The 135,442-nt window shown below is 36.9% G+C and overlaps 3 protein-coding genes and 2 long non-coding RNA genes across 40 annotated transcripts; 2 read left to right on the top strand and 3 right to left on the bottom strand.

Moving 5' to 3' along the window:
- Positions 1-8,112: 8,112 nt before the first annotated feature.
- LOC139984279 (uncharacterized) lies at positions 8,113-52,193 on the bottom strand. Of its 33 annotated transcripts, none has more exons than XR_011799006.1 (17): positions 51,710-52,192; positions 50,071-50,143; positions 49,079-49,145; positions 48,078-48,144; positions 47,090-47,155; positions 45,407-45,473; positions 45,140-45,206; positions 44,165-44,231; positions 42,868-42,933; positions 41,869-41,935; positions 40,373-40,439; positions 39,385-39,451; positions 38,402-38,467; positions 37,412-37,478; positions 36,436-36,502; positions 35,459-35,525; positions 8,113-9,804 (listed from the first exon to the last, which is right to left on the bottom strand). It is a non-coding gene; the product is annotated as an uncharacterized lncRNA (long non-coding RNA). The 33 variants fall into 33 exon arrangements; XR_011799008.1 differs by having other exon boundaries at positions 49,073-49,145; positions 50,077-50,143; XR_011799018.1 differs by having other exon boundaries at positions 50,077-50,143.
- Positions 52,194-54,039: 1,846 nt separating this feature from the next.
- LOC139984513 (cytochrome P450 2C4-like) lies at positions 54,040-57,710 on the bottom strand. The gene is made up of 4 exons (XM_071998429.1): positions 57,463-57,710; positions 56,015-56,127; positions 54,906-54,991; positions 54,040-54,058 (listed from the first exon to the last, which is right to left on the bottom strand). Exons 1-4 carry the CDS (start codon positions 57,629-57,631, stop codon positions 54,040-54,042), a joined length of 387 nt encoding a protein of 128 aa, XP_071854530.1. The 5' UTR covers positions 57,632-57,710.
- A 7,602-nt stretch (positions 57,711-65,312) lies between these two features.
- On the bottom strand, positions 65,313-91,058 carry LOC139984397 (transmembrane 9 superfamily member 1-like). The gene is made up of 15 exons (XM_071998315.1): positions 90,903-91,058; positions 79,545-79,634; positions 78,425-78,506; positions 77,228-77,335; positions 76,857-76,975; positions 76,350-76,526; positions 75,296-75,367; positions 74,124-74,271; positions 72,371-72,496; positions 71,530-71,622; positions 70,991-71,101; positions 69,735-69,897; positions 68,713-68,904; positions 68,043-68,243; positions 65,313-66,838 (listed from the first exon to the last, which is right to left on the bottom strand). Coding segments are annotated over exons 1-15 (1,773 nt in total). The 5' UTR covers positions 90,993-91,058; the 3' UTR covers positions 65,313-66,837.
- LOC139985040 (uncharacterized) lies at positions 80,230-83,360 on the top strand. 2 transcript variants are annotated; one of them, XR_011799263.1, is made up of 3 exons: positions 80,230-80,622; positions 81,296-81,452; positions 81,732-83,360. It is a non-coding gene; the product is annotated as an uncharacterized lncRNA (long non-coding RNA). The 2 variants fall into 2 exon arrangements; XR_011799262.1 differs by having other exon boundaries at positions 80,231-80,622; positions 81,727-83,360.
- Positions 91,059-97,182: 6,124 nt separating the features above from the next.
- On the top strand, positions 97,183-135,011 carry LOC139984422 (uncharacterized). Of its 3 annotated transcripts, none has more exons than XM_071998333.1 (6): positions 97,183-97,366; positions 99,609-99,850; positions 115,126-115,302; positions 119,540-119,669; positions 127,394-127,589; positions 129,225-135,011. In XM_071998333.1, exons 2-6 carry the CDS (start codon positions 99,676-99,678, stop codon positions 130,689-130,691), a joined length of 2,145 nt encoding a protein of 714 aa, XP_071854434.1. In that variant the 5' UTR covers positions 97,183-97,366; positions 99,609-99,675; the 3' UTR covers positions 130,692-135,011. The 3 variants fall into 3 exon arrangements, with proteins under 3 accessions (XP_071854434.1, XP_071854435.1, XP_071854436.1); XM_071998334.1 differs by lacking the exon at positions 97,183-97,366 and adding an exon at positions 97,411-97,739; XM_071998335.1 differs by lacking the exons at positions 97,183-97,366; positions 99,609-99,850 and adding an exon at positions 110,455-110,823.
- The last annotated feature ends 431 nt before the right edge of the window (positions 135,012-135,442 follow it).

Below are 135,442 nucleotides of genomic sequence, written 5' to 3'. Positions count from 1 at the left end.
CTATATGAATATATCAAATACGTTCAATGCACATGATTTAAACAGATCTACGAGTTCGGTAAATACAGGATATGAAACAGACCCATATTTGACGGGTTGATTCCTTACTGAATCTGTCGATATTTGGTGCGGGGTCCTTCCTTAGAACACAGTTATTTTGAATTAATATAGTTGATAAATTTAAAACCCTAATTTTGGTTTATAGTCAATAAAAAAATATAATGAAATGTGTATAAGATTATGTGGACGGTCCACATAATCCGCTCGTACACTTACGATTATATATTCCAATTGAGATTACGTGTGTTACAGAAAAAAGACGTTTATACTTCTATATGAAAATATTAAATACATTCAATACACATGATTTAAACAGATCTACGAGTTCTGTAAATACAGGATATAAAACAGACCCATATTTGACGGGTTGATTCCTACCTGAAACACATCAAGATATGAGGGTGTGTAGCCCTTATTCAGAAGACCGTTATTGTGAATTAATGCACTTGATTAATTTTTAATATTTTCAATTATACGGTTTTGGTTTAGAATCAATAAACAATACAACATCATACGTATAATATAATGTGGACGATCCACATAAACCGATTATACAATTACGATTATATATTTCAATTGAGATGACGTGGGTTATTAAACAAAAACGTCAATACTACTGTTGCATTCCGGGGGCCCATTAGCACAGCAGAGAATACTGTCAAAAGTTCCTTTATGGAAATGTCGTGGTTAGCTTGTGTATCAGTTAATCGTAGTAAATAGAGACCAGGCCATATTACAATTACAAGAAAATAAAAAAAATCTCTGCGTACAAGAATTTAAATTATGTGAATGAGAGTTAACAATGTAGATTAATTTTCAAAATCTAGTAGGTGGTGACACTGTGGTATATATATAATAAGCAATAAAACAATACAACATGTGACGTAAAATCTCTTTAACTATTTCATTAACAACAACAACATTATCCCCCTAAACATATGCAGATATGTTGTAGACATTTAACTCACTGATAATACCGATTTACTTAACCCATAACTCTCTTAATTAGACTATAAAACACATCAATCAGCATTTAACCCTCCTAAATTACATACCACTTGACTATAAATATTCATGACATGGCTGGCTATGTAGCTCAATGCACAGCTTACTACGGATGAGTATAAAAACCATTCACGTTACACTACTATCCTAATACACACTATTTTCTTAACAGCTTCGTTTTAAACAATTAATATTTGAATGGTTATGAGTATTATCTTACAGGATAAGGGTAATAGTAAGTTTTATTTTCACTTTTCTTTTTAAGTCGGGGGGTAAGGGTGCGGGGGGGGGGGCACCAATGCCAATCATAATCCGTGCACCGGTGGTCACTGAGGTCAGTTGACAGGAGTGGTTCATTTCCAATGTTCCCAATTAAAGTTGAGATCAAGTTTCATTACAATGTAGGTAAGCCGACTTTCATTTAATATGATATGGCTATCTATTTTTAATTTCAATTTTTCTATGCTCAATGACACATGATATAGACAGACCTACAACTTCGGAAAATAAAGGATACAAACAGACCCTTGTTTGACGGAGTGATGATTAACTGAAATATTTCGAGATTTGAGGGTTTGGCCCTTGTTCAGAAGGCTGTCAGTGTTAATTAGATTAGCTGATCATTTCTGAATATATTCAAGAGGAGCTTTGCTTAAGAATCAATATGTTATACAATATCATGTGTCTCAGATTATGTGGACGGTCCACATAATACGCTCATATACTTACGATTATATATTCCAATTGAGATTACGTGTGTTACTAAAAAAAAAACGTTAATACTACTATCCAAATACATTCTATAGACCAAAAGAAAATATTTAGGTTGTGATCTTTCTTATCAAGCTGCTTTTAAGACAATTATTATGTGAACGGTCAACAGTATTATCATACTAATATTAAGGGTTAAAGATTAGGGTTATTCTTTCGGGTTTCTTATAATAATCCTAACCCATGTAACGAGGATTGTTGATGCTTGCTTACACTTTTTTCTTCCCAATGTTCCCAAATAAAGTTCTGTTAAGACTATATTAGCCTAAAGGTAAACCGTATGACATGCAAAAATATATGTTTATTTGATAAAGTTATCTGTTTTTAATATAAATCTTTATATGCTCAATGATACGTGATTTCAACAGATCTATGAGTTCAGTAATTAAAGGAAATAAAACAGACCCATATTTGACGGGTTGATTCCTTCCTGAATCTGTAGATATTTGGTGCGGGGTCTTTCCTAAGAACATAGTTATTTTGAATTAATAGAGTTGATCAATTTTCAACCCTAATTTTGGTTTATAATCAATAAACAATACAATGAAATGTGTATAAGATTGTGTGGACGGTCCACATAATCCGCTCGTACACTTACGATTATATATTCCAATTGAGATTACGTGTGTTACAGAAAAAAAAAATGTAAATACTTCTATATGAATATATCAAATACGTTCAATACACATGATTTAAACAGATCTACGAGTTCGGTAAATACAGGATATAAAACAGACCCATATTTGACGGGTTGATTCCTTACTGAATCTGTCGATATTTGGTGCGGGGTCCTTCCTTAGAACACAGTTATTTTGAATTAATATAGTTGATAAATTTAAAACCCTAATTTTGGTTTATAGTCAATAAAAAAATATAATGAAATGTGTATAAGATTATGTGGACGGTCCACATAATCCGCTCGTACACTTACGATTATATATTCCAATTGAGATTACGTGTGTTACAGAAAAAAGACGTTTATACTTCTATATGAATATATTAAATACATTCAATACACATGATTTAAACAGATCTACGAGTTCTGTAAATACAGGATATGAAACAGACCCATATTTGACGGGTTGATTCCTATACCTGAAACACATCAAGATATGAGGGTGTGTAGCCCTTATTCAGAAGACCGTTATTGTGAATTAATGCACTTGATTAATTTTTAATATTTTCAATTATACGGTTTTGGTTTAGAATCAATAAACAATACAACATCATACGTATAATATAATGTGGACGATCCACATAAACCGATTATACAATTACGATTATATATTTCAATTGAGATGACGTGGGTTATTAAACAAAAACGTCAATACTACTGTTGCATTCCGGGGGCCCATTAGCACAGCAGAGAATACTGTCAAAAGTTCCTTTATGGAAATGTCGTGGTTAGCTTGTGTATCAGTTAATCGTAGTAAATAGAGACCAGGCCATATTACAATTACAAGAAAATAAAAAAAATCTCTGCGTACAAGAATTTAAATTATGTGAATGCGAGTTTACAATGTAAATTAATTTTCACAATCTTGTAAGTGGGGACACTCTGGTATATATATAATGAGCAATAAAACAATACAACATGTGACGTAAAATCTCTTTAACTATTTCATTAACAACAACAACATTATCCCCCTAAACATATGCAGATATGTTGTAGACATTTAACTCACTGATTATACCGATTTACTTAACCCATAACTCTCTTAATTAGACTATAAAACACATCAATAAGCATTTAACCCTCCTAAATTACATACCACTTGACTATAAATATTCATGACATGGCTGGCTATGTAGCTCAATGCACAGCTTACTACGGATGAGTATAAAAACCATTCACGTTACACTACTATCCTAATACACACTATTTTCTTAACAGCTTCGTTTTAAACAATTAATATTTGAATGGTTATGAGTATTATCTTACAGGATAAGGGTAATAGTAAGTTTTATTTTCACTTTTCTTTTTAAGTCGGGGGGTAAGGGTGCGGGGGGGGGGGCACCAATGCCAACCATAACCCGTGCACCGGTGGTCACTGAGGTCAGTTGACAGGAGTGGTTCATTTCCAATGTTCCCAATTAAAGTTGAGATCAAGTTTCATTACAATGTAGGTAAGCCGACTTTCATTTAATATGATATGGCTATCTATTTTTAATTTCAATTTTTCTATGCTCAATGACACATGATATAGACAGACCTACAACTTCGGAAAATAAAGGATACAAACAGACCCTTGTTTGACGGAGTGATGATTAACTGAAATATTTCGAGATTTGAGGATTTGGCCCTTGTTCAGAAGGCTGTCAGTGTTAATTAGATTAGCTGATCATTTCTGAATATATTCAAGAGGAGCTTTGCTTAAGAATCAATATGTTATACAATATCATGTGTCTCAGACTATGTAGACGGTCCACATAATACGCTCATATACTTACGATTATATATTCCAATTGAGATTACGTGTGTTACTAAATAAAAAACGTTAATACTACTATCCAAATACATTCTATAGACCAAAAGAAAATATTTAGGTTGTGATCTTTCTTAACAAGCTGCTTTTAAGACAATTATTATGTGAACGGTCAACAGTATTATCATACTAATATTAAGGGTTAAAAATTAGGGTTATTCTTTCGGGTTTCCTATAATAATCCTAACCCATGTAACGAGGATTGTTGATGCTTGCTTACATTTTTTCTTCCCAATGTTCCTAAATAAAGTTTTGTTAAGAATATATTAACCTAAAGGTAAACCGTATGACATGCCAAAAAATATATATTTGATAAAGTTATCTGTTTTTAAAATTAATCTTTATATGCTCAATGATACATGATTTAAACAGATCTACGAATAAGTAATCAGTAATTAAAGGATATAAAACAGACCTATATTTGACGGGTTGATTCCTTCCTGAATCTGCATATATTTGGTGCGGGGTCCTTCCTTAGAACACAGTTATTTTGAATTAATAGAGTTCATCAATTTTCAACCCTAATTTTGGTTTATCATCAATAAATAATACAATGAAATGTGTATAAGATTATGTGGACGGTCCACAGAATCCGCTCATACACTTACGAGTATATATTCCAATTGAATTTACTGTGTTACAACAACAAAAAGGCGTTAATACGATGTGATTACTTTCAATGCATTCAATACACAGATCTACAACTTCGGAAAATAAAGGATATAAACAGACGCTGACCCTTGTTAACGGAGTGATGATTAAGTGAAACATTTATATATCTATATTGAATTTGAGTTTTTCTACGCTCAATGACACATGATATAGACCGATCTACAACTTCGGAAAATAAACGATATAAACAGACCCATGTTTGACGGAGTGATGATTCCATGAAATCAGGGACGTAGCTAAGGCCTGATCATTGGGGGGGGGGGGGTAGTGGCTGAAATTCCAACTGGATAGGTTTTGGAGCCATAAAATTCCGGCTGTTGTTTGTTCTCCCACCCCCCCCCTGCTCTACTCGCCAACATTCACATATTGAATACCACTGGCCCTCAATTCACAAACTTCTATAAACACTCTGGTTAAGCAAAGCAGGTAAGCAACTAAGTAAAGTTATCTGTTTGAAGGCTTTATAGACTACTGACTACAAAAGCTATGTTAATGTAAGAAAGGGGAAAACCTTTTTATTTTCAACAAATTATATTCGACGGCAAAGTGAGTTACCAAAAATACAGAGCTTTTATTGGCACGCTTAATATTTTTTCTTTGGGGGGGGGGGGGGCGGTGGGTGGGGGATATTTATTACTCATATGAAATGTTTTAATTGTTCACTTCATTCCAACTGATCATTCGGAATGAAGTGAACAATTAAAAATTTTGCAGAAAAATGTTGAGTTGACGAGTTACGATAAGTTGGCAATTAAACACATTGAACATTTTGCAGAAAATGTTTCAATTGCTCAGATGGAATGAAGTGAACGATCGGAAATTTTGCAGAAAAATGTCAAACTGACAAGATAATGATAAGTTATCAATTAAACATTTTTCAGAAAATTGTTCAATTGATCAGTTAAAGCAACTGAGCAATCCAACATTTTCTGATTTTTGATAACATTTTATCTTGTTACTGAAAAATGTCAAATTATGGGCCAAAGTTTTTGTTATGTTGATGGTACTTTTAAGCTTCCGTAGATTAGCATTCAGCGTTTTTTGTATACATAGAGACAATGTATATCTTGAACTTACTTGAAGCTAGCGAACTGGGAGTATTCAAAATCATACGAAGTTTTGTATGGTGGAGTTTAAGATCGCGTGACAGAATTTCTCAATGTGACAAGGAAAACGTGGTAAAAATGACTGATTGAAGGTCAATTTTGACCGAAAATTTTAGTTCACTCACAAATTACAAGAATATGTGAAAATGAGAGTGCGACAGTCGGAAAAATGAGAGTGCGACAGTCGGAAATTCAGACTGTCGCACTCAAATTTTCCAAGTATCGTCAGTTTGACCAAGATTTTTTTTTTTTGGGGGGGGGGGTTATCTATTTTTAATTTGAATCTATTTATGCTCAATGATACATGAATTAAACAGATCTACCAGTTCGGTTAATAAAGGATACTAACAGTCCCATATTTGACCGGTTTAAGTCTTCCTGTAGAATATCGAGATTTTATGGGTGGGCGTCCCTCCCAGATTCTTCTTGTTGTGAATTATAGTAGTTGATAAATGTGTAATATTTTCAATTACGTGTTTGGTTATCTGGAAATGGTATTTATAGTAAGCAGTATACTTTTCTGTATCCTACATTATATTGCGATGGGTATTTGTCGACTTTTAACGTGCGATTCATCGCTATACGTGCATGATATAGCCTGGGCCATTAGTATACTTTCTACGAATATCACTTGACGGCTTATTCAAAGAAATCGGCAGTGCAAAAAACGGACTGTTTAAATCTATCTCTGACTAATCTTTGAAAAAGGAAATGGACAATGGGAATCGTAAGAGAGAACATTTGAAGCGGGGGGGGGGGGGGGGGGGGGGTTGTAGGTGGTTGGAAAAGGTTTTGCCCAAATTTAAGCAGTAAATATACTGAAAAGGTATCAATCCCCTCCCCCAGAAAGTGTTACTTCATTCTTTATTTTCGATGCGAACAATGAAGATTGAGTGTGCCTGTTATATAACTATATGAAGTTACAAACATAAGCTTTTAGAAAAAACACCAAGTAAACATCGATTTTCATGTTGACAACATCATTTGAATTTCAAGACATCTTTTATATCTACTCGAAATTCGAAGTATTGTTAATTGTTTGTTTATTTATATAGGCCTTTATGTTTAGATGGGGCAAGAAAAAAAAAGAAGGTTAAAGGTATGCTTTACTTAGAATGTCTGAAAACAATTTGGAGAGTCCAGACCTCCAGGAATTAGTAATTTTTTGAAATCTTTACGAAACTTCCCTAACGATAGCGTGCTTTAAGGGGCCAATGCCACGAACACGTTAATGCACATGCATATTTGGTTGGTTGCAAACTTTCAGGCACATTTTGAACCAATAAATACTAAAAAAGGTGTAACGAAAAAATATACAAACAATGATCACTGTATTTATCATCAACATTTAGGAAAACATTGCATGCATTCCATTTCTGTCATTTTGCAAGCTTATTATTGATCAAAGACTGTCAAAAAATATAAAAATTGTACATCATAAATTTCAAGATTGAACATTTGCAGTACTATATATACTTATATGCGGCTGTGCAATGTCGTTTGTGTTGGTCGTTACTCGTTAGCGATACTGCTGTCATGGTGGTTGAATAATTATCCTCTTCGACATTGTCACGTGTTATGTTTGCTACCTTTTTAAATATAGGAATAAGTTATGTTGTAACTCTCTGACAGCGTAGAGCAGGAAGCAGAGAACAATGTGAAATTTACAGAACCTTTATAAAAGACATTTTACATGGAATTTTTTTTTCGTGTCGAAAGCAGCGCCATTTTGACTTCCTCCCTCGCATGATAAATTTCTGACACCTTCAAATAGTTTTGGTTAGGCTTATTTAATAATTCAAGATCACGTGTATAAGATTTGTGGACTGTCCACACAATGCTCTCGTATACTCACGATAATATATATTCGAAGCGAATTGCTTAGCAAAGATGTTAATATAAAAGGAGTTGTATCGAAGGTTTACGACACATAAACCATGTTTGTGCCTTCAAATTCTTCTTGAGCAAAGCAAAAGAAAAACCAAGAAAAAGATCATACACAACAAATATCATCAGGTTGCTTTAAGTTGGTTTATCTCTTCCAAATAGTTTACAAAGGTTAAATAGAATGAAAGAAGTACAGTGTTACACATGAACACAGGACATTGGTCTTGTTTTAATTAACATTGAATAAAAAAGGACTACCATTTCAAAATATCAAAATCTAAACTGATATGAACATCAAAACATTTAATGGAAAAAAGCACTACATCTCAAAATATAAACTGATATGAACATTAAAACATTTAATAAAAAAAGCACTACATCTCAAATATAAACTGATATTGAACATTAAAACATTTAATAAAATAAAGTACTACATCTCAAAATATAAACTGATATGAACAACAACAAAGAATGGGCAAGACTACACCAATGGTGTTGTCATCTACAGCAAAATATATAGTGAAAACCTGCACTCAATTTAATCCCCTGCCTGTCCCCAAAGCCCCTCCCTGCTCACCTCAATACCCAATATTTACTAGTCTTACTAACACAGTTATAGCAATCAAACTTTCAGCTTTGCATTCATTCAAATGTATGATGTTGACTAAGCTCTGCCCACTAGTTTAATAATATGCATAATCCTACTGACATATAATTTGTTCAAAAGTTCCTTTGCACCACATAATACATGCTGTAGGAAAAGGACCATATACATTAGGCAAAAATATAACTATGTCATATGACGATCTTTCAATATGTTATCATCGGACATTAATCACTCATTAATATGAATGACATATATATATGCAAAAATGACAGGGGATAAAGGTTATGGTCCAATTGAAATATTTGCACCACAATGAGAGACATATGTCTATATAAAAAATATCAATTTTAAATTTTGGCACAAAACAACTTCATTTGCACCAGTTTTCCCCAATCCCTTCACCTTTAATTCATTAATTTATTCAGTCCTGAGAGACCTACAATAGGTTATCGATATGCCACCATCTCCATCTCCACTCTTCCAACATGAAGAGTCTCTTCCAATATCATCTGCATCAGTTTGTACAATAATGGGTCAAATATCTTTTCCAACAGATACATTGTCCTGATTCCCAATTAATGAATTGGGGGATTTTTTTTGGTTAGGACGGGATGAGCTATGAGTTTATATTGGACGGGGTAGATCTAATATGTGTGAGGTGAACTTAGTTTCCAAGAGTAAATTTATCCTTGATGAAGAAAATTTCGAAGAGTAATTTTGGAGAGTAATTTTGAAGAGTAAAGTAAGTTTTGATGTGATTTAGTAAATTTATATTTGATGGAGTAAATTTATTTTTGATATCCAAGTAATTCTTTTTATGAAGAAATTTTCTTTTCTATGGAGAAAATTTCTGTAATGTGTAATGTAATGTAATGAATTTACTTTTTGTTCCTGTTTTTGTGGTAATGGCCGTCCATAGCCACTCTCATCCAGCTCAAATAAATGACATTGTAACTGTTCCAAGTAGTTATTTTTGCCCATATTTGGTGGCTAAGTCATATGGATGATTTTCAGCTACACATGCCTACAATGCCTCATGCTTCTTTTAACCAGTCAAACAGCTTCCATGGAGCAAAATAAATTTCCATCTTTTTGGGAATGGCTTCCACCAGGGAGCTGCTTCCATTATTGAGCTCCAAGCAACAGATGACCAGCTCAATGTATTCAGTTGGAAGGTCTTTATTGCTGTTCAGTTCATTGTGTCCTGCACCTAGATGGAGGATCAAAAGAAACAAAAGCAATGTATTTACACAACAAGTTTGGTATAGTAGATATAGTTATTACCTAAATTAATGCTCCTGAAACAGCAATCAAGTTTTATGATGAATGAATTAGCAGTTCAGAACAGTTTTTATCAAAATAGAAATAAAAATTATCATTGGGAGAGAAGGCTATTGGTTTGAACCCCAATTGTCATTGCGTCTTCACATTTCAGTAAAGAAATAATCCAGATATGGAGCATATTGTTTGATATTAAGTCATGTGCAGGTACTTAAAAGTAAGGAATTTAAGCCAAGTCAGTATTAAGTGATATACTCCTATCAAAAGCAGATCTTACCTTTTGTCTGGTAAGACTATTTACTGGGACACTATAGTGGCCATAGTAGCTATAGTGGCCAGCATGTGTGTTATGCAGATCTTACTGTTTGTCTGGTAAGACTATTTACTGGGACACTATAGTGGCCATAGTAGCTATAGTGGCCAGCATGTGCTTGCAACAAGCAAAAAGAGGGACACTGTAATGGTTAACATTGAACATTGGGGTGTCTACAAACAAAGACCTAAGACCTGCAAAAAAGGTGACATCCCTATTTTCCGACGTCTCTATGTTCCGAAGTCTCTATGTTCCGAGGAATACATTCCGATAATTTTTTTGGACTAATTTTTTTTTAACAACATTTCTGCGTACCCAATTTTTCGGACTCAATTTTTTGGGGGGGACTTAAGTTTTTGGGACTCAATTTTTTGGGGGGACTCAATGTTTTTTGGACCAACATTTTTTCTGACGTGACTTGTTAGGACCCACCAATTGTTTTTTCACAAAAAAAAAGGGCCCAAAGTTTGTTATGACCCAAAAAGTGCTTGTCCGAAAAAAAATTTGGTCATGAAAAATTTTAGAGTAAAAAAAAATGTTGGATCACAAAAATATTTTGGTCCAAAAACATTTTGGTCCGAAAAAACTTGGTCCGAAAACATGTTGGTCAAGACTTTTGGTCAAAAAAAATTGTCGGAACATAGAGATGTTGCAACATAGAGATGTCAGAACATAGAGATGTAACCCCTGCAAAGCTAAGACCCTATCAACTGCAAAACTATGACCCTATTACAAACTAAGACCCCACCTACTGCAATGGTTAGGACTATATTGCTACAAGTCCTCATCTCAAAGTGCAACGAATGTGTCATAATGATCAGCCCAATGCAAGCTGTGTGGCAGTTTGACCAATACAGTTATTAACCCTGAAATTAATATTTTTATAGTGGTCTATGTATGGGGATGGCGAGACACTTTACCTCACAAGAAATTAAGCTGTTTTGTCAATGGCTAGGCTAAAATTTAAATAAGATTTAAGATAAACAGGTCAGTACAATTTGGTATAGATTTCAGAAGTGATGACAAAAATGATGCAATGTCCTTGTGATGATACATAATGGGATCATAGGGTTCACTGAGGGGAAGCAATGGAAACTAATAACTCTCAGATAATTCTTACATGAAATGAAGGGAGACTTGATCACAAGCTTGTGTGGCAATAAATAACTAAGTGGTGTTAGAGGTTGGAATATTTAACAGTGAAATACTGATGGTGTAAGTTAAAAAAAAATATCCCTGAAATGCAGGCTACGGAAGGTCTTTGTTATGGGAATTAAGTAACAAAGAGTATGCAACACATGCAAAGACTGGACCATACAGCAAAAGGTAGTTTTCATGTCGATTGAACTGACAGACAGTTTTCCAATCTTGAACTCAAAGCTTTTTCGTTCTTGATTGAACCATATTTAAAGTCAGATAGCAGTGCATAGTGTGTGAATGGGGAGGGGAGAGGGGGAGGAGGAGGGGCGTTGTCCTTGACTTAATGGTTATTAATTACATATCATGTATGTATTAAGTAAAGCTATTATCGTTCATCTGAGCTGGGCAATGATTACAAATGATTTATTACAAAAACTAATAAGGATTTTCAGTAATGTAAACCACATTCACCAGTGTGCTGCATGGTGGGCATGTGCACGTATAGAAGCCCACTTTGATTTGAGGAGAGGTGGGATTAAAGATTTGCCCAAAAATTTAACCAATAGAAAGAGCGAACTGGTGATGTTGCAAATTTTTATGCAATCGGACCTCTGCTGCATGAAATAACCATTGACTTTCATGAAAATATAAAGAAATCAGTTACTCACCAACAGCAGCCTACTGTATGTACCGAGTGTGCTGTTCTAGCTATTCTGTGGGATGCCCTTCCAACCCAACAAGTGGGATGGTTCTCCCACCACACCTGCCTGATCAGCTCCTGTTCCTGTTTGCATGTTTTTTTTTCCCCTAATTTTCTGATCAGTTACAACATAACCTACTTAGAAACATTGTAACTTAGATTTCCATTAACTATCCATTTGATTACTCTTCAAATTTTGGAATGGGTTTAACTTTCAGATTATTAGAGAAAATTCTGGCAAAGTTTACCTTCAGATAGTAGAATGGATTTTTGTTGTAAATAAAGTAACATTAAAGCAATAATTAAGGTCAGAGACTTCAAAACTACCCTTCTTCCATTAACAGGATATTTCGTATAGTTTGTGGCCCATTATAGTAGTTACGATTTAAAACCCTCCACGAATCTTTCACACCATCAATTGCCAAACTTTTTTGCAGATTTGGTATGATAAAGCTTTCTGCTTTGCCAAAGCAAAATCGTTCATTACACTTTTCATCTTTTCAAAGAACATGGATAGGCGATGTTTTGTTTATTATTAAAATGTCCACCTTTGTGACATAACAAATGTATTATGATGTGGTTAAATGCAACAAATTCTTAAAAATTAAACCCTATTAGAAAGATCTGCTGTATGAGCACCATGCCATAGCTACAAGTTTCATACAATCTAGCTGCTGGCATTGTAAACTGTAGTCTGACTGACAAGAAGCCTGCACTGCTGAAAGCTTTTCTCCTTGTTATTGTTATGAAATAGTGATACCATCTCTTTGATGTTACCGAAAAGCTCCATCGAGACACCTTACGGGCCTCTTATGTATTTATCTAGGTCATGGATTCAGTTTTCCCACGAGAAGTTTTTTAACTATCTTATTGAATCTTGGTACAGGGCCTTTTCCCAAAATAGATTCCATTATGTCTGTGGAACATTCGAGAAGGTTCTCTCACGTGGTATGGAAGTTTCCATAGAAAGGGGATGGACTTCCAAACTCCCAACCAATCAGGGCAGATCAGTGCCAGCGCACTTATTTTTATATCATTAAGCTAATACAGGATGGTCAGTTTATTGGCTGCCTACTGATTATGCGCAGAGGGATTTTATGGAAGTAAGGTTTAAAAGGAAAAGGAGGTCGAAAGTTTATCACTTGATCAGAAAATTTATCACTCCGTCAGCGCTCCGTGATCAGTTCGTTGCTTCGTCACCATTTCATCACTCTTTCTAATTGTTTAATTGACGGAGTCAAGTCAAGTCAAATCATTGTAATTTAGTTTTATTTGTAAAGAGAATCGACAGAGAAGAAATTATACCGAATCATCAAATCAAATCCTATCTCGTCAAATTGTTTTTTTGTGTGAAGTCATTGTTTTCTTCCGTTCGAGACATCTCCTGAAGAAGCATAAATACGGCATCAAGATATCCCAGTACCTTTCTATCGCGAGTCCCGATATAGTTTTACTATCGGAGGAGCCGGGCTCGTCACAATATTACATGGTGGAGATCGGTTGCTTTCTTCAGGAACAAAACGGTAACGGAACTGTTCACACTTTCGTTCGTTACGATCAATAACGAACAGGTGATTTTTTTTTTGGCCCGAAGACCTAACGAGGAACACAACGTATGTTCACGACCTTGCCTAACATACGCACTCTCCGATGGAAGTCAGCCTATACTAGCCTAAGTCTGTACAGCGGACGCCGGAACCACTGATCTACACTAACGTTAATCAACCCAGCATGCAGTTCGCGTTTGAACATTCGCGCAACTAGTACGTAGTTAGTCATACTACAGCCCAAATTATCAGAACTGAACATTTTCGCGATCTAAGCCTGGACGCTACCCGATGCTAACGGCAAACGAATCTGAAGTTCTTACGAGATGTAGGCCTACCTGCTACTACCTACCTGCTACTACCTGCCGCTACTACTACTACTAACCGAGGGACTTCAATCATCGTTTGCAGTTCCACTACCAGTTCTTAGTTAAACTTAAGGGTGAGTGAAATCATGCCAATTTGTATCCCAACCCCTATTTGAGATCAGAGTGTAACGATAAGTTATTTTAATCGTGTCCATGTATTGCATATTTGTTATTTGTATTTAATAACGGTCGATAGTGTGTTCAATTAAGTATAGGCTCATGTTGTGTACTCATAACTAGCCTAATTGTATTCAGCATAATGTCCGTCAGTGAACAGGAAACTTCGACCTCTGTTAATGTTATGCAGAAACATAGGCCCACTGATTTTTTGCCATCACGATTTCAGGGCGATGTAATTGATGCAGATTTAGCCGAAGCTCATTATTTGGGATTTGAAGATTATTTAGAGGTGCATAAATTGCCGTCCCAAACCACCCCTGAGGCTGTAGCGGAAGAATTTAATGAAATATGTCGCATATTTAAGCGAACACTTAAAGGCCAGGCCAGACTCTGGATTGAAAACAAAAAATTTTCAACTATTGCTGATCTGCGCAAGCAATTCCTTGCTCGTTTCAGTCCAGGCACTTCTTCCTACGCTAAATCACAGGCATTTCACGCATTAAGCTATACGCCAGGTGATACAGCTCAAGCACATTTGGCCAAAATTTCAAAAGCTGCAGCACAATTAAGCTATGGCGAGGACCAAATTAGAGATAAATTCATCTCGACCCTGCCATTGCAATGTCGCTCAGCAGTGTTAATGTCTGCATCACCACAAGCAACAATTGCAGATTTGGTCATGAAAGTACAATGCTATTTTGACTTACAAATCCAAAGTCAACCCCCAGCTTCTTCCGAACTATTTATGGCAATGCACGACAAAGCGTCTTCTGTTCAGACTCCTAGTATTTCTGCATCTTCTGAGATACACGAGTTGTGTACCAAAATTCAGGAATTAGAAACCAAGTTTGATCAGTCACGTAGGTCAGAATCTCAAGACAATCCAAAAGATAGGCAAAGATATAGTTCTCGTGATTCTCGTGGTCCTAGGACAGGTCAGAATAATAACAGGAGAAGGTTACCGTATTTTAATCCTTCAATCACATGTTACTACTGTCAAAATCGAGGTCATTTTGCACAATACTGCCAAATTCGCCTAAGCCATGAAATGGAGGCTGATGTAAACAAAGTACCAACACAGAATTTTCATTAGGGAGCACTTATGATTGCACTCATCATACAGTGACTCCAGACAAAGTACCAAGTAAAGGAAGATCGAAACGTAAAGCAAATAATATTTGGAAGAATAGTAATATTCCTAGTTCTAGATATACAGGGAACGACCGTAATGTGGATATTCAACTGGACACACGTAATTTTGTAAGAGGTACTTTACATGATGGTAAAGGAATTTCATTGTTGTTTGATAGTGGAGCGACACGCTCTATCATTTCTTCTTCTACAGTGCAAAATTCAAAGTATTTATCCTCTATACAACCAGTCTCAGTTGATGTAGTAAACCTAAAGTTGGGTAATGGTCAGTTTATTCATGCGTATAGCACGATAACATTTCAGGTCAAAATTCAAGGTCGTGAATTTCAGCTTTCTGCTTTAATTGCTGCAAACCTGACAGGTATTGACTTAATATTAGGTAGTCAAACTCTGAAGGAATTGAATGGATCTTTGGACTTTACCACAAACTGTTTTAGAATTAAACAAGCCAAAGTTTTCCTTAGGCCAGTGCAGAGATTTGTTATTTACCCAGGTCAGCAGAGATACATTACTGTACAGGGACGTCTTCCACTATATGCACGAAATGCAGATGTGGTTATTAAACCGTTTCCTCTAATATCTCGTATGTGTCCTTCACGAATGCTAGTGAAAATGCATAAAGGTAGAACAAAGATTCTACTAAGGAACATGGGTAATCGGAAATTTTTTCTGAATCCTTCTCGCACAGTGGCTCATTTAGATTTAGCAGATATCATTACGGTCACAGAAGACATACCTACTGATTCTCTAGATTTTCTAAATGTCATGAGAGACATCGAAAAACCGTCTCTTTTTCAAACCAATTCTAACTCTAAAGAGAATCGTGATGAAATTACACGATATAATTTACATCGATATCCACATTTGACAGCCGATGATCCCCTGGTTTCCAAATCCGAACAGGAAAACATTAATTTGGAACAAAGTATTCTAAATGCTTCAGAAACAGAAAGCATTTATGAATTTCTAGACTCACATAGAGATGCATTTTCTCTTTATGGTGAATTATCTCACTGTCCAAATTATGAGGCTGATATTACGCTTACTAATGATGAGCCATTTTACATACGTCCCTATAGACTTTCAGATGAGGACAAAGTCATTGTCGCCAGTGAGCTTGACAAATTAGTGCGATTAGGAATCTTAGCGGTAGGACATCAGTCTTATACCTCACCGGTTTTCCTAATTCCAAAGAAGGGAACAAAAGACAAAAGAGTTGTCACAGATTTTCGCTACTTGAACAGTAGAATAAAACGTCTCAATCACCCATTTCCATTACTGAATGAGACTATCCGTACCATAGGGTACTCTGGAGCCAAAATTTTGGGTGTTCTTGATTTAAAGTCTGCTTTCTTCTGTCTGCCACTCAGTGTTCATGCACAACAATATACAGGTATTGCTTCATTTCATGGAGGAAAGCATTATTATTATAAACGCTTACCACAGGGATTGAATTTATCTCCAGCGATCTTTCAGTCGCAAATTAATGATATTTTGGCAACGATCCCAAATTCAAATAAGTTCTGTATTGCTCATCATGACGATATTATTGTGTACAGTGCAGACAAACAATCTCACAAACAACACCTACAGGCAATTTTGAAGGTTTTAATGGACAATGGATTGAAAATCTCTCCGAAAAAGTGTAGCATTTTCCAAAATTCAGTCCGATATATGGGACATTTGCTCTCAATAACCCCAGAAGGTGAGGCTTGTATCCAACCTTTACATGACAGATGTGCAGCGATCAGGAACACACCGAAACCACACAATGTTAAGTCAGTAAAACGATTTGTAGGTGCGGTTAATTATGTGGCTTCATTTTTCCCAAATATTCAAGCACTATTGAGACCATTACATCATTTGAGTCGTAAGAGAAAGGTATTTAAATGGACAGAGGAACATCAGTGTGCATTTCAAAGTATTAAAGAGTTGTTGTGTAATCCACCTATATTGCATATGCCACAGAAATATGGTCGTTTTGTATTATATAGCGACACATCACGAGTAGCAACAGGATCATACCTGACACAAAGAGTTAATGGCAAAGAGAATATTATTGCATATTACTCTAAGATATTACCACCAGCATGTCAGAGGTATAGTGTCACTGAATTAGAAATGATGGGTCTATTTATTAATGTGACAGCATTCAAACATTTATTGCAAAATGTAGAATTTGAGGCATATGTTGATCACTCAGCCATTGTTGAATTGTTTAAGTCAAAACAAGAACCAGCAACTACACGCTTACGTAAACTTCTGTTCAAATTGTCAGAATATACATTTCAGGTTGGTTATAAGAAAGGCTCAGAATTGGTTTTGGCAGACTATTTGTCTAGAGCACCACAGGAATTTCACTCTGAAATAGATCAGGTTGCTCAAGAGGTCAGTTTTTATGAGGATATTTCAACTCCACCTAAGGAGACATTTAATCCAATCATGACAAGGTCAAAGGCAAGGTCAATGGGAGTCAAAGTTCCAGATTTATTTCCGAACAAAGTCACTAAGGAGTCCAAGCAGGATTCCCCAGCCAAAGAATCAACAAATAGAGTTGAAAAGAAATCCAGTCCTAAGGCAACACATTCTAATGAGCATGTTACACAGAGACCACAATCTGAGTCACAAAAGACGACTACACCAGTTAGTTCTACTGATAAGAGAGAAACATATATTCAAAGGCCTATTATTACTATGCCTAGTGAAAATAGACATACATATAGTCCTGATGTATTGGTTGTGCCAAATTTTACAAGTGTTTCTCAACCTTCAGAGCCAAGGTTAGTGGATCAGAGTAGACATAGAGTGCCAGAGGTAGTCAGAGAACCACCACCAGAATTATTTGCTCAGCCAAAGCCAGTCATAACAAACATTGATCATTTGGTTACAGGGCACATTCCAAAACAAAAGGAATTGAATAAAGTCATGAAGGCAATTCAAGGAAAGCTGATCAAAAACTATGATCTGCCATTTGATGTAAAAGAGTTGCAAGTTCAACAACAAACTTGTCCTTACTACAAACCAATTTATGATTTTCTTGCACACGACATTATTCCAAGTAATGCTAAGCATGCTAGAACTGTTCGTTCTCAAGCAGAGGATTATTTGTTATGTAATAGTTTGTTATTCAGGATATTTTTGCATGAGACTAATGATGCTAAGATGACTCTTCAGTTAGTCGTACCTGAGACTATGGTAGAACAGATAATATCTCGATATCATGATGACTTGTTAAGTAATCATCAAGGTGTAATGCGTACATATTTGACCATTAGACAGCATTTCTATCTGCGCAATATGTTTCAACGCATCAGTAATTATATTCAGGCATGTCTCCGTTGTCAAGAATTCCGTAAGAAACCGGACAAATTGAGACAATATCATGCTCGCATTCCTGATTCTTATCGTCCTTTTGACAGACTTAGTCTGGATTTCAAGACTATGCCCACAACGGCTACAGGATTTAAACATTTGATGGTTGTTTGTGATGAGATCACTAGATTTGTTGTATGTGTTTCTCTTAAGACTCTTGATGCTGAAACGATATGTGAAGCATTATTGCAGAGGGTAGTCACAACCTTTGGTCCACCGTCTTGTATCATAAGTGATGCGGCAGCTTCTCTTACAGGGAAATTAGTGGAGCTCTTAAGTAAAGCTTTAGGCATTGAACAAAAGTTCATCAGTGTAAGCAATCATGGAAGCTTACAGGTTGAAAGACACATTCAGACTCTTTCAAATTTCCTCAAAGTGAACTTAAATCAGTTTGGTACGGATTGGGTACGATTTGTCCCAACATCAGCCTATGCATATAACACATTTTCCTCTCCTCAGTTGGGTAACTATAGCCCATTTGAACTTGCATTTGGACGTAAGCCACCAAATCTTACAAATTTATCGTTCAATCCAATGGCAGGATTATCACAATCTCATGGAGAATATGCTGCATTGTTAAAGAAACGATTTGATCATTTGTCAAGGGTAATGTTAGGCTTACAAAAGAAGCAACAAGATGCTCAAAATGTTAAGATAAGTGCAAAACTGGACAAGGGTGCAATTTATTCAACGGGTCAATTAGTGTATCTGTATAAGCCAACGTCTTCCTCCTTGACTGCGAACTCTCGCAAAATTGCTGCAGAATGGTGTGGACCATTAGTGATCCATCAAGTTTTAGATAGGACTCATTATTTGTTGGCCACTCTCAAAGGAGAAATTCTTAGTGATGTATTCAATTATAACAGGCTTAAGCCATGTTTTGTAAGAGCATCTTCTGAAACTAAGAATATCACCAACATTCAGAAATTGCGTCAGGTCTTGAAAACAAAGGGTTCATCAAGTGAAAAGGTTGCTCGAATGAGAAATGTTTTGAGTAGTAACACTTCTAATGCAGAAAATGTTAATGTCATGCAAGATGCACATATTGAGTTTCATGATGAGTTTGGTAACATTTTGCCAGGGGTAACTTCAGATCATGTCATGTGTCTTATGACCACTAAGCCAATGAATGTTGCATCCTTTCTGGAGAATAGAGCACATAATGAAGGATTAGCACTTCCATATCCTTCCATGAAAGATAGCATATTAAGGCAAAAGAAAGTTTTTGCAAATGCTCCACAAGGAGACATGAAAGTCCAACGTGCTCGATACAAATTGGGTGAATTACAGGTTCTGGTCACCTATCGGACACCATGTTTTCCATCAGGCTTTAAGAGTCATGATTTTTGGTGGAATGTAGGAAAATATTCCAACACAGAGGAAATAATGAATTTTCTCCATGAAAAGGGATTGAACATTACAGGCAATCCAGGCAGGATGTTGCAAACATTATATGGTTAATATGTATAACTGCATATTGCTTTAAGTTCAGATGAACAGGTGTTTTACCCACAATTGTATGAATGGAATGCGTCATGGCAATTACCTGCATACCTATTAAGTGGAAGTCATTGTACTGTATGGTGTAACAATATAAGCTTTATTGTTAAAAACGCCACCAACTGACCTAGTTTCATCTTTTATAACAAATATGTAGTGAGTATACCTTATTTCTCCTTAAGAATTCGTTCAAACGTTTACCCGGCAATTAGAACATATCCGGAATATTAGCAACATGGGTTTTCATATATTGAGAAATATTTTAAGGATATTTACATTGCATCATTGATGTTATATTGAAGGCTATTCAGAGACAGCATTGAAGATGTGCAACTTTTGCTTACAGCAACAGTTATCGAAGCAAATGAAAGTATAGATCTTTTGAGGAAGTTATGTATATATTTTCTTTTCCTCAATTATTCATGCAAAAGTAAATTTCATCATGAAGTTGAAAAGACAAGGTGTTAAGTATTATGTAAATTTGAAGAAAGATTTGTTGATATCATAGTCTATGGGGTCTCTTTTATGGTATCGAATATCTAGTACTTTGGTACTTTACTAGACTATCATTTCGGAGTGCATACCTAGGGTCACCATGCTATCGAGTCACATTTTCTTGATTTTCTTGAAGTGAATGTATATGATTCACAAGGTTTCAAAGCAGTTTTGAAACTATGACTTCATTAAAGAGGAGGTTTTGTAAATGAGTTTGTAATATTTTAAGGTTCTTTTTTTTAGTGTACGAATTTTTTATGGAACGCTAAGGTGTTCTGTTCAGTTAAAAGATAACTAAGTCTAGTTTTCTCTGATCTCTCCCCAAATCACGGCATGATTTCACTTTTGATATAAATGTATTATTGATGTATGAAATGCATAAATGTATTTTGTAAGAGATACTGCATATTTTGCTGTGTCATGTAACTTTAAGATATCTTAATGATATTTTTTTTTTTTAGATTACATCATATGATGTCATCAGTATTGAAGAGGTACACAAAATATTTTCATGGAGAATAGTGTCAATGAATATTAGTGAATGTGCTTACAGTACTCTACCTTCTTGAGATAATGATAAGTTAAAGCAGTATGATGTTAAAATTTTGGAGTATCCAAAAATTTTAAAAGATTGAGGGGGATGTTATGAAATAGTGATACCATCTCTTTGATGTTACCGAAAAGCTCCATCGAGACACCTTACGGGCCTCTTATGTATTTATCTAGGTCATGGATTCAGTTTTCCCACGAGAAGTTTTTTAACTATCTTATTGAATCTTGGTACAGGGCCTTTTCCCAAAATAGATTCCATTATGTCTGTGGAACATTCGAGAAGGTTCTCTCACGTGGTATGGAAGTTTCCATAGAAAGGGGATGGACTTCCAAACTCCCAACCAATCAGGGCAGATCAGTGCCAGCGCACTTATTTTTATATCATTAAGCTAATACAGGATGGTCAGTTTATTGGCTGCCTACTGATTATGCGCAGAGGGATTTTATGGAAGTAAGGTTTAAAAGGAAAAGGAGGTCGAAAGTTTATCACTTGATCAGAAAATTTATCACTCCGTCAGCGCTCCGTGATCAGTTCGTTGCTTCGTCACCATTTCATCACTCTTTCTAATTGTTTAATTGACGGAGTCAAGTCAAGTCAAATCATTGTAATTTAGTTTTATTTGTAAAGAGAATCGACAGAGAAGAAATTATACCGAATCATCAAATCAAATCCTATCTCGTCAAATTGTTTTTTTGTGTGAAGTCATTGTTTTCTTCCGTTCGAGACATCTCCTGAAGAAGCATAAATACGGCATCAAGATATCCCAGTACCTTTCTATCGCGAGTCCCGATATAGTTTTACTATCGGAGGAGCCGGGCTCGTCACAATATTACATTATGTGTAAACCAAATTCAGTAGCATGTGTCCTTACTGTGAGCCCGCACTCTAAACTGTAGATTGTGTATACTTTTTGAAAAAGGATAAAATTTGTTCAGTATGTGACAGATACAAGCAGGTCCTTCTCAGTGTTAGTTAGTTTAGTGTAGGCATGCTAACTTTAAGTGCAAAACAGCAGGTATAGTCAAGTGGGGTAAAAAAAAACAATTTACCTAAAGTTTGCTCTAAAAATTGATGAGTAAGAGGTATTGTTTTGGTTCCAATGTTCAAGTGTGTGGAGTGGAATTCTCTTCAAGAGAATCTAACAAAAATAACTTTTATGTAAATGGAAAGTGTCGTTTTATGCGAAAAATGTTGTTTTTTTTTTACCCCCAAAATTTGCTTAATTCGGGGTAAAAAAAAACAATGCCGGGGTAAAAAAAAACAATGCTAGAAAACAGCTATTTTCTTCATGAATGTATCTTAAAATCATGTTTGCATATAATTACATCTAAGTATGAGCTACTACCTTTACATGAAAAAGGAAAAAAATTGTGAATTGTCTTAATTCGTAATTATGGATGGCTCGTGTCATATGTCATGCTCAGCCATATTCATACTGTACAGTGTGTATATGATGCTACACAAATGTGGTATAATATAGTAGAAACATTGGAGTTGAGCCAATTTCAGTTACTTCTGCCCAATAATTTAACATTTTTGACACTTGACAGACATGAAAACTATTTGCCTAACCTCTAAAATCAACATTATGGAAAAATGTATCCATTCAGGCAAAATAGGGAGTACATTGGAGCCGGAAAGTACTTGTTTTTTTTTACCCCATTTGCATCATTTTTTGGGGGTAAAAAAAACAAGGCCCCCCCATGAAGCGTGAATGAAGTTGGAGTAATTCTACCATGGGGGAGTGTAATATCACTAACTGCTATGCTGTAACTGCTGGAATAATCTCCACATCATATAAGCTGGGTATGCAGGAGAAAGTTTCGGATATGTGGTACAAACTTCAAATTTTGCTAGTTTAGCATTCGCTTGATTCGACGAAGCGGTGATTGGCAGCGAAGTGACATAGAGTTCCAGAAATTATATAATAATAAACTAGACATATAGGACTATCACCCAAAATAAATTGGAACTTTGGCTAAATATTCCCCTTCTATAAAAAGGGGTTGTTTTTTTTTACCCCAACTACCCCCTTGTTTTTTTTTACCCCAACTGACTATATTTCAATTTGACACAATTTCTTTTAGCATTGATTTTGTAACATGCCTGAAATTGACTCTTGTGCAATTTGCTTTAACCAATTGAGAGTTTTCATAAAGTATGTACATTAAATTCAACATATTGTGACCAATAGAGTAATTGATAGGGAACGCTCATATTTTCCCTCCAATTTATATGAATTATGCCTGACAATGTACATACCACATCGAATACTGCACCAGTCCTTGGATACAAGAAGGGGGGGGGTGGTTGTATTTACTTGACTTTCACACTTTATCCAAGTCAACTTACAATACAAACAAAGTTGCAATTGAGTCTAAGCTCTATGATCATATTTGAATAGCGCTATATCAAGCATTGTATTTATTTATAATTATATAAATTGAATGACTGGAGTCTGCAAGACAGGACACTGACAAAGTATATATATCCTAGACTAGTGTGAAACAAATTTGACCAATGAACCTAACTGTTTCAAACAAAACTTATCCAAAATCAAAGTTGGTATATAATGAAAACCGCGAGATAAAACAAATTCTAATTTTGTGCCTGTTCAACACTTTTGAGGTAAACAGTATTGCAAGACCATTCAAAACTTTTTCGGCAAAGGAGCAACCTTTCCTCTGCTATTTTATTTCCATGTGTACTGTGACTGTGAAACAAGCCAGAAGCCTCCAAAATGTCAGCAGCTTCCAGTTCATTGACCAATAAACAAGAAACAGACATAACAGTGGGCACACTGTCCTATTTGTTACACCTATGACCTTGATGGGGGCTCTTATCAGGGAGTTGTTAATGGAACAACTCACTGGTATTATCAAGCTGTGCAATGCATACCTGAGAGATATCAATGGCATCTTACTGCATGTATACTCCACTGTTGAATCAGGGAGTTGTTGTTCCATAACAACTCCCTGGTTGAATGTACATGTGCTACATTTGTACACAGGTATTGTATGTACAGTACAGGTACCTGTAGTGTAGGGATGAACTACTGTATAAACAGTTGCAAGTCTGGGCTATTTCTTATATACACAAACAATAGCAATTGTTACCTTGTTGCTAGCATAGTGGTCAAGAACAGAACACAATGTACAGAAAAATATAATTACTAGACAATAAGTATTTTGAATAGGAATATTAAAAAAACCCAATGAAGTATGATTTACCTTAGTTCAATACATTTGTCTATTTGGTTCCTGGGAAACGCCTTCCCAAAAGTGTGATAGAATTATTGGAACAGGACATCTACATGCTACCAAATAACAGTTACAGGCCACAAGACCGAAGGTCCGCGAGACCGAAGGTCTGCGAGACTAAAGGTTTGCGAGACTGAAATTAAAAGAGGTCCGCAAGACCGAAACCATCACTAGGCCCTAATATTACTACTGGTAATATTACGTTGATTAAGCGCGTAGTTAAAAAGAATTTACAGCCATTTCTTTTCATAGTGGATACCAGTGACTTGCGCAAGGGGGCTTGGGCGGTTGAAGGGGGGGAAGGACCCCCGCTCTCAAAAGTCTCGCCCCCTTTGCTTTCCCAAATGAAATTTTAGAATACAATATAACTAAAGCAATACCCTATTTTAAACAATATTGCCCCCCTTGTGAATCTCTTTGACCCCCTCTAATGAAAAAAGTCTACTTACGCCACTGCTCACCCCCCCCCCCCCCCCCCCCCGTTGCCTATGGTTGTAAAGGTTTAGGTTTTCTAATTACCTTCTTCTCTTTTATCAAAAAGACAAATTTTGAAAATTTTCAGTTGAGTGAGGAACTAAATGCAATTTTTCTGAAAAATATTTTGTTCGAACAGTTGCTTCTTTTTTTTTTTTGCTTTCTTTTTGTTGTTCTAGTATGTGCATGGAATCATGAAATGGTGTCATTTCAGGTTTTTGTCACTTGGCTCGGACCTTCAGTCTGGCCGGGCTATCAAGGGACCATCATGTAGACCATCGATCTCACGGACCTTCTGTCTCGTGGAATTCCCCCAAAAAACAAACTATATATACTTAAAAATTTAGAGTGCGATATCTGGCAGGTATAGCACATAGAAATTAAATTGCTGATTTTGGGCCTCCGTAATTTATACAATAGAATTTGCAAAACATTGCAATGAGACTTTGAACAACACTCAGTTCACTGGTGATGATTTTGTGGTTGCAGTGTAACTGCTCTGTATGAAGCTACGTGTTATTTTCATGTCTGCATATATACAGTATAACTGTTATTGTGGCTTAATTAGGACACAATGATTGACAAATGAATTATAAATTACAATAATGTTACAATAATGGTTTCAGCATGAGATTGTATTTGGTTCACTAGCGGCAAGCAAGCAAAATCTTTATGTTATACACAATGATAAATGTCTATTATAAAACTTATATAATTGTTCTCAAAATGCAAATCTTGGGCCCTTTGTCTATTTTCACATTTATACCAAATCCTGTGTTGGCCATTGGGCCTTTCCTGAGGTTGCTTCTGCAGCCCTGTTACATGAAAAAAAATTGTTGGTATTTTTGGACACCCCAATGTCCAATTGGACCAACACCCTAAAATAGTTATCCTGCTCTGTTCACATAATCAAATTATGTGTTGACCATGGGCCCATAATGACTGTTCCATGGGAACCAGGAAAAAGTTGTAATGAATGCAAAAACTGTTCAACTACAAGATTGATTCTGGTTTCTTTTCATGACAAATCAAGTCTGGGCCAAGGGCCCTTGGATGTTTTTTTGGGGCTCTGGTAGAGGATACATTTTTTTCATGGTTTTTTTTGAATACCCAATAACCATAAGGTCTAGCATCGCTAAAAGAACCACCCTGCTCTCTTTTACATGATTAAATAATCTGTGGCCCACAGCACATTTCTGTGGTTGCTGCCTGGGTCTATTAAAAATAGTATACAGTTGCTGTAATTGGTGGTCCAAAGGGTCCTGTACCAATAAAAGAGAACTGCTATCTTTGTGAGTCATGTGAGGGCCACATGAACTTTTTTGGCTGCTGCCTGTATAGGCCCTGGTACAAAAGTTCCTGTGATTGATATTTACGTACCACAATGTCTTATGGATGTACTGCAAAAAAGGATTCTCCTTGTACATTTGGGCCCCAATTTGATGACCCCTAGATGACATACACAGGGCATGACATAGCGGGAACATATGATCTGAAATCCTGGTCATACAGGGATATATACTCTGCCAATCAAACTCCTTGACTCTTTTCACATGATTAAATATTCCGGGTTCCTGGTCCAGTTGACATCACATTAATGCAGACTGGGTTGAAACAGGGAGTTTCTACAGAGCAACTCCCTGGTTTAAAGAACAGGCAGGCCAAGTGCAGTGCAATAAAGCTACACCCACTAAAAGAAGTCAATCATCAGTCATATTTAACAGCACTCATTTGTTGGCTTTGTAAACAGGAAATCATTAAGACCATTTAAAAAGGAAAATCTCATCTTTTCTTGAATGCTGAAATGTTATTGGCATCCAAGTGTATTTTCAGTGGACAAGATATCCATGTGAATCATTAGCTTTTATCTCCCTAAGGCCTGAACAAGCTGTAAATGGGACTAATTTCCATTAAAACTGTAGAAAATGCAAGAAATAGGCAAACATTTGTCGATTCTTACGAAGTTATTTTCAGCTGTTTAGTCATCAGTGAAAATCCATCACCAAGGTCAGGCTCCAGCTGTACCTAGGCCTAAATACAACCCTGCCTAGGAGTAACTTGGCCAGCTGTACATCAGAACAAAAACAATTGATTAACTTCCAGTGTTTATACAGTAGTAAACACAGGTTCAAATATTGTGGAATTTTTGCTATTTGCTAAGTGGCTCATTTGAAAAGTTCATGAATTTATTTACAAGCAAATAACAAGGATACCAGTTGGATTTCTATCCTTGCTTCAGTCTGTGTTTATTTGTCATCACATTGATTGCACTTGCATATCAGTTACTAGGGATATGGCATGTATTTATCATATAGGCCTATTTATTTTCAAGATATCAAGAAACACAACACAAGAGAGTAGACTGATGTAAATTTTCTAATTTCTTGCATAGAAGGACTGTGTTAGGTCATTAATATACCCTGAAGGTCTTTTAAAAAGAAGCCTGTCACTGTATCTTCACTTTTCCCCATGCATAAATAATTCAAAGAAAGGAAAAGGTTTCTATTTCAAGATAGTAGGTTTTCTGGGCAGAGAGAGATGAAAGAAGAAAACTTGAACAACTGCATTTGTAAACAAACACTTGTCATTGTAGTGCCTGATGAATGTCAAACTTAGTTGATGATTTTCAATGGAGGGGTCTTTGTTACTGAAAACCCTTTTAAAGTTATTTCGGTCATGAAGAAGCAAGTTCATCGTTTGGGCCTTTAACATAGACCAAAGCTAAGCTATATTGTGTAATGTTTACATACTGTACTCTAGGAATAATGATTACTAAAACCATCAGAACCAAGCTGTAAATCACGAGTCAAGCCTTTTTCGGACGTGACAGAGAATACACAGGGTCCTGGACACTGATTGGTCAAAAGAAACAACATGTTAACATTACCTCACCTAGTTAGCAAAATTTGACAAACATATATGGAACATTCAAAGGCCTAATGGAGGATTAATCTATTAGGTCTAGTCTATCAATTGAATTGCAACACCCTCCGGTCTATTAAAAACTGCTTTGTCAATGTCTTGGCCCTGGTTTATTATGATTCAAAACACGTAATATATGCCATACGCTGCTATAGTATATAATGCCATGCTACAATACTAACGTTACAAGTGCCTATGTTGCAAGAGCTGAAGTAGTACAGATAACACTGAGTCGTTGCAGATAAACATGATTAACATTTGTTGCTTGCAACTTTTTGGCAAGATGATTTTAACTCAAATGCGTTCAATGTTACCTGTCTTGTTCAAGTCGAGAATAAAAGTTGAGAATTTAACGTATTGTTTAGAAGAAACTTGCTACTCAAGGAGATCTATTTTCTTAATGTGTGCAGAATTCACTGTTCCCCGCCACAATTCTTTGCAAATCTATGCCTGGATTATTTCCTGCGTAGCCAACCTGTAAATTTGAGATTGCTGTGAAGATTGTATGTTCAGCTAGCATTCACTAGCCAGCCATGTACAGTATATGATGGAGCGAGCTGGGGTAGTCCCAATATTGTAGCACGCACTACAATTACTATAAGAGTCCTCCTTGCTTCCCTATTGCAATGATTCTAAGTATATTTCCTCTCACATTCAAAATGAGAAAACTGAGTGGTTTTGCCATGCACTTAGTCATGGGATAACCTCTATACTTCCATTTGTCATGTCATTAATTCCTTTGCAGTGGGAGGCTTCTGGACCACAGGCTTACTTGCAAGTAAACAGAAGGGTCACTGTGAAGTGATGTGTTATCGCCAGTATCCATTTAATGTGATGAGAATATACCTTGCCACGAATCATGATATTGTCACATGTGATTTGTATCAGTGGTAAAGCAGGGAGTTGGATAAAGAGTACACTGGTACTCTACCATTACATATCAGGTCTAAAGACCAGAACTAATCAATTTTAGGAACTGATTTTTGGTTTTATTAGATTATTTTCTTGTTAGATTATATTCACCTTTGTTGTCCTTACATTGCCAACAAGGAAGTATCTTTTTGCATTGACCTTGTTGACCTGCCCCCACCCAAAGAGAACAAACAAAGAAACAAGAAAATCAAAGCAGATGTTGAATTTGTTGTTGAAGTGCCCAATGCTATCTGCTGTGCAGTCACATTTGTTGTCATGCAGACTACATTTAGTGTGTTCATATTGAAGCTATGTACAGTAATCTTGCTACGAAAGCATGCAACTAACCTTAATTTGATCTTACCAATATGACATGTACACTAAGGTAATCTAGTGTATACATTGCAAAAGTACTACAGGTAGGGAGTAAGGTTGGGGGGGGGGGGTGTCAAAAGGTCTGAGCAAAATAAAATATGACAGAGACAGAAATTCAGCCATTGTACTATGCTCAAACAAACGGTCAGGAACGGGGCAGGAATCTTTCCCCAATTAAATGGCTGAATCCTACAATATACATAGTCTATCAACAAGCACATGAGGAGGTTACTTGTACATAAAACAACCATTGTCAACACAATCTACATGTACAGTTCATGAGAATTTTGTTGACACAATCAAAGGTTTGTGAATCTACAAAATTAATCACATACTGTATGGCTGTAATTTTATAAGAACTTTGTCCACGCAAATGACACAAATCAGACATGTGAATATAATTGAGATCAGGAAAATTTAACACTGTATCTTGAGTGAAAATAGAGTGACTTGCTCCATTAGTGTTCTTTCTTCTTTACTGATTGACTAAGTTATAAAGTAGCATTAACAGTGAGAATTGTTGAGTCAATGTTTCATGTACATTTCATGTACTATTTTATCCTTTATTAAAAAAACCTTTATTACATTACCAGTAAGTGTGCACCTAACATTTGCCACACAAATCCAAACCCATGTACAATATTGTATGTGTAGTGAGAACAGTATTGTGGAGTTCATATGGTTTGATTTTACTTGTAATTTACATTTGATTGCAAAAGTTTTTGATAATAATTGACTGCAGGGACTGGATGAAGGAACTTTTAAGTCTTGGCTACCCTTGAGAAACAATTTCCAGATTTGCAGTACTTATCTAACAGTATACAACACATAAATGACATCCTAATAGGATTATGATCTAAACTTATACGGCAGATGTTTAGCCAGAAGTTTGGCAAACCTGAAAAGAAACAAACATTGGAGGGATGTGATACAGGCCTAGGTTTTATAGCCTAGTTCTCATCTCCTCAACCAAATCAATCTCTCAATGGGCCAAGACAAAAATAAGTGCACTTCGCTACCAAATGAATCTTTAGACATGAGCAAAACTTTTTACAAGGTTGTAGTGTGTAGATTCACGATTGCAGGACTTCGCTAGTTGCACCTTAACTGAAACGCGTTGACTTTTCTCCTGGGGAGGATGTACGCTCAAAGATCGGCATAATTTGAAAGTTCAGATCGTATTTAAACTTCTCATACCGACCTATTTTGATGAAAATTGCACCAAATAGGAAAATTCAACCACTAAATACAGTAAGGTATAAGTAATCCAGCGAAGACTCTTACAATATTAAACAATCATCAAAGGTAAAACTCATTTGCGTACATGGCTAAGGTGAATCACACTACTTGAAAAGGAAATATTTATGTACAGTAATTAATATAAAAGCCAAGGGCATGGGGGGCTGGGGGGGCGCCAGCCCCCCAGTGAAAAATGCGGAGGGGCAGAAGTATCATTCGCCCCCCCCCCCCGTTCGCAAGTCAGAAAACCCCTTTTTCATTTCCAAATGAGAAAAAAATCTCATTTGGAGCACCAAATTGTATCTAAGGCCAGGTGAAAATGCAAAATTATATACAAAATGAAGTGGGTGGGTTGAAGTGTGCTATATATTGCACCAAATTGCATCTGAGGCCACCTGGAAATGCAAAAAAATTCCAAAGCGGAGGGGGACACCCCCTCCCCTTAGACCCCTCCCCCAGGCCGGCCATCAGTCTTCAGCCCCCCCCCCACTAAAAAGTACCTTCCTACGCCACTGATACAAGCTAATGTTCAAAGCTAATAACCTTGAAAGGTGCAGAGACGGCCAGTGACCAAAAGTGAACATCAGTGTTACTAGAGGGCCGATTTTCACATGTGGGCCGAGCCCACAAAGTTTGGAGACCCATAACTTTAAAAGTAAAGGTCCAATATTGATGGAAAAAGTGTCACTTTAAAGCTAATGCAATGGGAATTAACAATCCACTGTCAGATATAAGGTAGACTACATTAATCAATAATTGAACATTTGACCTTTACTTTGACCTTGGAAATTACCTTGTGAAACCATTTCGTATTCTTCAAAATTCTGAATTTTTTGATAACCTACCTATAATTTCAAAGAAAAGTTTGGTTGCATTTTTTTAAGTTTTGAAATTTTGTATCTCTGTAACAGGCACCTGAAAATAGTCATCTCAGCAATTCTATACAGTTATCATGCAATTTACACTGAGTAACACAATTAAGATGCAGGAAAAGTGACACACCAAAATATTTGCATAATTTGTAATACAAGACAGCATTCAACTGTGATATCTCTCTCTAAGCATTACAATGTGTAAATTATAACTGTAAATACTGTGCTACTCCAGGCAAGAATAATAATTCAGAATCCATTGTTCTATTGACATATATGGATGCTATATGATATCATACGGGCCTATAAATTTACAAACAAATCTTTCGTTGGCACCAAAATCAAGTTGTTCAGCTTTTACGTTGTTTCTTCGTATATATAATTAAGATATATGTCGTAGAATTTACCTACAACATTTATTTTGTGATAAATTATCTATTTTAATGATAGTGTAAATTTATTCCCTGACAGGTGTGACAACTGCATTCAGTGTAAATATACCTTGAATTTCAGGATAAACTAGAACACAACAGGCCAAATGTCATACATGTCTAGTAGATATCCGTAAATCTCAAATAATTTTGGCCCTTATCTTGTTATTTCTAAGCCAAATCCCTTCAAAGATGTATGTGTGAGAGTCAACTAATGTTTGTGTCACCTACAGTGTTAGATTGACTAGAACAAAATTGAAAGTGCATGCTTATGTATAGAGCTATGTCCAGAACATAAAATCTGGTGAGTTTCTTGGTCTATACTTAGGATACTGTACATGCAACAAGAGCCCATCAAAATTATATTTTGGATGAGAAACAAAATGTGCATTGATGACATTACTTGAAGTAACCATTTCACTCTACAAATAAGATATTATAACAAGGTCTTTGATATATTTATAACGATCAATATGTATACCTGAGGTGTGCTAGTTTTTTTCTATCAAATTTCAGGTTAAAGTTTGAAAATTGTTGTTTAAACACTTATTTTCAATAGGAGACACATATTCCTGCTCATATATAGCAAGTAACTGTTTGCCACATCAAATTTCCACATACCAGGGCTCCAACATAAAAGAAGTACCCCAACACACTGTACTATATTATCACATAGATTCAGGCCACTCTTTTAGTCTCCTGTTCATCTTCATTGACATAAACTATCGACACAATAGGGTATGTACAGGTTCCTGTTTATCTGGTCTTGGGGTAGTGTTCAGGTTCAGCTGAAGAGAATCACTACTCTAGCTTTTTCACACTGGTGCTTCTTTTGTTGGCTGTTTTGAGTGATCAGGGATTTATCTTAAGCTTTGTTTGCTGGAGAATATTAATTGATGTAGAGAGGCTTTCTAGACAGAGTAGTCAATTTGCTGACAAGATGACAATGGTGAATGAAGCAGTCATTAAATTTCTTAACTGTTAATTACACAATTAACTTCAAGTTCTTAATCACTAACATGGCCTTAGTAAACTTACCAGAAGGTACAGTTAAGAAATGTGGAGTTACTATGCCAAATTTGACTGCACTAGAAAATCTATTATATTAAGGAAGATGCACAAGTTCTATATTCTACACAATCCAAACATGTGTGTACTTTAGCAACAGTTGCAGTGGGTATTGTTGAGACAAAAACATAAGATTAATTGTGCTTTAAGCTATATCATGATCTACAGTTCCTGGCAATAGCTGAATGTAACAACTGGATTAATTTCTAAAAGTACAAGATAAAGTGCACAGTAAGCATTGTCCACAATCTGAAACTGTATAAGAGTACAATGTTAGGAGCGCAAGTAAATACTAACATGGCTTGATTGTGCTTGAACCTAAGTTCAATTGATTCATTTGGACAAATATTGTCTGCAAAGACTGAAAGAGGAGTCACAGTGTTTAAATATTTTGGTTCATACCTATTTTGATAAGGCCAGTTACAAGGTAAAATACACATTACGCATCGTCCACACAATCTGAAACTGTACAAGAGTACAATGTTAGGAGTACAAGTGACTACAAACATGGCTTGATTGTGCTTGAACGTAATTTCAATTGATTCACTAACCAAACTATTGTCCCCAGAGACTGGAAAAGGAGATATTAATGTTTAAGGTTAAGGCTGTTTCAGATCGGGTAACTTACACAATGACAGGTGACCGGACAACTCCCCCCTGGACAAGTACCCCCCGGACAATTACCCCCCAGACAACTCCCCCTGGACAATTACACCCCGGACAATTCCCACCCAGACAATTCCCACCCCGGACTGTTCCCACCCCAGACAATTCCCCCGGACAATTCCCATCCCGGACGACTTCCCCCGGACAATTACCCCCCGGTCAATAACCCTCCCGGACAATTTCCCCTCGGACTATTCCCCCCCCCCCCCCCTCGGGCAATTGCCCACAGAAAACTGTCAATCGGGAGCACCCAATTGGGACGATTTTAGAGGCTTTTGCTCCCAAATGTGGTCCCCCCTCTCACGAAGCAGAGGCGTATCCAGGATTTTCTAACCCGGGGGGCGCGAATTACTATCTAAGCGGAGCATCACCATCGGTTGGCGTGCAGCGTAGAAGACAATTTTGGGTTGTGATACCCCCCAGATCACCGGAAATGGCACTTCTCGGGCTTGAAATGACCAACCAGATGTACACTTTTGCCTGAGAACCAAGAATTTCCCCATAGTTTTTTTTTTGTTTCATCCATAACCGTTTTGAAGATTTCAACACAGTCACACATCATGTTCGACCTCATCACATCTCCTGTGGATCATTGCTTTTGTAGGTGATTCAACGCTGCGACCCACAATACCCGTAAGCACCATTTTCGAGGTTTTAAGCCCATTATTTGTTCAGAATTTTGAAATTCACAATTATCGTAAATAAATTCACTTCAAAACATACCCATAATGTTGCACATTTCATCTATGGACAACCAATATAGAAAAACCTTCTTCAAACCCTAACAGACCAGTCAAAATTGCACAAGTAGAGGGAAGAATGATGAAGAATGGTGGTCAGGGAATTTTTGAAAATTCAGACACAATTAATTTATTGGTGTACAAATATTAAACCTCTTATAACGGCTACTATAAAACTTCGTTGAAGGAAATGAAAAAAATGAAAAAAATTCCCGAAACCGAACACTTCGCACATCTGCAGTTTGGATGCTGTTCATCACAGAACGCCATTATAGGTGTAACACACTACTTGATACTATCTAAGTGGAGCGCCACCATCGGTTGGCGCGGAGCGTACAACGATTTTTTGGCCAAAAAATACCCCTAGATCGTCGGAAAAGACACTTCCTGTTAAAGTTGCATTTACACATCGGTTATTTTGGGAAATTGCAAAGTCGGGAGTGGTCACACTCCATGTAGGTCAGTGCACGACCTCTAGACGTCACTAATACACAACACGATCACTTGTTATCGATAAAGTGGTGCCTTGCCAGATTTTGTCAAGGTCTTGGTATTTCGGGCGAAGGTCATTACTTAAGTTTCGTAACTCATCGAGAAGCGATTAGAGGGGTGGGGCGTAGGGTTGTGAGAGCGCGTTTTCATGCAGATGGGAACAAGGAAGTGGTGGGTGCGTCCTTTTCTCCTTTTTCTCTCTTTTTTTCTTTTTCTTTTCCCTTCCTTCCTCCTCTTTTCCCTTTTTTCTTCTCTTAGTTTTCTCTCTTCTTGGGTTCTTCTACCCAATGTGTTACTCATATACACCAATATTAGATTGGTCAAAGCTTCCCTTCTTGAGATATCGTATTTACAAGCGAGGCTTTACACCCCCCCCCCCGCCGAAACACACACGCATACACACACACTCTCCGCCCGCAGGAATGCATAGGTTACGATTGTCATCGAAACCAAAAATGAAATCTTTTGTTGCACACCCCCATTTTTCAATGGAATAATAGCCTTAACCCCGCCTACATCGGCTGTCAATCAATCGTCGAAATTTCCGAGGAAGGGGATTGTCCAAGGGGGAATTGTCCGGGGGGCAATTGTCATGGATGGTAATTGTCCGGAGCGGGAATTGTCCGGGGGGCAAATGTTAGGGTTGGCAATTGTCCAGGTGGGAATTGTCGGGGGGGCAATTGTCAGGGTTGGGAATTGTCCGGGTGGGAATTGTCTGATGGGGAATCGTCCAGGAGGTAATCGTCGGGGGGGAAATCGTCCAGGGGGGAGTTGTCCAGGAACCCAATGCGATCGTAACTGAAGCAGTCATTTATCTTCTAATATGTTTATTACACAATTTAACTTCAAGTCATTGCCCTCAGTTAACCTACCAGTGATATTAACGTCCATCTTTAGGAAAGGAAATGGTTGGAACACTTCAAGAGCCCTTTTCATTGCCTGTTGAAAAAGCATACAAAGCCATTAACTACATTGCCTTGATACAGCTGGTGAATGGAAAATAGAATCACATGCTTTATTATATTATAATATTTAATAATTGATATTCATCTGCAATATAGAATGAATAGGTTATATTGTCCACAATTTCCAAAACCGGTGTACAATGAAGAAGGTACAGTAAGAAATGTGGAGTTACATTGCCATATTTGACTGCACTAGAAAATCTATAATATTTAGGAAAATGTACAGGTTCTATATTCTACACAATCCAAACATGGGTGCACTTTAGCAAAAGTGGCAGTGGGTATTGTTGGGAAAAACACCTAAGATTAATTGTGCTTTAACCTATATCATGATCTGCAGTTCCTGGCAATAGCTGAATGTAAGAACTAGATTAATTTCTAAAAGTACAAGATAGAGTGCACAGTAAGCATTGTCCACACAATCTGAAATTGTATAAAGGAACCATGTTAGGAGCGCAATACTAACATGGCTTGATTGTGCTTGAACCTAAGTTCAATTGATTCATTTGGAGAAATATTGCCTGCAAAGACTGAAAGAGGAGTCACAGTATTTTAATTTTTTGGTTGATGCCTATTTTAATTAGGCCAGTTACAAGGTAAAATACACATTAAGCGTTGTCCACACAATCTGAAACTGTACAAGAGTACAGTGTTAGGAGTACAAGTGACTGCAAACATGGCTTGAGTGTGCTTGAAACTAAGTACAATTGATTCACTAACAAAACTATCTTCACAGACTTGAAAAGGAGATATGAATGTTGAAGGTTAAGGTTGTTTCAGATCGGGGAAGCTTACACAATGACAATCGTAACTGAAGCAGTCATTAATCTTCTAATCTGTTTATTACACAATTAACTTTAAGTCATTGCCCTCAGTTAACCTACCAGTGATATTAACGTCCAACTTTAGGAAAAGAAATGGTTGGAACACTTCAAGAGCCCTTTCCATTGCCTGTTGAAAAAGCATATATAAAATCATTAACTACATTGCCTTGATACAGCTGGTTAATGGAAAATAGAATCACTTTTTTTTATTATATTATAATATTAAATAATTGATATTAATCTGCAATATAGAATGAATAGGTAATATTGTCCACAATATCCAAACCTGGGTACAATGAAGAAGGTACAGTAAGAAATTTGGAGTTACTATGCCAGATTTGACTGCACTAGAAAATCTATAATATTTAGGAAAATGTACAGGTTTCATATTCTACACAATCCAAACATGCACTTTAGCAACAGTTGCAGTGGCTATTGTTGAGATAAAACCCTAAGATTAATTGTGCTTTAACCTTTATCATGATCTGCAGTTCCTGGCAATAGCTTAATGTAAGAACTGGATTAATTTCTACAAGTACACTATAGCGTGCACAGTAAGCATTGTCCACACAATCTGAAATTGTATAAGAGTACAATGTTAGGAGCGCAAGTTAATACTAACATGGCTTGATTGTGCTTGAACCTAAGTTCTATAGATCCATTTGGAGAAATATTGCCTGCAAAGACTGAAAGAGGAGTCACAGTATTGAAATTGTTTCGTTCATGCCTATTTTGATTAGGCCAGTTACTAGGTAAAATACACATTAAGCATTGTCCACACAATCTGAAACTGTACAAGAGTACAATGTTAGGAGTACAAGTGACTAAAAACATGGCTTGAGTGTGCTTGAACCTAAGTTCAATTGATTCGATTACAAAACTATCTTCAGAGACTGGAAAAGGAGATATGAATGTTTAACGTTAAGGCTCTTTCAGATCTGGTAACTTACACAACGACAATCGTAACTGAAGCAGTCATTAATCTAATCTGTTTATTACACAATTAACTTCAAGTCATTGCCCTCAGTTAACCTACCAGTGATGTTAACGTCCATCTTCAGGAAAAGGAATGGTTGGAACACTTCAAGATCCCTTTCCATTGCCTGTTGAAAAAGCATATATAAAGTCATTAACTACATTGCCTTGATACAGCTGGTAAATAGAAAATAGAATCACATGCTTTATTATATTATAATATTTAATAATTGATATTAATCTGCAGTATAGAATGAATGGGTTATATTGTACACAATATCCAAATCTGTGTACAATGAAGAAGGTACATTAAGAAATGTGGAATTACTATGCCAGATTTGAAAGCACTAGAAAATTTATAATATTTAGGAAAATGTACAGGCTCTATATTCTACACAATCCAAACATCGGTGCACTTTAACAACAATTGCAGTGGGAATTGTTGAGAAAAAACTCTAAGATTAATTGCGCTTTAACCTATACAGTATCATATTCTGCAGTTCAAGCAATAACTGAATGTAAGAACTGGATTAATTTCTAAAAGTACAAATTAGAGTGCACAGTAAGCATTGTCCACACAGTCTGAAACTGTATAAGAGTACAATGTTAGGAGCTCAAGTAAATACTAACATGGTTTGATTGTGCTTGAACTTAAGTTTAATTGATTCATTTGGACAAATATTGTCTGCAAAGACTGAAAGAGGAGTCACAGTATTTAAATGTTTTTGTTCATGCCTATTTTGTTTTTAGGCCAGTTACAAGGTAAAGTACACATTAAGCATTGTCCACACAATCTGAAACTGTACAAGAGTACAATGTTAGGAGTACAAGTGACTACAAACATGGCTTGAGTGTGCTTGAACCTAAGTTCAATTGATTCACTTACAAAACTATTGTCCCCAGAGACTAGAAAAGGAGATATTAATGTTGAAGTTTAAGGCTGATTCAGATCGGGTAACTTACACAACGACAATCGTAACTGAAGCAGTCTTTAATCTTCTAATCTGTTTATAACACATGAACTACAAGTCATTGCCCTCAGTTAACCTACCAGTGATATTAACGTCCATCTTCAGGAAAAGAAATGGTTGAACACTTCAAGAGCCCTTTCCATTGCCTGTTGAAAAAGCATATATAAAATCATTAACTACATTGCCTTGATACAGCTGGTTAATGGAAAACAGAATCACATGCTTTATTATATTATAATTTTAAATAATTGATATTAATCTGCAATAAAGAATGAATAGGTAATATTGTCCACAATATCCAAACCTGTGTACAATGAAGAAGGTACAGTAAGAAATTTGCAGTTACTATGCCAGATTTGACTGCACTAGAAAATCTATAATATTTAGGAAAATGTACAGGTTCTATATTCTACACAATCCAAACAAGTGTGCACTTTAGCAACAGTTGCAGTGGGTATTGTTGGGACAAAAACCTAAGATTAATTGTGCTTTAACCTATATCATGATCTGCAGTTCCTGGCATTAGCTGAATGTAAGAACTGGATTAATTTATAACAGTACAAAATAAAGTGCACAGTAAGTATTGTCCACACAATCTGAAACTGTATAAAAGTACAATGTTAGGAGCGGAAGTTAATACTAACATGGTTTGATTGTGCTTAAACTTTACTTCAATTGATTCATTTGGACAAATATTGTCTGCAAAGACTGAAAGAGGAGTCACAGTATTTATATTTTTTCGTTCATCCCTATTTTGTTTAGGCCAGTTACAAGGTAAAAAACACATTAAGCATTGTCCACACAATCTGAAACTGTACAAGAGTACAATGTTAGGAGTACAAGTGACTACAAACATGGCTTGAGTGTGCTTGAACCTAAGTTCAATTGATTCACTTACAAAACTATTGTCCCCAGAGACTAGAAAAGGAGATATTAATGTTGAAGGTTAAGGCTGATTCAGATCGGGTAACTTACACAACGACAATCGTAACTGAAGCAGTCTTTAATCTTCTAATCTGTTTATTACACATGAACTACAAGTCATTGCCCTCAGTTAACCTACCAGTGATATTAACGTCCATCTTCAGGAAAAGAAATGGTTGGAACACTTCAAGAGCCCTTTCCATTGCCTGTTGAAAAAGCATATAAAGTCATTAACTACATTGCCTTGATACAGCTGGTAAATAGAAAATAGAATCACATGCTTTATTATATTATAATATGTAATAATTGATATTAATCTGCAGTATAGAATGAATAGGTTATATTGTCCACAATATCCAAACCTGTGTACAATGAAGAAGGTACATTAAGAAATGTGGAATTACTATGCCAGATTTGAAAGCACTAGAAAATTTGTAATATTTATGAAAATGTACAGGCTCTATATTCTACACAATCCAAACATCGGTGCACTTTAACAACAATTGCAGTGGGAATTGTTGAGAAAAAACTCTAAGATTAATTGCGCTTTAACCTATACAGTATCATATTCTGCAGTTCAAGCAATAACTGAATGTAAGAACTGGATTAATTTCTAAAAGTACAAATTAGAGTGCACAGTAAGCATTGTCCACACAGTCTGAAACTGTATAAGAGTACAATGTTAGGAGCTCAAGTAAATACTAACATGGTTTGATTGTGCTTGAACTTAAGTTTAATTGATTCATTTGGACAAATATTGTCTGCAAAGACTGAAAGAGGAGTCACAGTATTTAAATGTTTTTGTTCATGCCTATTTTGTTTTTAGGCCAGTTACAAGGTAAAGTACACATTAATCATTGTCCACACAATCTGAAACTGTACAACAGTACAATATTAGGAGTACAAGTGACTACAATCATGGCTTGATTGTGCTTGAATCTAAGTTCAATTGATTCACTTACAAAACTATTTTCCCCAGAGACTGGAAAATGAGATATTAATGTTGAAGGTTAAGGCTGATTCAGATCAGGTAACTTACACAACGACAATTGAACTAAAGCAGTCATTAATCTTCTAATCTGTTTAATACACAATTAACTTCAAGTCATTGCCCTCAGTTAACCTACCAGTGATATTAACGTACATCTCAAGGAAAAGGAATGGTTGGAACACTTCAGGAGCCCTTTCCATTGCCTGTTGAAAAGTATATAAATTCATTAACTACATTGCTTTGATACAGCTGATTAATGGAAAAAAAGAATCACCTCTTTTGTTAAAATATGATATTTAATCATTGATATTAATCTGCAATATAGAATGAATAGGTTATATTGTCCACAAGATCCAAACATGTGTACAATGAAGAAGGAACATGAAGAAATGTGGAGTTACTATGCCAGATTTGGGTGCACTAAAAATCTATAATATTTAGGAAAATGTACAGGTTCTATATTCTACACAATCCAAACATGTGTGTACTTTAGCAACAGTTGCAGTGGGTATTTTTGAGACAAAAACCTAAGATTAATTGTGCTTTAACCTTTATCATGTTCTGCAGTTCCTGGCAATAACTGAATGTAAGAACTGGATTAATTTCTAAAAGAACAAAATAGAGTGCACAGTAAGCATTGTCCACACAATCTGAAATTGTACAAGAGTACAATGTTAGGAGCTCAAGTTAATACTAACATGGTTTGATTGTGCTTGAACTTTACTTCAATTGATTCATTTGGACAAATATTGTCTGCAAAGACTGAAGGAGGAGTCACAGTGTTTAAATTGTTTCATTCATGACTATTTTGATTAGACCAGTTACAAGGTAAAGTACACATTAATCATTGTCCACACAATCTGAAACTGTACAAGAGTACAATGTTAGGAGTACAAGTGATTACAAACAGGCTTGAGTGTGCTTGAACGTAATTTCAATTGATTCACTTACAAACGATTGTCCCCAGAGACTGGAAATGGAGATATTTATGTTGAAGGTTAAGGCTGATTCAGATCGGGTAACTTACACAACGACAATCGTAACTGAAGCAGTCTTTAATCTTCTAATCTGTTTATTACACATTAACTGCATGTCATTGCCCTCAGTTAACCTACCAGTGATATTAACGTCCATCTTCAGGAAAAGAAATGGTTGGAACACTTCAAGAGCCCTTTCCATTGTTACAATGTTAGGAGCTCAAGTAAATACTAACATGGTTTGATTGTGCTTGAACTTAAGTTCAATTGATTCATTTGGACAAATATTGTCTGCAAAGACTGAAAGAGGAGTCATAGTGTTTAAATTTTTTCGTTCTTGCCTATTATGATTAGACTAGTTACAAGGTAAAGTACACATTAAGCATTGTCCACACAATCTGAAACTGTACAAGAGTACAATGTTAGGAGTACAAGTGACTACAAACATGGCCTGATTGTGCTTGAACCTAAGTTCAATTGATTCACTTACAAAACAATTGTCCCAGAGACTGGAAAAGGAGATATTAGTGTTGAAGGTTAAGGCTGATTCAGATCGGGTAACTCACACAATGACAATCGTAACTGAAGCAGTCATTGATCTTCTAATCTGTTTATTACACAATTAACTTCAATTCATTGCCCTCATTTAACCTACCAGTGATATTAACGTCCATCTTCAGGAAAAGAAATGGTTGGAACACTTCAAGAGCCCTTTCCATTGCCTGTTGAAAAAGCATATATAAAGCCATTAACTACATTGCCTTGATACAGCTGGTTAATGGAAAATAGAATCACCTTTTTTCATTATAATATGATATTTAATAATTGATATTCATCTGCAATATAGAATGAATAGGTTATATTGTCCACAAGATCCAAACATGTGTACAATGAAGAAGGTACAGTAAGAAATGTGGAGTTACTATGCCAGATTTGAAAGCACTAGAAAATCTATTATATTAAGGAAGATGCACAAGTTCTATATTCTACACAGTCCAAACAAGTGTGCACTTTAGCAACAGTTGCAGTGGGTATTTTTGAGACAAAAACCTCAGATTAATTGTGCTTTAACCTATATCATGTTCTGCAGGTCCGGGCAATAACTGAATGTAACAACTGGATTAATTTCTAAAAGTACAAAATAGAGTGCACAGTAAGCATTGTCCACACAATCTGAAACTGTATAAGAGTACAATGTTAGGAGCTGAAGTATATTCTAACATGGTTTGATTGTGCTTGAACCTAAGTTCAATTGATTCATTTGGACAAATATTGTCTGCAAGACTGAAAGAGCCTCAAAGAGGAGTCACAGTATTTATATTTTTTCGTTCATGCCTATTTTGTTTAGGCAAGTTACAAGGTAAAATACACATTAAGCATTGTCCACACAATCTGTAACTGTACAAGAGTACAATGTTAGTGAGTACAAGTGACTACAAACAGGCTTGAGTGTGCTTGAACCTCATTTCAATTGATTCACTTACAAAACAATTGTCCCCAGAGACTGGAAAAGGAGATACTGTATTAATGTTTAAGGTTAAGGCTGATTCAGATCGGGTAACTCACACAACGACAATTGTAAATGAAGCAGTCATTAATCTTCTAATCTGTTTATTACACATGAACTGTAAGTCATTGCCCTCTGTGAACCTACCAGTGATATTAACGTCCATCTTTATGAAAACAAATGGTTGAACACTTCAAGAGCCCTTTCCATTGCCTGTTGAAAAAGCATATAAAGTCATTAACTACATTGCCTTGATACAGCTGGTAAATAGAAAATAGAATCACATGCTTTATTACAATATAATATTTAATAATTAAAAGTAATCTGCAATATAGAATGAATAGGTTATATTGTCCACAATATCCAAACCTGTGTAAAATGAAGAAGGTATACGTGCAGTAAGAAATTTGGAGTTACTATGCCAGATTTGACAGCACTTGAAAATCTATAATATTTAGGAAAATGTACAGGTTCTATATTCTACGCAATTCAAACATGTGTGTACTTTAGCAACAGTTGCAGTGGGTATTGTTGGGACAAAATCCTAAGATTAATTGTGCTTTAACCTATATCATGTTCTGCAGTTCCTGGCAATAACTGAATGTAACTGGATTAATTTCTAAAAGTAGAAAATAGAGTGCACAGTAAGCATTAAGCATTGTCCACACAATCTGAAACTGTACAAGAGTACAATGTTAGGAGTACAAGTGATTACAAACAGGCTTGAGTGTGCTTGAACGTAATTTCAATTGATTCACTTACAAAATGATTGTCCCCAGAGACTGGTAAAGGAGATATTTATGTTGAAGGTTAAGGCTGATTTAGATCGGGTAACTTACACAACGACAATCGTAACTGAAGCAGTCTTTAATCTTCTAATCTGTTTATTACACATTAACTGCATGTCACTGCCCTCAGTTAACCTACCAGTGATATTAACGTCCATCTTCAGGAAAAGAAATGGTTGGAACACTTCAAGAGCCCTTTCCATTGTTACAATGTTAGGAGCTCAAGTAAATACTAACATGGTTTGATTGTGCTTGAACTTAAGTTCAATTGATTCATTTGGACAAATATTGTCTGCAAAGACTGAAAGAGGAGTCATAGTGTTTAAATTTTTTCGTTCTTGCCTATTATGATTAGACTAGTTACAAGGTAAAGTACACATTAAGCATTGTCCACACAATCTGAAACTGTACAAGAGTACAATGTTAGGAGTACAAGTGACTACAAACATGGCCTGATTGTGCTTGAACCTAAGTTCAATTGATTCACTTACAAAACAATTGTCCCAGAGACTGGAAAAGGAGATATTAGTGTTGAAGGTTAAGACTGATTCAGATCGGGTAACTCACACAATGACAATCGTAACTGAAGCAGTCATTGATCTTCTAATCTGTTTATTACACAATTAACTTCAATTCATTGCCCTCATTTAACCTACCAGTGATATTAACGTCCATCTTCAGGAAAAGAAATGGTTGGAACACTTCAAGAGCCCTTTCCATTGCCTGTTGAAAAAGCATATATAAAATCATTAACTACATTGCCTTGATACAGCTGGTTAATGGAAAACAGAATCACATGCTTTATTATATTATAATATTAAATAATTGATATTAATCTGCAATAAAGAATGAATAGGTAATATTGTCCACAAGATCCAAACCTGTGTACAATGAAGAAGGTACAGTAAGAAATTTGGAGTTACTATGCCAGATTTGACTGCACTAGAAAATCTATAATATTTAGGAAAATTTACAGGTTCCATATTGTACACAATCCAAGCATGCACTTTAGCAATAGTTGCAGTGGCTATTGTTCAGATAAAACCCTAAGATTAATTGTGCTTTAACCTATATCATGATCTGCAGATCCTGGCAATAGCTGAATGAAAGAACTGGATTAATTTCTACAAGTACACTATAGCGTACACAGTAAGCATTGTCCACACAATCTGAAATTGTATAAGAGTACAATGTTAGGAGCGCAAGTTTATACTAACATGGCTTGATTGTGCTTGAACCTAAGTTCTATAGATTCATTTGGACAAATATTGCCTGCAAAGACTGAAAGAGGAGTCACAGTATTGAAATTGTTTCGTTCATGCCTATTTTGATTAGGCCAGTTACTAGGTAAAATACACATTAAGCATTGTCCACACAATCTGAAACTGTACAAGAGTACAATGTTAGGAGTACAAGTGACTACAAACATGGCTTGAGTGTGCTTGAATCTAAGTTCAATTGATTCGATTACAAAACTATCTTCAGAGACTGGAAAAGGAGATATGAATGTTTAAGGTTAAGGCTGTTTCTCATCTGGTAACTTACACAACGACAATCGTAACTGAAGCAGTCTTTAATCTAATCTGTTTATTACACAATTAACTTCAAGTCATTGCCCTCAGTTAACCTACCAGTGATGTTAAGGTCCATCTTCAGGAAAAGGAATGGTTGGAACACCTCAGAAGCCCTTTCCATTGCCTGTTGAAAAAGCATATATAAAGTCATTAACTACATTGCTTTGATACAGCTGGTTAATGGAAAATAGAATCACTTACTTTTAAGGTTAAGGCTGTTTCTGATCTGGTAACTTACACAACGACAATCGTAACTGAAGCAGTCATTAATCTAATCTGTTTATTACACAATTAACTTCAAGTCATTGCCCTCAGTTAACCTACCAGTGATGTTAAGGTCCATCTTCAGGAAAAGGAATGGTTGGAACACCTCAGAAGCCCTTTCCATTGCCTGTTGAAAAAGCATATATAAAGTCATTAACTACGTTGCTTTGATACAGCTGGTTAATGGAAAATAGAATCACTTACTTTATTATATTGTAATATTTAATAATTGATAATAATCTGCAATATAGCATGAATAGGTTATATTGTACACAATATCCAAACCTGTGTACAATGCAGAAGGTACAGTTAGAAACGTGGAGTTACTATGCCAGATTTGACTGCACTAGAAAATCTATAATATTTAGGAAAATGTACAGGTTCTATATTCTACACAATCCAAACATCAGTGCACTTTAGCAACAGTTGCAGTGGGTATTGTTGAGACAAAACTCTTAGATTAATTGTGCTTAAGCTATATCATGATCTGCAGTTATTGACAATAGCTGAATGTAACAACTGGATTAATTTCTAAAAGTACAAAAGAGAGTGCACAGTTAGCATTGTCCACACAATCTGAAACTGTACAAGAGTACAATGTTAGGAGTACAAGTAAATACTAACATGGTTTGATTGTGCTTGAACTTAAGTTCAATTGGTTCATTTGGACAAATATTGTCTGCAAAGACTGAAAGAGGAGTCACAGTATTTATATTTTTTTGTTCATGCCTATTTTGATTAGGCCAGTTACAAGGTAAAATACACATTAGGCAAATGTCCATGTTTAGGAAAAGAAATGGTTGGAACACTTCAAGAGCCCTTTCCATTGCCTGTTGAAAAGCATATAAAGTCATGAACTACATTGCTTTGATACAGCTGGTTAATGGAAAATAGAATCACATTCTTTACGTATTCTAATATATAATAATTGATATTCATCTGCAATATAGAATGAATAGGTTATATTGTCCACAATATCACAACCTGTGTACAATGAAGAAGGTACAGTAAGAAATGTGGAATTACTATGCCAGATTTGACTGCACTAGAAAATCTATAATATTTAGGAAAATGTACAGGTTCTATATTCTACACAATCCAAACAAGTGTGCACTTTAGCAACAGTTGCAGTGGTTATTGTTGGGACAAAAACCTAAGATTAATTGTGCTTTAACCTATATCATGATCTGCAGTTCCTGGCATTAGCTGAATGTAAGAACTGGATTAATTTATAACAGTACAAAATAAAGTGCACAGTAAGTATTGTCCACACAATCTGAAACTGTATAAAAGTACAATGTTAGGGGCGGAAGTTAATACTAACATGGTTTGATTGTGCTTGAACTTTACTTCCATTGATTCATTTGGACAAATATTGTCTGCAAAGACTGAAAGAGGAGTCACAGTATTTATATTTTTTCGTTCATCCCTATTTTGTTTAGGCCAGTTACAAGGTAAAGTACACATTAATCATTGTCCACACAATCTGAAACTGTACAAGAGTACAATGTTAGGAGTACAAGCAACTACAAACATGGCTTGAGTGTGCTTGAGCCTAAGTTAAATTGATTCACTTACAAAACTATTGTCCCCAGAGACTAGAAAAGGAGATATTAGTGTTGAAGGTTAAGGCTGATTCAGATCGGGTAACTTACACAACGACAATCGTAACTGAAGCAGTCTTTAATCTTCTAATCTGTTTATTACACATGAACTGCAAGTCATTGCCCTCAGTTAACCTACCAGTGATATTAATGTCCATCTTCAGGAAAAGAAATGGTTGAACACTTCAAGAGCCCTTTCCATTGCCTGTTGAAAAAGCATATAAGGTCATTAACTACATTGCCTTGATACAGCTGGTAAATAGAAAATAGAATCACATGCTTTATTACATTATAATATTTAATAATTAATATTAATCTGCAATATAGAATGAATAGGTTATATTGTACACAATTTCCAAACCTGTGTACAATGAAGAAGGTACATTAAAAAATGTGGAAATACTATGCCAGATTTGACTGCACTAGAAAATCTATAATATTTAGGAAAATGTACAGGTTCTATATTCTACACAATCCAAACAAGTGTGCACTTTAGCAACAGTTGCAGTGGGTATTGTTGAGAAAAAACTCTAAGATTAATTACGCTTTAACCTATACAGTATCATATTCTGCAGTTCTGGCAATAACTGAATGTAAGAACTGGATTAATTTCTAAAAGTACAAATTAGAGTGCACAGTAAGCATTGTCCACACAGTCTGAAACTGTATAAGAGTACAATGTCAGGAGCTCAAGTAAATACTAACATGGTTTGATTGTGCTTGAAATTAAGTTCAATTGATTCATTTGGACAAATATTGACTGCAAAGACTGAAAGAGGAGTCACAGTATTTAATTTTTTTTTGTTCATGCCTATTTTGTTTTAAGGCCAGTTAAAAGGTAAAGTACACATCAAGCATTGTCCACACAATCTGAAACTGTACAACAGTACAATGTTAGGAGTACAAGTGACTACAAACATGTCTTGATTGTGCTTGAATCTAAGTTCAATTGATTCACTTACAAAACAATTTTCCCCAGAGACTGGAAAATGAGATATTAATGTTTAAGGTTAAGACTGATTCAGATCAGGTAACTTACACAACGACAATTGAACTAAAGCAGTCATTAATCTTCTAATCTGTTTAATACACAATTAACTTAAAGTCATTGCCCTCAGTTAACCTACCAGTGATATTAACATCCATCTCAAGGAAAAGGAATGGTTGGAACACTTCAAGAGCCCTTTCCATTGCCTGTTGAAAAAGCATATATAAAGCCATTAACTACATTGCCTTGATACAGCTGGTTAATGGAAAATAGAATCACCTTTTTTATTATAATATGATATTTAATAATTGATATTAATCTGCAATATAGGATGAATAGGTTATATTGTCCACAATATCCAAACCTGTGTAAAATGAAGAAGGTACAGTAAGAAATGTGGACTTACTATGCCAGATTTGACTGCACTAGAAAATCTATAATATTTAGGAAAATGTACAGGTTCTATATTCTACACAATCCAAACAAGTGTGCACTTTAGCAAAAGTTGCAGTGGGTATTGTTTGGACAAAAACCTAAGATTAATTGTGCTTTAACCTATATCATGTTCTGCAGTTCCTGGCAATAACTGAATGTAACAACTGGATTAATTTCTAAAAGTACAAAATAGAGTGAAGTGCACAGTAAGCATTGTCCACACAATCTGAAACTGTATAAGAGTACAATGTTAGGAGCTCAATTAAATACTAACATGGTTTGATTGTGCTTGAACCTAAGTTCAATTGATTCATTTGGACAAATATTGTCTGCAAGACTGAAAGAGGAGTCACAGTATTTATATTTTTTTCGTTCATGCCTAGTTTGTTTAGGCCAGTTACAAGGTAAAATACACATTAAGCATTGTCCACACAATCTGAAACTGTACAAGAGTACAATGTTAGTGAGTACAAGTGACTACAAACAGGCTTGAGTGTGCTTGAACCTCATTTCAATTGATTCACTTACAAAACAATTGTCCCCAGAGACTGGAAAAGGAGATACTGTATTAATGTTGAAGGTTAAGGCTGATTCAGATCGGGTAACTCACACAACGACAATTGTAAATGAAGCAGTCATTAATCTTCTAATCTGTTTATTACACAATTAACTTCAAGTCATTGCCCTCTGTGAACCTACCTGTACCAGTGATATTAACATCCATCTTTAGGAAAAGAAATGGTTGGAACACTTCAAGAGCCCTTTCCATTGCCTGTTGAAAAAGCATATATAAAATCATTAACTGCATTGCCTTGATACAGCTGGTTAATGGAAAATAGAATCACATGCAAATATTATATTCTAATATTTAATAATTGATATTGATCTGCAATATAGAATGAATAGGTTATATTGTCCACAATATCCAAACATGTGTACAATGAAGAAGGTATACACAGTAAGAAATGTGGAGTTACTATGCCAGATTTGAAAGCACTTGAAAATCTATAATATTTAGGAAAATGTACAGGTTCTATATTCTACGCAATTCAAACATGTGTGTACTTTAGCAACAGTTGCAGTGGGTATTTTTGAGACAAAAACCTAAGATTAATTGTGCTTTAACCTATATCATGTTCTGCAGGTCCGGGCAATAACTTAATGTAACTGGATTCATTTCTAAAAGTACAAAATAGAGTGCTCAGTAAGCATTGTCCACACAATCTGAAACTGTATAAGAGTACAATGTTAGGAGCTGAAGTAAATTCTAACATGGTTTGATTGTGCTTGAACCTAAGTTCAATTGATTCATTTGGACAAATATTGTCTGCAAGACTGAAAGAGGAGTCACAGTATTTATATTTTTTTCGTTCATGCCTATTTTGTTTAGGCCAGTTACAAGGTAAAATACACATTAAGCATTGTCCACACAATCTGAAACTGTACAAGAGTACAATGTTAGTGAGTACAAGTGACTACAAACAGGCTTGAGTGTGCTTGAACCTCATTTCAATTGATTCACTTACAAAACAATTGTCCCCAGAGACTGGAAAAGGAGATACTGTATTAATGTTGAAGGTTAAGGCTGATTCAGATCGGGTAACTCACACAACGACAATTGTAAATGAAGCAGTCATTAATCTTCTAATCTGTTTATTACACAATTAACTTCAAGTCATTGCCCTCTGTGAACCTACCTGTACCAGTGATATTAACATCCATCTTTAGGAAAAGAAATGGTTGGAACACTTCAAGAGCCCTTTCCATTGCCTGTTGAAAAAGCATATATAAAATCATTAACTGCATTGCCTTGATACAGCTGGTTAATGGAAAATAGAATCACATGCAAATATTATATTCTAATATTTAATAATTGATATTGATCTGCAATATAGAATGAATAGGTTATATTGTCCACAATATCCAAACATGTGTACAATGAAGAAGGTATACACAGTAAGAAATGTGGAGTTACTATGCCAGATTTGAAAGCACTAGAAAATCTATAATATTTAGGAAAATGTACAGGTTCTATATTCTACGCAATTCAAACATGTGTGTACCTTAGCAACAGTTGCAGTGGGTATTTTTGAGACAAAAACCTAAGATTAATTGTGCTTTAACCTATATCATGTTCTGCAGTTCCTGGCAATAACTGAATGTAACTGGATTCATTTCTAAAAGTACAAAATAGAGTGCTCAGTAAGCATTGTCCACACAATCTGAAACTGTATAAGAGTACAATGTTAGGAGCTGAAGTAAATTCTAACATGGTTTGATTGTGCTTGAACCTAAGTTCAATTGATTCATTTGGACAAATATTGTCAGTGCTCAGTAAGCATTGTCCACACAATCTGAAACTGTACAAGAGTACAATGTTAGGAGTACAAGTCAAGAGTGCTACGAACATGGCTTGAAATTAAGTTCAATTGATTCACTCACAAAACTATTGTCCCTAGAGACTGGAAAAGGAGATATTAACTGTGTAGGATTTATACAGTCATCTGGGACGGCTAGAAAATCAAAACCGTACAAGAGTAGCCTACCTTATCTGTTTTATTATCTATAGATGAACAGTTGTTGGTTTGGGCCTAGTAAGTCTGATAGGGTACAGCTAGTGGCCAAACTAATATGGAGTAGCCTATGCATGATTTTGCACTGCACCAAGACCATCATGAGAACTATGACAGCTTTCGGGCGTCTATTTGCCACTCTGAGAAGCTGTCCATGAATAATGACTAAGGGTAACCTAGGGCCGGGAGTAAGGATAGGCCCACTTAATAAGATAGTAGCATAATCTCAGTGAATGTTCAACATTTACCCAATTAGTAAACCTTTTTTGGTTAAGGCTTGTTTGTGCATGTAGGCACAACAACATTAAGTCCTTGGGGCAAACAGTGCATTTATTAGCACATTGTTTACATGACACAGTCTATAGTCTACATTTATTAGGACTGTCATTCCTCAAACTAAAGTAAACAAAACGCATTCACATGAAAGGCTGCAGTGTTTCCTTTCGCCAGATAACTACCACTATAAGCTACGAAAACAACCAAACTGACAATATATTTTTACTCGCCAGTATGCATGCATGTAGGCCTAACCTTTTTTCAAGGTCAGCGTACGTAATTTACAACTAGTGTAAGCCAACACTCCAACAGAGTAATTAAGTTAGCCGTAGTACAGCCTAACGTTAACGTTAATATTATCAATACTAGCCGATGTAACTACAGTGTAATTCATAGGCTCTACGTTATGAAAACTTCTTGCTTCTTTCGTACTGTAGGTCTGTATGCCAACTGCAGAATTAATTCCGGTACTCTTTTAGGACCGTACCTATAATAATATCCAGCATGAACTTCACGATAGCGTTATCCGACACCCTATCGTTAGAGTTATACCATTTAAACAACTGTACTAACCTTGAATAAAGTTGAGTAAACTTCGGCCGTAGACTGTATTACGTAAAAGTGAGGAGTAAGGTCATTAGCAAACTTGAAGGCGTCGGCTTTCTCATTCAGATACTGTAGAGACGGTGCTTGCTCACGCTCATTTAGATGTTAAGCTGCTGTACAAGATTATGTAGACGGAAAATTTGAGGGCGCTATGCGAATTTTGGAATGATTAAAATCACATTCAACCGATTATGTGGACAAAAATAAAAGTTCGTAATTTCACTAGGAGCGTATGTTTTGTGGGGGGTAGAGCCTGTTTAGAGCAACTGCGTTACGTGGACATCGAATGTCCACATAATCGGTTAGTGTCCACATAGCGCGGTCGGATACTAACGAATGTCCACGTAATCCAGGTCGAGTGAGAGTATATATATATATATATATATATATAACGATTTGCCGTCCCAGATAAACCAAAACAATTCCTTTACAATTACGACGGAATCGGATTAAAATAATCCGAATTTCTAAAACTTCTGCTCAATTCAGCAGAAATCAGTAAGTCGCTTTGCCCTTACAACCATGGCGACATCTCTTCTATAAAACAGTTTCAATTCCTGCTACTCCTTGTCACTTTCGGTGATCATGCACTGAAGAAGAGCTAGTTTTGCTCGAAAGCTCTGCAAAAACCAAACATATATACATACATATATATATATATATATATATATATATATATATATATATATATATATATATATATATATATATATATATAAATATATGTATATGTATATATATATATATATATATATATATATATATATATATATATATATATATATATATATATATATATATATTTAAGTATTGCGTGTTCCTGTAGAGGTATTTTAAAGTGCAGGTTTTCATGGAGGACAGCAACCTAGAAGCAAGTTTTACTGAGCCGACTCAAACATTTTTAAGATGTTGCGTCCGGTGGACGCAAGTTTTAAAATCCCTGCAGTAACAATACTAAATGCCATATAGCAACTTCTAGAATTGATATTGGTACACAATGTAATTCCAAGCTTGCATATAAGTCAAAATACTAAATAAATACAGACTGTGAGGTTTGCAGGGATGTCCAAGGTGAACTGTACTACCTGCATGGGTGGTGTGATATAACATAAGCATCTACGTGATGAATAACACCTTTGAATGAATAGCACTCTTCTTTAGGGTGTTGGGAATGGGGAGGGGAGGGTGTTCCTTTGTATACTTTGACCCAGTATTAAGTTTTGAACAATTGAAGACATATATTTCAGAGGTTGTAAATCTTCATAGCTTATTTCCATTGTTGAAATATAACACGTTCAAACATAGAAGAACCCTGTTGATGTTGTGGAGTTCAGAAATCATATAGGGTCAACATAGGTAAAAGTGTGAACATCTTGTAAACACCGGCCGTATCGTAGCGAGGGTGATATTGACAAGTCTTGACAGGTCTCGTACTTGGCATATAGTGTACCATGTTAATTGGAAGAACACCCTATTGATGTTGGTGGAGGTTAAATATCATCTAGGGTCAACGGCAATCAAATGCATTTTTGCATTGTGAATGTTGGAGTTGAAAGGTGCTATTAGGTTAAAAGATTGTGAAGGACTAAAACATGGTATTGCAAGAAATGATCAAATTTTGACAAATTTACAAAAACAAATAAAAGTATATTGACAGATTTCATTCATAAGGTTCTGAACGCTCCATATTAAGTTGACCCCTTTTGTCTTTGGCATAGGTCAAAGGTCATCTGGGATCAAGAGAATGTGTTTCCCACTTTCACTGTTTCAGTTGCATGACCAGTGCTTAAGTACTATGTAATAGTAGGAAGATATGGCATGTAATGTTTGAAGGCAAAACCAAATATACAATCTACATTTCACAGTGTGTTACTCTAAGCTCAAGAATGTTTTGTATTTCTTGGTTCAAACAGAGACAAACTTCTTTGGCACAGAAGAGGGTAAAGAACTTCCTTTGAAGAAGATGGTGGATCTTCAGAGTGATGATTGTTTTCTATTACATGAGTTTTCTCTGACAATGTCATGATTTGTGCTTTATTACAATACATTGATAGTACAGAAAGCATTCAAGTGTTATTAACTCTTTTCTGACAGTGTTGGAAGCACCAGACAGTGCCAACCATTCTGAATCTCATGTTTCATTACATTCACAACTCGAATAACCCGTCTAAAGTACTCACAGAAGTTGGGTTCGAAATGCTTTTAGCTCGACTAAAAAGTTCCATGAGTACTGTTCAGAGATTGAGCATAAAAGAGCATCGAAAATAAAAGACATTAGTATCAAATCACAGAACAATGTTCTAAAGGGTCATTAATATGCTAAAATATGCTAGAAAGTCAAATAAATGGTCACGAACTCAAATTTGAAGCAACTTTCTGCCACACATTTTGGCATTTTCCCGCCTCTGTGAGAGATTTCATGGTTTAATTAGATACTGCGGAATATCTTTGAATAACTTGGGAGGTCTGATCCCCCCTTACTGTAGTTTTGCAAACATTGTAGCAACTTTTAGCTTGCTAAAAGTTGCGGCCAATGCAGATGACCTTTTAATCTTCATCACAAAGTCAAAGGTTATATGATTGATTAATAATAATAATGGCTCTCATATTGAGAAATATTACAAAAGCTTATTAACGTTTTAATATCAGTTACTCGACCGCTTAACGAAACAGCGTCTGGTCACGTGTTCTACGTGAACATATTAAAGGTCAACGGTCAACCCATCCCACATGCTATTAACGACATACGTGCAGTGCAACTACAGAATTGACGAGTGTTTTCTCTGTGTATCGGGTGCAGGAATAGACGTAAGCGCGATATGAGATCATCAGTGACTTTGAGAGTTCACAAAAGCTTGACAATGTGCAGACTGTGAACGCAACAGCTGTGAGAGGCGCGCATGCTCAAAACTTGGTTTGAAGAATTTGCAACAAATGTTAAGTTCTAAAAGTTCTACCAAATTAATAAGTTTTGATAGAATGAGATTAAAGACGCTCTGACGCAGTGAGGACTTGTGAATTTATTGACTCATTCTGCATATTGAATTTTAATTTTCTATTAATTTTGTATAACTCACCTCATCAACAGTCCATCATTCAGCCAATCAGAGAGCATATAATATTGGAAGGACTTCCGGTCAAGATTGGTGTCGCGGTGTATAATCTATGTGCGGAAAATTAAGAGATATAAAAAACACTACTTTCTTTAGTCAAGGTATGCAGATCAACAATAGAAGCAATTTGTTGTGATAAAATCAATTAAACCCCTTTATATCAACACTTGAAGCCAATGAAAAGTCTCATAGATAATGTTCATACAGTTGACCTAATCTGTACATTTAATGTTGTTCATTATAATCCACAGATGTATAGGCAAAAATAACCAAATAAACTTGACATTTCTCGATTACCTTTAAACCACATCCTGATAACATGTTTTTATAGCACGTGTATGATATTGTAACATTTGGTGGAATGTTTTGAAATAGCCCATGGTAATTCCTTCAAAACATATTTTATAGCCGCTTGTCAAAACAGTAAGAAAAACAGATATTTATGGCGCGAGAATGCGGAATATATTACGTACGAGAATATATATGCTTATTTGCGAAATGCATACATTGTTTACTCCAAAAATACATTTAGACAAGTATATATATATATATATATATATATATATATATATATATATATATATATATATATACATATATATGTATACATTTATATATCATCTGAAAATTATATTCATACCCTCAAAGTATTATAAGTTATATATTATCCAGGATTACAGAAAATATTTTCTAACAACAAATATGTAGTCTGTGCAAAGTATATTTACTCTTACATTAAATATTCTGTAAACAATATGTGTTCTCTAACACAATTCTTTTTTCTATGCCTGGAGAATATATACATATATACTTTAAGGGAATAAATATAATTTTAAGAAAATATATTTGTGTATACATATATATAAATATGTCTAAAATGTATTTTTGAAGGAAATCATGTATGTATTTCGCAAGTTAAGCATATATATATATATTTGTACTTAATATATTCCAATTTCTCGCGCCATAGATATTTGAAAGAATTAAAGCCAAACTGTTATTTTATGGGAGTTTTCTTAACTCTTGTCTTATCGGTTTTTAGAAATACCTCTATTTTGGAGCTTTCCTCTTACCTCCATATCTCTCTCATTGTAAATGATAATCGTCGGGGTCCACCCAGCGTATATAGCGAAACAGCCTGCTTCTGCGAATTTCTCGCTCCATTTCGAAATATTTTTGAACAACGCTGTAACAATATAGGGGATGGTTTAGCAAGATAAAAATAATGAAATTTGTATAATTACGCTGACTAATGAATATATTCTCAGATTAGCTTGTTAGCTTCGTTATAAATTTATTAATATTTAATACTTTCTTTATCAACAGTTCTAATGAAACTTTTAATTAATGACTGGAATGCATTTATAGCAGATGCAAAATCTTCTGATAGAATGTGGGTAGATATAATGCAGGGTAGATATAATGTAGGTAGATAGAATATATATTGTAATCAGTACGCTGACCCTATACATATTTATATTTAAACTTTCATATATATAACACTTTCCTCTGTGAGTAGCGCCGGCCAGTCGATTCAGGGTTCTTGGCCTAAGATGTAGTAGTGAATTGGCCAGAGAATGCAGATGAACACAAAATAAATCCAGGAGGAAGATGGTATTTTTAACAGCGATGTATTGGAAAAAACTTCTTACAGTAAGGTTGAGTGTGGTGTACTGGATGTGTTGTACAAACGTGAGGCTACGTGGCCCTGAAGCCTACCATCAAGAATGTTTCTTCCAACAGTAACCAGAGTAGACTGTGTTGTCCCTCCCAGGTAATGCATTTTATATAAATCCCTTAACAATACGTGGAAATACCACATGTATACAAATGATGAACTTTTCCTTACACTTAGCTTAAGACATAATACACAAATACTATAGTGCATTCCTACCATCCCTAAACAATTGTACTCCTTTACAGAGACGAATGTGATCACATGAGTATCCCTAGAAAATATCACATGTGTTACATCACAATCCCAGGATAAGCCTGATACCACATGCCGATCCATAGGAGCAGCCTCAAAAGCCATAATCTGCCAACATTTACAACTGGTTTACTTAATGCCAGGAGAGATAATCCCTATATAATTCCAAGGGGATTTAAACTACAACAGTGGTTCCACACCGTTCACACAGAACTCTCATTCCTCCACAACTTTACAGTAATAGATGACGATTGAAAATACGTCTGCTTGAATAAATTTATCTTCTCTTGTAAAAACGAAACACGATATGAAAATAATAATTATCATTTGTCAACAGGTGGATGAGATAACACCCCTGTGCGAAGAGTGGACTTTCCTTTCACCGTTTCCTTTTTAAACGTTTATCAAGAATGGATCAGTATGTATTGATATATATCTATGTAATGGTGTTTGTACTAACATCATGATAAAGCACATTCCAATCATGTATAATCCCTATATTAAACTGATATAACATTAGACAAGAAATTAAATAGTTAAGACTGCTATTCTTTTCCTAATCTGTCAAAGTGTTAGTAAATATCGACTCACCTTCATTGCTTCCAAACTGTAGAATATTCCCGATAATAGGAAGCGGTGTAGGTCCCTTGATGTGTCGCAGCTTGTACCGCCAAGAGTAATATTTCCATAAAGCAAAGATAAGTAAAGTAACACCGCTGACACCAACCAGCGAGAATCCTCCATTAACTGTTAACATCATGATGTCTGTGTCCAATGTGTGACTGTTCTAGCTGTGTGCGATGTTTTTATACCTAATGGCAATGTTGAACTTTATGTTAAGACAGCCAGATGTGCAGTGGCCTAAAAACAAAAATCGTTATCGCAGTGTATTAACAGTATAATACTCATTTATATATGGAAGCGCGTATCAAGCTTCATAACAAACTGTTCGCAGCAACAACTTAGGACGAATCATAAAACGGATGAGAACGCACGTTGTCGTCGTCGTTGTGTATATGGTCCGTGACACTCCATCGAGTGCAGTTTGGTAGGCTATATGTATTTTATTACGCAGTAGCCTTTAGGATAAAGTTAGCTAATTGCATCTGCCAAACTAAGTAGCTGAATCAGTATGCCTGAATGTTACTACGATTATAATCGAGTTAACGGAGCTGGCGAGTACTCAAAATCAAAAGAGCACTGACAAATTACCATGATGCAAAAAATCAACAACCGTTTTTAACAATTTTTCGACACTGAAAGGGGGAGCAGTTGCTCCCATTGCCTCACCCCCTTGCTACGTCCCTGATAAGATATCAATTTGAAGTTGGACCATTCCACCTTCCCGTAACTTGATAGAACGTGGAATAATATGGTCACTTATGTCTCAGCTTCGACAAAGAATGTTACTTCTACTTTCTTGGCTTTTCACTACATTAATAGTTGAGATATTTAAATGTTAAATTTAAGCACACTGACAACTAATTTTCTTGGAATCATTTGGACGGTCATAAAATTCCAAGAATTTAGACATGTTAACTTTTAGCAATTTTTAACCACAGGTTTCGATACATTAAAGTGTTACCCGCTGATGGTAGTAAATTTAAACAAAATCACCAGTTTATACAACAATATATGGTCCTACTACAGACAAGATTAGATCTCTAGAAAGCGTTTCAAATTTCCGATCACTTAATTGGCGATGGGTGTGGGGTGGGTGGAAGGAGGGATATGATAAAAAACACATAATAATAAAATGGCATGGAGATATTCTTTCTAGCATAACCATTTACGTAGCTCATTCGGTTTGTGGGACATGAAATTGTTGTTGCTATAGACTATGCCAGAGAATAAAATATAAACCGCGTATCCAGTCTTTGAGCCTATTTTGTTTCGAATTTGTTTCTTTGAATAGCATCTAGGGAGATGGTGCCCAAACTATGGAACGTGAACCAAAGATGAGTCGCGAACATGTTGCAATGTGCCATGGGATTTATGCAGACGTGAGAAAGTTTGCGTACAGTTATTATTTTTTTTTTTTTTAGCATTCCGATTTAGATGGACCTAAACGCTGATCAAGTGGATAAAACTGGCTTTACTGTCTGCGCGATTGCATATGAGTTTGTTGCCCTACCAGGTCACTTAATTGACTTCAGGGGGGGGGGGTGGTAGGAGCCGGGGGCACGTGCCCCCACCCTACTTTTTTTCCAAAATAGCAAATGTGCCCTACTGGCTAATAACATGTGCCCCTTTGATGGAGAACTGTCTTTTGGATATCTTAAGCCTTTGTTAAATTTAATATATTTTTTTTAATCTGTACAAGCTAAGGATTTAACCGAGGTTGCTAAAGACTTTTGTTCAAGGAATGAACACAGAAGGTTTTATTTGAAAAGTTCTAAATTATTCATGGACAGAAGAACAGATCTAGGTTGATAGAGTCACGTGCACCGTAATAGTATTGATAGCATACTAGCACATCATATACATTTAAGTGATATGGCCGGTGTGTATAGGTTTATAGCATAACGAGTGGTGGTTGTGGAATATCTGAGAAAGTGCCCCTCTGATGTTGTGCCCCCCCCCCCACATTTTGGAAGCTTCCTACCCACCTCACTGACTTATATAGCATTTGCAATGCATAGTCAGAATTGGCAGCGACAATTTGGTTACAATGAACTTGAGGCTGGAGAGGAGGCCCGAGGCACATCTTCGTCACTAATTGATCGCTATTCATCAACTTTACATGATAGAATTTCACTTGTTTAATGACGTTAATGGAATAACACAAAAAGGTGTTGCACGCAACTTATAATAAGAGGACCAATGTATGCACAGGGCCTCGGTTTACTTAGTGGTCATTGACACCGATGTAAAAGTCATATGTAATATATAGCGTCAATAATATGCCAAGATTACTGGATGGAATAATCAAGTATGCTATAATACAAACTCATTCATATAAATACATTCCATTCGCGTGAAGGGGTGTTAGGAAGATGTTTCTACAGACATTATGCTTATACTTTATTGCAAATATCCATCGATCATCTCAGTACGTTGTTTACACATTCAAGCACCCGTGGCTATTGCTAATTATTTTCATTTCGTGTTCAACTCCTTAACTTAAACAAGCTACACCGTTTAAGAGATGCTATCACACCAATATGTTGAGCACCATCGTAGTAGTAGTACTACACTACTACTAAGCCCAACGCTAGGTCTATAGAAACGTATGGCATTGACACGCTAGGCTATTTAAACATCGTCTAACATATATATATATATATATGAATCAAACGATGCGGAATTCATCATCTTGACCATTATACCAAATATTTTGCAAAAGTAGGTCACTTACCGTGTCCTGCACTGACAATCTTTATATTTTCAGTGATTGAGACTAATCCCTTGACCACTCTTGACAACTCTTGCTGTCAATCAGCATTATAAGAGTCCGATAAAAGTACTGAACCAATAAGAGCGTAGTATGTCCTAGACAAACATGGTCCGCAGTAATACGGTAGTATTTCATCCTCCTTCCGTTTAATGTTATGGAAAGGGAAATATATATATTAAACGGTTGCTTCAGGTATGGCAATCGCTACTGCCTGAAAACATTTGAAATACCTTGTGCGAAGTAACAAGAAGGGATGGTGTAAGGCTTTTAGTTATAAGTCCATACTGGATAATATTTTTTGAGATATGTTGCTACCATTAGCAAGCTTTACTTGTTTCAATTGTGCCGTAGCGAGAGACGGGCCTCGCTAAAGGGCCCTTATACAGTGAGTTTCACTTTCCATGAAAGACACCACAGTCGTAGGGCAGTTAAGGGGCTTGAAAAAGACAGCATGATGGCAAGTTTATGTTGTTTGTTCATAGGTTACTACATGAAAGCAACATAGCAAAACTTGGAAGATTGGTAGTAATGAGCTGAGAATAGAAGCGGCCATTTATCCAACGTGTGATCTGAAATTATTGACTACTATCTAAAATCTCATCTCCTTTTTTTCTGCAAGCGGACCTGGTAAAGGCGTCCATTACATCATAAAACACTGAGCAATATTGCAATCCACAAATATTTAAAAAGAAGTAACGACATTGAATGCGATGTGGAATCCTGTACTGTGTACACATAAAGAGTAAGTACCGCATACGTTCCTTCCATACAATACAGTAACAATCTGGGCACGAAAACCGAAACTACTAAACTACTGAATCCACTCTCAACCCTGCAGTCTACGCAATCTATAGTATGTCCGTAATTGCAATGAATAAATATTTCTAGATTCCGTTTATCCCACCAACGGAAAAAGGCGATGTAGCTGGTACGTGTTATCAAACAATTGTTTCCATAGAATTTAATTATTTAATCCTCCGTCAAAGATTCAATAAGAAAAACAAACATATCTAACAACAGACCTACACCAAGTTTGTTTTTGTTTTCTGTACTTTGTATTTCCTGGTAAAGACAAAAAAGAAAAGCAAAACAAGAATGAACGTTTGGTCTTACTAGTAGACCAACAGTTATGTCAAAAAGTCAAACAGATGTACTGTGTTTATCGCAGTGATTTAGATTCATCTAAACGTGACTACTTGTTCCGTTTTTATATCCTCAACAACAACAACAACAAATTTTGCCAATCAAATAATGGTGAAAAAATTACCCAGCGAAAAGTTGACATATAAAAATAATGATTATAAAATGCCTTCACCATTATAGATGTAAACTGATCATGCATTTGGGTTACAGAAAGACTAAATTGGTCAATTGAACATCAATAGTTTAAATGGATAAATAAATGACTGAATCAAGGAGACAGATGATTTCCAATCATTTTCTTCAACTTAATATGCAAATAAGCTCACTGGATCTGATGGAAACAATTGTCGAACAGTTCATACCATGTACCAGACATAATAAATCTGTACTCTGGTATTCTAGTATAAGTCCTGAAGGATATGTACCCATGCTTGTACTCTGGAAAGTTTTAGAAATCTAGTATAGATTTACTGTTGCAAGATTATATTATGACACTTATATTGATACCAGGGAACTTGTATTACTACTCGTATCACTTGCCCATTCTATTGGGAGCAATGAAGTTATTTGACACCCATTAGGATATATGAGGAAGGCATTAGAAATTGAATGCATTGTTACAGACAACAACAAAAGTAAAATTAATGAAGCCTGTTGCTTTGGGCAACAAATGTATCTCCTGTCATGCATCTACATCAATATCATTTTAGCCTTCATTTGACACAAACACTTAGCATATAACTAATGAACCACTGACGGAGATGTAAGTAGCACTAATAAACCACTCACTGAGATGTTACTAGGACTAATACACCACTCACTGAGATGTTACTAGGACTAGCCTTATTTGCATCTATGCCAATGGCGTGAACATGACATCAAAGGTGTGGTGAGGGTGGAATGGGGGAGGGGAACCAAATTACGAATATCCCAATGACTGATTTGGTTCAGGGTATAAACCTTTATGGCAACCATGGGTGTCTGTGGGACCTCCCAACCCCAAACCCCTTAATATGCATAGGGACATATTTGTGATTGTCAGAAACTGTAAGTGCTATAATTTATTACATTAAAAACATTGAATAATTCACTACTTGTGTCTACTTGGTATGAAGTTAACCTGTGCTTCCATTAACCAATAGTATGAGAATTAATTCATCTGATGATCATAAATTGGAAAACCGATAACAGTGCAATTTGTATCACATAAAACACTAAGGATTCTTGAAAGAAATCCTTAGGTTAAAAGTGAATGTGTTACTTAGTACAGATTAATTTAAGCTTAATTCAACTTGGTTTTGTTTAGGGCAACCCCCCCCCCCCACTTGTCTGAAATAGGACTGTTTTCCCACATAATGAACATTTCAACATTGGAAACTTAATGCTAAACCAAATTGATTTACAAGTCTTTACAAACCAGTTCAATCATAAGAACCAGGAATCATCCATAAAGTTGTAAAACAATAAAAATTGTTAAAATAAATGTCAGTTTCTGAAATTTCATATGGTAACAAAGGGATCACTACCAATTCACCACAGGGTAGCATAGTGGGTTAATTCCAGCACTTCTAATCCTGATGTGCTACAGAAATTCAAACTCAATGTGTCTGGGTGTATGTCTGAATTGTATTTCTATAATAACACTGTTAATTTTGAAGGAATGACCCTTTAGAAGATCAAAGGCTTATAAATTAAAGTGGCTGAAATACTTAGTCTAACACAGAGATCATTTGGACAATTCCTCAGATGTAACACAAAACGAAATGGGTCAAACCATAAAAGACTCTTTGACCTGATGGAACATCTTTAAAAATCATTACAAATTTTGTTAAGGACAAAATTTTGTTGAAATGTCATCCAAGGATGCTCTCATGTTTATATGATGTTAAAAGAACATCTTTTGCAGTGATTCATATTAAACATTATCGACCCAATGGATTAACATAAAACATTAAGGCCTGCACTTAGCTGACATCATCCTCAAAGTTGGCATTAAAGGAGCATTCCAGGGATTTAGTATATTTGAAAAGAGTGAATATCTCCAAAATGTAGAACAGAATGTAGAACAATGCTAGCAGTCAACTTTCATTTTATCAAGTTTAAAATGCTCCTATTTACCCTTTAACTACGCAATGCCTCTCAAGTCTCTCATTGGCTAATATTTATATCAACTGCTCCTTTGGGATCTGCAGGCAGAGCTGAGTTTGACAAATGCTAAATGGTTGACTCTTTGACAGCCTCACATTTGATTATAATGTTCTCATACCAGCAAAACTCCATTGGCAAGTAGAAACCCACAAACAACCAAATAAGGAGATTTTATTTTGACGGTAAATTAAACTGCCTGATATTTCTCAGGCCAACTTCAAGAATAGTTTGGTATCTGTCACCAAAGCCTTAGTGTTCTTAAAACACCAGGCAACCCTTTTAGGCTATGTATGGCTATACGTTACTATGTACAATAACAAAATGAGTACATTAAAATCAAGTAAATGATTGAGGAAACATTATGCACTGTGAAACCCTGCACTGAACATAGTCAAATGGCTTTTCTTGTCATTCTAATGAATAATACAGATATCTCCACTTTGATAGTGAATGGTTTACCAATTAGCTATGCTAATGAGACATTTCTTGGGAGCAAACGCATCGCTGTGTATCTTATTGCTAATTTGAAACGATCAAACAAAGACAATCGTATCAATTTTTTGCTCCGTGTGAAGGTTGAAAGAGTGAGCTTTAGTAAAATTTGATTCTGTTCACATTGTCACCTTCAGACCTGCTGACACCCTGTTTAGCTACAAAAGCTGCAAGCATGGCTTCAAGCTCTACATACCAACAGTGCCTACTGTAGTATGTAACCACAGAGCACAAAATATGTCCTTGGCAGCCTGACTGCTGTGATACTGCAGCCCCCTCAGCGTCTGATTTGAGATTATGTCCAACACAGCCTAACTGCAGTGATGCTGCAGCCAGGTCAGCAACCGACCTTTGAGATTATGTCTAACACATCCTGGCTGCAGTGATGCTGCAGCCCCCTCAGCATCCGACCTTTGAGATTATGTCTAACGCAGCCTGGCTGCAGTGATGCTCCGGCCCCCTCAGAAACCGACCTTTGAGATTATGTCTAACGCATCCTGGCTGCAGTGATGCTGCAGCCCCCTCAGCATCCGACCTTTGAGATTATGTCTTACGCAGCCTGGCTGCAGTGATGCTGCAGCCCCCTCAGTAACCGACCTTTGAGATTATGTCTAACGCAGCCTAACTGCAGTGATGCTGCAGGCCCTCAGCATCCGACCTTTGAGATAATATCTTATGCAGCCTGGCTGCAGTGACGCTGCGGCCTCCTCAGCGTCTGACCTTTGAGATTGTCTAATGCAGCCCCCTCAGCATACAATTTTGAGATTATGTCTAACGCAGCCTAACTGCAGTGATGCTGCAGCCCCCTCAGACCTTTGAGATTATGTCTAACACAGCCTGGCTGCAGTGATGCTGCAGCCCCAACAGAGTCTGACCTTTGAGATTATGCCTAACACATCCTGGCTGCAGTGATGCTGCAGCCCCCTCAGCAACCGACCTTTGAGATTATATCTAACGCAGCCTGGCTGCAGTGATGCTGCTCTACTGAAGCTAATGATCCACATTGCTATGGGTCTTAGCATCGCTTGGAAGATAAAATGATTGAAAACAATGATAAAATCTGTTTTACCAATAATCTGACTGTTTAGTTTTATGTTAAATTTTAAAATCACAAATATGGCAAATGATTCCACGGGAAACCTCTGACATGCATCAGTGTTATTTTCTTTCTTTCCCACGTTTTATTATAGAATTCCAAACTTTACTTTTCATCGCAACAGAACTCCTTACAAGATAGAGAAAAGGAACAAAGAGGTAAATAAAGATCACCAGGTTGTGAACAATCCAAACATACATTGTGACCAGAATCTACTATTATAAGGTATCCAAGTTACTAAAAAATAAATAATATCATGGAAATACAACATGTTATCAAAGAAGGCCAAACTTAAGACAAAGAATAAACTCCTATGACATCAGGATGAAGGGACAAACAGAAGAATATGAGCTGCCGTCTGGAAAACTGGGGAACAGTGAGATACCAAAAGTGCGACCCTCTTTAGGAGTGATACGGAATGGGGACTGGGTGAGCAGGAGGAGGAGGATGGAGATAACAAACCCCTTACACCTCTGCAGCAATCAATACCTTAAAACTAAATTAATTGGTTGAGGACAGAACTCAGTTTCTGAGGGACACTGTGTACAATCCCCCAAAAAACTTCATTTATTTTTGTTTAAAGTTGCCTTTAAATATATATGTCACTATCACTTCTCTACATATCCTACTGGTAGCATGCCAAGATACTGCACAATTATTACCACCATATCCACCACATTCCTTTCGTCACCCTTACCCCCCCCTCCCACCCCTCCCTCCACCTCCACAAAATTCTCTAAAACAACACCATTAACACAATTTTCTTTCTAGGATATTAAATTTGAGGGAATTAAATAAATGTCCAAAAAAAATGTCCAAAATCATGAAAATCTTAGGATTGAAACTAAATTAAACCAAAGCAACTTAACAAGATTAAAATGTCTTGAGACATAGCAATTGGGAATCATGCGTTACCTTGCAACAAGTTTCTGACGACTTTTAAAGGATAACAAAGGGATCGCTACCGAACCAACTAAGACTTCCAATCCACAAGTTCACTGGTTTGACCTTTGACCTGCTTTCACCCCCTTACTAGCCGACAATTTCTTGCCTCTTCCAAAATGCTTAGTCTTCAAAAATGAAACACTTTTGTTCTTTTTTTATAGCAATCTTTGAAACATTCTATGATCTCACACAAATCCATTTAAAAAACTCATCAATAATTTCCAACCCACTACTAACCTTTGAAAAATAATATCTCACAGTCTATACAAATCTTTTACATCATCAGTTTGGTAGCTCATGTGAAATAAAAACAGTAAACAAAATAAAGCAAAGCATTCTACTCAAAAATGCTCCCAAACAAAACAACAAAAACAAGGATGAACAAAAATGATGTTTTAGTAAACAAAAAGCTGAAATCATAATCTCCTGCCAAGTAAATATTTGACACAAGCTAAATAGAAAAGATATATTTACAGTACAATTCATTTGTCTCTTAGTAAGAAAACATGGTTCAATCCACAAAAAAAATGTTTCCGTTTCTATCACCAATCTCAGCAACCTGCATCATAAAATGGGTTCCTTTCCAAGAATAATTATTAAACATTTGGTTCGTACTGACATAGTTAGGAGAAAACCCCACCAAAGCCAGGACAAAGTGTGAAAAACATAATTCCAGCTATTGAGTCTGTTCAATCTGTCCTCTGTTGTCAGCTTGGAATTAGTTGGTACCGTAAAAACCTGGACATCTGAAAGACAAAATGAACAGAAATATTAACAACAAAAAAGAGGAAATATTAAAATCAAATTGTTTATCAAACTCATTAACTCTTTGTCCTGGTGGGGTATAGTGGTACAGAAAGTAAGAGATTATTACTGTGTAGCTAGGGAGGTTATCATAACCACAAACATTTGTCACAGTGTGGGGTACAATGGTACAGTCTCGGTGTAGGGTACAATGGTACAGTCTCGGTGTGGGGTATACTGGTACTGTCATGGTGGTGGGGTATTATGGTAGTCTCGTTGTGGGGTAGTTTGGTACAGTCTTATTGTGGGGTATAATAGTACAGTCTCGGTGTGGGGTATAATGGTACAGTCTTAGTGTGGGGTATAATAATACAGTCTCGGTGTGGGGTATAATGGTACAGTCTCGGTGTGGGGTATAATGGTACAGTCTTAGTGTGGGGTATAATGGTACAGTCTCGTTGTGGTGTATAATGGTACAGTCTCGGTGTGGGGTATAATTGAACAGTCTCGGTGTGGGGAAGAATGGTACAGTCTCAGTGTGGGGTAGAATGGTACAGTCTCGGTGTGGGGTATAATGGTACAGTCTTAGTGTGGGGTATAATGGTACAGTCGCAGTGTGGAGTATAAGGGTACAGTCTCGATGTGGGATAAAATGGTACAGTCTGTGTGGGGGAGACTGGTACAGTCTCGTTGTGGGGTAAAATAGTACAGTCTCGGTGTGGGGTATAATGGTACAGTCTTAGTGTGGGGTATAATGGTACAGTCTCGTTGTGGTGTATAATGGTACAGTCTCGGTGTGGGGTATAATTGAACAGTCTCGGTGTGGGGAAGAATGGTACAGTCTCAGTGTGGGGTAGAATGGTACAGTCTCGGTGTGGGGTATAATGGTACAGTCTTAGTGTGGGGTATAATGGTACAGTCGCAGTGTGGGGTATAATGGTACAGTCTTAGTGTGGGGTATTATGGTACAGTCGCAGTGTGGGGTATAAGGGTACAGTCTCGATGTGGGATAAAATGGTACAGTCTGTGTGGGGGAGACTGGTACAGTCTCGGTGTGGGGTATAATGGGACAGTCTCAGTATGGAGTATCATGGTACAGGCTCGGTATGGGGTATAATGGTACAGTCTCGTTGTGGAGTAGAATGGTGTGTATTTGAATGCAGTACAGCATGACGAGTCATTTAAGGTGATGGTTTGATAACTCACCAGGCGAGCTTGACATAGGTATAGATGTAACGGATGAATTTCAGAGAGGCGAAGAAAGATACGGTCCCTAGCATCAGGAAGAATATGTAACAGACTAAGATAGTATAGCCAAAGAACTGTACTGTTTGCAGCGTGCCAGACATGGATGACCTCTTGAAGAAGTAAAAGATTGAGTACAAAAATACAAAGAAACCGGTAGACCTGCAAAAACAAACAAGACATGTCAGCACTTGAAGCCAGTTGTGATTTCCTTGCTATATGATTTGTGCAAAATTAAAAATACTGTAAAGTAACTAATGTATCTGACTAAATGTGAAGCCAGTAAGTTAACATTTTCCAAGGATTATGTGAGAATCAAGTTGAATAAAGACATACTTCTTGTGTTATCATGTTTACAATATTTTCAAACTTTCATTTACATGTTGACCGCATATGAACTTTGACCTCCACCAATTTCAATAGGGTTTTTGCACTCAACAAGTTGAATCTACATACCATGTATGAAGTTCAACAAAGATGTACTCCAGATGTAGTCCAGACCAAAGCTCAATTTGCAAGTTATTATCACTTTTTGGAATAAAAAGTTTCTCTTCTACAAATCTTCCAGAATGTTCCAAACGATTCATTGACATTTATTTCATGAAGAAGACAAGAAGATCACAGAACTCACCCAGCACTGAATATGGACCGCCACCACCAACGATAGTCCTCGTTAGATAGTTGGAAATAACTGAGGGCGACAGAGATACAAGCCGTGACACTGAGTAGGATTCCGTAGACCACAAAGAGGATCCCGTAGAGAGTGTAGTGTTCCCGACCCCACAGCGTGGTGAAGATGTAGTACATCTCAACCGATATGGCACTGTAGGGAGAGGCAAGTCGACGGGCATTCTTAATCAGAACCTGCTCGTGTAATGAAGCCGTCAGGCAGCGTACAATCAATGTATTACAGCACGCAATGTATTACGTCACAACTAAAACTGTTTGTATATCAGCATAACTGGCCATAATATCTACTGGCATAACATATGCTGAACAGGGAATACCCAAACATGAAACATATTGTGTATTGTTGCTTCAGTATTAAAATGTTTTATATCCTACAACAGATGTTTAATGCCTCACAACAGATGTTGGATACCTCACAACCGATATGTCATACCTCACCACAACAGATAATTCATATCTCACAAGAGATAATTCATACCTCACAAGAGATATTTAATTCCTCACAAGAGATATGTGATACCTCACATGAGATATGTCATACCTCACAGTAGATCTTTCATACCTCACAACAGATAATCATACCTCACAGCAGTTGTTTGATACCTCACAATATATGTTTTATACCTCAAAACTGATGTTTAATGACCAATAAAACATTGGTTTGAAACTTAATAACAACACCACACCTATGACATCTACACACCATACCCAAACACTTCTACTCCATACACTGACACACAGAGTAATTTGACACCTACCCACATATAACTGGGGGGGAGGTCTCAAAACCCAACTCCACCCAAATGCCAGGCTCAAAACATTAACCCTACCCATTGGTGAGGAACAACAACCAGAACAGATTCTGTCACTACTGCTTCAGAAAGTAGAGATCCATACTTTCACACCTGTATGGGGGGTGGGGGGGAAAGCCTCAGATGATGCAGTGTAGGGTGGAGAACATACCTAAAGGGTAGGAACCCTCCGATGATGCAGTGCATGGTGGCAGAGCGGTACCACGGGACAGGTGGGATCTCTCGACAGATGTTCTTGGTGCGGCAAGGAGCATCGAAGTTACCAGCTGTGTTCTTGCCGATTATACCACCGATGATGGTCAGTGGGTACCCAACTGAGAATTGAAGAAAAAATGAATGTTTCATATGCAATATACATGGTGTTATTAACTAAATGTTATATGAAGAATATTTGTTTGTGCCCTCTGTTTTTTCTTTTCCCTTTCTTAAAGCAGCATTTTGCGTCCTTTTCTATGACTTTTCTCAACCTCACTGACTCCCCCATGCCATAAAGACATACATAACTAGCTTATCTATTTAAATCTTACTTCAAATGGTGGCATAAAAGTCGAAAAAATTTGCAACTTTCAACTTTGTTTTTCTCCAAAGATATTTTCCGTTGGGATCCCAATAAACCTCGCCCATAATATGAATATTTAAACACTACGAACGTCATTGACCAATACGTAATATAACACCATGCTTGATTTGTGTACAGTCTATATAGCAGTTGTACCAGGGAGTTCCATAACAACTCCCTGGTTGTACCAACGCAAAGTCTTGAATCTATTTTTAGCAACGGCTCATAACCTGCATCTCTGATTGGTTGAATTCAAACTAGTGGGTTTGGGGGAACTGTATGCGGTTAATTTTAAGTGTGGACTTTGTCGTGGACACTTTTCTCATTATCTGCAAATATCCTGTATTACTCGCCTATAACGTTGTTGGCAGGGAAAAACTTAGCTAATATCTTAGTTTGCTGTTTTGTGATTGATATGTAAAAAACTTGATGGACATGTCAAAAAAGTAGAAAACGGCGACCAAACGCAAAATGCTGCTTTAAGATATGAGAGGAGGCAGAAGTTGTTACCCTCATTTTCTGACTACGATAATCGTCAGAAAACTGGAAACTGGTCTGGGGGGTGAACAAGTAATTATCGTATTCTCCATGAAATGTGAAATCACAAAAATCATTTGCAGAATTCATCAATCTGAATAAAATTGAAGAAACATTAAAAAGTTTGTATTTCCTCAGGGGAAGAAGCTGTCAAGATGGTTTATGGTTTTATGTTCTTAAACAACATTCCACTGGTCAGATGGAAACATCTGCAAGATAGCAAAATAAGGATACGTAATATAATCTCAGAAATCCGACCAGTTGCTTTCACCTCGACAGACTGGAGCGAGCTTCCCTCCTTTGTTACTCACCTAGTATCCAAACCAGCATAAGCAGGAGGATTGTGGTAAATGGGAGGGCCTGGGTGGACCCCTGGTACCAGGCCACAGAGTTGACAAAACTCCAGACCACAAAGAAAGGCACTGTAACAGTGAGAAAAACAAATCAAACTTTAATACCACACAATTTTCACCAATTTTTTAAATTTTATGTGGCAATAATTTCCACATTTTGCAATAAACAAGGGATTTGCGAAAAAAATTAATCTCTTCTTTTGTGGGTTATTACATTGCGTTTCATTTTTTTTCCCCTTTGATTCTAGAGTCCCTCCCCGCATGGTAACCTGTAACCCCATGGTGACCGTTGTAAGTTGTTTTGGGATTGCCAATTGGGAAGGTCACGCTAGGATTGAAAATCAGGCCTTCTAACTATCGCATATGTCCTTAACACAGGTAGGTTACTTGAGGCCCACTGTTGCCTCTTATTGGCCCATCCATCTCAAGGGGTAAGGGGTTTATTTAAATGGCCAAGAGTTACTGCAGTGGCTGACGTATATCTGCTTATGACTCACCTGAAAACATGCAAGACGTTAGGACTATATTCCAGACCCACTTCTCACCTCCGAGTTGCTTGTAAAAGTTACTTGAAACATAACCAGCGATGCCTGAGAACATTGATAACGAAACATTTAGGATGGTCAACGTTTGATCTTAAGCTAACTGTTGACATGGAATGCAGAGTAAATTTTTACACAAGTCTTGTATCAGACATGTAGACTAAACATTGGAGAAGCTTGGTGACGGTACCAACTCAATACTGAAATCTTTATTCCAACTGACCGAGGCTAACACAGACTTGCCAGCCATACTAGGAAAAAAGAAACGGGTGATAGGTGAACTCACCAGACCAAACCATTAAATTGACTATGTATTCAACACTCTGGACAATGTCATGGTTCAACTCATAGCACTGTTGTTGACTATCTCTTTACCCTTAAAGGTGATACAGTTGAAAGGTTCACTTAGCTGCAAGCCATCAGTGATGTATAGAGAGGTGCAGGATGGGGTGGGGGAGGGTGAAATGAGTTTCAGCATAGTCACAGAAAGTAAAGGAACAGATGAGAACAGCACTACCTCAAGCAATGGGTGATACAAAGAGAGAGGGGGAGGGGTGGGAAAATGAGTTTCAGCATAGTCACAGGAATTTAGGGAATAGATGAAGACAGCACTACATCAAGCATGGGTGATACATAGAGAGAGGGAGGGGAAGGGAGGGGGAGGGGAGGGGAGAAATGAGTTTTAGCATAGTCACAGGAAGTAAGGGAATAGATGAGAACAGCACTTCCTCATGCCATGGGTGATATATAGAGAGAGGGCAGGGGGAGGGGGATGGACGAGGTTTGGGATACTTACAGGACGTAAGGGCATAGATGAGGACAGCTGCTGAATTCATGGAGCCATGTCGATGAACGTTGAACATTCCTGTCATAGCCATCAGTAGAATAGCTGTAGCCAGAGCTAAAAACTGACTTCCAACTCCTAAACAAAAAATCAGGACAAAGATCAATTCAAACATGTTTCATTCCTTAACTATCCCTTTCACCTTAAATGTTTGTCATACCACTTAAAGTGAAATACAAAATCTGAATGCTGTGTCTGGAACCATGGCTCCTCAAAAGGGTCTGCAAAGGGTATACCTTAAAGATATATACTCCTTGAAGAATGGAGGGTTCAGTCAAGTCACAATGGCTTAATTTTCATACCAAGATATCTCAAGGTAGCAACAAGACACTGAGATGGGCTGTTTTTAACCTGTAGTATATTATTTTCTTGAAGAGTAATGTTACATAACTGTTTTGCCATGCTAACCAAAACCTTGATGATCGAAGTAAATAAAATTCAAGCAAGAATTAACATGACTGCTGGGTTGGGGGGGGGGGGGTTCCAGACAACACCAAATGCATTAATATTCCATACATCTTATAGTCCAGCACAGGTGTTAGCAAGATCCACATCTTGGGGTAGTGATAGAATACATGGTACAGCTATCATGGTAAAGTGATCATAGTTAACCATGTAAAACAAAACCATCAACTATCATCTGCAAAACAATCTCCATAATAACAATTCTAATCAGCTCCAACAATACCAAGCATTTATTTTTTCCTTTTCTCCTATACAATATAGATTTTGATTCTCAATAAAGTATAATAAATCATATTGTGTATGGCTCCTCCACCTTCTCCTCCTCATCTTATCCCCCTCTTCCCCCCACCATGCAATACTAGTCCCCCTTCTTCCCTTCCACTAGCTCACCTTGCTGAAAATGGTTTTATGTGACTTGCTTCTTTCCCCTCCCCCCCCAGTCCCTAACTCATACCCCTTAATTTCCCTTCTTTTACTTAATATTGCTTTATTTGGGTTTGTTTCCTCCCCCTTTCATCTCCCTCTTCCCTTCTTTCCCTTCCCTTACCTAATATTGCTGAGAGAAGGCTTTTATGTGACTTGCTTCTTTCCCCTCCTCCCCCCACCTCCCTAACTCATCCCCCTTACGTTCTCTTCTATTACCTAATATTGCTTTATTTGGGAATGGTTTCTTTTTCTCCCCCTTCTATCTCTCTCTTCCCTTCTTTCCCTTCCCTTACCTAATATTGCTGAGAGAAGGCTTTTATGTGACTTGCTTCTTTCCCCTCCTCCCCCCACCTCCCTAACTCATCCCCCTTACGTTCTCTTCTATTACCTAATATTGCTTTATTTGGGAATGGTTTCTTTTTCTCCCCTTTCATCTCTCTCTTCCCTTCTTTCCCTTCCCTTACCTAATATTGCTGAGAGAAGGCTTTTATGTGACTTGCTTCTTTCCCCTCCTCCCCCCACCTCCCTAACTCATACCCCTTAATTTCCCTTCTTTTACTTAATATTGCTTTATTTGGGTTTGTTTCCTCCCCCTTCTATCTCTCTCTTCCCTTCTTTCCCTTCCCTTACCTAATATTGCTGAGAGAAGGCTTTTATGTGACTTGCTTCTTTCCCCTCCCCCACCCCCCCCACTTGCACCTCCCTAACTCATCCTCCTTACTTACCCTTCTTTTACCTTATATTGCTTTTATTTGGGAATGGGTTCTTTTTCTCCCCCTTTTATCTCCCTCTCCCCTTCTTTACCTTCCCTTACCTAATATTGCTGAGAGAAGGCTTTTATGCTGTGGGACTCGAAAGACGTCTGTGTTAATAATTTTCCATCCATTCTCCTCGGCGTCCAAGTCCTCTGTATCTTCTTCGTAAGGATTGTAACGGGCAAAGTCATTCTTCAAGACCCGCATCTGGAAATATGGAATGTAAATCACGGTTAGCAATTAGTTAGATACTGCAGCCATCGCAGATACAGCTGTAATGTGTGAGCTCTTGAAGACCCAGACTCTCCATGTGCCCACTACGAACCCGCTACCCTCACAGATAAGCCTCCACCCTGCCCCAGATTTTTAACGGATCATATATGGGGGGGGGACTGGGACATTGAGATGGGTGTAAGGGAGAAATTAACAGAAGATTTAGGGATTCCTGTTACGAAAAAAAGAACCGGAAAACGAAAATGTTAAGTGGTTCCGATGTCTAAATATATTTAGTGTGGTAAGCCATACATGTTCATATTCAAAAACTTGTGCACACCAAAATGAAGAGGATTACAGTATCTATTGACTAATGTGGCAACATATAAAGAAAGGTACCAAGAAATCTATTGAGTGACATAGTATAATAAAATTGTTTGCCTAAATGGTCCCGAAATATTCGGCCCAAACAACCTGACTCAAAAATATATTTGCCCCCAAAATTTAACCCAAATGTGGGCCCACAAATTCGTACCCAAAGAATGTGTCTCAAAATGCATTTGAGGTGGAAATAAAATTGGGGCCCACCTGATCTAAGAATGCGCCTAGAAATTTTTAAGGGCTCAGATGGTCTAAAATCTTCAGACCTATTATACATGTACCAGCTACTACCTAACAACTGTAGTTTCCAAGTTTGAATACAATTCGATTTATGGTTGTGGAGTGATTGCAATTTTATATGAAAAACTGTTGTTGCAAAGAACAAGTACTTACTATGTAGTTACATCACCATACCAAGAAACAACTAAATTGGACATACGGTTCGAGCGTTATTGACCTTTAAAACAAATTCTGTCAAGCCCCGCCCACTAATTAATATTCATGATAGCCCCACCACAAACAACTGGAATCATAAACACCTTAATCTACCACTGATCTTCCACTTGCAAGCAGAGAGTAAAATTTCAAAATTTAAGAATCATAAGAAAACAAAGATTAATCAGAGTGACTAACTTACCAAAATTATTAAGACAAATCCAATGAGAAGGAACACAAGGACCATGGAATTGATAACTGAAAGCCAATGAACCTATATTAAAACAGATAAAGCAATTAAAGATATTAGACTGTCTTTGTGTACTTATAAAATGAAAGTAAGTAGATTCTGATAGAGTTTGTACCGGCAATGTTGGTTTACATGCTCAAGTAGTCTGATATGTTAAAAGGATCTGTACTGTGCTATAGAGAAATTTAGAATGCACCCAATGTATGTCTGCTGAAGGATACAGAGGACTTTAAGCTGGGTAAACAAACAAAGCTGAATAATGTTATCTACTCTTGGTAGAGTGGACTGAAGCAAGACCAGACTTTATCTCTGTTCAAAAGAAAGAAGTATCAAAGAGCCATCTTTTATCTAATGGTGGTCCATTTCATATGTCTAGGGTTCATGGTGGCACGAGCAGATATTTTATCTACAACCCAGGATCATTTCAAGCATCTAGGGTTCATGGGGGTAAGTGCAGATCCTAAAATTACAACACAGGTTTACTCATACGTCTAGGGTTGGTGGGGTCACGAGCAGATCTTTTATCTACAACACAGGTTCATTTCATATGTCTAGGGTTCATGGAGGTGAGATTAGATCTTTTATCTACAACACAGGTCCATTTCATACGTCTAGGGTTGGTGGGGGGAGACCAGATATTTTATCTACAATGCAGGTTCATTTCACATGTCTAGGGTTCATGTGGGTGAGAGCAGATCTTTTATATACACAGCAGGTTTATTCATATGTCTAGGATTCATGTGGGTGGGAGCAAATCTCATATCTATAACACAGGTACATTTCATGGGTCTAGAGTTCATGGGGGTGAGAGTAGATCTTTTAACTACAACATAGGTTCATTTCATGCATCTAGGGTTCATGGGGGTGAAAGTAGATCTTTTATCTACAACACAGGTTCATTTCATATGCCTAGGGTTCATGGGGTGAGAGCAGATATTTTATCTACAATGCAGTTTTACTTTATGCGTTTAGGGTTCATGGGGATGAGAGCAGGTTCATTCCATACCTCCAGTGTATGTGGGAAGAACAGTGGATCTTTTATCAATCTCATTGCACGGTGGGCATAATCCACGTCGGTCTCCTTCCATGTGACGTTGTAGGTGAACTGCACCTGTAACCCTGACTCGCTGTCCGACAGCAGCAAGCCCTCTCTGTTGTGCACAGAAATGTTAGCGTAGATAATCTGAAAGGATTTGAGAAAAATTGAACATGGTACGTTATCGGGTTTTCATCACAAGGTTTTCCCAAAATAACTCGTTTTGGGAGGAAGGTAAGGGGAGAAATGCGGAGACGAGGAGAAGGTCGGGATGGTAGAGGTACGGTGAATTTTCTGCATCTTTTTAAGAGACTGTCGACTAATATTGACCACAGTTTTGTCTAATGATGTGGTTAAACATCAGACACCATCATTTCCACAGAATTAAGCACCCAAATTTTGAGAGAAAAGTAGCTTTGAGAGGAAATTAACTTTAAGAGGTATTTAAGAGGTATTGAAGAGGTATTTAAGAGGTACCTGATCTCCGTGGTATTCCAAATAGAAATGATGATGGGTCCAAAGCCTCACTTGATGCTCGTGCGGGAAGAAACTCTTCTCTTGGAAAAGACCAACGAACCCTCGTAACGGAATGTCATCTAAAAATGAGTTTGAAAAAGAAAGGGAAAAAAGAAGGGTTTGGGGAGGGTAAAATAGACTATTCCAAGACTCTTAAAAAATCTGCACCCTTTACTTGTAAAACCACTAACTTACAATCAATATTAAATATCAGAATAAAAGCATTCCTTTTATTTTCAGCAATTTTTTAATTGGTCTTTAACTAGCTGCTTCTTTTTCACGTTGTATTACATATCATGAGGACTATTCACGGAGAATGTTTCCTGACTTACCCACAACAAACTCAAAATAGTAAAGATCTTCGATGGCTTCCTTCAAGTGACTTAGCTCCTTGGAGGTCAGCTTAAAAGTGCAGAGGTGTTTGTCCTCCTTGGTACTTTCTGCAGAAGAGCAAGAATGTTAACCATCAGATACATGGATTCATTGAGGAAAAGATGACATCAGGGAATATCTTCATGCACAGTGGACGGGGGTGGGGGGGAGGGAGACTCGTGAGATAGGAAGAGGAAAGTGAGGTGGAAACTGAAGATGAAGATGATTTAGATCCTTGAGAGAAGGCTCTGATTTTGCTTTTACCAAAGGAAGGAATTTTTTTCGATAGAATTTACTACTCTGAATGTGTGCTCCAGACACTTTATGTGGTAAAATGAGAAAGAGGGCAGTAGACCAGAATGTGCAGGGCACTGAGCCAGTCCTACAGAGCGATACTGTGCTAGACGGTGGCCAAGTGTTCTAGGCACAGTTGAGATGATGTGAGGAGACAGGTAAGCAAGGAGTGAAGTAAATTCGTACGTTCAGACCAGACTATACACGACCAGAGATGCCAACCTCTTGAAACAAAAAAACAGACTGAATATCCTAAAATATCAGATTTTGGAGAGAAAAATCAGATTTTCACGAAAACTCAACACTACCACTGGCCCGTTGGCCCTGGGCCAGTAAAATGTCAGAAAAATGTTTTACTGGTAAGACTGGCAAGTAAAATGTTTGCTTTTTCATTAACATTTAATGAGAAAATTGTAAAGCTGCGGATTCCGCCTATTTCCCGCCCATGTAGGCTCGTTGTTCAACGTGTTTGTTGGGGTTTGGGGGGGGGGTTACTTGTACATGTTTCTATGCGATTCCGCTTCCTTTTACAAAGATGAAAAATCGTATTTTCAAGGGGCAATATCGTATTATCGTATTTCACTTATTTTATCGTACTAAATACGATAAAATCGTACTGGTTGGCATCTCTGCACGACCCTCCGAACGCACAATGAGGTCATTTAAACCCTGTCGTCAGATCAGAATGATGTATCAAACTGTTGTAGTTTTACAGTACGCTCTGCTGCCCTTCCAACATGGACTTTAGTACCATTGTTAATTTACGAGCCAAACAGCTTCAAAAGACGATTCTGCTAACCGACTAAAAAAGATATGAGGAAACAATTGAAATATTTAGTGACATACTGTCGATTATACTTTACCTTTAAATTTGATATCGTACATAGATTCTGCCATTCTGTCACCGTCCAGAATCTCGCCCAGGGTTAAACTTTTTGTTTCAACCTATAACGAGAGAAAGCAGAACGTAGATGATTACAAAAAAAACATGGAGTTTGGATCGGTTTAATACCCATAAAGAAATGTGATTAGAGAAACACATGGAGATCCCATAGACTCATGGAGATAATAACAACATGACCTACTTTACCTACTCTAAATTTGACAAGATCTGGTCTCTTAGCAACAAACACCATTCTGCCAGCTGGGTAACCAAGAACCTATACACACATTTTACCAGTGATAGTCCAAATATTAGTCATATTTACGAATGCCTTCAAAACACATAACGTACTTTGTAAGCTCAAACCGTTCCCTGTAATAAATTGTTATAGTAGATCTTAAATGATGTTTTTAGCTGTACAGTATGTTTATAAATGCTCTGTGTTAGTTAGTGAACAAGCCCCAAGCCATGAAAAATTCTCGTACATAATGCACATAAAGATAGCAACCGTTTTACATAGTTAATTCGCATTGAGATTGGACATTGATAAATAATTAGTTTACATCTTAAACTTGCTTCAAGTTGCCATGGTACTGCTGTCATCATTCTGTGAAATGTTTCTAACGATAGTCTCGCTAATATTGGCGTTTGACTCTCCCACCAGTCACTCGCCAAAATGTCTAGCGTAGTGCATTTTTTATTCGCCAAATCATAATTTTTATAATTTTAGGTTTACAGTCTTGTTCAGGGCCAAGGCCCTCTCACACCACTTTACAACTTAACCCTGGTCATTGGTAACTTTTCACACCTACACACCAAAGTGTGCACAATTCAAACAATCTCTCCTGGGGCACCACAGTGCACCACAACCATGTGTCCCCCGAGGGACTTCCCATAGGGTGCAGCCACAAACCGACGCACGCAACTATATTTACAAGTCACCTCGCAAGTCCCCATTTATACACCTGGGTAAGAGAGGCAATGGAGATAAAGGGCCTTGCCCAAGGACACAACGCAACGATCTGGCCGGGACTCGAACCTGTAATCCTTAGATCACAGGTCCACTGCCTTGACCACTTGACCACTACGCCCTCACTTACCGTGTCTGGTCTGCAGACGGGCAGTTGATAATAATGGTATGTCTCGTGAGGGTTGTAGTACGGTCCAACTTTGTTGACATAAATGTGTACCTGTAGAATTCAAGCAGGAAGTAAAAAATTATTCAGTCAGATTTATTACAGAAACTTATGTCCAATAATAATGAAACGATTTTTCAACAGTTAGCCAACCATTGTGACCACAATTGTGGTTTATCAAGACAGTATACTAAAGAGTAAATAAGGATAATAGAATGGATAAAAAACAATGGTTTTAAATCTAAAAGCCTTCATATTAGGCCATCAGCTGAAGGTCGAAATTCGCTTGTTTCGTTCCAGCAACTGCGGGTCTAAAATTTCTCTACAGCATTGAATACATAAATTAATTAAGATTAATGATCCAAAAGTTCTCCATGTACTTTCCTGCAGTTTTTTTGCAATTCCGCTCGAAAGATCAAACTATATTTTTTATTGCGAATGTTAAGAAACTTGCCGTTTTACGTTCAAAAGTTGTGCGCCAGTGAGATATCTGTACCATGTGATATGAATTGTCCAATGAGCCATGAGTTCTGTGTGCAATCTTTGTAGAAAACAACAAACATGGCGGCTACCACGGGCGCTAGTCAGTCTCCGACACACGGAAATCTACAGTGCTCAGTGCACATTGAATCTGTAAAATTTGAAGCATTCAAGGCATTGACGAATAAACGATGGACTAAAGTTACTTCCTGCGCTAAAGATTGGCTTAATCTCAGCGGCGGAGACAGTGATATCGCCGTACTACTGATTACTCCATGGCCTACTACGATCAAGCGTGTGTTCAACAGCATAGTATGATGGGGTTCCACTATAAGTGTTACAGGCGGTTCATTGATAGCAAGCACATTGCTGCAAGAAAACGGACAGTTCCAGAGGAGACCCCATATGATTTTAAACGAAGAATTGACGGAAAAGATCGAGGAAACCAAGCAGAAGCTCTGGTGTATTGCCTGTTCAATTTATTATATGTGGGAAAAGAAACAATACATTACTAGGCGTTGCAAACGGGACAAGCTGCAGCAGGCAGAGACTTTCGATGGAGGTAAGCCTAAGCATACTACACGACTCTACTTGTACTTCTGTGGCATAGTTGAAGTGTTAAGAGAAGTTGCATAATGCAAGATCAGTAGCTCTTAAGGGATATAATCCAAGTCAAAGGGCACAGTGTTGGACCTGAACATAATATAATTAGTGGCATGGTCATCTGATTTGTTTTGTTATATGGTGGTAGGAACGGAAATTTGTTTCAAATTCTCCATCTGGGCACTAGCCTAAGTGTTAAATACAGGCTTCATAGTTTTCTTACTGTGGCCCTTTATTTGAATGATAGAGATATTATATTAGTTAGAAAAATAAGTGTAACAAAAGTGCAATAAGGTTAGGTTTGCAAGGTCTTATGGTCAGCCTGTCTAGCTTTACCAAAATGAACAAGTATCTGTCTCCTTTATTATTAGTAACAGATATAATCTACCATTGTATAATTTAAACCATAACATTAAGAGATAATGTACTGTACTGTCAAAAAAAAAGCCTGTTTTAATTCTTTTTGCATGACACTGGTTTGCAAAATTTGAATGTGTCTTTGTTTGTCCATAGAAGATGAGCAGATCACATGGTATATAAATAAAATTGTCTTAGTTCTTATTTGTTCAAACTTACATTTTGATCAACAGAAAATGCAAAACAATTTGCTTTTTTTATTTCATTTTATAAAGGTATTGCTTCGACAAGCAGCAGAGCGGAAAAAAGATGAGCCCAGATTTTATGAATATTAGAGGAAAAGACCGTGTTGCCATTGAAGTGAGGTACCACTCTCTATGTTGAAGAAACTAGATACAATTCTTGACAAGGAAGACATACAGATCTTGAAAGGTAAAGTACTCTCTCTCCAATGTGTGGTTCATTGAGTGTTCAGGGGTGGATCTAGGAATTTTTGGAATATGGGGGTCCTCCCCCAAGGAAAATTAAAAAATTCTCTAAACGCTTTGAGATGCAATATCAGGTTAATCTTTCCATTGAAATAATTAAAGTAATTTGCAACATATTTCTAGCTGAATTGTAATTATATTGGTACCCCATCATAAAATGTGAGACTCAAAAATATCGAATTTCATGGTACAAGGTGTTCTGTTCATCTCCTCCTCAGAGCAGAGTTTACCACCAACAAAAGATGCTCTGATCCAGCATGTTAAGCGCTGCACCAACCAGGCTGCTATTCACAGTAGGGCATTGCAGCAAAGGATTGATGCACTCTCACCAGAGGAACATGGATGGAAACTTGAAAATGATGACCTTATAATCACTTGGATGACAAAGCCACCTGACCCAGATGTTTTGCTTCAGTGTGTCAGCAGTAGCTGTAGAGTCGGCAAATGTCTTAAAGGAAGATGTTCCTGAATGAATGCACAACTACCGTGTACAGACCTATGTAAATATAGAAATTGCAGCAACTTCCAAGAAGATGTTGAGATTGTTGATGCAGGGGAAGATGATTTGGAGGATGAACTGTGATGGTGTTAAATCTTGATATCTTAGTCTGAAATTTTAATCAAGTTTGAAGTTTGTGAAGAGGGTTAACTTTTTCAAAGTCATGTTGTCATTATTTTGTTCCCCAGAGTTTAAAGGAACCAGAAAACATGATCTTATTCATTCATTTTAGCTATTAGTAGTTTTACGAAGATTACCCTACCTACCAGACACCTTTGATAAATATCCACATTTTCTTCAAATCACACTTTTTTTGAGAGGGGAGGGGAGGGGGGAGGAGGGTGTTATGGGCATGCTTTACCTCTTGCATATTCACAACTACATTTACTGATGACGATGACGCAAATAACGCGTCCTGAAACCAGTCAAAGGTTTATATACTGTTGTTGGGGAACCATCGCCCCTGACCCTGTTCCAATATCACGGTTCTTTATTGTTTGCCGTAACATTTCGTTACCTGTTTTATTCATATTGTTAATATGTTCTGTGCATCTGTTCAAGTTTTGACTGAAGGATATTCAAGTCTTTAGTGACTTTTATTTCATCTAATTATCTTCACCTCTACTACAGAATAGACTTTCCCTTTTCCATACCATATCTGACTTCCATGCAGTGAATTGAAGTGGATACTGTTAAGACTAGTACAACTGTCCTTGGATGAACTTTTAATCACTTATTAATTCCGCGCCGCGCCTTTTGATGAAGAACCTGTATCTTGAATCATCGCAAAGGCCCAGCTCTACTACACCATTGAGTGTATCGACCCAGTCTTAATAGATACATTATTTCTTTCTATCTGGGGCTTAAGTTAACTGTCTTTGTTATTCACTTATTTGTACCATTCACCTTTATTATTCATATTATTTGTAGAATATACAACTATTATTATTCAAAATACCATTCGAAACCTTGTCGATCTTTTCTTTTATACGTTAACTCCCTTGGAAACTCTTTTTGCAGGAATACGAATTATAAACATGTTGTTTCAGTAACAAGTAGAAAGTACCTAGTTTTGCAGAAGACTGTAGAAAGAGTACTAAGGTAACGGATATATACCGACTATAACTTTATTTCACATCTACGATATGCCATGACGTCTTAGTGTGCCAACTTATATATTGATTTATACAAAAGAAATAGCTCACTGGTCTTGGGGCATTGGTACATCTCATTGTAACTAGGGATTTAGCTACATGTAAAGTAGAGGGGGAGGGGGTCGCATTTGTAAAACAGTTTGGATGGGGAGTGTAACAATTATGGAGAGGAACTTTTCATTATATGTGTATATTTACGCATACATGCACAGACGAAATGCATTCATAACATAGGGGGAAAATCTAAAAATATTTGATTTATTACAAAGCATTATATCTGAGTTTATTAAAAGTGGTACATTTTTATAATTAAAACCCTTAAGTTATAATGTGCAAAAATTGTATTTCATATTTCAAAGTTGAAAATGTGATTTTTTACCATTTTGGCGGAAATGGAGGGGGGGGGGGCACAACTTGTAATGCCTGAAAACAACCCTCACTGACCCTTAGACCAGAATCCCCTTCCACCATTCTTGTAACCCTGACCCAACTATTTTACAAAAAAAATATATCAGTCGTAATTTAACATATAAGAAAAGAGTGGTATGTATGCACCACTGTACCAAATCTAACGTTAGCACATGTGTTCCTAATACATAGCATCGTAGCACGTAATGTCTACATAACATACCCAATTTCAAGGGTTTCTTACAAAAATACTGCAGGAAATTTTTTGGAGAACTTTTGATATAATGTTTGTGATGCATTAAACTACCCAAAAATGCATTAAAAGTCTAGACCCGTTGTTGCTGGAACGAAACTGATTTTACAGCCACATTTTGAGCTTCAGCTGATGGCCTATATTAAGCTTCCATGGATTCAGAGAAAAATATTGTACTATGTATGTACTGTTATAATACAGAGCAATGGATACATCTATGTACACAACAGTATGTGAACATCAAATACACCACTGTATACAGGTACACAGACCACAAACAGGTCTCAAGTTACAGACTTAAACATTAATATAACACAGGTCTGTTGCATTTCATAATTCATACTGTAGTTAATGAAGTTAGCTGTGCACTTTCCTGCAGATTTTATTCACTTTATTATCGTTTTATAATTCATAACCCAGACATGAATGTATTTGGACTTCTGGGTTGTTAAAATACAGTATTTTCTGTTTGATACAGAAATTGTTAACCCCCTATACAATGGTCCATGTGTCTTGAGGTTGGATAGTACCATTATGTTGATAGGGGTAACATAAACTGGTTTTGAATAAAACGAAAAAATGGATATATATTTTTAATGAAAATAAATGCTTGCAAGGCAGATGACATATCAGGAACACACATATTTTTTATCGTATTCTGAAATGAAGTCCTCATTCGACTACTAAAAAAATGTATATTACAGGCCAACCTTACGCATTACGAGTAGAACCCCTGTGACATATACAGTATCTAACACCTTACAGGTAGGACTCTTGCAATGTCACCTGTAAATTTATCTGGTCACACATCCAGAGTCTATGCATGCCAAGTTCTTCAATACCACCCTTTTAACCTTTTCAGGAAATATTTCATTCTGTAGTTTTGATTTGTCTTTAGGGCCATGCAAACTCTAAATTCTTCTTAATTGAGAACTAGTCATTTCAAAGCATCCACTATTTATAAGCAGATTGAGTATAATAACAACAAAGGGGGTAAAAAACAGATGTACTGTATTGAGAGCAAACGACAATATAAATCAAACTGTCCATGTTGGAAAGAGTACTGTATACCTAGATTCATTATTTGTACAGTGTTTTCCAGTGGATACTGAAGAAACCATGCCAAACCAGCATACAGTACATTACACACTGTTATCAGTCTGTTTTGTTAATCAGTTTGTCTTTTAGACATATTTTCAGCTTGCCCAACTTACTGTACCATACAGTGTAACTAATTGCTGTGGAGGAACATTCAACCACCCCCCACCATACCACACTCCATTAGGCATTGAAATTCAGAAATAGATGTGTATGTCCAATGTTGTCCTTCATTGTTACTACAGTTCCCTATTAACACTGTACTATACAGTTTGTGCAGAGTTTGTAAACTAATGAATTAGTCATTAGAATTCTGAGCAACACTAGTCTGTTTGACTTTCTAATACCTACAGTACACTCTCACAAGGAATACCCTATTGTCTCAGTTCCATTGTGGAAACCGTGTCAGCATGGGAGTTCAATACAAATATCCAGAACAATAGGCCAGCCGTGCGGTGTTGAGTGTAAAATTCCCTATGTACAATACAGTACACTTACAAGTTATCTTGTCAAAAGAATTTCCTTCTACACTCTATGCAAGCGTCCTCAATGTCTTTTTTTTTTTTATTTCATTTTGGTTTCCTGCTAATTTGTTTCTTAAAAGTAACTATAATCATAACCACAACCAGAAAGACACCGGGTTTAGTGATTCCTTGCCAAAGTTTTCTATGAGAATATTCAATGTAAAGTGCAAACAAGGTTCTTAAATACTTCATAGTTCATACTTAGGTGAAACTTTCATACCAAGTATGAAGTGCAACAACGTTTTATCCTTTTAAAGTTATCGTTATAACAACGTGTTCTGAGTTAAAATATTAGGAGTTCTTATACTCAATAACGTGGATCCAAATCAAGAGTTTGAAAATACATCCAAGCTTTACTTTCGGTGTTGACGTCGTGCTTGCAAAGTGTTCAGACTTGGGCCTTCCGTATACCTCGACCGACCTTCGACCTCCACTTATTTTGACAGGGTCATTGCGATAAATAATAATATGGATCTACTGTGCATATCAAGTTTAAAGTTCATCCAAGCTTCAATTTGTGAGTTTTCTGGGGTTTTCTGACTTTGATGTATGTTCAACTCAAATTAAGACCTTAACTTACTGTATTTTAATTCTTTCTAGTTTAGTTGTTGAACACACCTAGATGGTAGAGCGTCATGTATAGGAAATGTACAGTTACTGTGTCTGATTTATTCTGTGTACAACAGTAATTATTTTAATGCAATTGCAGGTCTTCCATATTTCCATAACTGTATAAGAAGATAACTTCAGGCTTTTGGCAGTGGGCATTTGACCATCATATTTAGAAGGACTTCCTGCAATGCCAAACCTATCTTGAAGAGAACAATATTTAACACTGTTAATTGAAAAGCTTTCTAGTCACTTCGCCTAACAACCATTTTGCCCAACTGCCATTTCGCCCAACCAGCCTGGTCATTTCGCCCAACCAGCCTGGTCATTTCGCCCAACCAGCCTGGTCATTTCACCCAACCAGCCTGGTCATTTCGCCCAACCGGCCTGGTCATTTCGCCCAACCGGCCTGGTCATTTCGCCCAACCAGCATGGTCATTTCGCCCAACCGTGTTGGTCATTTCGCCCAACCTTATTTTTACTTATATCCAGTCAGAATAATATTACTTGTTCTATTCCACTAGTTCAATTTGGTTTATTTTATTGGAAGTTATATTATTATACAAACAAAGGGGAATTGGTGTGGAATAATATAACCGTTTCTATTTAGCTAGTTCAATTTTTTTTAACCACGACTTCAAGTTCCCTTAATACTCGGTTCGTATCCCGTAACGTTAAAAATTCCTGAACATTTCCTTACTAAAGTTATACAAAGTAAAGGACTTCAGTTTCCTTAATATTCGAACGTTTGCTATCAAATCTAACCCCTAACACACTGATCCATCCTAGGTTCATATCCTGTAACGTTAACAACTCCCGAAAGTTTCCTTCTGAAGTACAGTACAGTATCCTATTTAATCAAGGTTGGGCGAAATGACCAGGCTGGTTGGGCGAAATGACCAGGCTGGTTGGGCGAAATGACCAGGCTGGTTGGGCGAAATGACCAGGCTGGTTGGGCGAAATGGCAGTTGGGCGAAATGGTTGTTGGGCGAAGTGATCTGCTTCCATTGAAAACAGTCTTGCCGCCCCTAACTTGAGATATGGTTGATTGAATTTGACCTAATAAACTGTAACTGGCTTAACCAGGAAGTTGGATTACAATAGGGGGAGGGTCTGGTAAAAGCTCTCCAAAAGCTTCAACTGATTCTGTGCCTTTGAAAAAAGGAAATACAATCAACTGTTCATTTTCAAAGAATAATACTTCTTTTAAGCTATCTGACAAACCATGAAAGATGAGGTTTCATCAAGTTAATTTTGCCAAAAACAGTTTCACTAATTAAAAGAAAGTAATGATCAAAAGTATCAAAACATTTATCTGCTGAAGACTGATTTCATTCATGTATTCTGTTACACTGAGCCTCTTGATTTAAACAAGCCAATGAGAAAATGAACTCTTATTAATGCATATTCAGTAGTGCTCAACTAAGCTCTCCTTACTCGTAGAACAGCTGATTGTCGATGCGACTAGCAGACTAGTGACAACAGTACTTATAAGTGTACAAAACCTACTGTAGCCTATGGTCCCACATAATACTACACTTGGTATGTTGTAACAAGTTACCAGATCACATTCGGACATGCTATAAACTTTCGACTTTCAAATGTCTTCTTAAGACCCATTTTTTCACTTGTTCTTTTGTAAATTAATTTACTTTCTTTGTAAAGCGCTTTGAGCAGTAACTTTTGTTTACTGATTTGGCACTATATAAGTCTCATTTATTATATTATTATTATTATTAAGTACAGGTCATGAGGCAGTTACTTATTGCATGACGCTATTAGCTAACATGAATGCGGGAGGAGGGCTTATGGAGTAACAACTTTATGTCAGGTGGCTTCCAATTCAACATTATAACTCAAATTTGGAATCTCAAACTTAAAACCTTGAGTAGTATGCATGTGTTACACCGGTGACTGTCCCTTTTTAGTGTTGCATATTCATTACTGAACTCACATCTACAGTACTGTAGGTGTGGTCTAGCTCTTATAATGATAAACATTTAAAAAAAAATCTTTCAGAATTTTACTGTTTTTTTCACTGTTTCCGTTGGTTATAACAACTATCACTGTCATTTTCAGTCATTAAGTGACATATAGTATTTCATCCATGAACAACATCAGTGGTATATTGAAACGTAAAGGAAAAGATACCATCACACATTATCTACAGTAATATTTGTTCTCTTTTCAGTATGCACGTAATCACTTTCACTTAGGCTAGTATAATCTTTTCGTTGATTTATCTTTGAAACCTGATCAATACATTTGGGATGTTTGCTTAGCTGTCAAAGTTCTCTGCATTTATAGTAGCATTTCACCAAACTGCATATTTTTTTGGTAGAAATATTCTTTTCCTCTGTGCATGCATGTATCTTTGTAAGACAAAATGCTATGAGGATGAGTGCTCAGCAAACACATCCATCCCCAGAATATCATTGTAAGTCGCTGGTCTCACTCAGGCTCCAAACAGCCAAAAGTATATTAAGAGTATATCATTGAGAGCATTGTGGTCAAGTGGTTAAGGCAGTGGACTTTTGATTTAAGGATTGCTGGAGTGTTTGCCAGATAATTACGTTGTGTCCATGGGCAAGTCACTTTATCTCCGTTGCCTCTCTTCACCCAGGTGGGTGTTTAAATAGGGACCTGAGAGATAAACTGTCAGTTGGGCGCTGTTTAGCTAATGCCATGTAGAGGGATTTGTCTCTATGTTTGACAGGTTATCGTTGACCAGGGTAATATTGTTATGCACCTTGAGCACAGTTATCCGTGGATATGTCTGCGATTTATAAATCCTCAATATTATTATTATTATTATTAGTATTAGTATTATTTTTATTATTATTATTAAACAGTGTTCTCAGTTTTTCTAAGTAAACAGATACTTTTCAGCTTTTTTGATATGAAATCAACTTCAGCCACTAGAAGATGCATTGAAACATTAGCACTGTTCCTCAAAACATGTAAGACGGTCCTCAAAACTTCCAGCCCTCCTTTAAACATGCTGTTTACTGTATGTTTAACATAAAGGGGTTAACCACAATACCATGTCCCCAGATTTCCTAGAAGAAATATGGTCACTTTATCTTAACTCAGCCATTAAATCAGATCTAAAACTTACAGTAAGTGGCGGTGAGAAATCTTTGCAAACATTTAGAACCAAAGCAAAACCATCATGTTAAGCTTGAATAGTTGAATAATGTAACCTGCACAAAGACTCAACGTCAACATTAAGAGCGACTTGTTTCTACAGTATCAATTTATGTCCTGCCACACTTGTTTTTTTCCCACCCCCACCCCACAAAATAGATGGACCCCCACGTTGTCCACCAGGTGGTTTTCTACTTCCTGCCTATTTTGTTATAAATTGCAAGTGTTTATTCCATCAATAGTTGATAGTTTAGGAAGTTTGAGTAATTGTTTAGATTTCTTTTTTACCTTCAAAAAGAATATAAATAAAATTCTCAACAAATGTGGCAGAATGGCATTTCAGTTAATGTTATGAGAGAAAAAACGTTTTAATCCCAAGGACGCAAGCCCCCACAAAGTTTGCGTACCGTAATAAAAAATGATTTAGCCAATCAAATCACAGGAATTTTGGTAAAGCATCATTATTTATTTTTTACAATATAATTATGCTCACTTTTCTGAGTTCCATCCCGCTCCATTGTGGGGGCGCTACTTTCATCTTTGATCACTTGTGTTTCCACGACAATGCAAGTTACCACTATTTCTTTAAATCAAAGTTTTTTAGTCAAAGAAATTTATTTCCTTACTTGCAGATCGATACTTTTCATAGCAGTGGTATAACAACATCAATATAACTATTATCACATTGCAAAATGCTATGCAACATCAGCAATATTCATAAACAAAACTGCAGCACTTTATAAGAGAACAAGTTCAAGATCAACCAAGAAGACCACTCCACAAAGTCACTGAATGGCATTGCTAATCGGATTAGTTTTATCAGGCACAAACTGTGAAATTTTGCAAGACTCCTTACACTGTTTAGCTTTGCTATACAGTAGCTTAGTCAATTAAAGCTCTCCTTTTTATATCTTGGATTATCTTCAAAAAGTTGACAGTTTCATTGAGTTTATGTAGATAATTCATTTTGGTAAGCTCAGGTTCCTTCATGTACACTCCTGTTATGTTCCTAAAATGCAGTACTCACACTTAAAGATATGTTCAGTGTTTCCTTCCTCATTACAAAAGTCACATTTCAGGTTATTACATTGTTCTTATAGGCCTAATTAGCTTTGACATTTATCATGTTGGGTCGTACAATAGTTTGGCAGTTGTAAACTGCCTCTTCAGCTTCCAGTTCTGTCAAATAGCTTTGTTGTATAAAGTTGTTATCTGTTAGGAATCTATGTTTGGTACCAGTTTCCTCTTGATCCAGGTTCTTTAGTTCAATTACAATTTGATATTTGACTTCTCTCTTCTGCATGTATGCATCTAGGCCTAGGGCCTAAAATTACTAAGCTATAGTATGTGCAAATAATACAGCCTAGCAGTTTCTTAAACAGGAAATTGGAATCATTGCCTATTACCGTATTTGTAACAAAATTCTGATCCTTCAGAACTGCCTTACTGAATTTCAGCCTCCTCTCAAACAGACTAGAGTGACTTAATAACATTGAAATTGTATAACAACCCATCGTACACCATTCAACGGGTAGGCAAGGCAGTGACTTACTTGCACTTCACTGTAACTTGTTAGCCTAGCCTACCTACCGTAGGCTTATGTTAGTCCCTATTTTCCCAAATCCTTAAATTTATAGATAATTTCAACGGTGTCTATAAGTAACTGGACATTCATTATATTAAACTATGTGCTAAACATTACCTGATCGCCATCCTTGAAATGATTGTCTGCGGCAAAACACTGAATTATGTACAGAAGTGCCACGAAAAGTATCGTCGTGGACGTCGCCATTTTTACGTTGCTGTACAGTTGGTGTTTACGTACTGACCTTTGACATCACTGAAACTTCATAACTGCTCATAATAAGCTCAGTGTTAGTCAAGCATAATACATGTAGGGCTATTCATTTCGGAAAATCGGAAAACAGTTTATTTATTCTTGGGGTATGCATGGAAAATAACAAAACTTCTAAATATGATGGCTTGTGATCTTGTCAACATGTTGGTAGGATGAAATTGTGTAGCTCTGTGATGTTTACTTGTGAACACATTAACAAACGATAGCAATTAAGTGGCTAAAATTAGTAATTATACGTAGTGAACAATTAGACGAATTACAAACTTTAAGATATTTTAATAAACAGAGTAGCAATTTTGAATTTGAAACAAAATGACAAACTCCTTAAATATGTGGTTGAATTCAACATTGTGCTGCAAAATGAATGACAAAATGATTATTTATCAAACGACGCCATCATTTCAGTAGTCCAACATAGCAAAATGATACTAATTTAAGGGACAAACTAAAACGAATGACAGCGAATGACCGAATGACAATTGACTTTGTACAGGGTTAATTATCATTTGCGAATGACAGCGAATGACAGCGAATGACAACGAATGACAGCGAATGACAACGAATGACAACAACTTGGACAACGAAGGACAGTGTTGAGAAGTGCTAGAATGATAAACGGAGTGGAGTAAATGCGGTTATTGGTTTTCTGCGCAAAAATGATTTGAGGAAAATCGCATCACGTGTTTGCAGGGTTTTGGTGTAATTTACGGATAGAAACCACAGGGAAAGTTTTTGTGTGAGATTGCGCTTACGTGCTGTGCTTTTTACCTCTGTGGATTTATACAGAAAGATAACTCAGTGAAGCCATTTCAAGATCATGGTATTTTTAGTTTCTAACAATTAATATCGGAAAAGTGACGTTAAATTTACTTTTTAAAATCAGACTTACAATTTCGCTTACTATAAGGTGCGTTTTTATCTTGTCCGTACTTTACTAGATCTAGATACCCACGAAGTATGAACTGTGATATCCGGTTGAAGCAAATGCTGTCATTACTGTCATTCGTTTTAGTCAACGCAATTTTTTAGTGTGTACAACATATTGTTATTCGTTATGTGTAACGCAATTGTCATTCGTTTTAGTAACACCCCTAATTTAATCACTTACAGTAGTAAATCTCGTCAATTCTATTATGTTTTAATAATTGTTTTATTTAATAAAAGGGAAATGCTTGTTTAATTAATTATTTTTGCTTTACGTTGTCTGTACTTTGACCGTATATAGTTTATTGGCCTAGAGAGAGGAAGGAGTTTGATCCCACCCCGCCACCCCCCCCCCCCCCGCCCACACCCTACACCCTCCCCCTTCGTTCTTTAAGGAATACAGCATTCAAGAGTACGCAATGCTGGCAGCCAAAACCCCTTTTTAACCCTTACCCGCCGGCCGCCTCGCATGCCGGACTTTAAGGTGTGCTAACGACCTTAACTATGACGTGCACTGAGTATATATAGCAGACTCAGGGAGGGCAACAAAAGATCAACTAATTCCAAAAAAAAATTATGTTTACAGTTTGGAAGCACGTATAGTTGCAGATGAATGAATTTCGCTTGAAATAAACTTCTGAATGACTCAACGTTTTTCCGTACGGTAAAAGCTGTTATTGAAGTTTGTATTTGGGTAGCAATCTAGCCATTGATTGTGCGAAGCAGTTCCAGGACGTCTCTGCAGCCCTTTAATCTCCTAACTAAGCTGTTTCACCTCCCTTCTTCAGCCTCCACCCCCCCCCCCCCCCCGCTATGCATTGTTCATTTGGTCCAACTTACATGGCTGTCCATCTGTTTAGTTTTATCATGTCTTTTATCTGTTTGAGTTTGCATTTGAAAAAGATTTTGCTAGGATCGAAACGTCAGACCCAATAACTTTTTGTGCAAAGCAACAGTTGACTATATTATGTATCTGCGACATGTCAACATTCGCTGGATTTAATGTGAGGTACCGCCCTCTATTTACATACACACGCGCATACTCACACACAAATTGATTCAACAATTCACGTTTCCATGTATATATATACTGAAGTCAATAACAATAAAGCCTACTCCTTTTCACACATAATCACGAACACACACATACAATCTATTACACGTGGATTGCACGAAAATAAGTATATATGGCTCCTAATATGCTATAAATTAGTATAAACTGTATAATCATATATATATTTATTATATATACAATCACATCCAATGTGCAACTTATATTGCACTGCCCTCCTCAAAGCCCTGTTCCCTCGATCTCTGAGACGTTCCGAATGGTTTAATATCCATGTTTTCAAAGTGGCGACGAGAACAACCCTATTTAAAGACAAAATGCGGATAAAGAAAAAAAAAAGGAATTGCCGAGATTTCTGGGAAAAAAAGGAAGGAATAAGTTTAATCGTTGCTTACTTGAAAAGTCGCCAAACAAAGCATTTTCATCATAAACAATTCCTCAAGGTGTGGGGATATATAGACGTATATACGTAGACCCCTTCCCCAGGTCAAGCATGCGCCACTGGAATGCAGCCAAAATCCATGGAGCTCAAACTTGGTGTCAAAAGTCAAAAAAGTTTGAATACAATCGGGTCTTTGTTCAACCTTTCCAAATAACTGATAATTGTGATAAACAACTTTACCAGTGCCCGATATATCGGAACCTGAATGGAATTTTTTTTTAAGACTTTGAACAACCTTTATACCCTGCTTAAATTTGGAAGCACTATGAACAATTTTTATTAAAATTTCTATATTACCATACGATCGTACTGGAAATTTGAAAACTAATATAACTTAACATTAATACATTATATAGATATAGAGAAAAAACATGAGGAAAGAAGTTGGGATAAATCCATTCTTTTTGGTTGCAATTTTAATTTAACTGTCACATTTCCTAGTCTGCATATATATCGACTTGATAATATAAGAATATGGTTATATTATCAGTTACATTTTTTATCATTTGGCTAAAAATTCATTTTATTTTTCAATTTTTTTTAACAAAGTCCAAGAAGATTAATAAACTCATGATTTCTCCTAATATTGATCTTTGTTTTACATTTTGTCTGGATTTTTATAAGCTGAGATTTTCCTTTTTATTGGAACGTTACAGTTAAAAAACAAAAGGAGTTAAAAAAGGTCTCTACACACAATATTGTCAGAGCAGAGCCATATATTGTTTTCTTATGTTTTGTCTTTAAATTTGGCTATAAATTCATTTATTCTTCTCTATATTTTAACAAAGTGCAACAAGATTAATAAACTCATGATTCCTCCGAATATTGATCTTTGTTTTGCAATTTGTCTGGATTTTCATAAGCTAGGATTTTATTTTTATTGGAACGCTACAGTTAAACTGAAACAAAATAGGTCAAAAAAGGTCTCTACACACAATACTGTCTGAGCAGAGCTCTATATTGTTTCTGGTGTTTTGTGTAAACTGATTTTTCCGTCCGAAATTGTAAATAAGCCCAGTTTATGTACATCTGTGTGTGTGCGTACAAACACACACACACACACACACATATATATATATATATGTATATATATATAAATATAAATACAAATATAAATATATATATATATATATATATATATGTGTGTGTGGGTGTATATGGGTGTGTGTGTGTGTGTGTGTCTGCCCGCGTGTGTGTGTGTGCGAGGTTTGGTAGAAAGAAGGGGGAGAGAATATATTTATCCAAAATCTCAGACTTAAATCAACAAAAACGAATGTTTACTTTCCTTATACATAAGTACGTAAAATGAAAAAGGATAAAACTAATTCCATCTTTTCACTGCAGTTTCTATTTATTTGGCCATATAAGTTGATATCACCACCAACGTAGGCCTATGCACACTGAGTCCCTGCAATCAAGGTCCTCCTAAAAAGAACCTATAAATGGTAAGAGACACATACACCTCAGACTATGGTAACGGCTGATCCAATCGCCATTGTGAGAAAGTGGTTGTAACGAGGGGGAAAAAAAGATGCCAAAACTCGCTACTCCGTACCTTATCATAAGAAAAATGGAGAAAGGTTACTCAATCCCAAAAGTTTAGCATAGTGCTCCCCAAACCATCTGCGAGCTCAAGCTGTGGAATCTTCTTATTTCACCCAGGATTTTCTAAAATGCCTAAAATCACCTTCAATGCTCCATATTTTTTAGACAATCAGTAGTATTTTTCGTCATCTTCAATATCCAAGAATCTAAAAGAACGAAGATGACTCAAAAATGCCCCCCCCCCAAAAAAAAAAATCCCCCCAAAACCAAAACGATTACTACATTAGGTCACTTTAGGATTTCTTTCCGACATTGGACGCGCACCCAACTGTGGTACGGTACCTAACACGGTAAACAGTTATATAACTGGAATCATTACAGCAAAGAAGTAATGACTCGAGGGTATACCTCACATTTCAACGTGAACCTAATTCAGCGGTTTCTAGACCTATAATGTAAGCAATTTAATGTGAGCATTATTAAATAATAATGTGAGCAATTTAACGGATACATTTTCACCTTTAGGCTTTAACATTTTCATAGTTTTAGCTTCACAATCAAAATATATCTTGAGTATCCGAGAAAGGTTATATGAACTCGACGATACACGGAAAGGTTACCATTTGATGTTATTCGGGACCACGTATACGTTCCTAAAAGCAGACTTTTGTTCTTATAAAATATTATTGGTTTTGATAGCAATATTTGGGTGTTAGATATCTGGTCACTAAATTTATGAAATTCACTATGTGCTGAATGCATGAATCAAATTATATTCTTATTCTTTTAGCCTATAAACCCATAGACGATAATTTACAGGATAGAACAATAGGCCTATCGTGTAAATCTCCAGATGAGAACATTTAGTAAAATACTTTCCTGGATTCAATGACTCTGCAATTTATTTCAAAGCAAGAATCAGGGATTGTGTAAAAGTTTGGATTTTCGAAAACCAATTAAACGTCCAAAGAGTTAATTGGTTACCCCTGGGTAACTAATAACGATAATGCACAAGTCTGAACCGGATAAACTACTTCTAACGAGAGAACACAGTTTTGGTTCTTTAAATACTTCTACTTTCCACGTGGGGTTGGGGTTGGTGGGGGGGGGGGGAGGGTTGGGCTGGTCAGAATACTTATAGTCCGGACAAGCTTAAAACCGCACATTTAAAACAATATGAACTGCATTAATTGACAATGCGCATGCGCGGTCAGGTATATATAATCTTACACGTCGAAAGAAAGAAAGTAAGAAATTTATAATTTTTCTCCCTCTCCTTCCTCTTTTTCTTTGCTTGAGTTTTGTTTTTTGTTTTCTTTTACCTATATAACAGTGTATTTGATTGATTATGTATTGTTATCTATAACTTACCCTACATGCTAGTTGCGAACTGGATTCTCGTATGAGATTCGTACACAATGACAAAGTTAAGACTTATACTGCAAGGTAACTAAGTCCAGCCTCCCCTCCCACTTCATGCACACACCAACTCGCAAAAGGGGCCCACTTTCAGATAAACCATAACCCCTACCGTATGGCATACCATTGTTGCATCTCTCTTTAAGTTTAGCTCAAATTGAAAGTGCAGTGATTGACTGAGGCCCTGTCAGTTTGAGACCATGATATGCACAACCATAGCACTATACGTACTTCTGTTTCTACATGCCATTACGTGTTATGGTCCTTGCTCATGGGCCGAATTCATCTACTTCACTATTTCTATCATGGCTCCCGTGAACAAAAGTACTTATACTTAGGGCATCGTACAAGTCCATGCAACTACATGAAGTTGTTGCTGTTCCAATTTAATAAACTACAAAGCAGTAATAGTTTATCCACTAGCCGGATATGATGGCTCCGCAGTGTGGGTATTGCAACGGATGGATTCACTTAGGCTAATCCGCTTCCTGAACGAAATATTCATCCGCAAGTGAATACTAGTTGGCCGAAGATAATCTTTTTCAATGATATTTCTGAATAACTTGAATCCAATTGGATAAAATATACAATTTTTTCGATTTCGTATAAGGAAACAAACGATCTGAAACTGAAAAGTAGTAGTTTCAATACGCATTATAGGCCAAGGAACTATTTTACTTGAACTACTGAACACATATGTGATTGTTCCAGTTAATCCCGTCAGTTTCCGTACGTATGTGATGCATTCCAGTGGCCTTGCAGCATAGACGAAAGTGAACAGAAGCTATAGTCTGAAACACAACGACATTTCGTCATCAGGGAACGCACTAACTGGGGAATTTTTTTGAAGATTTCATCAAAACAAGGAATCCAGACGAAATTTAGGACAGCCGGGAATTTCAAAAGAAGGTGACAAAAAAAGTGAATGTTCTTAACTTTGGCCATGAACTTGAGACACGATGTGAAGTAAACACTGCAGTCTTATCATTAGTCATTGTACTGGCAATGTACTTTCCACTTTGTATATTGTTAAGTCTACTCGTTCGCGTTGACTGCCGATTGTCTGTCTAATATTTTGGTCAAAATTGTAAACAAACGGACGTTAAATAATGTTTTAATATTTAGTAATAATAAAGTGTTCGACACCGCAAGACCTACTTCAAAAATTGTATATTTTGCTTGATTATCAATTTTTCAATGCGAGAACTGGCTTGAATGTTACGGTATTTTGTGGTTAGGCCTTGGTTGTACTTATTTCGCGGAACTAGTACTACCGTGTCTTGTAAGTGTGAAAATACCATAGAGCAGATATTCTGCTCTATGGAAAATACCAACATGTAGGCCAAGAACGCTAACGTTAGGCCACTTGGGAAGGAAATTTGACAGAGAGATAGAGAGAGAGAAGAAAAAAGGCTAGAATGCGTGTCATAGTTTGTACGAGTAGAAAGCTAAAATTTAACTGCTTTAAAACTAGATCATTTGGAAGAAAGAAGTACACAAATAAAGGTTAGGTAGAAAGTGAATCAGAACTTTCAATCATTGTATTTGTGTGACAGTGAGCAGCATTTACTACTAGCATAGGCTAGTTTATTGATAAAGTAGACCAACCAGCGATTTGAATTTTTTAAGTTATCGATAAAAGCATAAGCAACTGGCAATATTGTCCATGAAAGTCCAAAAGTGGTCGTCAAGTCATTGACAACGAACGTACCTTTGCAAACTAGGCCTAGTGCAGTTTGTGCATATGGTTAGGGTTAGGGATTAACAGTACTCTCAAAAATAAAGAAGCTTCTCTTTTTTTATCACTTTAAGCACATATATTACTTGTTAGACCATATTCTGCTTTAACTTTGTACGCACATACTGAACACCTAGTTTGTAATGGTACGTTCAACAACAATGATGTGTCAAACACTAATGGATAGATATCCAACATATATCCGTATCTTCCGTGCTAAGTTTGACTTTGCCATTACATTGCATAGTAACTGAATTATTCATACCAATTTTCCGACTAGACTTGGTAATCATGGTTGCAAACGCTCTCAAGATTTAAATATTTAGCAGTGAAATAATTTATAGAGAATTAATTGAAAAATTTTTATTGTAATATGGTTTTGTCGCAATGATATGTTTTTCAAAATTTAAAATGAGCAGTTAGTGACTTGAAACTGAGGATATTACCATTTCATTTATGAAAGAAAAATCGTGCAGAGGTGTGCTTAACTGTTTTAGAGATACATATCCAGTGCAGTTAGCAAAACAGCAGATGGGAAAATGGTCACGAAAAATCACCTGCTCCTAGCCACAGTAGAATGCTTGTAACATCAACAACCAAAAACACACCTACATTCTTTACAGAATTGACATCATTTAAGGATTTTTATTCTTGTTTAGGTATAGTCGGTTTTTATTGGTGGTTGAAAGTGTAACCCTGTATGTCCATTCCATCTCAAGAAGTCATCCAAAGGAATCTAGCCTGGGCTCAAAAGTCAGGCTATTTGCTGACTAAATGCCAATGATTTTAAACATTTTCCAGTACTTAGAGAAAAAGGCACTTGTATTTTTCTGCTGGTAGACATTAAGACCATAACCAAATGATCAGTAGGGTAACACAATGATCAGTCCAAAAATTACTATGATTTCCGTACCTACTATCTATTACTGTTTATTATCAGTAAATATTATTGCTGCACCAATAAACCTGTATAGTAACTGATGGATGCTGTTCATGCCAGTGGTAATTTGCTCTTAGACAGATTTTTCAAGTACTTGTACATTTTAGTGTCTCAAAACTTGTGTGAAATTCTAGGTCCGAGGCAGTTGGTTAACATGTCAAATTGAACATATTTTGACTTGCGTTATGGATTTAGGCGTCCGCTTGCAGTGTTTACACCTGATTTGTATGGATCGTAGAAGTCTTGTGATAATTGCTTTTCCTGCGGCCGGACCTTGATAGCAATTTCAGGAGCTGTTATCAGCATCACCTTGATGTAAATTTCATCCAAATTCATTCATTTAACAATGAAAACTGGCTGTTTACTTGATCAATTAGAAAAATCGCAAAACAGACATGAATATATAATCATTTGCCTAGATTCTGTATTTTATTCCTCTTTCTACTCTTGCATCTTCCAATGCTTTTCTGCAGAGAGACTAGAGTGTCGAAGCACTTCTATGACAAATGTGTGTCTTGCTCTGCCTTGAGGGTGGTAATAATGGATGCAAGCTTATCCCCTCTGGCAGCAAAGACAGATCCAGATGCAGCCGAACTCTCGTCGCAGGAACATAAGTCCCGCAAACGAAAGCAGTCAGCTCCTCAGCAGTTTAAGCCTGTACAAGGAGAAGGAGACGGCAAAAATGAGATGGGTATCGCTACGAAGAGCAGTGAAGGTGAGTCCTGAAAGGAACAAAACTGACTCCTTATCAATATAAAGACACCAATGACATAATCCCACTTAGTGGAGAGGTCAAAGGTTAATCCAAAAAACTCTGTTCCCACAGTTATATTCCCGATTGAAACCAATAAATGTTCATTCTTACCTGTCTCCTCACACCCTGAACACTCTTAAGTGCGTAGAGTGAACTGGTAACCTTTTTAACAGGGTACTGCCCTCCATGACCGGTCACTTGAGTACGATACCCATCCTTATTCTACAAATAGTGTCTCTAGAATGGAAAGGTTTCGCAGACTGTTACCTTCTTGGGCAGGGTTTCCCTAACTTTATCCCCCCACAAACCCCCTGTGGATGTCAAAGTTGTCCACAAACCCCCAATTTTTAGAGACACGGTCTGAGTCATAATTATACTATAATATGCATAACATTTCTTCGTAAGAGATCAAGTTCATAGTGTAATATTGTAATGAAAAAACGAGATGAACAAATATTTATTTGGAAACTTCAAGTTCAGGTCACGAATTGTATCACAAATGGATCACCCATCACACACGATGAGACGGATGCTCCTGTTTTTCCTCCATAAGGCGTTTGATCCTCGGAGCTGTCTTGAAGAGGGCCACCCTCATGTCGGGGCCAACCTCAAGGCGTGCCCGCAGCTTTGTTTTCATGAAGACAAACTTTTGTATATATTACTAAATTATATGATATATCAGATTTTAGTTCAACAAAAAGTACTCTAGTTATGACTTTCAGAAATGTCTCACAAACCCCCCTGAGATGGACTCACGCACCCCCTGGGGACTCATGCACCCCAGTAAGGGAACCTCTGTTCTTGGGGATCCATTTCTTCCTAGCCATGTTTTGCCTGATGAGTTAATTCAAAAGTAAAGGCCTTTCTTTTATTGGTGAGAAATACAGGTATAGTGGTTAAAATTTAGCACACCCTAAGACCCCAGTTACATCACAAGTAGTACTACAACAAAAAATACCTTACTTATACACACATTTCTGACCTTTGACCTGTTTTCTAGTGTTGTGCTGATATCGCCAGTATCGGTTTTGGCCGATATCCGATATATTCCAATCCTGATATCGGCCTGATACTGGTATTATTAAACAGCCAGAATGAAGGTCAAATCACACTTTTAGCCATGCATTAATACATAAAGTATCAAAATAACAATCAGCTAACATAAGTTATTATCGTTTGCACAACTCATAAACAGTGACAACTTTTATAACTTGCATTTGCGGAATCCTGTTAGTAAATTAATAGCAAAAAATGTGCATATTCTATAACACTAACTTTAGTCCTAATCCCTCTTTAAATGACTTTCATATTCCCCACCAATGTGATATGCATGAAACTGTGTTCTAGGACTTTTTTTGTTGAAAAAGCACAAGCCTTCCTTCCTGTTACTGCTGTTGTACTATTCGTTACTCTGTTTGAACATCTACGTTCAATAGGCTGCAAGTCTGGTACAAGCTGTCGCCAAATGGAGCCAAGAATTTCCTAGCAAATTTTTTTAAATAACATCGTGCGATGAATAAAACTGTTTTCATGTAGAAAAGACTTAAGCATATCTTGACTAAGAACCTTTACTACCCCTTGTATTTACTGCAACCAAAATTGAAAAAACTTCTCAATTTTTTTAATTTCCCTAAAAATTATATCCAACTATTAGCGGGCTATACTACCAACTAAGCCTTGCCAAAATTAGAGAGTACTTCATGTTTGAAATATAAACCATGCACAAATTGTGATATATGAAGACTTGATTCTCAAAATACAATCTTTACATCAGTCAACGGTGTTAATAACAAACTGCATTCATAATACTCTTTGCAGCTTTTAAATAATGTGCAATATCGGTGTGCCGTTATTGGCAAAAATGGGGCTAAATTTTATCAATACTAATTTGCCGCAGGTATTGGAAATATCGGCCGATACCTATATCGCAAAGGATTATCCACACAACACTGCACTTTTCCTTATAACAGTTTGAAAAACATGTAAACAAATCCATGGCATGTTCCTGTACACTTGACTGCAGCTGCCCTTTTAATAATAAACATTTATTGCATAAATTATGGATGGTCAAGGTATATAGCACTGAAGATTAGTGTTCAACAGATTATGCATAAAACAGAAAATACCGATTATCGATTAATTATTTCATAATCGTACGAATTCCGATTATTTGAAAATGAGAAAATATCCCGTATATACGAAATCGGCAATAAAGTTTGACAGAAACAATAATTGTTGTGATTTTCCCGTTTCCTTTTGCTTCGTTGTTATACAAGGCTCTAAGGTATCATTTTGTATACATGTACCAAATTACCTCTGGAGTTTTTTTTTAATTTCCAAAATACGGAGAGATGACATCCTACCTAGTCAGCACTGTGCTAAGCGAATGGCCTAACCACCTCGACGTGAATGTCACCTGTTAATGGCTTGAAATGGGCTAAGAATAGTTACTCAAAATATCCATCTCAAAAAGTATATATCTCAGACAAACCATCCATCTTCAATCTTTACCAAAGTGTAAATTTTAATGACATATTGCCTTCATTCCGACATTATTTTGTACTTATTTTCAGTATTATACCGTTTATGAACAAATAGAAATGTTACGAACTTGAAGTTAAACATACCTATTTGTTACCTATTTAACTCCATTCAGGTTCAATTAGAAAATGTAAGCTTAGGCCAATCAAACTGAAAAGCAAATTGTACCATCGTAACTTGTTTAAAATTACTCTAAAATGTAATACCAGATTGATGTAAAGAAATAATAACAACTAGAAACTACTCCAATATAAAATATAACATTCCCTCTATAAGACATATCACTTACAGTACCTTCCAAACAAAAGCCGATTTCCAGCAAATTGAAAGTTGTAAAGTAAGCTACGCATTTTTTTTTTTTTTTGCAAACCGATGGTTAGGCTACATTTCCCATTGACTTAGTGTGGTTGTTAGGCTAACATGTGGTCGAAGATTGCAGTTTCCGTTGATATTTTTATTTTTTATTTGCGACACAACTAGAGCGAATAAACAGATGGCAAGGTTAGATTTCCATGCAGTTGATTTAGTGTGAACTGTGAAGTAAGGCTACCATGTGGTCGGAGATTTGTGAGGATTTTAGGTTATTTTCGCTGGTACTGAAATTGCTTCGTGCAGGCCGTAATTTGCCACGGGAACTTCCCGGTGATTGTACGCGACCCTCCTGCACTGCTTCAAATTTGATGCGGGATGTGAGAACTGTTTGCGCGATTCGCGCTGTAACTGCAATTCCTAGCTAAAGCAAACGCATGTCACAATTAATTTTACACAGACACCTGATATAAAGAGGGCGATTTTCTTATATTTCTTTTTCGCACTCGTAGTTGTGCTTTAGGAGGGCTTTTAAGCACTTGCTAGGGCGAAACGCCCATCGCCCCTGACTATTTCCGAGTTCCGACCCTGTCCAGCACATTCGTTAATTCGCGAAATTGGTATATATTGCTGCTATGCTTACTGTCCCAAGAAATATGAAGTCACTAACCACGAGGGAAGCAAAATCGGCGACCCTGGCAGCCTAATTTGATGAAAGTGTACACTGTGAAAGACGTATAGAGGGTGTCTTATTTTAATATTTCGTAGTAAAAGAACAAACCTAATACATCAGTTGATATTTTCACCTTCCATATGTTTTTGAATAATCGGTATGACATAACTGGTATTCCACGTAATTTTTACCGATTCCGATTATGTCCTGATTATGCAATTTTCGTACCGATTCCGATTAGGTTATACGTTTGAACACTACTGAAGATGGACAATATTTCAGTTCATATTGAGAATGACAAGAAAATATGCATAATTTAACAATGGATAACAATGCTATCTTGATGTGTAATATTAGTCACTTTTGAACTCTGGTTCAACTAGAGTACTACAGTATGGGCCTCAGTGTTAAAAGTACAAACGTCAATTGCCAATGGCTGCAATGCATTTTACTATCTTAAGTGTAATATGATTCACTTTTTAACTCTGGTTATCAGTCAGTCATAGTATGGCCTCAGTGTTTAAGTACAAATATCATGTGTCAATGGCTGTAATGCATTTTACTATCTTGATTGATGTGTAATATTATTCACTTTTTAACTCTGGTTATCAGTTATAGTATGGCGTCAGTGTTTAAGTACAAATATCATACATCGTATCAGTGGATGCAATGCATTTTGCAGTCTTGTCAAAGCCACCGATGTTCCTACCAAACATTAAGGATCCTTTGATGAAACAAAGAACAAACAAACCTTGGCACTTAAGAAATCCTTTGAGGTTCAGTTAGTTCAGAATATTGACAAACTGAAGATATTCGGGCAAACTTATATCTGCAGCTGGGCTGCTATAAAGCGACATCTTTGTAAATAAGTTTCCTTGAGGTTTCATCCACGTGCTGATCGTACCATATTGCATTCAAAGACATTTACCTTTGCCCTTAATCCTCCAATGAACACATGATTCCAGGATATATACAGTACATGTCTTCTACAATAATATTTTTAATCCAGTCTTCTTTCATGGACTGAAGGGTACCCTTGGTCTGAGTTTACTAGTACCCATTGCAAAACACATAGTTACGATAAACTGTGCCCTTAACCAATCATTTTCCTCTCACAGCCTCAGACTTCATCATATCTTTCAATGTTGAAACAGGTGAAAATTTCTTAAAGAAATTTTCTTTCATGAAGGAAAATATCAGCACCAATATACATACTTGAAACAAGCTCCTAAGTACTGTTTTTTAACTAAAAGCTGTCTTGCACACTATTAATGTGACTACTGTTGCATCCAACAGGGGATTTCATATATATTCCGCCCGGCTGGACTAGATGTGAAAACTGTACGCCTGTAGTGTTGTAGTTCAGCAAAAAAGCGCCAAAACATTAACTCGCAAAGTGAGGTATTATATCCTGGCTGTTTAAGCATGTAAAATAAAACTCTAGAGCCTTTGAAGCTAGTTTATCAATCTCCCATGATCTTATCTGCTTTAAGATTTAAATTCAAATGTTCAGAATCTAAATAAAAGTAGCCTTTGAAGCTCATAAATCAATTTCACATGATCTTATCTGCTGTAAGATTTAAAATCAAATGTATGGAGTCTAAATAAAATTAGCCTTTGAGGAGCATTTTAAATCAATTTCACATGATCTTACTGTATATATACTGCTTTAAGATTAAAAATCAAATGTTCAGAATCTAACTAAAATTAGCCTTTGAGGAGCATTTTAAATCAATTTCACATGATCTTCTCTCAATATACTGGTTTGAGAAAATCAAGTGTTCAGAATCTACTGTCAATAAACTAACCTCTGAAGCTAGTAAATCAGTGATCTTCTCTCTATATACTCCTTTAGGGTTTAAAATCAAATGTTCAGAATCTACTGTAAATAAAACTAGCCTCTGAATCTAGTAAATCAATTTCACATGATCTTCTCTACAGTATATACTGCTTTAAAATTGAAAATCAAATGTTCAGAATCTAAATCCAGCAGAAGTATTTGCTTACATTAAGGGATGTGGTTGAGCTCTTTGTTTATTTTAATATGCAATATTTGTATCATTTTCATCTTTTTCTACTGATTTTGCTGATATTTAAATTTATCAGTCGTCCAACAGAGCTCTTTTAGATTAGCATTGAGTGAGTCTGTTGACATTATGTTGTGTCATAACAGGTTTTAGTAAATCAACATAATCATGCAAAAAGGAAAAAAACCAAAATTTCTCTTTTTTGGGGAAGCTTTCCCTAAAAATCTTGTTCCATTAACCTATTTGCAGACCTAGTTTTCTTCGTGAAATTATTCATGAAAGAATGAAAATTTGCTTTTTTTCCCTACCTTTTTGTAGGTTTTCTTAAAATCCAGATACTTAATATCTCCTTTTAGTGTCATGTCAATTACTAAAGATCATATCCAATTTCAGAATCTGTCTTTTAATCTTCCTGCGATAGTGTGCATGCATTAGACTATTATTCTTCCCCCCTACAGAATATGTAAATTTTGGGGCTAATTATGCTTTTATCTATTGGGAATATATGGGACAAGGCGAACAAGCCCACCAAGGATAGGAATGAAAAATATGAAGCTAAAAAAATGTTACAAATAAAACATAATAAGCAAACAAAGGAATAGGAGGCAAAGGAGAAATTTGTTTAAAGTTTTACTCTGCAAACTTAGTTTTTACTTTTTATCACATTTCTCCGTAAAATACAGTATTTCACTGACAGTAAGAAAGAATTGTGAAAGAATTGACCTGTCAAATTAAATTAATTTAAAGTTAAACATGTTTTCTTTCTCAGACGATTTAAATGTACTGTACAATAGTTGATTATTGCATTGAGTTGCATGGGCAAAACTCAGTTACTGAAAAATAAAAAAACATAATTTTGTTAGTAACTGTGATTGTTAGTTCTACTTGAACATGTTTCAAAGGCTGTAGCTACTGTAGAACAGGTCTCATGGGTCACACAGCTGAAGCAAGAACAGGACTTGTACACTAGAACAAGAACAGGACTCATAATGTAGGACACATAGCTGGAACAGGACATGTACTCTAGGACACAGCTGAATGCTGAACAGGACTCATAGGAAACACGGTTGGAGCTAGGACAGGTTTCATAGGACACACAGCTGGAGTTGGAACAGGACTTGTACTCTAGGACACATTTTATCCTGAACAGGTCTCATAGGACACACAGCTGGAGGTAGGACAGGTCTCATAGGACACATGGCTGGAGTTAGAACAGAGCTTTACTCTAGAACATAGAGCTGACACCTGAAGAAGACTCATCTAGGACATACAGTTGGATCTAGACCAGGTTTCATAGGACACACAGCTGGAGGTACTGTAGGACAGGTCTCATAGGACACATGGCTGGAGTTAGAACAGAGCTTTACTCTAGAACATAGAGCTGACACCTGAAGAAGGCTCATCTCGGACCTACAGTTGGATCTAGACCAGGTTTCATAGGACACACCGCTAGATCTCAAATAGGAAATCTACTCTAGGACACAGCTGGAGCTAGAACAGGATTTGCAGGACATTTAGAGCCTGATGAGGACAAGTACAGTAGTACTGTAATAATCACATACTTGGGTTGGAGCTAGTGTAGGTTTGTAGGACTAAGCCAGAACCATTTGTAGAGTAGGGCACTTAAGCGGAGCAGTGGAGTTTAAAGTAGTACATATTTAAATAATTGTCATCGTTGAGGTACTGTACAGTACTAGTTGTGATTCTTACCAATGTTTGAAAACCATTCATGATGATGTATGTTCCATCCATGACATACAGTAGATATTATTTTATCATTGTCTTAATCCCATCCATGAGGTACAGTAGTTATGATTTTATCATTGTCTTAATCCCATCCATGAGGTACAGTAGATATGATTTTATCATTGTCTTAATCCCATCCACGAGGTACAGTAGATATGATGTTGTCTAAGTCCCATCCATGACGTACAGTATAATATGATGTTATCATTGTCTTAATCCAATCCATGAGGTACTGTACAGTAGAAATTATTTTATCATTGTCTTTATCCCATCCATGACGTACAGTAGTTATGATTTTATCATTGTCTTAATCCCATCAATGAGGTACAGTAGATATGATGTTATCATTGTCTTATTCCCATCCATGAGGTGCAGTAGAAACTATTTTATCATTGTCTTAATCCCATCCATGACGTACAGTAGTTATGATTTTATCATTGTCTTAATCCCATCAATGAGGTACAGTAGATATGATGTTATCATTGTCTTAGTCCCATCCATGAGGTACAGTACAGTAGATATGATTTTATCGTTGTCTTAGTCCTATCTATGAGGTACAGTAGATAGCATGTTTTGATTTTATGTTGTCTTAGTCCCATCCATAATGTACAGTAGAACTGGTTTAATCATTGTCTTAGGCCCATCCATTAGTGATTTTATCATTGTGTTAGTCCCATCCATGACGTACAGTAGATATGATTTTATCATTGTCTTAGTCCCATCCATGAGGTACAGTACAGTAGATATGATTTTATCGTTGTCTTAGTCCTATCTATGAGGTACAGTAGATAGCATGTTTTGATTTTATGTTGTCTTAGTCCCATCCATAATGTACAGTAGATATGGTTTAATCATTGTCTTAGGCCCATCCATTAGTGATTTTATCATTGTCTTAGTCCCATCCATGACGTACAGTAGATATGATTTTATCATTGTCTTAGTCCCATCCATGAGGTACAGTAGATATGAGGTACAGTAGATATGATTTATCATTGTCTTAGTCCCATCCATGATGTACAGTAGATATGATTTTATCATTGTCTTAGTCCCATCCATGACGTACAGTAGATATGATTTTATCATTGTCTTAGTCCCATCCATGATGTACAGTAGATATGATTTTATCATTTTCTTTTTCCCATCCATGATGAACAGTAGATATGATTTTATCATTGTCTTTTTCCCATTCATGAAGTACAGTAGATATGATTTTATCATTGTCTTAGTCCCATCCATGACGTACAGTAGATATGATTTTATCATTGTCTTAGTCCCATCCATGATGTACAGTAGATATGATTTTATCATTTTCTTTTTCCCATCCATGATGAACAGTAGATATGATTTTATCATTGTCTTTTTCCCATTCATGAAGTACAGTAGATATGATTTTATCATTGTCTTAGTCCCATCCATGATGAACAGTAGATATGATTTTATCATTGTCTTTTTCCCATTCATGAAGTACAGTAGATATGATTTTATCATTGTCTTAGTCCCATCCATGACGTACAGTAGATATGAGGTACAGTAGATATGATGTTATCATTGTCTTAATCCCATCCATGAGGTACAGTAGATATGATTTATCATTGTCTTAGTCCCATCCATGAGGTACAGTAGATATGATGTTATCATTGTCTTAATCCCATCCATTAGGTACAGCTTTTATGATTTTATCATTGCTTTTATCCCCTCCATTTCAATAACTGTTTGAATATTTTATTTGAACCTTTCATAAACAAGTAGCCAAGTTCTACATTCATTTGTACTGTAGTCGTAACATACAAAGTACAGTATTTCTATTCAGTTAATCCCCCCCCCCCATTTTGTCCCTCCCATAAATTGAGATTATACATTAAACTTACTCTGCGACTAGAATATATTTGCTATTGGCCACTGGTCCAGTGTCATGCATTGCATTTCATACCAGTACAATTACTGAAAGTATTAATTATGCAAACAGTGAATGCTTACACTTCAAAGATATTTAATGAAGCTGTTTGGATTTGTTTTACTAAGCAAATCATTTCATTTTCAGAGCTGTTTGTCCTGTTGGACTTATATATGTATCGATAATAACAGAGCGACTAAAAATTACCGTATTTTATTAAACCCATCTCCAATGTATCTTACTGTGCGTCATTTGTTGTGCGTTTTAATACGTATCACACAGCCAGAGCACAGAATCTCACCATTAGCTAAGGCCCAGCTTCCTCAAGGGAAATGAACTAAATCTCGGCAGAAGATTAGAGCCTAATCCACATATGCTTCACTCAGGATTAGTTCCTTGCACAGAATTTATTTTATACTTTGAGCAGGGTTGCCGTGGCAACTCTGTTTGAGATGATTCCACGTTGATGGAAGGGGAAATTAGATCCGCGAGGAGATTTCCATAAAATTGATGTCAGTGGCAACGAAGAAGAAGAAAAGAGAGCTAGAGAGAGAGATGGTTTCATCTGTCTGCAATTATCTAAAAGGATTACACTCAAGGCTCCACTAGTGATAAACAACCGGAGATCAATTTAAGCCGGCTTTAACGGATTGTGCGGTTCACGAATCAGACAGAACAAAAACCGAAAAGAATGAAAGAATGAAAGAAAGAAAGAGAAAAAAACCTTTTTACTTTAAAAAGCCATTTGGCCTCCACTTATACACACTGTGCACTGTCGACCCTTTTATGCAGGGTAAAGAGCTTTCATGAAAAGGAGCTTAGGCTTGGCTTTTATCATTTTCCCTGGATCACACTGATAGCAAAGATTTGAATTGATTGAAGTTAATGGAAGGATGGATTTTTTGTTCTCTCTTCTTTTTTTTTTTTTTTGATCTCCTTTGAAAACTGGAGGGATTTTATCATCTAGTCCAGAAGGAAACTCTGTTTGAGAAAGGGCTTAGCGAGGCTTTGTATTGGCACTGGAGGGTAGGATTAAAGGCTTAAAGTAGATTCTTTTTTTATTTTTTTTTTATTTGTAGGAGGAAAAAAGGAGGGTTTAGTTTAGGCCTGCTGAGAGGAGAGGCACTAAGCCGGTCTCCAGCTGTCCAATTGATGGGCGCCTTAGAGGAGCTGAGTCGATTGTCGTAATCACTTCGTTTTTGAATAGACAATGTGATTGAAAAGAAGGGGGGATTTAGTCTATTGGGAGGAGAAATAAGAAAAGAGAGGAAGAAGAAAACTGGTATACAGATTTACTCTCTTGGATACCATCTAGGGGATCAAAGGATACTTTTTATCTCTGTCTCTGGTTGTACATACCTCATCTGTGTGTTTCAGAATCTTCAAGGTTGAAGCATAGCAATTTAGATTATCCCAAATGGACAGTGTAGGGTTGTTATCCACACAACCCAGACGACATATACCGTACAATATTTGAACTTGACATGATCGGTTTTGGCTATTTTTTTACTCTATATATGTGTGTGAGTCTTCATGGATTGAACTTGACTGTTTCTTGTCGTTAGCGATTTCTGATTTACGCAGCTTTTGTGTCCGTACGTACGTACATTAGGTAGATGCACAAAGGATATCGTATCTACTGTAGGAATATAGTATCATCAGTCATATCTCAGAATACATTAACGGATTTTGGATTACAGTACTACACGGTTGAATCGGTAGAGTGAGGCTATTTTGGTGTTCAGTAAGTATTTTCTTAAATAATTAATAACATGATTACTGTACATTCAATGCCAGTATTGACTGTCTCGTAATCATTTCAATGCGGTTTTTCCATAATACAGGATGTAAGTACGAATGCGTAAACAGAGAACACACACCCGGAAGTTGACACAGCACTGAGCTTGATTTTACCGAGCGCTGTTGTCAATTTCACAATGTATTGTATTTCATTCATTCTTCTCTTCACTGAATCTTTGAACTTTTGAACTTTGTAGCACTGGTTGTACATAAATTTTAAGCACTTATGTTTGTACACAGACAATATGATTTTTTTTTCATTTTTAATAAGGATGCATTTTCGTTTCATTAACAGCGAAAAGAGTTTGTTTCTTTGTTTTTTGGTATTGTGATATACAAGCACTCATCAAGAATTAGGATATAATCAGGAGGTTGATCATTTAAAGTGGAATCTCAAACAAAATTGATGTTAATTCATCCTTGAATGGAATTTACAAAAGTTACGTTAAATAAAAATTGACCATGTTCTTACAGTACACAGCTGCTGCTCTCTGTTTTAAAAAATCCAACAGCATTGTTAACAAATTTTGTCCACAATTTCTTCGGGTTTGCAACCCAAACCTGCTTGGCCTTCATCACCTTTTACTCATCTGTCTCCATTCCTTGAGCCCCAACCAAACCCCATGCCTCCCCCAACCCATTTTCCCCAACCCCAATACCAGAAACATTGAAAAAATTCAAACTTTCTGAACAGATACTAACTGTTTACTACTGTATAGTAAAATTTAAATGTCTGTGAAGGGTGCATACAAGTAACTTGATTCTCTTTGTAATCTGCTTCCGCTTTCATTTATCCAAGTATCCACTGCTATTGAGTTTTACTCAGCTTACTCCGGAATTTGTTTAAGGCCTCCCTGTGTTCTCAAGTCATCCTTCTAAGATAGTGTAACTGGTGAAGTTTCTGTACCCATTACGAAGGCATAGATGGAGGGTTCAGTGCAGTGCCCTGCATGCCCCATTGATACCTCCCCCTCCCCCTCCCCCTCCCCTCCCCCTCCCCTCCCCCTCCCCTCCCCTCCCCCTCCCCTCCCCCTCCCACACACAATTCCCCAGTCTGGATACAGGCCTTAGCCAACTGTTGTATGTATAGGCCCTAGCAAATATTTTTAATAAGTACAAAATGGAGATCAGAAATGTATATGTTTTTGGCAAAAACTACCTTCCACAGAAACTTTTCTGTCAGCTGAGAACTAATTGCACCACTGTGCAATATTAGTAATTTTTAAGTGTTGATTTAATATATTTTATTTTTCAGCTAGGAGAAAAATGTAGAATCTTGTTACATTATTAACAACCCAGTTGTGGATTAAGTTTATTTAGTCGGTGGAAAAATGATGGAAACGGCAAAGATGATTGAACGGCCTCGAAATTGTACTTAAATATCTGTAGTCTTGACCGTTGCTTTTTTTCTGCAAACGATTGAAAGAATGTACTTGTCACTTGGTTACAGTTGAGCAACTTCCTATTTTTTCCATTTTTTTTTTTTGGCGTCGTTTCTCTTTTTATTCTTTTTCTTTTTCTGACTGTTTGCTTTTGCTTAATCTTTTCTTATTCTTAATTCTGTAAATGGGAGCTGCCTTTGAAATCATTTGTTCTGCCTCCTACAGCTCTCCCCTACTTATTTTTGAAGTACTTAAAGCAGTACAAATGTTTCATCCTTCGTTTTTTCTTTTTTAAATTACAAAATTTTGATTTAGTGTGTATGATATTGTGCAGTAAAGTTAAACTAATATCCATTAATGGACAAGTTTAGCTACAGTATATAGCAAATTTCAACATATTGGAATAAATTGCTCTGTGCTTGGATGTTGCCACAAAGTGGTTAATACTGAACTTCAAAATCCTTCCTTCCCCCACCCCCAACCTCCCCCACCCCCAACCTCCCCCACCCCAAACCTCCAGTCCGTTCTTTCTCATGATGCACTTCATGGACATTGAATTACACATTTTTTATGGTACCTTTCAAAACTGGTTTTAGTTAGCATTTCAGAAACCTTTTGCAACTGACTAATTACCATCAGTGAGTTCATTAAAATGTTCTATACTTTTCCATGGTAACATGCAGCTTCTTGGATGCTGATTGGCTGCTTCCTCTGAGCATGCTTTTAACCCTCATTTCTTTGGTTTCATATTTATGCACTGGGTGTATATATATGTTTCTATAAAATCATTATAAATTATTGATCCAACTTTTGATACACATTCATTCTCATGTCATCAAGTTTTGTTCTGACATTTTCCAAGGAACGTTAAATTTTGGAGAGCGAATACGATCAGTCGAAGCAAAAGTTTTTTTATATCCTGTTGTTGTAAAAATAAAAAGATTTATGGCTTATCCTTTTCTGACTCTGCCCGATCCCTTTCAAGTTTGCGGATTTTCTCTACTAAGTGAGTACAAATGTCTCAGGTTTGTTATTATTTTTTTTTGAGGGGGTGGGGCTGAGGGGTGTCAATTTGAAATGTTAATAAGGTCCGGTCCGCAAACGATATAACTTTGTAATACTTACATCCATCCCAAAAAATTGTTGTAGGAAATTTTCTGTTATATGTTATATGTCAATATTATGACAAACATTTTCCCATCCTTTGTTGAGAGGTTTGATCTTAATTCTCCCATTGTCTTTCGAATGTAGACAAAATAAATTTGGGTAGACTGAAGGGTACCACCCAAAACTTACAAAACTTTTAATTTTTGGATAGAGACTCAAAAAATCTGGTCACGATTGTTCTACTCAAGTGGCTAAGAAGAGGGACAAGTTTGTTTCTTGTAGTTTAAACTTTTAATGCCATTAATTTATGTGTTACAGTATGTGTTATAATGTTATAATGTGTTAATGTTAAGGGTTTTATTTTGTGAAACCTTCATTGACAGAATGCAGTGTTTCATTTTCATTCCCTTTGGCTCTTCAAGTTGAAAGGGAAAGAAGTGAAAAGAATCTGAAGTAACATTACTTTTTTTTTTCAAATTTGAGAATTAAAAAAAAAAATGGTTTCATCTGTTTTGTAACATATTGTAAGTATTGAGAATGTGATATTGTGGTATTCAAAGTTGTTTTTCCTTGCATATTTTCCACAATATTGCTGTGATTTATTTTGGATTTTTTTTTTTTAAAGGGGTTTTTCCCCCAAAATTTTAGATGTTCACTCCATTTATTATTTTAGTCGATCATTTGTTCCCAGTGATCAATTGAAAATGATCATGAACATGTTTAGTCAGTTCCCATGTTTGACTATGTGGTTCGTTGAAGTTCAAAATTAATTTTAATTTTAGAAAGATAAAAGAGAGAACTGGTAACTTCATAATTTTTGTGTTGAACTTGTCAATTTATAACATGCCCTTACTTCCTTCATATGCATTATCTTCTTAATTGACTAAGCTCACTTTGGTCAAGTTTTTAAACAGGGGGGAGGGGGGGGGGTGTTGGCTACCATCCATCCAGGCCCTGACTCCTCCTTCCTCTTTTGACCATTCGTATGGTAAGATCGTACAATTTTGATCGATTCGATAGTTTTAGTTTTTGATACGGGGGGGGGGGGGCTGGGGGGAGGGATTGTTATTCTTTTCCTTTACTTCGTTTTGGAGCGGTTTTGAACTAAGGGTTCTCTTCCTAAACCAGCGGTTTTTTAGTCATATAAACATAATGTTTTACTTTCATAGCCCTTCAAAATTGTACTAGGAATAAGGAAATCTTTCTTGCTTTCCTTTGGATAAAACATATTTGCCAGGTGCCTATTTTTATTATTTTATTTTTTATTAACAAAAATCCCACATTTGCATTGTTCAAATGTTTCCTTTTTCTTTCTGTTTTCGTCCTGGAACTGTTTTACTTACTGTAGCATATTAAACCGAGAGTATTTCTAATGTTGTAAAGTATCGAGGGTCGCCCGTTGTGTTCTTGTGGTACTTTGTTTAATTATGATCTCTTACATCCACTCTTCAGTTACCCAATCCACTATTTAAGTTTCAGTTTTAGCCAGTTTGGTTCTAATTGGTATCATAAAAATGAGTTTCTATTTTATTGTGATTCCTTTTTTTGTCATGTTACATTGTTCAACAACTCTTCATATCTCTTATCCATTTTCTTCCTTCTCGTTTTCGACCGTCGTTCATTTTTTTATCGGACAAATTGTGAAGAGAGATTCCCCTATCGCCGTCTCTTGGTGAAAGTTGAAAATGTTTTGAGGGAATCTGAAAATTTGAAGTGTACTTTTCTTTTATGTTTTTCCTTTCAAAATTTCTTTCCAGAGCCTATGAAGATGCTACCGATTCACTGTAAAGTCAACTTTGTCGGAAACTTTGAAGAGGATCCCAAAGGGAAGGACGGCTATGCAATCATCCCGAGCAGTACCAGACTGCGTGATCTGATCAAGGTGGCCTTGTTGAAACTAGAAGTCCAGGAGAGCCTTAGTGTCAATGCAGAAGGTGAGTCAACTGTCCGTAAATCTACGATCTACGTTTGGTTGGATGGTCAAGTGATTGTTTGTTACCTTTATGACATGTTTTGCCAATATCAGAAACCGTAGCCAGGGCAAATTTTTTTTTCTTTTTTTTGGAAGGAATTTTCACCAATCGGACGACCCGTTCCTGAATTTGGGTTGCCAGGTCGGAACATTTGGCCGTCCGAAAAAAAGGGGGGGATGTACAGTAGTGGCACCACTTGACAAGTGTACCTTCTGGCGTTACAGTGCATCCGTGCACTAAACTAGATTTTTTTCTGGGGCCATTTGCAAAGCATTATGGTATGGGACATTTAATTTTGTGATTTTAAGCCCTGGGAACAAGTTGGAAAGGTTATTTCGAAAAATGCTTCCAGAATCTGTTATCAAGTCTTTGATTATTACTTGTAAGCAGAGTTGATCAATACTGTAAGCAGAGTTGATGGACTTTTTATATGTGCCGATTTGTGGGCCAATGTGAGCATTCTACACAGGCCACGATTGATCACTCTGGTTGGGGATAGGGGGAGGGGGGGGGAGAGTTACCAAACTGAAATATTTATAGGTAACTGTACAAAATTTGGAGGGCTTGATCCTAGCAGGATCTTCTTGAGAGGCAAACTATTAAGAAGCGAATTATTTAAGTGAGAGCAAAATAGACAAGATGCAGAGAAAATTTTGTCATCTCGGACAATCGGATGACCGTTAAAATTTGGCCGTGGTGACCCACCGGCACATGGCATGTGAATCACAACCATTGAAGCAATTTCCAAGTTGGATTTCTAACGTAAATTAAAATAAATGTCAGAGTATTGACTGAGATCTCAGAACGTTGCCAGTGATTTCTTTGCAGTCTGAATGGATGATGCAGTACATTAATGTATGTATCGATTCATTATTGTTTATGTATATTATTTTTTTTGTATTTAAGGAAACATTGATTCCGTTGCAAGAAAGGCTGACCTAAATTTTACTGTTCACAATAAATGTAGCTTTTTACGTTTCAAAAAACTACACCTTTACATAACATGTAATTTCTCTAAGGATATGAACTTGGAAAAATGGAAAAAAAATTGAATGGAAAAATTTAATCCTAATCATATACCAATGTAGGAACTATAAAGTGGATCATTTTACTTTGTGGAAGAATTAATGAAAAAATTGTGTGGGACAAAGAAGTTTCTGGATTTGATAATTCATTAAATTTTTAATAATTTTGCTAAAAAAAATGTACACTTGCCAGATTGACATGTATATACATGTGTGAAAACAAACCACAGAGCTCTCTGGACTTAAAAACTAGAGGGATTCAAATATAACTTTGCTACCTCTTTTTTCCCTGTCTCCTCAAGCTTTGACAGCACTAATGGAAACATGGACGCTGATCAGCCCTTTTAAATATCCATATGTGGAGGGGTTTTGAATTTTGCATACAGTAGATCTGCAGAATCGTGGTTATTTATACAGTTCTATGGTGTGACAGTCTAACCTAATATTTATCACAGAATTATATGACTTTAATTGTAAGGGTACAGAACATATATATACAGTACATACATCAAACAGAAAATTACATTTCTGTGAACTTAAAGAATGCCATGTTTCCTTCACATATTTCCATCTGAAACGAGAGCATTTCCTAAGGTTATATTTGGTAGCGGGGGAATTGGATAATTGGGTCAGTTACTCAGTATGTTAAGCCCCCATAACACATGCCACAGCTATATATGCAGTTATGTTAAGCCTCCCCCCCCCCCCAACACAAACCTACAGAGCTCTATAACCCCAATCAAGTCACATTGTCTATTGGGTGTGTGTGTGTATACTCCAGAAATCCAACCTTCCTGAGGAATAATATAACATCACTCATGATCAATGCAGTATCTACTTCTGTACCATACTGCTACATGGGTTTTAATACAGCAGGCACCCCATCTTGTGTGTCCTTGAGATAGATAAGTCCCCTTGGCCCTACCCTTTGTCTAATCTGATTACCGTGGAGGATTTTCAGGCAGGATATGGGTAAGATAAAGCCGTTAAGCTCATAAGAAGGACAGTGCTTTACAGTGAATAAGCTGTTTGCTGTCAGGGATTTGAAGAGCTTTGCTGGCTTGCATTGTTTGCAGCTAAGAGTACAGTAGCTTGATTCCTGCAGGTATTGAAAGGGTTTTTGCTGAGTTGACTGCCAGTTTCCTTTACAGATTGAATAGTGTGGGTCATAAAACTTTACAGTACATAGTGTGCTGTAGTAGTGTGGATGTGTCTGTCTGTCTGTCTGTCTGTCTGTAGTTGTGTGGCCCCGGTTATCGATCATGGAATACCATTGGATTGTTCTTCCATCCTCCCTGCTCCCTATTTGCACCATTAAGCGACTAGTGTGTGTACCTGCACAGTTCTTTCCCCTACTTGCACCCCTATGACCAACTTCAAAGTAGCTTAAAACCTACTCTGCTGTTTTGTTTAATTATGCTAATTATCTTTCTCTTTCCTTCCCTATGATTGCAACCAACTGCTACATAGATCTAGTTCTGTACCCCTACTGTGTACCCCCTACTGTGTACCCGTACCGTACCCACTACTGTGTACCCCTACTGTGTACCCCCTATTGTGTACCCCTACTGTACCCCTACTGTGTAGCCCTACTGTACCCTTACTGTGTACACCCCTATTGTGTACCCCTATTGTGTACCCCCCTACTGTACCCCTAAGTGTAACAAAAAAGATTACATGTTTGCAGCCTTTGCAAACTAAGTTGGAGTCGTACAACGGCAATCCACTCCCTGACTGAATGTGACTTGGCCTCAACTCAATTGACCAGTCATAAACAAAGGAAAGTTATGGATAGTCAAACAGTGTGTTAATGTGCTTTTAGACTACAGTATGACTGTTCATGACTCCATTTGTGTAAGTCACGTCGCAACATGTAGGGTGTTCCCAACTGGAAGTATAGGCAGTGTTCCTATGGCCATTAACGCAGACGAAAACCTCTGCGGTTGATTCTAGAGTTCATTGGTCGTCCAGTCGTCTGAGACGACTAGATTTCTTTTCAGACGACCAAAAAGCAGCTACTGTACTTGTTTTTTATCAAATTCAGAGTGCATTTTACAACTTAATACCCAAAATTAGCAACATCCAGAAAGTAAGACCTGCTTGTCCACTGGACACAACCAGAAAAATGCTGAAAAATGTGCTCTGATTATATAACTCCTCAGTCCAAATAAAAGCCTTCTTGGAAACATGCTAGAGAGGTCTGAGGGGGACAACTACAGTATAGGCTGCAGTGAAAATCCTTCAGTATTTGCCCTGAGCATGCCTAGAGGACGATGCCAATTTAATCATATCTTGTATTCCAATGACATAAAAAATAAGAAAGAACCGATCAAGAAAATGAATGTAGGCGACAGTTGAGCCATTGGAGTTTACATTAATGTAATTACAGTACTTGTAAGGTACTCTAAATGTTTGTTGAATAACCTTAAAAATTCCCAAAATTGGGTCTCTGAGGAAGGTGGTCGTACTGTGATGTGAAATTAAAATAGGTCTTATATAAATAAAATAGGCCAGGAAAAACTGCCGTTTTCATCTTAAAATGTTTGTAGTCAAATCCTAACTCATTAATGCATTATATATTCAACTGGTTCTCTATACGAGAGCCCATCAGCCCATTACGGGTGAAATATTGTACTTTGGTTGTCCGAAGATCAAACATTGGAAGCTGTTTAATGTTGCAATCTCTTTTCCATGCTTTCTCACACCACTGTTACAACAGAAAACTTGTGAGACCCATGACTTCTCACTTTTGAGACACCTGAGTAGAGTACATTTCAAAACTAGTTCCAGGGCATGCAAAACATTCACTTAAAGGCGACATTTGGGGTGCGCGATGGAGTGCCATGACCAAGGGGGACACGTCCTTATGATCTGACCAGGACTCCAACCTGCGACCTCTTGACCCTGCATAGCTCTCCTGACCTCTTGACCCTACAATGCTTTCCTGAACTCTTGACCCTGCAATGCTCTCCTGACCTCTTGACCCTGCAATGCTCTCCTGACCTCTTGACCCTACAATGCTCTCCTGACCACTTGACCCTACAATGCTCTCCTGACCTCTTGACCCTACAATGCTCTGCTGACCAAGCAGGGTACATTTACATGCTCACAAGTTATGTCATGTACAGTACTTCATTAAACAATCTATATTTTCTTTCTACGGTATCTTGTAGGGTCCATACAGTTGAAAAATTGGAAGCCACTCTTATTCAGCAGCATTACAGACAAAGATGACGTCACTGTCGGAGAACTGTTCACTGATATTTTAAGCCATCTTACCTTGAATATTCAGGTGAAAAGCAGGTAAGATCAAAGTTTTAATAAGAAAAAAAAATGTTTTACTTTTCTTAGAGAATGCTAGACAAAAAATACGAGAAGAAAGCAGTGCAGCGAATTAATGCATCTAATGTGAACTAATTTTCAAGAAAAACATTTGGAAGTAGGTTCATAATTTTGTTATTGTTAAGTACTATTACTTTTCATAAAAGGTACAAAGCTATATTGCTGAAAGTAAATATCAGTTCACAAAGGTAAATTTGTGGGGCATTTCCAAGATGTTTTGTCACGGACTTGACATTCCCTGGCTGAATATTTAACTGGGAACTGAACCTTGATTGACTAGTCGAATAATTTAAAATTGTTAATTTGAAATTAATTTAGTAAATGCCTACAAGGTAGGATATGATAACTGGCTTCATGGCACTAGCTTTGTCTTTGAATTAGCAGCTCATTAACGGAAAATGGATAAAAAAGAAAGAAAGGCCTGGTTATATCTCTTGAAGTTTCTTTGAATTTAGAAAATATAGAAAAATATAGAAATTATGCTTTTCCATAGCAATGAGAAGTCCAAGATTACAGCAGAATATATATCTATAGATATATATATCTAAAAAAAAATTGGAGAGTTGATGATTAATTTGTCAATAAGTTGCTTGAAATTAATCAAGCTTGAAATTACTCCGATAATGCAAATTTTCTAAGCTCTATTTAGTATTCAGTAAGTTACTTGTCTTTTAAAATGGAAGCCAAACGCTCATTGTCAGGTCCACTCGTTAACATTTATATATAATTAAATATTGAAAAGTGACATAATTAGTACTTGCTAAAGAAAAGTTGGCCAAAGAAGTTGTGTGGTGACTTCATATTCTGCTCTGTCTGAAAACATTCAAGTTTTTTGGAAAATATGGAACCTATAAAATACCATTTATAACCAATGGTGTTTTCAGGGGTTTTCAGTGTCTGAATACAGTTTCAACAGTTTTACTTTGTAGATATGAACATAGAAGAGAAAAAAGGTTTCATATCATAGCAGCACTATGACATCACAGATAATTCACAAACTGACAGCTCCCAGACATGACTTTTAAACCTCAGAAAAACTCCCAAGCGGAGCAAGCTTTTTCTTAGCTAATGGGGAGGGGGGGTTGGTGGGGAAGGGGGGCGGGAGGAGTTGTTTATCACAAAGATCTCTGTGATAATAGCTAATTTAGATAATGGTTGGATTTTTTGTCCCCTTAGACTAATCTTTTCCCATTATATAATATCCTGTCATATTCACATTTTATAAGTTAATTCAGATAGATGTTAACCTTTTTATACCGTTATTGTAGTTGATGAGCCGTGAGTATGGTACCTTAGTGTTACTCTAGTTGAGTTATTGGAAGGTTGAAATTGATTTGTTTTATACGTAAAACAACAAATGAACTGAAATCAAGCAACTGTGATGTCATAGTTGCATATGTTCTGCCTGATTTTCTTCCAAATTTACACCCATTTTTGTTTGTGTTTTGGCCGCTTTTTTTTTTTTTTTAAATGTCAATACATCAATAGATACAGTTCTTACATATATACATTCATATGTTTGAGAGATCATACCAAGGAATCATTTATCCGGTATCACAAACTGATATGCGAAATTGGAATAGATACTGTTATAATATCTATGCTACCATATGTATCAGTTATGTTACATTTGAAAAATACTATGTTTTTTTAAAATTTTGATAAATCTGAAGAGTGCTATACAAATTATGTGAGTGCTAAATTATTTCCTGACATCATACCCCTAGAAGTAACTAGAGTTTTAAACTTGCATTTACATATTTCCGTGACAGGACAGAAACCGTCTATCCTATAGCGGTCGGTCTGTCGTAAAGGTTCGGTGCATTTACTGTTCAGTGATCCCTGTTGCTTTTCAAACAGCTCGTCGTACTAGTTTGATTAACAGCGAAACATAATCACTAGACCGTCGATTATTAATGACGTTAAATTTCATTCCCAAAATTAAAATGACATAAAAAGTTATTGTCGGAGACAGTTCGGTAGTTGTGACAAGCTCAGAACGCTGACAGCGGTATGTCAAGTTCATCCCCGAAAGGTTTTATTGCCTGCATATTGATGTAGATTGGAAAAAAAAACGTTTTACGACTTGGATATAAGCCGAAGAGATAAAAGCACTTTTTTCAGCTAAACAGTTTGGTCGACGAATCGAAAATCACTTTGCCACTCCTAGCTCATAGTTTTTATTGCGCAGTTACAGTAGGTTGTTAACAGTTGACTAATGAAGAAAAACAAACGTTTTTATGGCTGTGTTTTTTAATTAGACAATCTGTAATGTTTAATATATAAATTATATGTATATATTTTTGTCCTTGGTGTCTTTGAAAAAAGATTGGCATCAAATTTGCTGGCATGCATGTTAATCTAGCCTTCATATTAGAACCAATTAAAAAGAATTATTTTTTGATATCAAAAGTCAACAAATTGTCTTTAAAAATTTAATTTATGCACAGCTGTTGATATGTTTGTTAAAAACTTGATCATTGTGTATAGTACATGTCAACTGTTTTTGGTATCAAAGACAACCAATTATCTCTAAAAATTTATTTATGCATAGCTATGGATTTGTTGTTTGTTGTGTACAGTATATAAATATATATACTGTATATATGCTTTAATGTGGGGGGGGAGGGGGGTTGCAATAAAGTGAAGGATTTCTCGCTTGCTAAAATCTAGGCTGATTGTATTTTCTCTGTCTATTTTTGGATTTGTTCTTACACAAGTTTTTGCCTCTCCCACCCCCCCCCTTGCCACCCCTACCCCCCTCTGTCAGACAGATGTCTGGACAGGTTGGTACTGTACATACCTAAAGTATTGGTCTTCAGAAATACATGAGAAAGCTGTGTGGAACTGCACACGATGAAGAAAATGATATTTAAGATTGTATAGTGTCCATCACTTCATGAAATACTGTAGTTTCAGAACATGTTTTGCCAATTGCACTTTCCTACTTATTTAAGATCATGATACTCTAGGTAAGCTTTGGTGACAATACTTTGTAAATTTACATACTGTGACATTTGATAAATTGCAAACAAAAAGGTGATCTGCAAATGTATGTACTTATTGAAATTGTTTCTTTCCCCACCCAATTTTTATACCCCCCTTTTTACTTCAGTATTCCTTGAACCTATAAGATTGATGCGAAGAATAGACACAGATCTCGTTGTGGTGACATTGCCTAAATCCATTACGCCATTTGAAATCCTACATAATTATTAAAATTGATAGAAAATGCCATTTTTTTTAAAGTCATCTTTTTTTTTGTTAATATGTCAAAAGAAACATCAACTGGTCTTTTAATCATTATCCTTGAGATTTATTCATAAAAATTATCAACTTTTATTTCAAAATTTATACATGTTCTCTTAAGAATGATCTTTGCATTGAATAATACATATTATAAAAAAAAAAAAGGCCTAAATTTTTTGAACAGATTTCATAAATGCAGAAAACATTAATTTATGCATTCTTTTGTTCATCTTTTGTTTAATTTCGTTGAGTCAAAGGGATGTGGGTGATTATTTTACCATCATTCTGTACTTAGGTTACTAGAAACAGCTACTGGAATCAGTATGTAGAATTGTGTGTCAGTTTTTGTGAACAAATGTATGTGCATGGCTGCCAATTTCAGTGGGAGCACACTAGTAATATCTATTCTTCTTTGCTGTACACATGTACAGGGATGTGCCCAGGATTTCCTGAGTGCCGGGTATACTGATCGCCGTCCTGGGGGAGGGTCTAAGGGGGGGAGGTGTCCCCCTCCCTTTTGAGAAATTTTTCGATTTTTGAAGGTGCTCAGATGCCAAATGCCTGCACTTGTGTAGCTTCTTAAGCCCATACACTAGTTTTGCTAACAATTTACATTTTTAAATTTTTTGTGTGAAATATATTGTTAGGAATGTCGGGATTTTAGATGAAAATAGTGCTGGGCGGGATTCACAATTTTTAAGACAGTGCTGGGCGGTAATTTTTAGTGCTGGGCGGGGCCGCCCAATGCCGCCCAGCGTGGGCACATCCCTGCATGTATATTCAATTTGATCTACGGTACCTAGTTTACTCCAATCTGTAACCTTAGTTATTTACTTCGTTCCCCACTTACCTGTCTCCCCACAACCTAAGCACCGCATTCTACCGTGTCTAGTATGCCCTGGTAATCTTTTAACACTGTACACCCTCACTGACCTCAGTGACCTCCTTCATTTTCTACCACCCAAAGTGTCTTTTTTTTTTTTCGGATTGGGAAAAATTTCCGTAATACCAGCTGGAATATTTTCATGCACCCAAATGGGATTCAATTTGTGGTTTTTCGAAGAGCAGAATTTTCTGGAATTGCTGGTTTTTAGAACATCCCTTGTGAAATGTTGCAATGCAACTGTGGCACAACTTTTCAGCGTTTAGGGTTGTCGAGGGGCCACACTGTATCAAAAGTGACTGGTATGTCTAACATTTGTTTGGTGAAACACCCAGATACACTTCAGTTCATTCTCTGACTTAATAATATTGAAATAAATTTCGGTCAGTTTTCCTAGTTTTTCCTTAAAAATAAATATAAAAAAAACACAGATGTTTACCTTCAATTTTACATTTTTGAGTCCTACAGTATGTGGCATAAACTAAATGCAAGTTATTTATTGATATGACTTAGTTGAAAATTTACACTATGATTATTTTTTTGATGATGGCATTCCACTCCCTATACAGCCTCTCCTCTCCCCCTCTAACTCCCACTTCTCTACTCCCATCCCATCCCCTCACCCCACCTGTTTTCATTCTCTTTATGTTACAAGTAAGGTACAGTAAGTCAAGAACGGATATGACTGGCTGGAACAGGATTAGAAACAGTAGACTCCCTCAGATTTATTTCTGTTTTATGGAGGATCGAGAGGCAGAGATGCCTATCATCATCAAGACGGATAAAAACACTCGGCGGCTCTCCACGACACAATAGAGATAAAATACAGTTGCGTTCTCCCAGTTTTGATTCAGTCTACTATAACTTGCTATTCCTCTCTTCAGTACAAGTCCATTAAAAATGCAAATTTTCTGAATAATGAAGATGGTGTACCCCATTAAAAGTCAAGGAAAATCGCTGATCGAACTCAATTTTGTGGTTTATCCTTTAAGATGATAAGAAGAAAATCCAGCGCATTTTTAGATATTTTTTTCGGTGGGGTCGCCTTTTTTGTTATGATGATTATTATTCTTTTGGCTTCTTTGTTTTTATATTATCATTATGACGCAGCTAGGTTGAAGGTAAAACAAGCAAGATTATATTTAGTGACAGTAAAATCCCTTGTCAATTTTTTGTTTCATTTCCCTTCATGGATTTTATTGTTTTTTCTTTATTCCTATTAATACAGTATAAAGTGCTGAAATGTCTATCCTCTTTTCCCCATTTTTTGCCCTTTTTTTATCCTTCCTTATTCTTCCACATTTTTGTAATTGTTCTTGTTCTTCAGTTCTAGTATTGTGAGCCACTAGAAGTGGTTAAAATAAAACTCTAGTCAATATCTAATAATAGTCTAGTAAAGTATAGTTAAATTATATCAGGGAAAAAAAATCATACCATCATTATTAAATTTTTTGGCCTAAGGTTACTACTTTTAATGTGAATATTGTGTTATTACGGAGACCATGAGTATACATGCTTTAGACCAGAATCAATTACATATATACCAAGTTGCTAAAACTTTTTTCTAATGCTGTACTTCAAACACATGGATTCAAACTAACCAGACTATCTTTTAATTTACTGTATGTTGGGAACTGACTTCACTTCAGATCAGGTCATAGCCAGACTGTGCCTCCATTTGAACACTTTCCCCTCACCCCTGGCCCCTCACCCCTTCACCCCGAAACAAAAAATCCTTTTCTATCAACAACCTTTAATACTGTACAGTCTATTCTGAGAATCTATTCACAAGATGCAGTGGTGCATGTCCTTGGATCTATCTTAAGTTGTATTCCTCTGTTTGTATTCCTCTGATCTGGTCTGTGGTTTCACTGTGGTTAACTTATCCCTTCATGGACAATACAGGGGAATATGCGGGTCTCACTCACGTTAGATTAGATCATAAATGGTAACAGAATCTATTGTTAGCCACAAAGCTGGGCGAGTCTTCGTGTGAAAGCTGCCAACTGTTATTAGCCTAACTTAATACACATCACACAGTGTATTAATGCTGGTATACCAGTGATTAAGCTTTTTTCCCATAGTGGTGGGATTAAAGGCAGCTCAGTGTAGTACTACTGTGTAAAAGCTTCCATATATGTTTAATCGGTTCAAAATTTGTACAAATTGGAAAGAGTGAAGACCAAATCTTTGCTTGAAGTTTTACAAGGAATCTAGAATTTTCTTCAGAGGCTGAATGACAAGTAACAGTAATAGAAGGGACAAATACACGCACAGAACACAGAAGACATAGATGTAAGAGGATTAGTAGACGAGGGATGGAGAGAAGAAAGAATGAAACCAACAGGGGAAGAGGAGTGGTAGGAGATAAACTGTAGAGGGACAAAGAGTGGATTAAGGGAAGAGGGTACTGGAGAAGGACAAAGACAGAAAGGTGTGGCGAAAAGAAGGATGCGAGAGAGCTATGAGAAGAGGAGTGATGGGGGGGGGGTGGGGAAACAGAAGAAAAGTTAGTCATGTCCTTCCGGAATGTTGAGCTCATGAGGTTGAATGGTGGGAAGGCGTTGCATCTACAGTCTCCGGCTGCTGATTCGTACTAGGTCAGGACGTCTACCTAAGGATTCAAACTCCTGTAGGGAGATAAGCTATTCATGGTAAAAGATAGACAATCCATCAGCTTTAAATGATATTAGTTTGCGGAATGAAACCTGTAATTACAATATTTAACACTGAACCTAGTGGTTTTTAGAAAGCCACAAACAGTTTATCTGTTGCTTAGATCCAGTGAATATATAGCTGTGTTGTATAGGGTTACGGCTTGTATCAGGTCTTGATGCAGTGTATCGGGTCTTAACTCTTTGAATCGGCTCATGACTCATTGTATTGGGTAATGGCTTGTTGTATCAGGTCTAAACTCATATCTTGGGTCATGACTCTTATCAGGCAGGGTGTATCTGGTCATTAATTCATTGTATTGGGTCATGGCTGTTTGTTTCAGGTCATGGCTTGTTGTATCAAGTTATATCTCACTGTATCAGGTCATGGCTCGTTGTATTGTGTCATGGCTTGTTGTATCCGGTCTGAACTCATGTCTTGGGTCATGACTTTTATTGGGCAGGTCATGGCTGGTTGTTACAGGTCATTGTAGTGGGTTGTGGCTCATTGTATCAGGTCATGGCTCGTTGTATCTGATCATATCTCGTTGTATCAGGTCATGGCTGGTTGTATCAGGTTATTGTATCAGGTCATATCTCATTGTATCTGGTCATGGCTGTAGTCACTGCAGATATTTTAAATCCTGTTGACTTCAGTGTTTGGATTTTGAAGAAAAATAAACACATCCTAAAAACCCCTGATTGTAGATAGGTGCAAGATAAACACATGTTTGCCTTGATTGTTAAAACTAGTACAGTCAAAGGACATCTTACGGAGGAGAACATTCCTTGAAAAACTCTTAAATTAAACAGTTCTTACATTTGATCCCAGTTGCACATGATTATTTAGTCTACTTACATTGCTCCAACTTTTCTTTGCTTTTTCTTTCCTTTCCTAGTTCCGGGAATAGCGATGATAGCGAGAACCCCGACCTCATTAACAACGCCCAGTTTCTCTGTTCGGGAAAAGGCACCAGTGGCAGAGGTAGCAGCATGTTCACTGGATCGGTATCCGAAGTGCGTCGGAGACTTCTGCAAGTCCTCGAGAAAAGAGGTGCAACGTTACTGGTCAGCCACGGTTGCCCTTTCTCACAGGTGAGTGTATTCATATTCAAAGGTGTAGTTCTTTCATGTATAGCCCCATCATCTGTGAGGCGCAAACACTATCACAGAATTACTGTATTAATGGAAGGAACAATAAGGATATTATAAGTTGTGTGTTCTTTCAGATAAGGTCAGTTTTTTAGATCTACTGTATACTGTCCCCCATATCATGCTTTCAAAGCAATCGTACTAACAGTATGTGCAGTATGAATAGTTTGTTCCTTTCAGATAAAGATTAGAAACTGTTCATACTGTCAGTACGAGTGCTTTGAAGCATGATATGGGAGGACAGTATCAAGTGGTATTAGCATTAGAATCAGATAAAGGTTTAGCAACTGTTCATACTGTCAGCATGATGCGGGAGTACCGACAGTATAGAGTTGCACTGCAACATTAGACAATTGACCCAACCTTTTTATATGGCAAACAGTATTATTAGCTAAATTGCCTAAATTCAAATGGATGGGAGTCATTTCATTGATTTACGAACACTTTACATGCCTTGACATGCCTAGTATATGCATACATACACACTCTGGCAAGTGTAGGACACTTGCCTTAATACACCCACCATAAAGTAAATGAATCTGCATACAGTACCATTAACAGACATCAAGTGCACAGTTTACATACAAATTCCATCTAAGTATAAGTGCAAACTGGAGTGATGCACATCGATTGAGAATATCATATTTTGTATAGGACAGGATGTACCTTCTAATCTTCCCCACCCCTAAACTCCCCATCCTCAGCACCATCTTCATTCTGTGCGTGCGTGAGTGAGTGAATGAATGAATGAATGTTTTTTTTAAAGTAACATAAATTTTGCCAGACAAGACTGTGTAGAAAACATCTACATAATACACTGTCTACTCTGGTAAATGCAGGGATTAAAATTACCTTTGAGAGGAATGATTACTGCCTACGCACATTTGTCTGCACTGAATATTGATGAGATTGTCTGACAATAAGTGCTACGGTAGCAAAAGAGAGACATGTGCTGGTCTGATTACCTTCATTTGCCTTTCAAGGTTTTATTTTAGGAGCAAGCCTTCATGTGAATTGCACTTGTGGTAAGAGTGGGTAATTCTGGTACACTAGGAGCCTATGAGACCCACTGATGGTCCCTCCTAATAAGTCCTAGCTAGGGCTTTATAATCGGCCCTACGTTTGGACCTCTGCTATCTGAGTCATGAATAGCAAGGGGACTGATTAGGGCCTACGGTATTGGTACCTGATTAGGGTGTATGGTAGTGGTACCTGATTAGGGTGTATGGCAGTGGTACCTGATTAGGGTGTATGGTAGTGGCACCTTATTAGGGCCTATGGTAGTGGTACCTGATTAGGGTGTATGGTAGTGGTACCTGATTAGGGTGTATGGTAGTGGTACCTGATTAGGGCCTATGGTAGTGGTACCTGAGTAGGGCATTTGGTAGTGGTACCTGATTATGGCCTGATCAGGTTTCTTTCCATAGGAATCACAAAGTCGACTGGCTTTTATGGTTACATTGACTTTGGATGTGTTAAGAACCAAATGAGGGAGAATTTCAGGGCTTTTTATTGTCTGAGACGCTGCCTACAACCCTTCGAAGTCTCATGTAGTTTTTTTTCATTTCATTTCCACAGACTACGGTGACAGCCATTTTGCAGGGCCGTTATTCTAAGCACATCACGCCATCCAAGCTACAGGCATTCTATAGGTGGTTTAATCTGTATTCCTCGTTGACTGACTACACAATGGTATCCCAAGAACAGATCGACGGTGTGGCCAGGTTCAACTCCAGGTTCTTGAGTACCGGCCGAACCCTCTTCGACCCGATGACAGAGGTTCCCAAACTCCTGAAGTGGTTTAAGCAGAACCCTCGTCCCACCCGGGCCCAGATGGAGATCTACCTAGCGGAAATGAACTCGTCGGATTACCGCAAGCAAGGAGTCATGTTACAGTATTCATCCATCGCTATCTGGTTCAAGAACGCCCGGGTCAAATACCGCAGTTACAACAAGGAGAGGTTTCTGAGCTCGAAGCAAGGCGAGAAGACGGACAAGGAGAACCTGCCGGTCGATCTCAGCCGGCCCATCCACTTCAGCAGGGATCATAAGAGCGACAGCAACCAAGAATTTGGGACAAACGAGCCTGAAGGACAGAGGGGCCTGTCGAGTAACTCTCCGTGTAACTCCATGGAGAATGGCAAGGCGGTTAAGAGGGAGTCTCCCCAGGCGACAGGACTAGTTAACGGTGCACAGGCTGTCCCTCCTGGAAGTGGGCCACCCGTTCTCCTTGTACCAGCTCCGGCCCACTTTACCAACGGACAGATGTTGACACAGATCCCATCTCAAATGATTATGCAACCACAACAGCTTGCCCTCCAGCAGAACATGGCTGCGTTCCCCAGACACGGCCTAGTGAGTCAGGCCCCGATGGGACTACAACCACATGTAATGGTTGGCCAGACCCCAGTAGCAGTCCAACCGCAATTCACATCCTTTGTAGACATGAGGCGTATACCAGATTACGGTTCCTCAAATACACCGCAGGCGCCGACGACCGGTAAGGACATCGCCCGCAGTAGCCACCAACCTCAACTCAGTATTCCCAACTACACCCCGGTCAACACCGTCAATGGTGGCGCCCAACATGGCAATAACGTGTCTGTGGCTAAGCAAGAGCCGATGGACATTGGAAATGTGTCATATGAGATGAGTTCCCCAGAGGAGGATGGGAGAGGTCACCCAGGCGGCGGGATGCGGGATTCCATGGTGCCACAGGGATGTGTTCGGATGCACTCCAAGCCCACGAGGAAACGGTTCAACATCGACTACGCCCACGACCTACCCAAACTTCAGCAGTGGTTCGAAGACAATCCTCGTCCGGATCGTGACACTATCGAACGATACGTGGACGATCTGAATTCGTCCGAATTTAGGGCGAACCAACAGGAGAAGTACACACCTCGAGTCGTATATGTCTGGTTTAAAAATGCGAGAGCAAAACTTTTACGAGGTCAGAAGCTCTCGCAGCGGTGGCATCAGATGATGTCATCGAATCCATCGTCGGGGCCCTTAAACGGGGATGTCCATATAGATGAGAGTTAACAAAGAGCTGTTATTTGATGTTGAAAGCCTCATTATTTATGCATTCCAATTCCTTCTAGGTGATCTTAGTAATCTTCTTTAGTACTAAAATTGTAGTCAATAATCGATCAATCACGACCACAGACTTTTCCGCCCAAAATTTTGGCACCTTCGCAGAGATATGAAAAATCCAAATAAGAGCCCCCCCCCTATATTGCAATTTTGACGGACTGTACATTCAATTGGTTCATGGAACACATGGAAAAGTGCATGTTTGACCAATTGCTAGCTGAATAGTCATGTAACTCTCAATTGGTAACTGAATATTCATGTAACTCTCAATTGCTAGCTGAATATTCACGTAACTCTCAAAATGCTAGCTGAATATTCATGTGACTATCAATTGCTAGCAGAATATTCATGTGGGTATCAATTGCTAGCTGAATATTCACGTTACTCTTAATTGCTAGCTGAATATTCACGTGACTCTCAATTGCTAGCTGAATATTCACATAACTCTCAAAATGCTAGCTGAATATTCATGTAACTCTCAATTGCTAGCTGAATATTCATGTAACTCTCAATTGCCAGCTGAATATTCATGTAACTCTCAATTGCTAGCTGAATATTCATGCATCTCATAGACTGCAGCTTGTAAAGTTTCGCAGAACTAGGTAGGTTTAATGTGACAGAGCCATCTGTTGATTTTGTGCGTGGCCAGAGACCCTGATTGGTTCGACAAGGGGCAAATTCCTGAGTAGAAGAAACATTGCATTCATAATAGCATGATTGAAGGGAACCTGTCAAAACTGAATACAAATGATGATTTTTTAGGCCATCAATATATAGGGGCCAATTTGTGCTCGTATAATAATGAGATATATAATGAGGTTTTAAAATTAATGTGCAACGTACTATACTGACAAAGATATGGATGGTTTGTGGACAAAATTAGTTGCCTTGAATGTTCTTTGGAAATATTGTAATATCTCTCTACAACTTCTTTTCTTCTTTCTGTTTTCGTTTACCTTTATCAAGGAAAATTTGTAAAGAAGGGTTAGTTCCTCTTCTTGTATTTATTGGTTATCCATTTAAATACTTACCGAAATCTCTCCCCCCTCCCCCCCCTCCCTGAGGAAATTCATTCCAAAAGATTCCTACCTTTTGGTTAGAACTCTTGTTATTTTTAAACAGGAGCTGTGGTTGGTGAAAAGGTTAACAGATAATTTATTATTCCAACAAGTGTGGTCGCTCTTTGTTTAATTCTTTTGCCTAGTGCCTGTGTCTTGTCAACGAGCAAGGGTTTTGTAAATATTCACGTAATCATTCAGGCTAAATTCCCTGTGAAAGTCTTTCGTTGTAATCTTCATAAGTCTTTTCTTTTTTCTGTGTTTTTTTCTCTTAAAAAATCTTCATCGGGTTTCGTCAGCAATGTAAAGTATTTCAACTCGCATCGGTTTGATTTTTGTGATAATTTTGATGCACATTCCTATTGCCTTACTTATATGTGTTTATTGAAGAAAACAGCTAAAAACAGCTGATAGTTTAGTGGTTAGGTGAGTGGGTGGGACAGGTTGTTGTGGGGCAGGGGGTTCAAGGGAGAGAGGTGGGTGGGATGGGGGTGACTGGGAGGATTAAGGTTAGTTTTAAGGGATCTACCAGTCACCTTTAATGTCATGATCCTTTTATGTCATATATGTTTCTTTTATACATTTTAGATCAACATCCCTGTTATTTTTTTTCTTATGGGCCAAAGTTTCTGAATTTGTGTTCTATGCAGGGATATTAAGAGATTAAAATTGATTTTTACCACAATGTAAGAGGAGGAGAGGGAATGGGGAGAGGGGAGGGGGAGGGGGGTGGATGGCCTTGTCAGAAGAACCCTCTTCCGAAAAAATATATGATTTGATGCATTTATGAAATTCACGAAGTGAATATCATATTTTAATATGAAAACACCCCAATTTGTTGACTCTCAAACGAATGTCACCTTCATCTAATTATGGAACATGTCCTTGGCTACGTAGTATGTACATATACACAAAACCATAGCCAGTGCGGAGGGGGGGGGGGGGTGTGTCGGGGATCATCGGGTGTAGGGAAGAGATGAGCTAATGAGGAGGGGGGGGGGTGATAATGGGGTAGCATATTTAATTGGACATTCAAGTAGAATCATTTATGTCCCTCCTCTAATTTCTCTCTCCTTCCTCCTCGTAAAACTTTGCTAAGTTATTTTCTTATTTATTATTCTTGTAAAAGGTTTGCATGAATTTGTGTTAAAGGAAGACTATAATAGTTCAATCGTGTGACTAGAAGTAACGATGTAATGAACATCAACTACAAACACGTCACATAGCGCCCAGGGATGCGACTGCATCTATTTCAGGTAGTACGATTTTAATTCTCAAGTTCGTCGTCTTAACAACTATGTATTCATTTTATGCAAGTTTACCTTTGCTTTGCCGAGGGGAAGGGTGGTAGCAGGTGACGGAGGATCTTCTCAAGAAATCTTTCTGACGTCTCCCTCGGTCTGACCAATCTGTATTTCATTTACCAGTGATCTCTGCACGTGTAACTAAAGAGGTTATAGCATGGTGGCATTTTAAAATTGTCAATACTTCTAGGTTCAACGCGTCAGATCGGAACGTCTTTAACACTGGAGGAGCTTAACACATGGATTTTCTAATTTCAATTTTGCAAATATCTGCAGTCGTTAGCTAATATTTTGGTCGTGGGTTTTGCAGACTGTCGATATTACTGTTTTGTTACAAGTCTGTGAAAAGATATGACATTTATTCTTCGAATGCAGATAATACTCAGGATGGTGTGTCTTCATCATTGCTAATAATGTCTGCGTTATTATTATGTGATGTTACATAGCCTGGCATGGTTCACTACTTTGATTAGAGAGAGGCTTTTAAACCTATATTACACAGCTGGATATACCAATGAGGAGAGGCTACCATTACAAACTCATTTATATCATTATATCTTAACCTTTTGGAAATAAAAATACAAAATCAGGCAAATGTTAGTAAAGAAAATTTTGACATTCATTCAGTCGACACGTTTTCTGCCAATGTTTGTTTGGATGTGAATGTTGTGGTGGTTGTGGTGGGGGGTTGGGGTGCAATGGAAGTATAAATAGCATGGTGCTACTACATTCATTGGGTATGAATGATGCCTTTTGTTCAATATGCATTTTTGATGGCCTGTTTAATATGTCTTGTTTGATTATTGGTTTGTCGGGCGTATGTTGTTTCACCCGATTCAATACCAGTGAGTATTTACTGAGTCACATTCAATGGCATATTTTAATGCTATAAACCCTTTTAGGGCAGGTCAAGTTACATTTTCATTGAAGTATTTATGTTTATTATTCATGAACAAAAGAACTTAATCTGAGATTCTGGATATGCCAAACTCAGATATCTTAGGCACACGTCATTCCATGGCCCTTACTGGTCATCAGCATTTAGCCCATATAAGCCCACATAAGCATGCCGGAGGGTTCTAACCTTTCAAGTTATTCAGAGAGATTTAGAAGTGGTAAAAAAGGTGGTCTCAGTAAGGGAGTAATGCTGAAAGGGTTGACAGTAAAATCAGTGTTAAGTTTGAGCATCAGTGGCCATTGTTTGATTTTCTAGCATATTTTGGGGCCAAATATTGTGGTCTGAAAAATAATGTTTCCAATTTTGTCCAAGTCAAAATCATGACCAAAGAGTGCCCCTTCCACTTCTTGTCTGTAATGTGAATGAAAGAATTTACACTTAGGCAGTAATGAGGGTCAGTGTCATTTAACATGATGGGTACAGCAATTTAGCATAAAATTAGTATAATAAACATTCTTTCGTTTGTGAAATCCATGGTTATGACACTAACCTTAATCTCAGTAGCTTATGATTAAGGTGTGGGGGAGGGGGTTGGGAGCAGTAAGCATTGGCAAAGTGCAGTATTATAATTAAGAACAGCTTGTTCTGTGTTCTATGGTACAAGTCGTAACTTATAACTTGTTGTTACAAACATTCCTTTTGATCAGAGAAGTACAAAAATATTAAATTGTGGCTAATTAACATTTTTTTCTTCCCCCCCCCCCCCTCCCATTAGCTTTTATTTGGTTCGACTTTTTCTCACAAATGTTAGTATTCCGCACAGAGAGGGTCCAAGGGCATGTACTCTTTCTGTAGTATATATTGGATAGCAATGTGCAATAGGCATCATTGAGGAAAATAAAAAGAAAGAAATCATGAATATGCATTTATGTATATATGAATATGTATCATTGCAAAGAGATTAATGGTTCCTATGTTGATGTTTGATTACAAGATTTATATCAAAACATTTCCTTGTCTTTTAATTTTTTTTTTCATTTTCTTTCCTTTTCATTCAGTAAATTATGGTAAAATAAAATAAAACTGTTAGCAAACTGCTTATCCACTAGAAAGCCTGTGTAGGAGAATGTGTAAAAGTAAGTTGGCCTGACGTTTCGATCCTTGCAGGATCTTCTTCAGAGGCTAAATGACAAGTGATTTAGCCTTTGTCATTTAGCCTTTGAAGAAGATCCTGCTAGGATCGTAACGTCAGGCCAACTTACTTTTACACAGTAAATTATGGTAACAGGAAACGGCAATGTATCTTTGACGTAGCAGGGGCGTGAGTGGGGTGGAGGTGGGGTCAAGGAGAGGGGTGCAGAGGGATGGGATGGGTGGTTCCTCCACTGTTTCTACTAGTACAAGATGTCTCTGCTGTATTCTACTCTACCACATTATTGA

This window comes from Apostichopus japonicus, chromosome 17, assembly GCF_037975245.1.
Source record: "Apostichopus japonicus isolate 1M-3 chromosome 17, ASM3797524v1, whole genome shotgun sequence".
Lineage (NCBI taxonomy): Eukaryota > Metazoa > Echinodermata > Holothuroidea > Aspidochirotida > Stichopodidae > Apostichopus > Apostichopus japonicus.
The sequence above is the reverse complement of the archived record's forward strand: the minus strand, read 5'-3'. Positions and strand labels throughout refer to the sequence as shown.

Coding starts and splice junctions, on each gene's coding strand:
- LOC139984422 (XM_071998333.1), top strand. CDS start 99,676: ATGGATGCAAGCTTATCCCCTCTGGCAGCAAAGACAGATCCAGATGCA. Junction 99,851..115,125: donor CGCTACGAAGAGCAGTGAAG/GTGAGTCCTGAA, acceptor ATTTCTTTCCAG/AGCCTATGAAGATGCTACCG. Junction 119,670..127,393: donor AATATTCAGGTGAAAAGCAG/GTAAGATCAAAG, acceptor TTCCTTTCCTAG/TTCCGGGAATAGCGATGATA.
- LOC139984513 (XM_071998429.1), bottom strand. CDS start 57,631: ATGATGTTAACAGTTAATGGAGGATTCTCGCTGGTTGGTGTCAGCGGT. Junction 56,128..57,462: donor ACAGTTTGGAAGCAATGAAG/GTGAGTCGATAT, acceptor ATATTGTTACAG/CGTTGTTCAAAAATATTTCG. Junction 54,992..56,014: donor ACAATGAGAGAGATATGGAG/GTAAGAGGAAAG, acceptor TTCCGCACATAG/ATTATACACCGCGACACCAA.
- LOC139984397 (XM_071998315.1), bottom strand. CDS start 90,992: ATGGCGACGTCCACGACGATACTTTTCGTGGCACTTCTGTACATAATT. Junction 79,635..90,902: donor ATTTCAAGGATGGCGATCAG/GTAATGTTTAGC, acceptor TGAATTCTACAG/GTACACATTTATGTCAACAA. Junction 78,507..79,544: donor CCGTCTGCAGACCAGACACG/GTAAGTGAGGGC, acceptor CTCTCGTTATAG/GTTGAAACAAAAAGTTTAAC.